Consider the following 144,179-nt stretch of genomic DNA (forward strand, 5'->3'; position numbering starts at 1 on the left):
TCCAATAAATGTTTGAAATGAGCAAGGGGGACAAGAGTCTCAAGTTTAAGTTTAGTCTGCAGGCTATTCCATAGGCAAGGAGCGTAACAGGAAAAGGCAGCCATACCCAACTCTGTGGAAATCGCACGGGCCTCAAGTGTAATCCATGTTTGAGACCTGGTTTTAGGAATTCTAATTCTAATATTGATGAGTGATGATAAATAAGAAGGTAGCTTATTCAGAAGTGCTTTATAGACAAACACGAGAGCATGTTGTTCTCGTCTCATGGACAGCGAAGTCCAACCCACATTTTGATATTAAACACAGTGGTGAGTTCTGTAGCTAGCACCCGTAATAAACCTAAGTGCGATATGATAAGTAGTATCCAGCGATTTAAGTGTTGATGCCGTAGCATGAATGTAAATAATATCCCCATAATCCATAACAGACATAAAAGTAGCTTGCACAATTTGTCTTCTATTTGTAGAGGACAAACATGTCCTCTTTCTATAGAGGAAGTCTAGCTTGATTTTGAGACGTTTACAAAGTTCGTCAATATGCATTTTAAAAATGGACTTATAGGTCAGAATTTGTCAAAATTGTGTTCTGATAAACTGCAGCTACGTGCTTTTTATGTCTACAATCAGACCACTTGTTCTTTTCTTTCCCACACTGCATTCCTATTAGGAGGGAGTGAGAACGGGGAAATTGGAACAGCACTTTTTCAGACAGCACCTGCTCCAGCTACATCCTTAAGTATTATTTTAAATAGCACCTGTAGCTTAAATCAAATACTGTGGGATATCTTACTGCCAAATGCAATAGTCACATATCACTAGAAACACATTGGTCTAGCTCAAACCAGAGTCTCAATGGACAAGGTTAAGAGTAGTATGAAATGTAATTCCTTCAGTCTGTCAGGCTGACTCAGGGGATTTGAGCAGTAGCACGGCAGACAGAGAAACACGGCCAAGTAGGAAAAATGCACTTTCTCAGAATCTGTAGATGAGATGCTGTCCTGTCTGTGCAAAAGTTTGTTCTACTCATGTGGGCTGATGATGTCAGAAATGTGTGTGTGTGTGTGTGTGTGTGTGTGTGTGTGTGTGTGTGTGTGTGTGTGTGTGTGTGTGTGTGTGTGTGTGTGTGTGTGTGTGTGTGTGTGTGTGTGTGTGTGTGTGTGTGTGTGTGTGTGTGTGTGTGTGTGTGTGTGTGTGTGTGTGTGTGTGTGTGTGTGTGTGTGTGTGTGTGTGTGTAGCCCCATGATGTCATAACCTTGGCTCTGGCCGGCACCCAGTCCAAATCTATACAGTAGATCTTTATTCTAACACTATGGAAAAAAAGCCTTAATGTACACTTATGCCAGGGGCATTGCCTCCTCCACTGACTCACCCAGGCCTCTGAGCCTGTGGGAATCCTTAGTGGTACATGCACAGGGTTAAGATTAAAAGCCACAGTAAAACATATAGAGCTGAACTCTAGCCAAATGACTCTCCCTTTCCCACTGAGGTAATGGTCTGTTAACTCTGGAGATTTTGGGGGGCTGGTGCTTAGACAGGACTGGGGATTGGACAGGGCTGGGGTTTGGATAGGGCTGGGGCTTGGACAGGGCTGGGGATTGGACAGACCTGGGGCTTGGACAGAGCTGGGGCTTGGACAGGACTGGGGATTGGACAGAGCTAGGGCTTGGACAGGGCTGGGGCTTGGACAGACCTGGGGCTTGGACAGACCTGGGGCTTGGACAGAGATGGGGCTTGGACAGAGATGGGGCTTAGACAGAGCTAGGGCTTGGACAGGGCTGGGGCTTGGACAGGGCTGGGGCTTGGACAGAGCTGGGGCTTGGACAGAGCTGGGGCTTGGACAGGGCTGGGGATTGGACAGAGCTGGGGCTTGGACAGAGCTGGGGCTTGGACAGGGCCGGGCATTGGACAGGACCGGGGATTGGACTTAAGTAGGGTTTGGTTGGAACTGGGCCTGGGATGGGACTTATACAGGGTTGGGGGTGAGGTTGTGGCTTTGACATCATTCTCTATGAGGAAATATCAAGCATTTTTAAATGGTCTATTTGAGATACAAGTTTGAGCTGTTTTTTAATAAATGTTTTATTTATGCTTTGGCCACAAATACCAGTATAGGATGAGACAACAACATTATTTGGGTATGAGTTAAGAGAATATTAACTTTTAAACGGGAGCTTTTCACTGAACAATTACTTTAAGACAGGCCTGATTTATAAGGCGATGGCAACAGCCAAGAAGTCATGGTGACATCATAGTACCATTCCCAGAGTATGTGTGTGTTTAAGAGAGTTGAGGTGTGTGCATGTGTGTGCATGTGTTCGTACACACCTGTGTCCGTGTATATGAGAGTGAGTGCACGTTTTTTGGGCACGTGCGGGGGGGGGGTGTAGGCGTGTACCTTGGTCACAGCTGCCTGTTAACTAGATCTCCCTGTTGACTCAGGAGCATAGCTGCAGAGCTGCAGGATGTTGTAAAGGATAGCATGTCTAGCTGGTCGGGGTGGGTGTGGTTTTACACTGGATGACACACATGTAGTTACAGCTGTGTAACATACTCTCTGTATACATACTGTTGCTCCTTCAATGTCTCAAATACCACAGTAAAACTAAGTTAATGAACAGTAGGTTAGGATAACATTATGAAGTGCCTGTAGACTCTAAAAATGTATGTCACATGGCAACGTTGGACCATTATGATGTTACTGTCAATTTATTACTCTCTCAGATACAGCTGTTTTCAATCACTCAGTACTATAACATTTTACGGAGTGAGAGAGAATTGTATATGATCGTAAAATGGCAGTAGGTCATGGCTTCCACGGTACTTTTTATTGTCATGCACATGTGGTCATTTACTTATTCTCTTTCCTCTTTTTCATTCAACCCCCACCCTCAAAACCCTTAGTTCTAAGGGCCCGGGGCTGGGTTTCTACTAAGCTAACATGTTGATGGTCATACCCAGATCATTGAACTATTTCATTTAACATTTTTGGACCCCTATAGGTACAAAAAATAAATGAGAAAAACCTATTTGATGAAGCATTGAATTTGGCCTTATTGCTGTTAGCCCCGTAGAAACACACTGAAGATGGAGCAGACAGAGAAGGACGATGTCTTACGAGTTCCAATATAGTGACATTTATCATGTTTATCTTAACTTTTTTTTGTACAGTAAGTTCATACTATTACCACATATGACTGCGAAGCACTTCTGGACATCAGATTGCCAGTTACTAATCCTTGATTTCAACTTCAACAAGAGTCTTCTGTCATAGAGACTTGAAAGCTGCTATATTATATGTCTTACTGCTGAAAAGTGGCTGGATGATGAAGCTATGCAAGTAGTACTCAGTGGATTCTCCATCCAGTGGCAGGATCGGTCGGTAGATTTAGGGAAATCGAAAGGAGAATAAGTGTGTTTTTTAAAATAAATAACAACTGGTGTGCTACTTCCAGTGCAAAGTAAATCTCTAGCTTTGGCTCACCTGATACCATCCTACTGCAACAACCCTCACACGGCAGCCCCTCAGGGGTGTGTGCTTAGTCCCCTACTGTACTCCTTGTTCACCAACAACTGTGTGGTCGCACACAACTCCAACACCATCATCAAGTTTGCTGATAACACAATGTTGATAGGCCTGATCATCGATGGCGATTAGTCAACCTACAGAGAGGAGGTCAGAGATTTAGCGGTGTGGTGCCAGGACAACAACGTCTCCCTCAACGTCAGTAAGACCAAAGAGCTGATCGTGGACTATATGAGAAAGTAGCCTCCCGAGTGGCGCAGAGGTCTAAGGCACTGCAGTGATTGAGGCGTCACTACAGATCCTGGTTTGATCCCGGTCTGTGTAGCAGCTGGCCTAGACCGAGTGGCCCATAAGGTGACGTACAATTGACCCAGCGTCATCCAGGTCATGGGAAGGTTGGTGCCTCTTTAATTTGCTCTAAATCTCTCTACATCTGTCTCTTCCTCTATTTGAGAGATGAGAGAGGCCTGTAATTTTCATCATAGGTACACTACAACTATGACAGACAAAATGAGAAAAAAAATCCAGAAAATCACATTGTAGGATTTTTTATGAATTTATTTGCAAATTATGGTGGAAATAAGTATTTGGTCAATAACAAAAGTTTATCTCAATACTTTGTTATATATCCTTTGTTGGCAATGACAGAGGTGTTTTGTAAGTCTTCACAAGGTTTTCACACACTGTCGCTGGTATTTTGGCCCATTCCTCCATGCAGATCTCCTCTAGAGCAGTGATGTTTTGGACCCACTGGATTTGTAAATTATAAGTGAAAGAATCTGTCTGTAAACAATTGTTGGAAAAATTACTTGTGTTATGCACAGTAGATGTCCTAACCGACTTGCCAAAACTATAGTTTGTTGACAAGAAATTTGTGGAGTGGTTGAAATACGAGTTTTAATGACTCCAACCTAAGTGTATGTAAACTTCCGACTTCAACTGTATCTACCTCAAGTACCTCATACCTCTTCACATTGATCTGTTTTTGTACTTGTATATAGCTCCATTCTTGTGTATTTTATTTTATTCATATTTTATTCCTCTTACTCAGCATGGAAAAGTTTGTAAGCAAGAATTTCACTATAAAGTCTACACCAGTTGTATTCGGTGCAAGTGATAAATACAATTTGATTTGAATAACAGATTCATACATGGAAAGAAAGATGTGTGTCGTAGAGAAAAACAGAGAACACCATCATATTCGTGAGAGTCTCGTCTTTCCATCGAGGGGCCATATTAATTTGTACAATTCAGATGTTTTTTGGAGAAGACCAAAAGGTGCTGTAGCTCTGCCATCTCCCACAGACAGATTTCGATTAGTAAATAAGTGGGGGGGAAATGGTTGGTAATGCTTTCATGAAATGTTTGTATATGTTACATTGACATTTTAGTCATTGAGCAGATGCTCTTATCAAAAGCGACTTAAAGGAACAATAAGGGTTACGTGCTTTGCTCAAGGGCACGTTGACAGATTTCCATTACTTGCCCAATGCTCTTAACTGCTTGGCTACCTGCCACCCCAATTAGGGGGAACCCTTGACCCCAAACAAATAGCCATGTGTAAATAAGCTAAGACTTGATAAACACTGAGTATACAAAATATTAGGAACACCTTCCTGATATTGAGTTGCACCCGCTTTTCCCCTCAGAACAGCCTCAATTCGATGGGGCATTGACTCTACCACGTGTCGAAGGTGGTCCACAGGGACGCTGGGGTCATGCACGCCTGGTGCTTTTGATGAGGAGCCATTGTGTCATTCTATAGCAGAAGTGGGATAAACTCTTTGGCGTGCGTTTGGTGGGTAATGAGGGGAGGGGTGAAGGAAAGAGTGGTTGGATTTAGGGCTATAGGGGAAGATTAAATGTGTAAGGCAGCCCCACTACTAATCATTAAATCAGTCTACAGGATAGCTTGCAACTGATCATGTACAGTATAGGCCATGCTAGTAAATCCAGCCACGCGTCGACTATATGCTCTGTGTGCATAGAAGAATTGGGTTGAGGTGGGAAACAGGGGTGGAGGAAGAGGGGTGGGGGTGGGGAGATGACTGAACCGGGAGGCAGTTAACCTGGAGTGCCTGGTAGTGATTCTTGCATCCATGTTGAAAAGTATTTTCCCATTGAAGAGCCAGTAGAACCGTTTTCAAGTCATGGCTTTGGTATGGCTCAAAAAGCCCACGGTTGTATGACTCTCTGAGTGAGCCTTCGCCAGACAGATGTGGAACAGAACCCGAGAGAGATACAAAAGAGGAAGAAAAATAGAGGAAGAGACAGATGTAGGGAGATTTAGAGCAAATTAAAGAGGCACCAGGAGATAGTCAGGCACAGAAGGAGAGGGAGGAAGGGATAGTGGCTAGGATGCCACTGGGGACACCAGTTAGTACTGACATAATTTGATCTATCACTCAAAAAGGGATTTAGTTTTTACCAAATGCTGCCGATTATTTCTCCAGACAGATTCTGCTCAAAGGGAAGGGGATGTGAAAAGTCTGCTTTGCATCAAATCAAAGTTTATTGGTCGTGTACACAGTTTGGCAGATGTATAGCAACAATGCAGCAATATCTAGCGATACAATAACAATACACACCTAATCCAAAAGTTAATCCAAAAAGAACAAGAAATTAAGAGCTATCAGAACGAGGTTGGTGGAATGAAAATGTTTGTGGCACCTTAATTGGGGAGAACTAAGTGGAATGGTAGTTAATACATCAAACACATGGTTTGCATGGTTTCCATCTGTCTGATGTCATTCCATTTGCTCCATTCCAGCCATTATCATGAGCTGTCCTCCCCTCAGCATCCTCCACTACAGCAATATCAGAACAAGCAATGTCAGCAGAGGTGTGATACCCATAGGCGGCACAGGGGCATGTGCCAGCAGATTTGTCCTGTTTAAAAATATATATACACCAAGCGTACAAAACCTTAAGGACACCATGACATAGATTACCCAGGTGAATCCAGGTGAAAGCTATGATCCCTTATTGATGTCACTTGTTAAATCCACTTCAATCAGTGTAGATAAAGGGGAGGAGGCAGTTAGAGAGATTTTGAAGCTTTGAGCCAGTCGAGACATTGTGTATGTGTGCCATTCAAGGGGTGAACGGGCAAGAAACAATATTTAAGTGCCATTGAACGAGGTATGGCAGTGGGTGCCAGGCACACCGGTTTGTGTAAAGAACTGCAACGCTGCTGGGTTTTTCACACAACAGTTTCCAGTGTGTATCAAAAATGGTCCACCACCCAAAGGACATCCAGACAACTTGACATAACTGTGGGAAGTATTGAAGTCAACATGGGCCAGCATGTGTAACGCGTTTGATACCTTGTAGTCCATGCCCCGACAAATTGAGGTTGTTCTGAGGGCAAAAGAGGGGGTTCCTTGGCTGAGATGGGAGAACCTGCCATGAGAACAACAGTCTCTACAGCAATAAACCAATCTGGGCTTTATGGGAGAGAGGCCAGAAGGAAGGCACTTTGGCCTAAATGAAAAGCACTATGTCTGGAGTAAACCAGACACATCTCATCACCCGTCTAACACCATCAGTACCGTAAAGCATGGTGGTGGCAACATCATGATATGGGGATGCTTTTAAGGAGCAGGGACTGGGAGGCGGGTAAGGATAGAAGGAACAATTAATGGAGCCAAATACAGGCAAATCCTTGATGAGAACTTGATTCAGAGTGCCAACGACGTGAGACTTGGGCAAAGATTTATGTTCCAACAGGACAATGACCCCAAGCATACAGCCAAAGCAACGCTGGAAGGCTTCAGAACAAGAATGTGAAAGTCCTTGAGTGGCCCAGCCAAAGCTGACTTGAATCCCACTGAAAATCTCCCCCATCTAATTTAACAGAGCTTGAGAAAAGCTGCGAGGAATAATGTGAGGAAATCCCCAAATCCAGATGTACAAAACTGATACAGACATACCCAAGCTGTAATTGCCGCCAAAGGTGCTTTGACAAAGTATTGACTCAGGGATGTAAATGAGATATTTCTGTATTTCCTTTTCAATACATTTTCAAAAATGTCTAAAAACATGTTTTCACTTTGTCATTATGGGGTGTTCAGATGGTTAAGAAAAAATATATTTAATATATTTTGAATTCAGGCCGTAAACAACAAAATGTGGAATAAATCAAAATATATGACACGAGTCATTTTTCCAATAATTGTTTACAAACAGATTATTTTACTTACCCTGTATCACAATTTCAGAGGGTTAGACGTTTACATACACTAAGTTGACTGTGCCTTTAAACAGCTTGGAAAGTTCCAGAAAATGATGCCATGTGTTCAGAAGCTTCCGATAGGCTAATTGACATCATTTGAGTCAATTGGAGGTGTACCTGTGGATGTATTTCAATGCCTAACTTCAAACTCAGTGCCTCTTTGCTTGACATCATGGGAAAATCCAAATAAATCAGTCAAGGTCTAGTTCATCCTTGGAAGCAATTTCCAAATGCCTGAAGGTACCATGTTCATCTGTCCAAACAATAATACGCAAGAATAAACACCATGGGACCACGCAGCTGTCATACCGCTCAGGAAGGAGACGCGTTCTGTCTCCCAGAGATGAACATACTTTGGTGCGAAAAGTGCAAACCAATCCCAGAACAGCAGCAAAGGACCTTGTAAAGATGCTGGAGGAAACCGGTACAAAAGTATCTATATCCACAGTAAAACGAGTCCTATATCTACATAACCTGAAAGGCCACTCAGCAAGGAAGAAGCCACTGCTCCAAAACAGCCATAAAAAAGCCAGACTACAGTTTGCAACTGCACATGGTGCTGAAGATCATAGTTTTTGAAGAAATGTCCTCTGGTCTGATGAAACAAAAATAGAACTGTAGAACTGAGGATTGCAAGCTGAAGAACACCCTCCCAACCGTGAAGCACGGGGGTGGCAGCATCATGTTGTGGGGGTTCTTTGCTGCAGGAGGGACTGGTGCACTTCACAAAATAGATGGCGTCATGAGAAAGGAAAAGTCAGGAAGTTAAAGCTTGGTCTCAAATGGGTCTTCCAAATGGACAATGACCCCAAGCATACTTCTAAAGTTGTGGCGAAATGGCTTAAGGACAACAAAGTCAAGGTATTGGAGTGGCCATCACAAAGCCCTGACCTCAATCCCATAGAAAATGTGTGGGCAGAACAGATAAAGCGTGTGCGAGCAAGGAGGCCTACCAACCTGACTCAGTTACACCAGCTCTGTCAGGAGGAATGGGCCAAAATTCACCCAACTTATTGTGGGAAGCTTGTGGAAGGCTACCTGAAACATTTTACCCAAGTTAAACAATTTAAAGGCAATGATACCAAATACTAATTGAGTGTATGTAAACTTCTGACCCACTGGGAATGTGATGAAAGAAGTAAAAGCTGAAATAAATAATTATTTCTGCTATTGTTCTGACATTTCACATTCTTAAAATAAAGTGTTGATCCTAACTGACCTAAGGCAGGGAAAGTTTATTAGGATTATAAGTCAGAAACTTTGAAAAACTGAGTTTAAATGTATTTGGCTAATGTATGTAAACTTCAGACTTCAACTCTATCTTTGGCTGGCGAGTGTATTTAAGAAGAGGCTGATGTGTGGTGACCATTGACTGCTCTGACTGGCCCGGGGTGCTGTATTTCCTGGGAATCTTGCCAAGGCTTTATTGATTGGGGCAACACCAATGGTGAGGGGGTCATGGACCAAGTGCATCCATCATGTCTTGGCATGGGCTGAGAGAGATGTGTGTAGGCAACCACTAGGTGGAATCCCCACAAAGCACCACTCTCATGCAGACTTAACAGAGGTCAGGGAGATTGTGGGAACTCACATGGAGTGACTAATAGCACCTACTTCTCTGAACTGAAGGGTAGCATGACTAATTGCACCTACCTATCTGAATTGAAGGGTGGCATGACTAATAGCACCTACCCCTCTGAACTGAAAGGTGGCGTGACTAATAGCACCTAACTCTCTGAACTGAAGGGTAGCCTTATTAGGAGGGAGGCCGGGAAGGAGGGAGGGAAGGAGGGAATAGTTGTCACCTTTTTCTGTAAACTGATGAATGGAAGACTTTGGTTCCTGCCCTGGTGGGATGCCCAACTTTTTTTTACATAAGTCAACTGGGCCGGATGAAAGATAAACATTTAATCTCGGGGGTTAATGAGTAATAAACTAGCATTTGATAACTGCCAGAGCTGGCGGTGATATACAGTTTGGTAACTGCCAGAGCTGGCGGTGGTATACAGTTTGGTAACTGCCAGAGCTGGCGGTGGTATACAGTTTGGTAACTGCCAGAGCAGCAGGTTGTATACAGTTTGGTAGCTGCCAGAGCTGGTGGTATTATACAGTTTGGTGAAAGCCAGAGCTGGCAGTGGTATACAGTTTGATAACTGCCAGAGCTGGTGGTATTATACAGTTTGGTGAAAGCCAGAGCTGGCGGTGGTATATCAATCAAATTCAATCAAATCAAATTTATTTATATAGCCCTTCGTACATCAGCTAATATCACAAAGTGCTGTACAGAAACCCAGCATAAAACCCCAAACAACAAGCAATGCAGGTGTAGAAGCACGGTGGCTAGGAAAAACTCCCTAGAAAGGCCAAAACCTAGGAAGAAACCTAGAGAGGAACCAGGCTATGTGGGGTGGCCAGTCCTCTTCTGGCTGTGCCGGGTGGAGATTATAACAGAACATGGCCAAGATGGTCAAATGTTCATAAATGACCAGCATGGTCGAATAATAATGAGGCAGAACAGTTGAAACCGGAGCAGCAGCACGGCCAGGTGGACTGGGGACAGCAAGGAGTCATCATGTCAGGTAGTCCTGGGGCATGATCCTAGGGCTCAGGTCCACCGAGAGAGAGAAAGAAAGAGAGAAGGAGAGAATTAGAGAATGCACACTTAGATTCACACAGGACACCGAATAGGACAGGAGAAGTACTCCAGATATAACAAACTGACCCTAGCCCCCAGACACATAAATTACTGCAGCATAAATACTGGAGGCTGAGACAGGAGGGGTCAGGAGACACTGTGGCCCCATCCGAGGACACCCCCAGACAGGGCCAAACAGGAAGGATATAACCCCACCCACTTTGCCAAAGCACAGCCCCCACACCACTAGAGGGATATCTTCAACCACCAACTTACCATCCTGAGACAAGGCTGAGTATAGCCCACAAAGATCTCCGCCATGGCACAACCAAAGGGGGGGGCGCCAACCTAGACAGGATGACCACACCAGTGAATCAACCCACTCAGGTGACGCTGTATACCACTGCCAGCGGTATACAGTTTGGTAACTGCCAGAGCTGGCGGTGGTATACAGTTTGGTAACTGCCAGATCTGGCGGTGGTATAGAGTTTGGTAACTGCCAGAGCAGCAGGTTGTATACAGTTTGGTAGCTGCCAGAGCTGGTGGTATTATACAGTTTGGTGAAAGCCAGAGCTGGCAGTGGTATACAGTTTGGTGAAAGCCAGAGAAGCAGGTGGTATACAGTTTGGTGAAAGCCAGAGAAGCAGGTGGTATACAGTTTGGTGAACGCCAGAGCAGCAGGTGGTATACAGTTTGGTGAACGCCAGAGCAGCAGGTGGTATACAGTTTGGTGAAAGCCAGTGGCTGGTGATTTGCTCCAGAGGCGGGAGACTGGCTGGTGCCCCAAAGTGGAATCTAATCAGGACTAGAGGCCCACTTTAATGATAGAGCTTACTGGATCCAACAGAAAGGTGTGTGTGTGTGTGTGTGTGTGTGTGTGTGTGTGTGTGTGTGTGTGTGTGTGTGTGTGTGTGTGTGTGTGTGTGTGTGTGTGTGTGTGTGTGTGTGTGTGTGTGTGTGTGTGTGTGTGTGTGTGTGTGTGTGTGTGTGTGTGTGTGTGCGTGTGCGTGTGTGTGTGTGTGTTTCTGTGCATATGTTTTATAACACACAGACACCATAAATTATTCAAATAATAAGCCTACAGTATATTGTGTGACCCAATTGTGTAACAAGCAATATGTTACTTACTGCAAGACCCAGATTGTGCTAAGGAATCCTTGGTGACAGTCAGTTTCACGCTGGTACACCCCTACCACAAGACACTGTACAGATAAGCTTATACAGTAAAGTCCATTTAAACTGCCCCCCATTCCCGTACTCAACCACTAGTGCCAGGAACATGGAAAATTGCTCTGCAAATTATAGCAAGGGACAGAGCCATGCCACAATGGGAAAGAGGTTTTGAGACAAACAGTCTGAAGTTCCCATAGCTATATTAACATTGTTCAACTCCAAGCCACAGTCATTATGGGTTTTAAAAAGTGGTTTATAGGCAATGTAGAGAGGTGCATTTTTCAGAGATCCTTTAATACTTTTTTGCTTGCCAACCACATGCAAAGCCACAATTCTTGTGGGCCATCTTTATTCTGGTACACTTGAATGTCCTCGAAGGTCAATCATTAATACATATGCATGAACCCATTACTCTCTCAAAACATTACCAGACATGTCAGTCTGCTTTTTGGAAGCGGTCCTTTCTGAACTGACACCAGTAATTAATACATTGTTCAGTATTCTACCCTGTTGTCCTGATGCCTTCTTGAATCTTAACACACTCTACATCTTCTCTTGTCTTTCACAGAGACTGAACTAGGTGATCAGAACCGGGTGTTTGCCAGCCGTGGCTCCAACGTCACTCTACCATGCCGGCTCCACCGCCAGCATGGGATGTCCTTCGGCAGCGTGGGCATGAGAATCAAGTGGACCAAGCTGTCTGCAGACGAGTCTCTGGAGGAGGATGTGCTAGTGTCCATGGGCTTCCACAAAAAGAGCTACGACAGCTTCCAGGGTCGCGTCCACCTGCAGGAAGCCGACGATGACGACGCCTCGCTGGTCCTTAGCGACGTGTCACTAGATGACGTTGGAAAGTTCCGTTGTGAGGTCATTGATGGCATTGATGATGTCATCCATGAGGTTACCTTGGAGGTGCAAGGTAGTGTAGGCTACAGCGATGGTAAATCCTTCTCTCTTTACTTCTGCCTCCGGCTCTGCGATGGGCATCATCTCATCACATCATCCCACATTTCCTCATCACCCCCCACCATTTTATCTTGTCTTCTTTGTCTTTATGTTGTGGTTATACTTTACCCTGTAAATAGAGAGGAGTTTTTCAAGACCAAGTAGCCTGACCTGCAAGAGAAAAAAGTATTTAGCATTTTAGCAGACACTCTTATCAAGAGTGACTTACAGGAGCAATTAGTGTTAAGTGCCTTGCGCAAGGGCACATCGGCATATATATTTTTTTACCTAGTCGGCTCTGGGATTTGAACCAGCGACCATTCGGTTACTAACCCAACGCTCTTAAGCCGCGCTAGTCCTACCCATGAACTACTGTCTGGTGGAAATGAATGGTTTAAAGACCAGAGCCAATAAATCTCTTTCCCGGACTGGCTGTTCCCTTATTTTCAACACCTCACCACCACATTATTGATTTCTTTGCAGAGAGAAAAAAGACGAAAGAGCTGACATCTTTTGTTCATTTATTCAGATCTTGTGATGAATACATTCACGCAGTCTAACACTGCAGTAAACTAAAACACATTTTCCAACTGAACTAATACCTCTCCACATCTATCCAGACATCCTCATTACTTATACCATTCGTATAATGATGAAATGAGTCCTGTTCTTCCTTTTAATATGTGGCACAAATACAAACACATGGCAAATTATCTATCGGTAAAAGTAAGTCAGCCTAAATGCATTCAATACTATTATATGGTCCGCGTTCCTATTTGGGCCAAGACCGCCAAGAACGCCTGAGCAGATTTGGGTCTTGGGTAACATATGACAATCCAGCACTCAGGTACTTAGGATACGATGGGATGCAGGGTTTTGTAACAGATGTAACTACAGATCGGGGTCTGGTCTACTTAGTTCATTGACTGTACATGAACCAGATAAAATGAGGGAGTGGAATGTCTCTCTTCCTCTTACATCTCTGACACAAAGAACATTAATGAAGGCTGAAGAAGTGATGTTGAGGTCAAATTCTGTGCTCTCTAAGAACATGTCAACAATCACTAAAGCCTGATGATAACCACCTTCCCCTCAGGATTTTCACATTTATAAGGGATTACATTTGGGTGGAGGCCGGACAAATAAAATATTTAACAGGACAATAGAGGAGTGGACCAGCAAAGTCTGAGTCAAAGGAATTACTTCCATGACAAAACCATCACACTCAAGGTGCTGTTTTACAGCTGTTAATTACATAACTGAACCACCCAATGATTGACACCAGAAGTTCCATTTGTACTGTGTATTATAGTGCATTCAGGTTGTTTTGGCCTATCATACTTACATACATACTTACATACATACTTACATACATACTTACATACATACTTACATACATAGATCTTAATCTGAGCCAGTTTGCTACAGCAGGAAAATAATCCTGCAGCAACAGGAAATGTGAATTATTATGTGGATTATAATTAATAGACATTTTTGTAGGAGTTGACACATTTTTCGTAAGGGTATATCAAGTCTGAAATTTCAAAGAAGAAAGTACAAACTTCAGAGGCCTTTTAAACCTCAAATACACTACACGTTTTAGATTTCCTGCAATGCAGGAAATATCTCAAGCCACAGGGAGATCAAATCAAGGTCATGCATCTGTAGCTTGGCAGTTGCAGCCTAATTAAAACATGAACAGCTTGTTTGGTAAAAGAGCAGAGATCACACCTAGCTTGCGTGAGATGAATCTCCCTTCCCTGCTGAGGGGCAGACAGCCACGAAGTTAGATAGTTAGGGAAGTCTGGAGATTCTCTGTCTCTCTGGAGACGGCTGCTCTTTTAACACTCACCAGGAGCCAAACGACCAAGAAGAGTAATGGCTTACACTCACTAACATATACTATCAGATCGTATGTCAGAAACCCCCATTCCCTCATGACTGGTCCGGTCTAGACCCAGGACCACACACATTCTTCATCCCACTGAATGTCTGGGTCTGTAAACCAACAGTAGGAGGAGTGTGTTAAACATAAATCCTAAATCCTTTGTTCCATACACTTCCTGAAACTGGAATTACAAACACGGTGCCACTGGTTTAAAAGGTATAATGGTCAGCTTTAGAATCATATTCCTCACCTCAGTATGTAATCATGTTTTATGTGTATCTGTATGTTTACGGTATATTTATATCTACTGTATGCACAGTTGAAGTCGGAAGTTTATATACACTTAGGTTGGAGTTATACACTCCACAAATTTCTTGTTAACAAATTATAGTTTTGCCAAGTCGGTTAGGACATCTACGTTGTGCATGACATGAGTAATTGTTCCAGCAATTGTTTACAGACAGATTATTTCACTTATTTCACTGTATCACAATTCAAGTGGGTCAGAAGTTTACACACACTAAGATGACTGTGCCTGGCTTTAGAAAATTCTGATGGGCTAATCAACTAAATTTGAGTCAATTGGAGGTGTACCTGTGGCTGTACTTCAATGCCTACTTTCAAACTCAGTGCATCTTTGCTTGACATCATGGGAAAATCAAAAGAAATCCGCCAAGACCTCAGAAACAAATTGGAGACCTCCACAAGTCTGGTTCATCCTTGGGAGCAATTTCCAAATGCCTAACGGTACAAATTAATCTGTACAAACAATAGTACGCAAGTATAAACACCATGGGACCTTCATACAACCTTCATACCGCTCAGGAAGGAGACGCGTTCTATCTCCTAGAGATGAACGTACTTTGTTGCGAAATATAGCGAATCAATCCCAAAACAACAGCAAAGGACCTTGTGATGATGCTGGAGGAAACAGTACAAAAGTATCAGAATTTTTTTTTGAACTGTTTGGACATAATATTGTTATGTTTGAAGGAAAAAGGGGGAGGATTGCAAGCTGAAGAACAACATCCTAATCATGAAGCATGGGGGTGGCAGCATCATGTTTGGGGGTGCTTTGCTGCAGGAGGGACTGGTGCACTTCTCAAAATAGATGGCAAGGTAAATTATGTGGATATTTTGAAGCAACATCTCAAGACATCAGTCAGGAAATTAAAGCTTGGTCGCAAATGGGTCTTCCAAGTGGACAATGACCCCAAGCATACTTCCAAGTTTGTGACAAAAGGGCTTAAGGACAACAAAGTTAAGGTATTAGAGTGGCCATCACAAAGCCCTGACCTCAATCCTATAGCAATTTGTGGGCAGAACTGAAAAAGCGTGTGCGAGCAAGGAGGCCTACAAACATGACTCAGTTACACCAGCTCTGTCTTGAGGAATGGACCAACATTCACCCAACTTATTGCGGGAAGCTTGTGGAAGGCTACCCCGAAACGTTTGACCCAAGTTAAACCATTTAAAGGCAATGCTACCAAATAGTAATTGAGTGTTTGTAAACTTCTGACCCACTGGGAATGTGATGAAAGAAATAAAAGCTGAAATAAATAATTCTCTCTACTATTATTCTGACATTTCACATTTGTAAAATAAGGTGTTGATCCTAACTGACCTAAAACAGGGAATTTTTAATTATGCACTGGGTTTCTGTCCACTGTAGTGATTACATTAAAGGATACATTCAAAATAGTACATGTCATAAAAAGGATAAAAAAATATTTTCCACCTTGTTAAAAGAGAACAATTAATCTTATATTATACAATGGGGGGTCTAATCCTGGATGCTGATTGGTTAAAACCGCGTTCCAACTAGTGTCTATTCGTCAAGTTACCACCAGGCTAAAGCTGTGACCTTAAAATGCCTATTTACTGTTCCATCTGACTGCGCAATCTACTGTTTCATCAGACCAGCCAGGCAATTTATGAAGTTAATCTCCACTCTAAAAGGCATTTAGACATTATCTCCCATTTCTTTTAGACTAGCATTTGGTTTTCAACAGCGGAGATTTGTATAAACCTTACTGTCTGTCTCTCTCCAAAATTTGCAACGTTGTTTCAATCCTAAAATCCGGATGAGACAGACAGGCTGGTAGCTTTATTCAGCCAGTCGAAATCATGAATCAGCAATATTTTTATGGATATAAACAAAGAATTGTCAATATGAAAATACGAAACGCAGCTTGTTTGCTGTCATTTCAGTTTCAGTTTGAAGTGATTGTGTTTGCTGTGTAGTTGGCTAGCACTTCCGGCGAGAAAGCAAATGTTCTATGCCATGCGATATTGTGCATCATTAGCTCATTGTTATGGATAGATCCCCCCAAAACTCACTAGAACACAAATGCAGCTACTTTGCTGGTTTTCTGGCTGCACTCTTTGTCATGACTGTGTTAGCCGAAATTGGCTAGCTGGCAAGCAAGGGATAAGAACGTTAACAGCCATCATGACAACGGAACATTTAGAACGACTGGGTCATGTCCATAGATTAAGAACAAAATTCAATTAATCAAAATATTTTTTTCATCAATAATTATTTGAATATGTTATTAACCTGTTGTATAAACGTGATAATGCCCTCGAAGCCAGTTGTTGGGAGAATATATTGGCACAGTTTGCCGGGCCCTCAACGAAACAACCCCCTTGTCAATATATCCTCCAAACACCGGCTTCGAGAGCATTTTCACTTAATCCCAACTCCTTTCTCATTCCCAGGTGTGGTGTTCCCTTACTCTCCACGGCTGGGCCGATACAACCTCAACTTCCACGATGCAGAGCAGGCTTGCTTGGACCAGGACTCTGTGGTGGCCTCCTTTGACCAGCTCTACGAGGCCTGGAGGAGTGGCATGGACTGGTGCAATGCCGGCTGGCTGAACGATGGGTCCGTGCAGTACCCCGTCACCAAACCTAGAGGGCCCTGTGGAGGTGCCAACGCCAGGGCGGGCCTGAGGAACTACGGCCAGCGTGAAAAGTCCAAGAGCCACTATGATGTCTTCTGCTTCACCTCTGGCCTCAAGGGTGAGTTGGTGTTTCCTTTGTGTGGTTGTTTTCCTGTTGATCATTAAAAATGCAGTGTGTTATGTATCATTGAGACACAATTATTCAAGTAGCAGAAATAGATGGACATACATTGCAGTAGGGCAGAGTTCATCAACATAGCTAATAGACCTTTTTGTAAAGTGAGGCAGAATATCCCCCAACCCAAATCCTCTGTTGACTTTTGGCTGACCTCAGGTCGTCTCTACTGGCTGGTGCAACCTGACAAGCTGGCGTTCACAGAGGCTGTTCAGGCGTGCCAGGATGATGGGGCTGAGATCGCCAATGTGGCCCAGATGTACGCTGCCTGGAAGCTGAACGGTTATGACCGCTGCGACTCTGGCTGGCTGGCTGACGGCAGCGTCCGCTACCCCATCTCCAGACCCCGCAGGAACTGCAGCCCAACAGAGGCAGCCGTGCGCTTTGTGGGATTCCCTGACAAGAAGCAAAAGCTCTTTGGTGTCTACTGCTTCAAGGGCCAGCAGTGAAGAGGGAATGCCAGGACATAGCCCTGTGCACAAAACCAACTTAACCACCAAAGAAAAATAATGACAACAACACCAATAACACCAATACATGTCGGGAATTAATTCGCATGAACTAGCATGAGCTCATTACCTTACCAAAACTGTGCTCATTTTTTAATTCTTACAAACTATGAATATTGTAAAAACTAATTTTCATACTGCAATGACCTAAATATATTTTGTAAGCTGAAACAAGAGTTATTCCTCGTCATGCAATAACACAACACCATGGTTGAAATTGTGACAGAGACAAGGCCTGGATGAGTTACATCATCCTCGTTTGTTTTGTCCTCCACAAATTGAGTGTGTGAAGAAATAATGGTTGGAGCGTTTATGCTCTATTTGGCCAGGGAATGCTTTTGAAGTTTCAAAAAATGAAAAAAAATAGTCTGTGACAAAATGCATCAGGTCTAACTAACATGCATATCAAGCAATTTATGGACTAAATTTCATTAACATAATAACCACAGTTTGACTATAGAAGTTCTGTTTTCAGTAACACTTGCACAGTAATGCTGCCACAAACTACGACAGACAAAAAACAACAACAACAACTAAATCACATTTTAATCCCCATCTCAAGTGAATCTTCATCTAACATTTGACAAAGGAGATTCAAGTCAGCAAGCTAACTTTCCTGTATGTCCTGAAACGGTGAACCACACCCATAGAAAAACTGGTTCCAAAAGGGTTCTTTGGCTGTCCCCATAGGAGAACCCTTTTTGGTTCCAGGTAGAACCATTTTTAGTTCTAGGTAGAACTATTTTGTGTTCAATGTAGAACTCTATGGGGAAAGTGTTCTACGTGGAACTCAATAGGGTTCTTCCTGGAACCAAAAATTGATCTTCAAGGTGTTCTCCTATGGGACAGCTGAAGAACCATTTTAGGTTCTAGATAGTACCTTTTTTTCTAAGAGTGTATTGTTCCAAAGTTTAAAAAAGTTTCAGAAAAGTTTGTCTGCTAACTCATAGATCCTTGTCCCTTCTCTTTGCAAGTGTTACTGTAATAATGCATGTCTCTCCTCAACATCTAAATACTTCCCCCTCTTACTAAGAATCCTCCGGGGTGCTTTTCAACTTTATGAACTGTGATCCGATCTTTTAACAATTCTGTTTAAAGCATAGCATGACAGTCCCGGACTGCCACTCCTCTTCATAAATAGTTTAGATCAATAGATAATCATAAGTCATACTGAGCAATTATTGTAACTAATATAACCCGTTTTGTTATTCTTTACAAAGTGTTTGTATTGCCTTTTTCTAATGTTCTTTTTATGTCACTATGTGTCGCATATTGCTTTGTCAAATTGTTTTTTATAGTTTTTTTGTAACTCTTTTGAGAGAATCTTAATATGTACTCCCCACACTTGCCCCTCACCCAAACCTTACTTAGTGTACAGTATTATATTGGACAAAATTCTCAGATTGAAATCGCAACAATTCCTAAGTATAATTTCAGCTAAATTTCAGTGAAGGAAAAATCTCAACGTACTATAGTGTTGATTGTACGGCATCACATAAGAGGCATCCACTTTGAGAGTTTCCAATCTGATTTTTTTTAACAATGTTGAACAGTTTTTGTCTTCGAATCAATGAAACGCAGGGTCTGACTTAAATCCTGACTTGAAGAAGTTGGTCCAGTCCAGACTCGAAGAGCAAAAAAATCACAAAGTATTTGCTACCAATTTTAACTCAGACTTGAGATTAGCCTCTTCCGAGGTTAATTCTGGAATGATAATATCCAAGGGCAGTAACCAGATTAATTGTATATGCAGTGCATATAAAGTGGTAAATAAAGAGAGTGATTAGTAATACCACGTGACTTCTATGTCTCCATATTATGTTAAATGTTTTAGTGTTCCCTCAGCATTACAACACTAAAATGGACCCATTGGATAAGCAGGAGGTTGACAAATGAGATGTTTGTTACTGTAGCCATAACCATAGCCTAGTGGAGACAATATTGGTCAGTAAAACTGAATATACAAATGAAGGAGGTGATCTTTATTTTCTTTTTGTGTTGCATTTAGGCTTACCTTTCACTCACTCTCCTAGATGGCATTGACACAGTAGCATGTGGTTATTTGATTGAACCTGGTTTACTAACTGCAGTCACATAAAAATAAACCGATTTTTCTAAAGCATGATACACATAATTGGCATTTTTCACATTTGTGTTACCTTTTTATTCACACATCCCTTGGTGGAGGTGTTTTTTGTTTTCTAATGCCATTTACCATTTTGAACATAAGACAAAACTGAAAATAAAGACTTGGTAATCAACTTTTGACACTGACTTTTCCCCCTCCATTTAATGGTAGTTCTGTGTATTTCTGTTGTCGTTGGATCTGGACCAACATACATGGATTATGTTTCTACTTTCTATAAATGCCGAGATTGACATTGGTGCAGTAGAAAGCTGCTGGAAGGAGCAAAGGAGTTGGCAAATGAAGGGCACTCTCCTGTCTCCATGTTCTGTGTACAATGGTGTTTTATATTGAAAGTAAATTGCCTGCATAAGGCTTTAATATTGCATGTCAAACACTAGGGGTCCCCTCAGGGGTGCATGCTTAGTCCCTTCCTGTACTCGCGCATTCATGTGTGTGTGTGCGTCAGGGCAAAATCCTCTCCATGTTTCATGCTTGTTACTGATGTCCAGATTATGTTACATGGCAGAGGAAATGCCAAAGTAATGAATAAACGATGGACATGGAGCATTAGACTGAAACAGACCCTGAGAGTATCAGGATAATCCAGCGCACATTTCGTTTTCAAAAGGTTTCTCTTTTTTTCTAAAGAGGGAAGAAAGACTCCGATATCCCAGAGAAACCAGCCGAGAGAGTGTTCTTTTCCTGAGCTTATTAACGGGATGTCTGTTTCATGAGGAAGGTTGAAGGGTTTCTCTCCGTGGGACATCCAGCCAGAGGCCTGTAATGCTAATGACAGCTAGAGCAGCAATGTTCACAATAAGAACTGTACACAAACCTCAATCAATACAAAGATTGCATTCATCTACTCACTGTTATTGTATGTAATAATGGTGAATTGGTAATGGTGTTTCACACCATTGCATCATCGTAGATCAGGGCTCCCCAACTGGAGGTCTGTGGATGGTTTTATTTGGACCTCCAAGTTTTCTGAGAATTGATTTGTTTTTTTTAGGACTATATTTTACATTATTTTTTAAATGGTTTTATTTTTTATTGTTGGACATAAAATACTATACAAACACCAGGAAATCACATATGGAATTATTATATTTTGGGCAAATGTTTGAGCTTCTTACGGTCAATTTGGTCAGGAGCAAAGGAGTTGGCAAATGAAGGGCACTCTCCTGTCTCCATGTTCTGTGTACAATGGTGTTTTATATCGAAAGTAAATTGCCTGCATAAGGCTTTAATATTGCATGTGTATCAAACACTAGGATATAAATGTAGGAATTGATCTAAAAAAAAGGCTCCACTTACACTGCAAATGCCCATTCAGAAACCAGTTACAAATCAATATTTTGTGATATGAAAATGTCCAACCTTGGTTTAGATTTAATAATAGCCTATAAAGTGTGGAGGTGGTTTGTGTGAGCTATAAGACACTCAAGACCAGGCCTACAGGTAACCTGTCTAGATTACTATCGCCCCGTAGCACTCACGTCTGTAGCCATGAAATGCTTTGAAAGGCTGATCATGGCTCACATAAACACCATCATCCCAGACACCCTGGACCCACTCCAATTCGCACACCGCCCCGACAGATCAACAGATAACGCAATCTCTATTGCACTCCACACTGCCCTTTCTGGACAAAAGGAACACCTACATGAGAATGCTGTTCATTGGCTACAGCTCAGTATTCAACAATATAGTGCCCTCCAAGCTCATCGCTAAGCTAAGGACCCTGGGATAAAACATCTCCCTTTGCAACTGGATCTTGGACATGATACACAGGTGGTGAGGGTAGGCAACATCACCTTTGCCATGCTGACCCTCAAAAGGGGGCCCCTCAGTGGTGCATGTGTTATGCAGGTGAATGAGGACCCAAAAGCGACTTGGCGAAAACAGAGTCTTTAATCCAGTAAAGTAAATCTACAATCATAAAGCATAATTCCACTCGTAATGACGAGAACCGACTGGAGACTCGATCATAACTGCAGGTTGCCTCGGGAAGGCACTTGAACGTAGCAGACTCAGACACCTGCTCACCACGCAGCATCTGAGGGAAACACGACACGACAGGGCGATACACAGACACAGCACGGTGAACAATAGACAAGGATCCGACAGGGCAGGAACGGAAAACAAGGGGAGAAATAGGGACTCTAATCAGGGAAAAAGATATGGAACAGGTGTGGGAAGACTAAATGATTGATTAGGGGAATAGGAACAGCTGGGAGCAGGAACGGAACGATAGAGAGAAGAGAGAGAGGAAGGGAGAGAGAAAAAGGGGAACGAACCTAAAAAGACCAGCAGGGGGAAAACGAACAGAAGGAAAAGCAAAATGACAAGACAATCTAAGACAAAACATGACAGTACCCCCCCACTCACCGAGCGCCTCCTGGCGCTCTCGAGGAGGAACACTGGCGGCAACGGAGGAAATCATAGATCACAAACGGTCCAGCACGTCCCGAGAAAGAACCCAACTCCTCTCCTCAGGACCGTAACGGAAAAACGAAAAAAAAAGGGAAACTAGGGTACTACTCTAAAAAAAAAAAAAATGAGACACGGGTAGAGAACTGAAAGCTTTAGAGCAAACAGGACCAAACAGGCCAGGAGAGTAACAACTAGGGACAGACTGAGACACAGCAAGGGCAGGAACAAGAACAGGAGAGATGCGATGGCAGGGAACAGACTGAAACCCAGCAAGACCAGGAGCAGAAGCAGAAAAAAATTACCAGACTTCTTCTGCGCGCAGTCCGAACACGCAGCCACGAAACGGCGCGTGTCACGCTCCTGAGTAGGCCACCAAAACCGCTGGCGAATAGAAGCAAGCGTACCCCGAACGCCGGGATGGCCAGCTAACTTGGCAGAGTGAGCCCACTGAAGAACAGCCAGACGAGTAGAAACAGGAACGAAAAGAAGGTTACTAGGGCAAGCGCGCGGCGACGCAGTGTGCGTGAGTGCTTGCTTAACCTGTCTCTCAATTCCCCAGACAGTCAACCCGACAACACGCCCAACAGGAAGGATCCCCTCGGGATCGGTAGAAGCCACAGAAGAACTAAAGAGACGGGATAAAGCATGAGGCTTGGTGTTCTTAGTACCCGGGCAATAAGAAATAACGAACTCGAAACGAGCGAAAAACAACGCCCAACGAGCATGACGCGCATTCAGTCGTTTGGCATAACGGATGTACTCAAGGTTCTTTTGGTCAGTCCAAACGACAACAGGAACGGTCGCCCCCTCCAACCACTGTCGCCATTTGCCTAGGGCTAAACGGATGGCGAGCAGTTCGCGGTTAGCCACATCATAGTTACGTTCCGACGGTGACAGGCGATGAGAAAAATACGCACAAGGGTGGACCCCATCGTCAGTATCGGAGCGCTGGGACAGAATGGCTCCCACGCCCACCCCCGACGCGTCAACCTCAACAATAAACTGTTTAGTGACGTCAGGTGCAACAAGGATAGGAGCGGATGCAAAACGCTTCTTGAAGATATCAGAACAACAATCATACGACCGGTGAGGAGGAAGGGAGTTGGTTCTGGACCGACTGAAGACCGTGCGCAGACCATGATATTCCTCCGGCACTCCTGTCAAATCACCAGGTTCCTCCTGAGAAGAGGGGACAGAACAAACAGGAGAAATAGCAGACATTAAACACGTCACATGACAAGAAACGTTCCAGGAAAGGATAGAATTACTAGACCAATCAAAAGAAGGATTATGACACACTAGCCAGGGATGACCCAAAACAACAGGTGTAAAAGGTGAACAAAAAATCAAAAAAGAAATGGTCTCACTATGGTTACCAGATACAGTGAGGGTTAAAGGTAGTGTTTCATATAATATACTGGGGAGAGGACTACCATCCAAGGCAAACATGACCGTGGGCTCCCTAACTGTCTGAGAGGAATGTCATGTTCCCGCGCCCAGGCTTCGTCCATAAAACAGCCCTCTGCCCCAGAGTCTATTAATGCACTGCAGGAAGCTGCCGATCCGGTCCAGCGTAGATGGACCGGTAAGGTAGTACAGGTACTTGATGGAGAGGACCGTCTAGTAGCGCTTATCAGTCGCCCTCCGCTTACTGATGAGCTCTGGCCTTTAACTGGACATGAAATGACAAAATGACCAGCGGAACCGCAATAGAGACAGAGGCGGTTGGTGATTCTCCGTTCCCTCTCCTTAGTCGAGATGCGAATACCCCCAGCTGCATGGGCTCAACACCTGAGTCAGTGGGGAAAGACGGTAGTGTCGGAGAGAGGGGAGACACAGTTAACGCGAGCTCTCTTCTATGAGCTCGGTGACGAAGATCTACCCGTCGTTCAATGCGAATAGCGAGTTCAATCAAAGAATCCACGCTGGATGGAACCTCCCGAGAGAGAATCTCATCCTTAACCTTAGCGTGGAGTCCCTCCAGAAAACGAGCGAGCAACGCCTGCTCGTTCCAGTTACTGGAGGCAGCAAGAGTGCGAAACTCTATAGAGTAATCCGTTATGGATCGATTACCTTGACATAGGGAAGACAGGGACCAGGAAGCTTCTTTCCCAAAAACTGAGCGATCAAAAACCCTTATCATCTCCTCTTTAAAGTTCAGATAATTGTTAGTACACTCAGCGCTTGCCTCCCAGATAGCTGTGCCCCACTGCCGAGCCCGACCAGTAAGGAGTGATATGACGTAGGCAATCCGAGCTCTCTCTCTTGAGTATGTGTTGGGTTGGAGAGAGAACACTATATCACACTGGGTGAGAAAGGAGCGGCACTCAGTGGGCTGCCCAGAATAACATGGTGGGTTATTAACCCTAGGTTCCGGAGGCTCGGAAGAACCGGAAGTAGCTGGTGACACGAGACGAAGACTCTGATACTGTCCTGAGAGGTCGGAGACCTGAGCGGCCAGGGTCTCAACGGCATGCCGAGCAGCAGACAATTCCTGCTCGTGTCTGCCGAGCATCGCTCCCTGGAACTCGAGAGTAGAGTAGAGAGAATCCATAGTCGCTGGGTCCATTCTTGGTCGGATCCTTCTGTTATGCAGGTGAATGAGGACCCAAAAGCGACTTGGCGAAAACAGAGTCTTTAATCCAGTAAAGTAAATCTACAATCATAAAGCATAATTCCACTCGTAATGACGAGAACCGACTGGAGACTCGATCATAACTGCAGGTTGCCTCGGGAAGGCACTTGAACGTAGCAGACTCAGACACCTGCTCACCACGCAGCATCTGAGGGAAACACGACACGACAGGGCGATACACAGACACAGCACGGTGAACAATAGACAAGGATCCGACAGGGCAGGAACGGAAAACAAGGGGAGAAATAGGGACTCTAATCAGGAAAAAAGATATGGAACAGGTGTGGGAAGACTAAATGATTGATTAGGGGAATAGGAACAGCTGGGAGCAGGAACGGAACGATAGAGAGAAGAGAGAGAGGAAGGGAGAGAGAAAAAGGGGAACGAACCTAAAAAGACCAGCAGGGGGAAAACGAACAGAAGGAAAAGCAAAATGACAAGACAATCTAAGACAAAACATGACAGCATGCTTAGTCCCTTCCTGTACTCCCTGTTCACCCATGACTGTGTGGCAGTGCATGACTCCAACTCCGCCATTAAGTTTGCAAATGACATGACGTTGATAGGCCTGATCCCCAATGTCGATGAGACAACCTACAGGGAGGAGGTCAGAGACCTGGCAGTGTGGTGCCAGGGCAACAACCACTCCCTCAACGTCAGCAAGAAAAATGAGCTGATCGTGAACTACAGGGAATGGAGGGCCGAGCACACCCCCATCCATGTCGACGGGGCTGTAGTGGAGCAGGTCGAGAGATTCAAGTTCCTCGGAGTCCACATAACTAAGGAATTATCATGGTCCACACACACCAACACAGTCGTAAAGAGGGCACGACAACGCCTCTCCCCACTCAGGAAGCTGAAAATATTTGACTTGGGTCCTCAGATCTTCAAAAAGTTCTACAGTTGCACCATTGAGAGCCTCTTTACTGGCTGCATCACCGTTTTGTATGGCAACTGCTTGGCGTTCGACTGCTAGGCGCTACAGAGGGTAGTCCATACGAGCACCCTGCCATCCATTTACATTACATTTAAGTCATTTAGCAGGAACTCTATACCGGTCGGTGTCAGAGGAAGGCCCTAAAAATTGTCAAAGACTCCAGCCATCCAAGTCATAGACTGTTCTCTCTGCTACCATACGGCAAGCGGTACCGATGCACCAAGTTTGGAACCAACAGGACCCTAAACAGCTTCTACCCCCAATCTATAAGACTGTTAAATAGTTAATCAATAGTTTCCTGGACAAATCTGCATGGATCCTTTTTTGCACCAGCTCTTTTGACTCATCACATATGCTGCTGGTACGGTTTATTATCTATCCTGTTGACTCACATCAATTCAGTACTGTTACCCAGGGTATATAGCCACGTTATTGTTACTCATTGTGTATTTATTATGTTTCTATTTTCTATTAGTTCTATATATTCTCTCTGCGTTGTTGAGAAGGGCTTGTTACTAAGCATTTCATTGTTAGTCTACACCTGTTGTTTAAGCATGTGGCAAATAACATTTGATTTGATATATAGAAAATAAGTGTATTTCCCCTTAATCTTCCCTGGCTGTTTATTCTTGTCTATAGGAGACCTACCGGCTGTTTATACTTCTCTATGGGAGATCGGCCAGCTGTTAATACAGTGCTTCTCCATGGGAGAGCTGCCAGCTGTTGATACTTCTCCATGGGAGAGCTGCCAGCTGTTGATACTTCTCCATGGGAGATCGGCCAGCTGTTGATACTTCTCCATGGGAGAGCTGCCAGCTGTGCTTCAACTGACTATTATTTAAGAAGTGAGAGAGCAGCAGGACAGATAACTTCTACCTCCTTTGCTTTGGTATGCTAAGTGTTGCCTAGCCAATCAAGTAGATTACAGGAGGCTGTTTCTCCAAGTGGTTCTATTTGTGGTATATTTCAGCGGGGAGACATTTACTGTGTTAGCAGAAGGAAACGCCAGACAAATGTAAGGGTGTTGTTTGACTAGCCCAAGAACCCATTGACATGCCACTTCCAAAGGTTGTGTTAGAGACTCCTTCAAGACTACTTCAAAATACACTGCTGCACACGCCAGGGAGACGGCAGGGAATATCACTAAAGCCACAAAAAACAATGGCGGAGAGGTGAAGAGCAATGCTGTTTTATTATACTAAGCAAAGCAGTCATGAGTATACAGACAACGTGGGGGCTTGTTAAATGTCTGTGCGTATGTGTGCATGTGCGTGCATGCGAGTGCGCATTGTGTGTGCGTCAGGGCTAAATCCTCTCCATGTTTCATGCTTGATACTGATATCCAGATTATTTTACATGGCTGAGGAAATGCCAAAGTAATGAATAAATGATGGACATGGAGCATTAGAGCAGCATGTTTGAGCTTCTTGCTGTCAATTTGGTCAGTCTACAAAATTTGTTAATATGTTCTGGCCACCCCGACCATCCACTCAAGAAAAAATCGGCATGCGACTGAATCTAGTTGATGATCCCTGTTTAGACAGAGCTTCTCAATAAGCAGGCACTGGGGACCAATGGCGTGATGTTCAGTGGAACTGAAGGGGGTACTGGCCCCCCTATTTTAAACCATTATTTGTACTGAATTATTTTTAAGGCATTGCATAGGTAGATAAGTTAAGCCCCCACACGCAGATGCTCCAACAAAACATTGAAGGCACCAACCCATACCAACTTTTTGAGCCTCACTGATATTTCCTGCTCAGTACCTGAAAAGACATGTGCTTCTGACCTCATATGTTAAAGGAATTGAGTATGGTCACCTTTGTCCCCTAAAAGCGAACATTGTGTGCTGTGGAGACAGGGCGGTGATATATCCTCTGTTCTGTACTGTCTTTGACCTCGGGTCACTGCCCAAGGATTGAGTATCAGCCTGTTTTCTCTGTGTTTCACAGCACAGACCAGCGCTCCGGAGCCAAGAGGAACAATTTAACACGTTAATGAAACAAAGTGTATGATGTATGAACACTAGCCTTTCTTCAAAGTCATTCATTTGGACATGAGTGACAATTTCTCATCTCTCTGTTCCATATGCTGAACATAATTCAAACTCAGTCTACCAATGACCTCTCCCTGAATGTATGTCAGTAGAGGGGCTTGTGGAATAAGTGTAATACACTTTACAGATTCACATGTAATGTTTCTCCCTGCGAGGATGTGTGCACAAAAGCGCTGGTGAACTGTAATAGCGTGCTGTGCAGGGCTCCAACCCATCAGGGATTTGTGTTCAGATGATAATGGTATGGAAAGCAGAATAATACCTTAAAGGTAATGACTTGTGAGAGGGTTGTGTTACAATGTGAACTGTACAACAATATGGAGTCTTGCTTTGGTAGCCATCATATTTTCTCTAATTCAATACATTTCTTTTCTCATATCTTTCACACTTCCATATCTATTTTAATTTAAACATTCAGGCAGCAATAGGACACCTCCTGGATACATGTTGCATTGTCGCAAGGAACAAATGTTCAGGAGTTACTCAAGATTTTCAAGTGAAAGTAGCCATCCCAGTTCATTGACAGCAACTGTTTCTGTAGACAAAGCTTTGAGCAGGAAATGGCATGTCTTGCAACTAGTTCAATGTTGAACAGCGCTCCCTGCTGGTAGTAGGACTGTACTACTAACAAAGTGAAGTCCACCACGACCACAGTAAAAGTTTACTTTTGAATGTTAAATCATAGATTGTAACATGGTTTGAAACCTAGCCTGCCCCAGACTGTTAATACAAAAAGGAGACACAAGTAAAATTTGCAAACTTTTTATTTTATTTCTTTGGAAACTGAGAGCAGGTAAAACAGTTTTGTTTCATTTAGAAATGTATTTCTCGAACATCCCAGACTTTCACATTGTAAAAAAAAAAGTTATACTGTAAATGTTATTATGTGCACTTTGATGCTAAAACACAAATAAAAAAGACAAACAACAACTGCTGGATGACCGTCATCAATTGTGCAACACTAAATCTGTACAAAGTGTTTTGTGACAGAAACACTGCAATTTCAGCTGATTGAAGCCCTACTCTTTGCTCCATTGTTGACCCCTAAATGTCATACTATAAGGCCTATCGAGCGTAGTGTGTAGTAAAGGAATATCTTCATCACATTGACTCAGATACTGCGATGTTAGCTGTCTCCTACAAAGCATGTAAATACATTCTAGTATTGAGACAAGTAAGACCAAGTGATTGCATCGTCAGAATATTTCACTTACAAAACAATTACGTAGCAAGAAGAGCAGCTTGAAAAAATAAATTATTTGTATCTTTTGTTAAAAAAGGTGTTTGTTCAAGTCTTTCGAAGTGTTTCACTAAGTACATTCTCTCAATAGTAGTTTTACATTGACCTAAGAAAACAGCACATGGAAGCGAAGAGCTTGAGTCGCCTACAGTGTAAGGAAACAGAAAAATTACCCCCTCGGGCAGAACAGAAGCAAAGCTCATTTTTTAAAGGATTTTTATAACATTGTTTTAGTAACATTAAAATACCTCGCATTTGTTGTAAACGTAGCAAGGAATTCCAGGTTATATTGTCTAGAAAACATACATTCCATAACCCTCCTTTCCCTTCTATAGTTTCATTCAACACAGTCAAATAATTTACAGGTCGATGGCTTCACTTCAATGTATAAGGCCTTTAGGGCTTAGGAGGAGACACTCATTTGGCCCTCAGTCAAATAATACTTAGAAATCTCCTCTCTAGTTTCTCAACATACAATAGAAACCAAAAGTGTTAAATGGATGTGCACAAATATTAACCCATTATCATCGCATCATATATTCTTTATATATCTATGGATGAGACGGGATGAAGAATGCAGCTGATGACAAAGAGCTAGTGATAAAAGGACTCCAGCTATCTAAATTCTGATTGGATGGGCCTTCGCCGTGTTTCAGTTTTTCTTTCTGTGATCTGAAATCCGATTGGTCAGTGACGTGTGTCATCAGATAGTCCCAAGTGTGGTATTGGATGAAAAACTCTGTATAAATTGCATAGGGTAATCATGTGTAACAACAAGATAAACACAAGTATAGAACCTCTTTCTTTGAAATGTCATTCCCGGAATAATGTAGAGAAGAGAGAGATGGATTGTGTACTGTGGATTCATTTGATTGTCAGTGCCTGCGTAGCACAGACTATTTGTAAATTAATTGTATTCTTTTGCATAACATAAGCGCTATAATTTCACAAAAGCTGGAATTTGCCGGTATCTTTTTCCCAATGTAAGAGTTGAACGCTCTCCTGTCTGTATAAAATGGAGAAAATCGTATAGTTGCGGATGAATGCATTATTTGGTCCAAAGTACATCTCCAGCACACTTTCCCAGTAGCCATCTGAAGGTATCGACTTTGGCTTTGTTATAAAATAGTGTCCCTTTATAAGAATATTCTTTAAAATCACATCATTCCAAGATTCCACCATCAAAATTGCAAGAAAAATTGTAAATATCCTTTGGGTTTCTTCTTTTTGTCCTTTCATTCTTTAAAGTTCTTAAAATGTTTTAATTCGATATATATAAAATAAAATAAATATATATCCACATAACTAACAGTCCTGCGTTCCTATGGTTTAGGCTCTGCTAGTGCTGAGTAAACGTAACCTAGCGTAACCATGGCGATCATTGTCTTCTGCTTGTCTTCTGCCTCTCCGCTCTCTCCTTCCTCGATGGTGAGGATGATGTCGGGCCACCGCCTCGTCAGACCGCCGCTTATATTTGTTGCTACTGAACAGGCTGTAACTCTGCCTCCTCGCAAAGGCCTTCTGGAAGTTTGATGCTGGGGAAGAAACAATAGCACTTGGTCAGAAAATGTGGAGAGATCCTCACTAGAATTAATCAATCAATCGATCTACTGTACTCACGACTCATGCAGGCGATTTTGGGGATGTCCCATCGGCCGTCTTCACGGCAACGGATGGTTGGCACGTGCCTCTGGATGAAACCGTCCCTACACTGGTACCTCACTAGTGCGTTGATCTCATAGCGTGATCTCTTTCTGCCGAAGGTACGAGTGTTCTGTACCAGAGGGGGCTGGTTACAGGCCACTGGGAAGAACACACAAGGGTTGATGGGAGAATGAATGGCTGAATGGATGGATGGATAAACAAATGAATTAATGGATGGATTGATGAATGGGTGGGTGGAAGAATGAATGAATGAATGAATGATAGATTAATAGATAGATAGATAGATAGATAGATAGATAGATAGATAGATAGATAGATAGATAGATAGATAGATAGATAGATAGATAGATAGATAGATAGATAGATAGATAGATAGATAGATAGATAGATAGATAGATAGATAGATAGATAGATAGATAAATGTACACTGTCAGTGGATTGAAATAGCTCTCAAAATTTCAGTCAATTAGCAGACGCTCCTGTCCAGAGAGACTTAAAGTTAGTGCATCCATCTTAGGATATCTAGGGGGGACAATTATTATGGGACAATTATGGCTAACATTAAAGTAATTTTGTGGCATTTTTAAACTGTATTTCTGTCTTACCTGTGCCTTTCTTGCAGGTGAAGGTGAGATGGTAGTTGCAAGGCACGTCATTCCACTGGCCATCCTCATGCCAGATCATCACCACACAGTCCTCTCCAGATGAGAAGAAACTGTCTGGCTGGTTGGGACGCCAGTTCTCATATTGCTATGGGAAAATAAGAAGAAACAGACCATCACGATTGGATCATCATCATCATTATAAGAAGGATCGGACCAGGATCACAGTAAAGACACGTTAGTAAATTTCCTCTAGCAAGTGCCTCACTTTGTCCGAGCTGAAATCAGTACAGATACACACTCTCTTTATTTAAGAATAACAGCTAACAACATGCTGGCAGCACGCGTTATCTCTGGGGTATAATTGGAACAATAGATATGGTCAGTGATAGTCCAGTCTCAAGTCTCCTCTGGGGTAAAGGCCATTAAATTGGTTATCAAAGAGGTTAAAATAGCTTTCCGGTGTGTAGTTAGGTTGGTGGGGCCATTTCTGAATGACTTATAGGTGGCAGCTTAATGTAATGCTGATATCATCCACTGGAGGTCTCTATGTTCCTTCTGCCTGTTCAGATCAACACAGACGTATTGACACATCTGGAACTAGAGTCATTACGACAATACTTTTTTTAATTCGATGTAACCTTCATTTTACCAGGTAGATGGAGTGAAAACTACTTTTCACTTACAGCGACGACCTGGTGAAGAGTTGCAGGGGTGATAAAATTTGATTTGATTTGATTTGATAGATAACGGTAGAATGTACTGTGACTTTGAGGAATTTAAATAACTTTTTACTTTCTCCTACTTTCAAACAGACTATCCTACTCCTCTGTCTCTCCAACCACCCTCTCTCCTCTCTCCCTACACCTCCTCCCCTCTCTCCTCAACCTCTCCACCCTCTCTTCTCTCTCTCCCCACCCCCTCCTCCCCTCTCTCCTCATCCTCTCCACCTTCTCTCCTCACCCTCTCCACCCCCTCTCCTCTATCCCCACCTCCTCCACCCCTCTCCCCCTCTCTCCTCACCCCCTCCACACTTCTATACTCCACCCTCACCTCTCCACACTGTTGCCTCAGTTCCCAAAGGACACTGTAACCCACTGCTCAGCTACACTATGACATCACCCTCCAGACTTTTCACTGGGACCCTGTGAGAGACTTTGCTCCAAAGCCAAACAAAGGAACAGAAAAGAGGCCAAATCACTAAATAAACTAAGCCTGTGAGTCCTGCTCAGATAAACATTATACTGGTACAGTTGTGCTGTGCAGGATGGAAACAGTCATGGGAAATAGACTGTTTCTAACACATGTACACTGTCATATTGCACATTTCTAAGACGGAGGAAATATTGATCCAATGTGGAGTATTGGATATTATAAACCGGGTAGTTTGGGTCCTGGATGCTGATTGGCTGAAATAGCATTTCAGCTGTGTGTACACCGAGTGTACAAAACATTAAGAACAGCTGGTCTTTCCATGACATAGACTGACCAGGTGAAAACTATGATCCCTTATTGCTGTCACTTATTAAATCCACTTCAATCAGTGTAGATTAAGACAATAGAGACAATTGAGACATGGATTGTGTATGTGTGCCAGTCAGAGGGTGAATGTGAAAGACAATAGGTTTAAGTGCCTTTGAACAGGGTATGGTAGTAGGTGCCAGGCGCACCAGTTTGTGTCAAGAACTGCAATGTTGCTGGGTTTTTCACGCTCAATAGTTACCCATCTGTATCAAGAATGGTCCACCAAACAAAGGACATCCAGACAATTTTTTAATTGCAGATAAGTTATCCAGAAACAGGGTGTGTACGACAATTACCGTGTGTTGAAGCAGAGTTACACTAGTAATGCCAGGCATGTATTGAATGACACACCATTACTGTGTAATGTGGAGGGACCATAGCAAAGCATTGAGAAGCCTCCTCTTAGCTCCTCTCCCACCTTGTTAGAAATACAAGTGTTCCTGTCACAGAGAAATTATATCATTAATGTGGCATTGTAAATATACTTCACTTGGATGAATAGAGAATTAAGCAATATGTCCCGAGGGGTATGGTACAGTGCCTTTGGAAAGTATTCAGACCCCTTGACTTTTTCCACATTTTGATAGGTTACAACCTTGTTCTAAAATGTATTAAATTGTTTGTTTTTTTCTCATCAATCTACACACAATAGCACATAATGTAAAAGCAAAAACTGTTTTAGAAATTATTGCTTTAAAAAAAAAAATGTTCATGAAAATATGTTTGCATTAGTATGAAGACCCTATACTCAGTACTTTGTTGAAGCACCTTTGGCAGCGATTACAGTCTTGAATCTTCTTGGGTATGACGCTACAAGCTTGTATTTGGGGAGTTTCTCCCATTCTTCTCTGCAGATCGCCTCAAGCTCTGTCAGGTTGGATGGGGAGTGTTGATGCACAGCTATGTTCAGGTGTCTCCAGAGATATTCGATCCGGTTCAAGTCCGGGCTCTAGCTGGGCCACTCAAGGACATTCAGAGACTTGTCCCGAAGCCACTCCTGCGTTGCCTTGGCTGTGTGCTTAGGGTCGTTGTCCTGATGGAAGGTGAACCTTCGCCCCAGTCTGAGGTCTTGAGCGCTCTGGAGCAGGTTTTCATCAAGGATCTCTCTGTACTTTGCTCCGTTCATCTTTGCCTCGATCCTGACTAGTCTCCCAGTCCCTGCTGCTGAAAAACAACCCCACAGCATGATGCTGCCACCACCATGCTTCAACGTAGGGGTGGTGCCATGTTTTCTCCAGACATGACGTTTGGCATTTAGGCCAAAGAGTTCAATCTTGGTTTCATCAGACCAGAGAACCTTGTTTCTTTAGGTCTGAGAGTCATTTAGGTGCCTTAGGCGAACTCATAGCGCGCTGTCATGTGCCTTTTACTGAGGAGTGGCTTACGTCTGGCCACTCTACCATAAAGGCCTGATTGGTGGAGTGCTGCAGAGATGGTTGTCCTTCTGAAAGGTTCTCCCATCTCCACCGAGGAACTCTAGATATCTGTCAGAGTGACCATCGGGTTCTTGGTCACCCCCCTGACCAAGGCCCTTCTCCCCCGATTGCTCAGTATGGCAGTAGGGCCAGGTCTAGGAAGAGGCTTGGTGGTTCCAAACTTCTTACATTTAAGAATGATGGAGGCCACTGTGTTCTCGGGGACCTTCAATGCTGCATAAATGTTTTGGTACCCTTCCCCAGATCTGTGCCTCGAAACAATCCTGTCTCGGGGGCTCTACGGACAATTCCTTCGACCAAATGGCTTGGTTTTTGCTTTGACATGCCCTGTCCACTGTGGGACCTTACATAGACAGGTGTGTGCCTTTCCAAATCATGTCCAATCAATTGAATTTACCACAGGTGGACTCCAATCAAGTTTTAGAAACATCTCAAGGATGATCAATGGAAACAGGATGCACCTGAGCTCAATTTTGAGTCTCATTGCAAAGGGTCTGAATACTTATGTAAATAAGGTATTTCTGTTTGAACTTTTAATTAGTTTGCTAAAATTGCTATAAACCTGTTTTTTCTTTGTCATTATGCGGTATTGTGTGTAGATTGCTGAGGGAATTGTTTTATTTAATCAATTTTAGAAAAAGGCTGTAACGTAACAAAATATGAAAAGGTCAAGGGGGTCTGAATAGTTTCCGAAGGCCGTTATAAAACTGGGTGGTTCGAGCCCTGAATGCTAATTGTCTGACAGCTGTGGTATATCAGACTGTATACAAAGGGTATGACAAAACATTAAATATCTATTGCTCTAATTACTTTGGTAACCAGTTTATATTAACAATAAGGCATCTGGGAGTTTGTGGTACACAGTATGCTCAATATACCACGGCTAAGGGTTGTCTCCAGGCACTCCGCTTTGTTCCTGCGAACAGCCCTTAGCCGTGCTATATTTAAGCAATAAGCCCCGAGGGGGTGAGGTATCTGGCCAATTTACTACAGCTACGGGCTGTTCTTATGCATGACGCATCATGGAGGGCGTGGATACAGCCATTAGCCGTGGTACAGTATATTGGCCATATACCACAAACCCCCAAGGTGCCTTATTGCCATCATAAACTGGTTACCAATGTAATTCGAGCAGTAAAAAGGAATGTTTCGTCATACCCGTCGTATATGGCCAATGTACCATGGCTAAGGGCTGTATCCAGGCACTCTGCGTTGGGTCGTCTTAAGAACAGCCCTTAGCCGTGTTATATTGGCCATACACCACACCCACTCGTGCCTTATTGCTTAATTCTCTATTCATCCAAGTAAAGTATATTTACAATGCCACATTAATAATATAATTTCCCTGTGACAGGAACAATTGTATTTCTAACAAGGTGGGAGAGGAGCTAAGACGAGGCTTCTCAATGCTTTGCTATGGTCCCTCCACACTACACAGTAATAGTGTGTCATTCAATAGATGCCTGGCATTACTAGTGTAACTCTGCTTCAACACACGATAATTGTCGTAGACACACACACATGTAAGAACCTTAATTTGATCACCCTGTTGCATGATAACTGTTGCAGGATAATTGTCTGGAAGTCCTTTGGTTGGTGGACCATTCTTGATACAGACGGGAAACTATTGAGCGTGAAAAACCCAGCAGCGTTGCAGTTCTTTACACAAACCGGTGCGCCTGGCACCTACTACCACACCCTGTTCAAAGGCACTTAAAACTTTTGTCTTTCACATTCACCCTCTGACTGGCACACATACACAATCCATGTCTCAATTGTCTCTATTGTCTTAATCTACACTGATTGAAGTGGATTTAATAAGTGACAGCAATAAGGGATCATAGCTTTCACCTGGTCAGTCTATGTCATGGAAAGACCAGCTGTTCTTAATGTTTTGTACACTCGGTGTACACACAGCTGAAATGCTATTTCAGCCTACCAGCATCCAGGACCCAAAGTACCCAGTTTATAATATCGTACAGATGTAAGATCTTAATTTGATCACCCTGTAATACTAGAGTATTTGAGCTACAAAAAAAAGCTTCTGAATTGTCTAATTTCCTCTTTGAAATGTCAGACTTGATTTTCCTAATTGAAAAATGTGTCAACCCTACATATACAAAAATGTACATTAAATATAATCCACATAAAAATTCACATTTCCTGTTGCTGCAGGATTATTTTCCTGCTGTAGCAGACATGCTGCAGCTGTATACACACAGCTGCAGAGCTGTACCGCTGCATTGATCAGAGCTACCATCTTTCAGCTAGGCTTTAGGTTCAAACAGTCTGTTTCAAAGACTTGACCCCCCCCTCCCCCCACCTTGTTCCTCCCCCCGAGGCCCCGTGCAAGATCCCACAAGGAACCTTGTTATTACGGTTAGCAAACACAATCTCAGCTTCCTGCTCAGCTGACTGACGTAGCAAATGCCCACAACAGCCCCCACGCATCCTCCCCAAAATAATCAAACAGCCTCTCCCTCCCACAAAACCAAAATGACCCCAAACATGCAAATTATAATTCCTACATTTCCTGAATGAATTGAGAATCAATGTTGTGTGTGTTAAATGTGTTTGTTGTTTTACACAAGAGACAATGTAATACTGTTAAGGTATATACACTCTGTTCCCACATAAAGCCGCAATACAGTAATGCTGACCACCCACCCAGGCCCACTACCCTACCCCACCCCCCTCCTATCTCTCTCTGCTGCCGGGGACAGGTGCTGCCCATCTGTGTGTCTGGCTGCCTGATGTGCTTCCTGAGGAGAGGGGGAGGCCTGTACCTGTCTGCGCCTGTCAGCTCCTCTCTCTGCTGCGTCATTGACACCTTTATTCCCATCTCTCTCAACTGAGAGGGGGTTCAATCTGCCCGCAAAATGACACCGCTTATCTCCTGCCCCCCAGGCCCTCTCAGTCCTCCGCCCTTCCCCCCACCCCTCTCTCTCTGGTGATGGTGGGGTCTTATCTTTGAAGTGAAGAGCCAATCTGTACAACCTGGCCGAAAGTAGTAATTAACCACTTTCCTGTCTAGTGAGGGGAATCTGCAGTGCGTTTACATGACCACAAACAAACATGCTTCCACTTGTGCAGACACATACACTACATATACTGAGGCTCATTATGTCTATTTTTCTCCATCTCTTACAATCAACAGACACACACAATTCAAGCCAGTGTGGTTATTGTTATAGTTTGTGAATGACAGAGATTGATGTTAATGAAAGGCACCACATGTCACTGGACATGTAGAGTAGCATTTCCATAGCAATAGAATGAATAGAACAGTCTTGGAACCTCTGGCAATTTGACTGGGAAACTCATGGGTACACTTGCAATGCCTGCCTGATATTATGATGCAATAATTCCCATGGTAATGTTGAACGGTCATTCAAATTATGTTAACTGATGTGACTCAAGCAATGGAATGTATTTTTTTGTAATGTCAGTTGATTCAACAACTCACAGCACCGATTATTTTTTATTAAATTTTTTATTTGTTTTACACCCTTTTTTTCTCCCCAATTTCATGGTATCCAATTGGTAGTAGTTACAGTCTTGTCTCATCGCTGCAACTCCCGTACGGACTCGGGAGAGGCGAAGGTCGAGAGCCACGCGTCCTCCGAAACACAACCCAACCAAGCCTCGCTGCTTCTTGACACAAATTCCCATCCAACCCGGAAGCCAGCCGCACCAATGTGTCGGAGGAAACACCGTACACCTGGCGACCTGGTCAGCGTGCCCTGCGCCCGGCCCGCCACAGGAGTCGCTAGTGCGCGATGAGACAAGGATATCCCTGCCGGCCAAACCCTCCCTAACCCAGACAACGCTGGGCCAATTGTGCACCGCCCCATGGGCCTCCCGGTCGCAGCCAGCTGCGACAGAGCCTGGACTCAAACCCAGAATCTGTGGTGACACAGCTAGCACTGCGCCACCTGGGACAGCATTGATTATTAGGTACACTTCCTGCTTTTAGTGACCAGCGAGTTTCCTCATTTACCACTGCAGGAAATGACACATCTCCAAGATGACTGTGTTTGTCAGCAGTATCCCTGTAAATATTTACCGGGATTCAACACTGTTTGTCGAGGCTAAAAAGTGTGAGAACCTCTTCTTACCATGGGCGTGCTGTCGGTCCAGCGGAAGTCATTCTCGTACATCTTATCGTTCAGGCCGATCCACTGGTAGTCCTGTCCAAGGCCTGCCGTGAAGGGCACAACAGAACACAGGAGGTCAATGAGTTGATTCCAATGCCTTATTAGGCGCTTTTCAGTCCCTCCATAAAGAGAGAGGCATTTTTCTACACATGCATCACTCTTCCTGTTCCAAATGCCTGCGTTTTCTTTCTCTTTCAGCCAAGACATTTGTCGTCTACTCCACTGTTGCTGCCAACCACCCCAAAAAACCTACTGTAGTAATCCACTATGTCTCTCTGCTCCACAGCCCATATTCATTTAATGAGATTAGTGTATACTGACTTTAAGACGAGACACTTGTGAAATACTGTAGTCACTTTCAGACAGTTAAGACTGTGTCATTGAGCATCATTTTATGGTTGGCTTTGTGTCTTGTGTACAACTAATAGTATTGTTTTCCTGGCGTGTACGTGCATACGTGTGATATCACACTTACGGTTGACAAACTGCTGCTCATCATGGGAGAGGATGCTGGCCAGGTGTGCCCCCTGTACCCGGCACTCTCTCTCCGCTGTGTCCCAGTTCCTCCTCTGGGGGATGTACTTGTAGCAGTGGCCCTGGAACTTGTGCCAGCCATAGTCACACGTCTCAGTGTCTGAGGAGAGAGAGAGAATGGATGTGTATCACAGACATTTGTGCTTCAACGGTACAATAAAAAAGATAACAGCAGCTGAGAATCCGTGGACAATGATACAATAACATTTTCAAAAACTGTTATTGATTGAGGGGAGAGGGGTTGTTAACAATGCATGAGTCTACAACTTGGCAAAAAAAGGTAATGTGATTAATGAATAAAAGGGTTACACACATTGTAATACCTTTCACTATATTTTCACTGAAAATGAAAAAGAGACTCCCCTAAGAATGTCTAATCCACCCAACACCTGTAGGTACATGGTCCTATCTGCATGTTGATCTAGGTTTCATCCCTATCCTCCAGTGCACACCAATTAGTTTCAGGAGATAACTAGGAGACAGAGAGCGGGGTACTGTGTGTCTTTATAAGGTCACCCTGAGCCCCCTGGCTCTGCTGTTATCTCAGACTGCTCTCTAATCTGAGCCTCCCCCCTCAATTCAATTCAAGGGGCTTTAAAAGTTAAATAAACAATACAAAGTGGACAGTAAATATTACACTCACACAAGTTCCAAAATAATAGAGACATTTCAAATGTCATATTATGTCTATATACAGTGTTGTAACAATGTGCAAATAGTTAAAGTACAAAATGGAAAATAAATAAATAAACATAAATATTGTATTTTCAATGGGTTTTGTTCTTCACTGGTTGCTCTTTTCTTGTGGCAACAAGTCACACATCTTGCTGCTGTGATTGCACAGTGTGGTATTTCAACCAATAGATATGGGAGTTAATCAAAATTGGATTTGTTTTCAAATTCTTTGTGGGTCCGTGTAATCTGAGAGAAATATGTGTTACTAATATGGTCATCTCTCTCTCTTTTGCTCTCTCTTTTGCGCGATCACTCTCTCACTCTCACTCTCACTCACTCATCCACTCACCTCACTCTCTCTCACTCCCTCTCTCTCTCCCCTCTAGCCCCCAGAGAAAGACTCTGGAGTGTCCACACTAGTGGTTATCTAAGTATATTTCTTTCAACATCAGATTTCATGAACCATTTTGATGGCAACCCTGTCATGATGTGTGTGCTTGTGCTTGTGTGTGTGTGTGTGTACTACTGTGACACATTTATTTACTTATATTTACTACTTACCTTCTCACTCTCTTATTCCCTTAATACAGCTGTATATGGGCTAAACAAAGAGTGTTGTCATAGCCTTTTCTCTGTTTGTCTTCTGGCAAGAGACCCTGAGAAAACAGCTGGGTCTAAGCATACGGGATCCAGCCCTGACTCAGTGATGAGTAATGGCAGCAACATTCGGAGTATGGTCAGGACAGACTGGCCAGCATGTATAATGCTCTGGGTCAACACACCAGGGACAAAATGGGGTGCAGTCAAGCAAAAGACTCAATAGAGAATAAGAGGCTATGAGTTGGTCTGAATGACATAATCAGGCATTTCATCGGTCTTGTGCATGTGACATTAAACCTTCAAACTTTAAACATGTAGCTTGAGAGTCTCAACCCAGGTTCTGTTGAACAAATGCAGGGACATAACCTGCTTAGGGCCAGTGAACGATTGGATCATTGTTGAGCTGAACAAGAGAGGACGTGAAGTCTAAAACACCTGTACTGGAAAATTACTTTACACCTGGACTCGTGGGTATTAACCGATTGTCTGTGATTTCTTTAATAGACCATTGTGTTTGCAGACATGGAAAACTGTGACAATCTGTGGTCTGTCTGATATGTGAAGAGACTGTAGCCCCTGGCTTTCTGACCACACATTTCTACGCTGCCTTCAGTATCTGAATGACTCAGAGTCTAAGAGTCTCACTCTATTTCCCAAGGGCTCAGGTAACTGATCATATCACACACAGCTATCTGGAGATCTATGACTTTCCTCCAACAAAGCCAACTTCCATTCCTCTGTGATCTAAATTCAATGATCAGTGATGTATTTTTGTGTGAAATACAGGCCAGCGTTGGAGCGCCTCACACCGTTGCTAAGAACACTGCCATTGTTTATTTTACTATGTCATATTCTCCTTTGCATGGCAAGCATTTATAAGTACTAGTGCCTGAATGATGGAGAAAAAGCTGGAACAACCTTTAACAAATATCTACTCGAATGTTTTCATTCAGCTGATGTTTAATGAGGAGAGAATCCTACTGACAGAGTTTACTGACAGATCCCATGGATATTCTAACTAACCTACCTTCTTCACAATAGAGTCCAGCGTAGCTTGAGAGGCAAACACAGGTGAAGGAATTCAGGCCGTCAATGCATGTAGCTCCGTTGTGACAGGGGTTGGACTGACATTCATCAATGTCTGAAAAGAAACGTGAAAAAGCATGGGTAAATTATACTGCACAAGATATAAAACAAACCGAATGAACAACTGCATAACCATTCAGATGTGGAGGAGATGGACATGCAAAACAAATGCATGTCTGATGAACTCGGAATTCAAATTACAACATGTAGACAATGGTGGATAAAGAACCCGATTGTCATTTTTACTTGAGTAAAACTGAAGACCATAATTGAAAATGACTAAAGTAAAAGTAAATGTCACCCAGTAAAAGTGTAAATGTATTAAGTTTTAAATATTCTTAAGTACTAAAAGTTAATGTAATTGCAAACATTTGCTTAAATATTAAAAGTAAAAGTATAAATAATTTCAAATTGCTTTGAAAGCAAACCAGCAAACCAGACGCCACTGTTTTCTAGTTAAAAAAAAGAAGATTTACGGATATCCAGGGGCACACTTCAGCACTCCACATCATTTACAAACAAAGCATTTGTGTTTAGTGAGTCCGCCAGATCAGAGGCAGTAAAGATGGCCAGGGATGTTCTCTTGACAAGTACTTGAATTTTACCTTTTTCCTGTCCCACTAAGCATTCAAAATGTATGTACTTTTGGCTGACAGGGAAAATGTATGGAGTAAAAAGTACAACAAAAGTTGTGCAAAATATAAATAGTAAAGAAAAGTCCAGATACTCCAAAAAACTACATAAGTAGTACTTTAAAGTATTTTTATTTAAGTACTGCAATGCAGATAATACCCGTTGTCTAATTTTGGCACATGGCTACTGCACCAGTAAGCCAACAAAATGAAAGGCCTACACATAAATGTGGCCTTCAGGAAATAATTGGTCCTTTCGTTGAGATGAATCTCATTAGCACATTGAGACTGAAAGCTTACTCTAAAATGCCTAGTCCCCCACTGACTGAAAACCATTTTTGGCATACCTGTTTCACAACGATCTCCACTGTAGCCAGGGGCACAGCTGCAAGAGGGGACACTTCCGCGTCTGTAGCAAGAGCCTCCATTCAGACAAATGTTCTCAGTGCAGGAGTGGATGCCTGTGTTTTAAATGAGAAGTAGAAAAAGGAAAACAAACATTCAATTGACTTCACATTCTAGAGAAGATAAACGTTAAATGACAAACGTTTAAAATTATGATATGATGATATTTCCATAGCACACAACAACATTGTATCATTGACAACCACCTACCTGCAATTTCAATTGTCTCGCCAACGATCGTGTTCCCCAAATCCAGTCTGGTCTCAGCTGAAGTGGTAGTTTCTACTCCCTTGATGGGGGGTTCACCCTCGACTAACGTAGGTCCTGATACATTATCATAGTCCACGGTTTCCTCCTCCGCAGACACAGATGAAGGAATACTGTGGATTGTAGCAACTGATTCTGGCTGGTTCTGTGTTCCTGCTGGCGATTCAGTTGTGTACTCTGGCTTTTCCCTCGTTGGCATCTCCGTGGTAGGAGTAACAACTTCCTCAATTTTACCCTGTGCTTCATGTTTCTCAGAGGAGCTTACGACACTAAGGGACTCCGCTCCGGGGTCGGCTGGAGACTGGCGAGATGGTGGACTGGTGACACCTGGCAAAACCCCGGTCTGAATCTGTGCCAACGATTGGGTGGTTTCCTCCACAGTGTCAATCTCTGGCTTCTCAGAAACTGTATTTTCTTCTGGACTGCTCTCAGAACCGGCTGACTTAATTTCAACACTAGAAGTCGTGAGAGAGGGTGAACCAGTGACGGCGGCTGTCAGTTCTGTCTGAGTCACAAAGAGGGATGGGGTGGTCTCCTCTGTTGTGTCATTCTCTGGCTTCAAGGTTGATGCAATTGTCAACTTTTCCTCCAAACTGCTTTCTGAGCTGTAGGAGGCTAATACTGATTGAGTCACAGATGGGCTGGACAGTTCATCTGATCTGCTCTCTGAACTGCTCTCTGAACTCGATGACACACTCTGAATATTCTGTGTTGGGACAGTCTGTGTTGGGACATTCTGTGTTGGGACATTCTGTGTTGGGACAGTTCTGAGCGCTGTTGCTTCCACCTCAGGCTTTGTGGTGGTTATAACGATGGAAGGTATAGATTTAACCTGTACTGGCTCTGAGGTACTTTCATAGTCCACCATTTCATCAATGTATGTCATTACAGATGGTGTGCTGTTCACTTTAGTTTCTAATACCTTCTCAGTTAGAGGAGAAACAATGATAGGAACGCTTGTCTCTTCAACCACAGCCTCTTGTTCGGAGCTGCCCTCTGCCTCCTCTGTTGTAGGTACCTGGCTTGAAGCTTCAACTTGTTCCTCTGCGTCTGGTGTGGGTAAAACAGCATCAGTCTTCAATGGAGAAGCAGTAGAGACAAAAGTTAATTCTGAGCTCTGTGCAGGTGCAGTTATAGTTTCTAAAGACTGGCTTGAATCTTCCTTAAGCATCATGGGACTGGTTGTAGGCAATGTTGTTTCCTCAGAAGAGAGATCAGTATGAGGACTATGAGTAAATGTTATCTCCGACCTGGCCTGTTCAAACGATTCCTCTGGTGTTGTCATGTCTGGTTTGGGGACAAATGTTGTGACAAACTGGACCACCACGTCAGACTCTGATGCTGCCTCAGTGGAATAGACAGAGGCAATTGCCTGCACTGTGCTAGCCAAGAGAGGATCTTCTGTTGAAGAAGCGTCTGTAGTGAAACCCTCATTTGTCTGGTGACCCGAGCTCTGGTCATCTGTGGAAGGTAAGACAGAGATGGTAGCTGATGGTTTTCCAGAGCCTGATGGTCTCTCAGTTTGCTCAGTGACTTCAGTCTCCTCTGTTACAGTTTCCTGTGATGTTGTTGTAGGTTCCTCTGTGCTAAACAGAGAGGAAACTGTAGTAGTTGGTAAGTCTTTGGTAAAAATGTCAAGGGTTTGGTCACCTGAGCTCTCCTTATCTTTATCAGATAGGACTGAGATCACTGTGCTTTTCACTGAACTGGCAATATCTGATGGCTGTCCTGTGTTAGTTAGGTCTGTCTGTTTGGTTTCTTCACTATCATCAGTTGTTTCAGGAGAGGTAAGGTCAGCCACGGATTCATAGACAGCTGATGTTGATGTCTGCAATGGCTTGGCTGTGCTACTGTGTAAATGAGCTTCTGTTACAGGAGACTCCTGGGTGGTCATCGGACTTGTCTCATCTCCAGAACTCTCTTCATCTGTAGAACCTGTTTCTATGTCATCAACACCAGGAGTTACTAACTCCTCTGAGTCTGTTGGTGTTTCTGTCGGATCAATGGCCGCTGTCTCTTCTGGTGACATCACATGTGGCCTTACTGTGGTTGTCACTTGTTCTGCTTTGACAGTGCTGTGTACAGAAGAAGCTGTTGTAGTGACTGACATAGCAGCGGTATGGGTAAATGCATGTTGGGTAAATGCAATCTCAGACCTAGCCTGTTGGGAAGATTCTTCAGGTTTTGTCACGTCCACCTCGGGGACAAAATCTGTGACAAACTGGTCCACCACATCGAGCATTAGAGATGGCGCAACAGTGGAATGGACAGACAAACTTGCCTGGGAGGAAGCTTTCTCTGTTTTCTCAGTCCTAAACAGAGACAACCCTGTAGTAGTTGTAGTCTTTTCAATCTCTGCTGTTGCTTTTTCAGGTGACATTGTTGTGGCTGTTACCTGCTCCATTTTGACAGTGCTGTCAACTGGAGAAACTGTGGTTGTTTTAGACGCTTTACTAAAATTATCAGGGGTATGGTCACCAGAGCTCTCTTCGTCTGTGTAGGTTATATCCGAAATGGAAGAAAGTGAAGGTTTCTCAGTGTTGAACAGAGAATAAACCGTAGTTGTGGATGTCATTTGTAAACGTACAGTAACAGACTCTTTGGTAAACGTTTTAGGGGTTGGGTCACCAAAGCTTTCTTCATCTGTGGAGGTTAAATCCAAAATGGAAGCAACTGATGGTTTATCTTTGCTATACAGGGAGGAAGTGGCTTCAGAGGGTTTGGGATTTGAAGTCTTCATGTCATCCCCAGAGATGCCCTCCTCTAAAGATGAAGGTACTAGAATGTTAATCTCTGTCGCATCACCCTCCTTAGCAGCTGTTGAGGTGGGGATTGTGGTTTGGGAGGTCTCCACTACAGAGGTGAAGGTCTCAGATCCAGAGCCTTCAGAGTCATCTTCTCCTGAAGACTCATCAACAGGCAATGGGCTGGTTGGTTTCACAGTCTCTTTGCCTTCTTCAGTGGACACTGGCGTATGTTGTGTAGGAGTGTCAGACACCTTGGTGGCTTGGATGGCACTATATGAAGTTGTTGTGGCCTCCACTTCAGAATGCTCATCAGATGTGTCTTCTACTCTAGCTTTAACAGTAATAGGAGAAGGGGTGGTGGATAATTCAATTGCATCTGTCCGGAATTCCTCACTGCTAACTGTGGTCTGTGAGCTTGTATCTATGGGGAGAGTTGATGCTTGGGATGATACAGGGGCAGAAGGAGTAGGCTCTGTATCAGACTCCTCACCAGTGACACCATATCCGGAGAACTCATCAATAAACACAGTTGGTGTGGTGAATGCCGTCTGAGAGCTGGACTCCGTGGATAGAGCTCTGGTTTGGGTGGTTTGAGTTACAGAGGACACAAACACTGAAGTAGACACCTCACTAAAAATATCCTCTACAGATGACGAGGTGGTCGTTCTCACAGTCTCTGAATGTTTAACTTTTGCAGACCTTCTTGTTGTCTTAGCACTTGCCTCTGCAGATATATCTACAGAGGTGACTGATGGGATTTGTGTTGTGGCCAGACTCAGTGAGTCAATTGTGGAAGACAAACAGTCATCTGTCCCAGACCCTTCAGGTTCTTTTGTCATTGTAATTGAGGACTGTGGTGTCATGGTAATGGCTGTGACTCCCCATGCTTCCTCTGTAAAGATGGTGGGGTAGAGAGGTGAGGAGAGTTCAACCATTGCCACAGTATCAGCGTCAATTATGGTTTCATCTTTAGTGATAATCTCAGGGGTTGTGGTCATGCTCTCTGTAACAGTGGAGAACAGTGTGTCCTCATCTCCGGCCTCCTCTGTAAATATGATAACTGTGCTTGTTGTTGGTTTCGTACCGTGCACCACCATGGTGGGGGTCTGGTCAGTTTTGGTTTGGCTGCTTGTTGATGTGACTATCATGACCTGCTGGTCAGTAACACCCTGGTACATAATAGAGGGGAGAGCAGTGAATGTGGATGACTGTGATCTAAAAGGCACTGTTGTATGGTCTCTGACAGTTGTTTGGTCTTTTGCTACTGTGTGGTCTCCAACAGTTGAATGATCACTCACTGGTGTACGGGCTCTCGTCGTAGTATGGTCTCTTTCGGTTATATGGAATCGGTGTGTTGTACGGTCACTCATAGTTGTGCTATCAGTCATAGTTGTGCGATCATTCACAGTAGCAGGGGGCTGTGTAGCATCTGGACTGATGGGGGTTTCAGTATCTGGGCTGACATGACCCTCATCATCTGGGCCTGGTGTGCTTGACACAATGGTTTCTGTTTGGGCTGTTTCCTTGGTAAACATATCAGAGGTCTGGTCACCTGAGCTTTCATCTGAAATTAAGGCAACTGATGATTTCTTTGTACTGCTTGTTTTTCTTTCTGTCACCTCACTTTCCGGGGTCTGAGCTGTGATAGAAATAAACGTAGGTACCTCTGCAGTTGTGCCAGATGATAGGGTTTCATCAACCTCAACAGCTGTTTCTAGGCTGGTGACACTGCTGACAGACAATGTGGTAAATTCCTCCATTGTTGTTGCTGGACTAGACAGTAGAGGAGCAGTTGTGCTTGCAGGTTGCTTAGTGGACACGTCTAAATTGTCTTCACCTGAACCCTCATCCTCTGTACCATCATTCTCAACTGTAGAGTCAATTGTCAAGTCACCACTACCATTCTCTGTGAAAGAGACTGTGGAAGCCTCTGATGGTTTACCTGTTATTAACATGGAAGGAGATTGGGTTGATGTGGATTCCTGTGACTGTGTGATCTCTTTTGAAGCATCAACATTTGGAGTCCAAGATGTGCTTTCAGTCTCTCTGATTTCGGTCTCATCTGTGGCTACCATGAATAGGTCATGTGGTTGAGTGGCGGTCTCAACTACTACCTCCTCACCTGAACCCTCTGTCTGAGTTGTCTCTTGGTCATCCTCTGTCTTTGAGATTCCAGATCCCTCCAAGTCCATGGGTGAAGAGGTGCTGTGGGTAGAATGTGTTGATGCCCCGGTTTGTTCAATCACCTGTCCAGTCGATGTATGAACAGTGGTATAACTACTGGTAAACTCAATCGTTGAGACTGGTGCATTGGTAAATGTATCAGAGGTCTGGTCACCAGAACCATCGTCCTCTGTAATGGTCAAGATTGAACTTGAGGTCACAGTTGGTCTTGATGTAGTGAAAGCACTAACTGACTCTGATGTGGATGCAGTTGTTGCAAATGACTCCTTAGTGAACATCTCAGGTGTTGAACCACTGGACCTTCTATCCCCTTCTGAAGTGGGGGCGGTGCTTGTCTCTGTTTCATCAATAAAAGGAACAACTGATGGCATTTCAGAACTTGATGGTGCCCCTGGCTGTTCTGGTCTGACTGTACCATACACTGGAGAAAGAGGGGTGGCAGCTGACTGAGAGGTAAACATATCAGAAGTCAGATCTCCTGAGCTCTCCTCCTCTGGGATGGTAGTCTCAAAATGAGCAATTTTCTCTGTACTATGTAGAGAAGAAAATGTATTAGCAGCAGCAGTCATTATCGACTCCACTGTTGCAATTTCCTTTGATACTGACGTCGTTATATGACTTGGTTTCTCAGTGCTAAACAGAGAAGTTGCTGAAATTGTAGCAGTCTTTTCACTGTCTTTTGTTGCAGTGTCCTGTTGCACTGTGGTAGGTTTCTCAGTGCTATACAGAGAAGAAGTTGAATTTGTAGCATGTCTTGCAGTCTCAGCTGTTGCAGTTTCATGAGGTTCTCTGGTCACTATTTGTTTTAGCTTCTCAGTGCTAAACAGAGAAGAAACTTTAGTCGTGGACGTCATTTGTTCTGCTTTGACTGTGCTGTATTCAGAAGAAACCGTTGTAGTAACAGACTCTTTGGTAAACATATCAGGGGTCTGGACACCTGAGCTTTTATCGCCTGTGAGTGTTACATTTGAAATTAAAGCAACTGATGGTTTCTCTGTGCTGCTTGCATCTTTTTCTGTCACCTCACTTTCCGGTGTCTGAACTGCGCTAGAAATAAACTTAAGTATGTCTGCAGTTGTGCCGATTGATAGAGTGGCATCAACCTCAACAGCTGTTTCAAGGGTGGCGTCACCACTGACAAACAATGTGGTAAATTCCTCCTTTGTTGTTGCTGGACTAGACAGGAGAGGAGCAGTCGTGCTTGCAGGTTGCTTAGTGGACACATCTGAGATGTCTTCACCTGAACTCTCGTGCTCTTTCCGTTCATCCTCAGCTATAGAGTCTATTGTCAAGTCACCACTACCCTGCTCTGTGAAGGAGGCTGTGGAAGCCTCTGTTGGTTTACCTTTGCTTGACATGGAAGGAGATTGGGTTGATGTGGATTCTTGGGACTGTGTGATCTCTATTGAAGAAACATTCCTTTGACTCTCAGATGTGCTCTCAGTCTCTCTGATTTCATTCTCATCGGTTGCTACAATGAACTGGTACTGTGGTTTAGTGGTGGTTTCCACTGGTGCCTCCTCAACTGTCCCTTCAGGTTTACTTGTCTCCTGGTCGTCATCTGCTGCTGAGATTCCCGAGACCCCCATGTCTACGTAAGTGAATGCAGTGACAAATGGTGTTGATGTGCTTGCTAGTCCAGTTGCTTGATCCACAGAAGGCTCCAAATTTTCAACTGCTGCAGTGGGAGATTCTATGGGTGATTCATCTATTTCTTCTGTGGGTGTGATGACTTTTCCTACAGTTGTGCTTTGGAATTGGTCAATGCTGATGATTGGGGAGGAAGATGTGATCATCAAAGCTTCTAAACCTAGTGATGTTGATGAAGTAGATTCCTTGGTTAACAGTTCAGGTGTCAGGTAGCCAGAGCTCTCCTCATCAGTGAATGTGACCACTGACGCTGTCACACTTGAGACAGGGCCAGCTGAAGGTCCATCTGTGCCTGTTGGTTCTTCTGTCTGCTCAACCCCCTTGGTTCCATTAGTTACTTCAGTGCTTACTGATTTTGTAACCAATGAGTCTGTTGAAGATGATGTAGTATGCAGTGGGACTGTTGTAATAGCAGATGTGTCATCACCTGAACTCTCACCCTCTGTGGCATCACTTTCTGAAATAGAGGGTTCTGTCAAGTCTCCACTTCTTTGCTCGGACAATGAAGCAGTAGCTGATTCTATTGTCTTAGCTGTGCTCGTGGATAGAGGGTTTTGGGTTGATGTAGATTCTTGCCCGAGCTGTGTGGACTTTGTTGAGGATGTAACACCTAGAGCCTCAGATTTACTCTCGGTCTCTTTGATTTCTGTCTCATCTGTGAATAGAGAGAACAGGTCCTGTGGTTTAGTGGTGGTCTCATCTACTACCTCCACACCTAATCCCTCTGCCTGAGTTGTCTCTTGGTCATCCTCTGTCTTTGAGATTCCAGATCCCTCCAAGTCTCTGGGTGAAGAGGTGCTGTGGGTATAATGTGTTGATGCACTGTTTTGTTTCATCACCTGTCCAGTCGATGTATGAACAGTGGAATAACTGCTGACAAACTCAATCGTTGAAACTGGTGCATTGGTAAATGTATCAGAGGTCTGGTCACCAGAACCATCCTCCTCTGTAAGGGTCAAGATTGAACTTGTGGTCTCTTTTGGACTTGATGAGGTGAAAGCACTAACTGACTCTAATGTGGATGCAGTTGTTGCAACAGAGTCCTTGGTGAACATCTCAGTTGTTGCTCCAGCTGAACTTGTATCCTCTTCTGAAGTAAGGATGGTGCTTTTCTCTGTTTCATCAAAAATGGGAACAACTGATGTTGTTCCTGTTTCTCTAGTCTGTCCAGAATCTGTTATATCAGTGAGTGCTTCCTGTGAGGTTCCGATCACTGTAGCTGATGTCTCCATTGGTTCCCGTGTCTGATCTATCAGGGTAACAATGGGAGTCGTAGATGATTCTTGGGGAATAATTTCAACTGTGTCCCCTGATCCCTCAAATCTGAGGGTATAAATCAAACCTGTTGCTTTCTCGACAATGGCAGTGACTGAAGGCTGGGCAATTGCAATTGTTGTCTGTGAGGTGACATCCAGAGATGTTGCAATTGTAGATACCTTGGTAAACATATCAGGGGTCTGGTCACCAGAACCATCGTCCTCTGTAATGGTCAAGATTGAACTTGAGGTCACAGTTGGTCTTGATGTAGTGAAAGCACTAACTGACTCTGATGTGGATGCAGTTGTTGCAAATGACTCCTTAGTGAACATCTCAGGTGTTGAACCACTGGACCTTCTATCCCCTTCTGAAGTGGGGGCGGTGCTTGTCTCTGTTTCATCAATAAAAGGAACAACTGATGGCATTTCAGAACTTGATGGTGCCCCTGGCTGTTCTGGTCTGACTGTACCATACACTGGAGAAAGAGGGGTGGCAGCTGACTGAGAGGTAAACATATCAGAAGTCAGATCTCCTGAGCTCTCCTCCTCTGGGATGGTAGTCTCAAAATGAGCAATTTTCTCTGTACTATGTAGAGAAGAAAATGTATTAGCAGCAGCAGTCATTATCGACTCCACTGTTGCAATTTCCTTTGATACTGACGTCGTTATATGACTTGGTTTCTCAGTGCTAAACAGAGAAGTTGCTGAAATTGTAGCAGTCTTTTCACTGTCTTTTGTTGCAGTGTCCTGTTGCACTGTGGTAGGTTTCTCAGTGCTATACAGAGAAGAAGTTGAATTTGTAGCATGTCTTGCAGTCTCAGCTGTTGCAGTTTCATGAGGTTCTCTGGTCACTATTTGTTTTAGCTTCTCAGTGCTAAACAGAGAAGAAACTTTAGTCGTGGACGTCATTTGTTCTGCTTTGACTGTGCTGTATTCAGAAGAAACCGTTGTAGTAACAGACTCTTTGGTAAACATATCAGGGGTCTGGACACCTGAGCTTTTATCGCCTGTGAGTGTTACATTTGAAATTAAAGCAACTGATGGTTTCTCTGTGCTGCTTGCATCTTTTTCTGTCACCTCACTTTCCGGTGTCTGAACTGCGCTAGAAATAAACTTAAGTATGTCTGCAGTTGTGCCGATTGATAGAGTGGCATCAACCTCAACAGCTGTTTCAAGGGTGGCGTCACCACTGACAAACAATGTGGTAAATTCCTCCTTTGTTGTTGCTGGACTAGACAGGAGAGGAGCAGTCGTGCTTGCAGGTTGCTTAGTGGACACATCTGAGATGTCTTCACCTGAACTCTCGTGCTCTTTCCGTTCATCCTCAGCTATAGAGTCTATTGTCAAGTCACCACTACCCTGCTCTGTGAAGGAGGCTGTGGAAGCCTCTGTTGGTTTACCTTTGCTTGACATGGAAGGAGATTGGGTTGATGTGGATTCTTGGGACTGTGTGATCTCTATTGAAGAAACATTCCTTTGACTCTCAGATGTGCTCTCAGTCTCTCTGATTTCATTCTCATCGGTTGCTACAATGAACTGGTACTGTGGTTTAGTGGTGGTTTCCACTGGTGCCTCCTCAACTGTCCCTTCAGGTTTACTTGTCTCCTGGTCGTCATCTGCTGCTGAGATTCCCGAGACCCCCATGTCTACGTAAGTGAATGCAGTGACAAATGGTGATGATGTGCTTGCTAGTCCAGTTGCTTGATCCACAGAAGGCTCCAAAGTTTCAACTGCTGCAGTGGGAGATTCTATGGGTGATTCATCTATTTCTTCTGTGGGTGTGATGACTTTTCCTACAGTTGTGCTTTGGAATTGGTCAATGCTGATGATTGGGGAGGAAGATGTGATCATCAAAGCTTCTAAACCTAGTGATGTTGATGAAGTAGATTCCTTGGTTAACAGTTCAGGTGTCAGGTAGCCAGAGCTCTCCTCATCAGTGAATGTGACCACTGACGCTGTCACACTTGAGACAGGGCCAGCTGAAGGTCCATCTGTGCCTGTTGGTTCTTCTGTCTGCTCAACCCCCTTGGTTCCATTAGTTACTTCAGTGCTTACTGATTTTGTAACCAATGAGTCTGTTGAAGATGATGTAGTATGCAGTGGGACTGTTGTAATAGCAGATGTGTCATCACCTGAACTCTCACCCTCTGTGGCATCACTTTCTGAAATAGAGGGTTCTGTCAAGTCTCCACTTCTTTGCTCGGACAATGAAGCAGTAGCTGATTCTAATGTCTCAGCTGTGCTAGTGGATAGAGGGTTTTGGGTTGATGTAGATTCTTGCCCGAGCTGTGTGGACTTTGTTGAGGATGTAACACCTAGAGCCTCAGATTTACTCTCGGTCTCTTTGATTTCTGTCTCATCTGTGAATAGAGAGAACAGGTCCTGTGGTTTAGTGGTGGTCTCATCTACTACCTCCACACCTAATCCCTCTGCCTGAGTTGTCTCTTGGTCATCCTCTGTCTTTGAGATTCCAGATCCCTCCAAGTCTCTGGGTGAAGAGGTGCTGTGGGTATAATGTGTTGATGCACTGTTTTGTTTCATCACCTGTCCAGTCGATGTATGAACAGTGGAATAACTGCTGACAAACTCAATCGTTGAAACTGGTTCCTTGGTAAACATATCAGGGGTCTGGTCACCAGAACCATCTTCCTCTGTAAGGGTCAAGATTAACCTTGAGGTCACTGTTGGTCTTGAAGCAGTGAAAGCACTAACTGACTCTGATATGGATGAAGTTGTTGCAACAGAGTCCTTGGTGAACATCTCAGTTGTTGCTCCAGCTAAGCTTGTATCCTCTTCTGAAGGGAGGATGGTGCTTGTCTCTGTTTCATCAAGAATGGGAACAACTGATGGCATTTCTGAGCTTGATGGTGCCCCTGGCTGTTCTGGTCTGACTGTACTATACACTAGAGAAAGAAGGGTGGCAGCTGACTGAGTAGTAAACATATCAGAAGTCAGATCTCCTGAGCTCTCCTGCTCTAGGATGGTAGTTTCAACATGATCAGCTTTCTCTGTAGTATGTGGAGAAGAAACTGTAGAAGCAGGAGCAGTCATTTTCAACTCCACTGTTGCAGTTTCCTGTGATACTGACGTCGTTATATGTCCTGGCTTCTCAGTGCTAAACAGAGAAGTTGCTATAGTTGTAGAAGTATTTTTACTATCTGCTGTTGCAGTTTCCTGTTGCACTGTGGTAGGTTTCTCAGTGCTATACAGAGAATAAGCTGAAGTGATTGTAATCTTTGAAATTTCAGCAGCTGCAGTTTCATGTGTTGCTGTAGTTACTACTTGTATTGGCTTCTTAGTACTGAACAGAGAAGAAACTGTTATTGTTCCTGTGTCTTTGGTAAACATATCAGGTGTCTGATCACCTGAGCTCACTTTTTCTGTGGTGAGGACTGAACTTTTGTCAGGGGCAGTGCTGAGGATTGTAAGTTCTCCCTCAAGTGGTTTGGTGGTTTGAGTAGTTGAAGGTTTATCTTCAACGAGTGAAGCCTCTGTGGTACTGTCATTGAACACCTCTTCAATGTCTGGAGATATGGATGATGTGACAGCAATGTAAGCTAAACGTGTTGCTTCTGTGCCGTACAAAGAAGATATAGGTGTCACAGAGGAAGTCTTCGTAAAAATCTCAGTTGTTTGGTCACCTGAGCTTTCTTCATCTATAGAGGTGAGGAATAAACTTGACTCTATGTCACCGGTAATACTGCTAACTGTTGATTTCTCTGTTACTTGTCCTGCTATCTCTGTGCCATATAGAGACAAAGCAGAAGTAGGAGCTGTCTTTGAGGTCTCATCTGTTGCAAATTCATGTGACGCTGTGATTCCGACATGTCCTGGTTTCTCTGGACTGAAAAGAGCGGAGACCGTGGTGGTTCCATTGTCTTTGGTAAACATATCAAGAATTGAACTTTTCTCTGTATCATCAATAAGGGGAATACCTGATGTCCTTCCCGTTTCTCTAGTCTGTCCAGAAACTGTTATATCAGTGAGTGCTTTCTGTGAGGTTCCGATCACTGTAGCTAATGTCTCCATTGGTTCCCGTGTCTGATCTATCAGGGTAACAATGGGAGTCGTAGATGATTCTTGGGGAATAATTTCAGCTGTGTCCCCTGATCCCTCATCTCTGAGGGTATAACTCAAACCTGTTGTTTTCTCGACAATGGCAGTGACTGAAGGCTGGGCAATTGCAATTATTGTCTGTGAGGTGACATCCAGAGATGTTGCAATAGTAGATACCTTGGTAAACATATCAGGGGTCTGGTCACCAGAACCATCGTCCTCTGTAACCGTCAAGATTGAACTTGAGGTCACAGTTGGTCTTGTTGTAGTGAAAACACTAACTGACGCTGGTGTGGATGCAGTTCTTGCAAATGACTCCTTAGTGAACATCTCAGGTGTTGAACCACTTGACCTTCTATCCCCTTCTGAAGTGGGGGCGGTGCTTGTCTCTGTTTCATCAATAAAAGGAACAACTGATGGCATTTCAGAACTTGATGGTGCCCCTAGCTGTTCTGGTCTGACTGTACCATACACTGGAGAAAGAGGGGTGGCAGCTGACTGAGAGGTAAACATATCAGAAGTCAGATCTCCTGAGCTCTCCTCCTCTAGGATGGTAGTCTCAAAATGAGCAATTTTCTCTGTACTATGTAGAGAAGAAAATGTATTAGCAGCAGCAGTCATTATCGGCTTCATTGTTGCAATTTCCTTTGATACTGACGTCGTTATATGACTTGGTTTCTCAGTGCTAAACAGAGAAGTTGCTGAAATTGTAGCAGTCTTTTCACTGTCTTTTGTTGCAGTGTACTGTTGCACTGTGGTAGGTTTCTCAGTGCTATACAGAGAAGAAACTTTAGTCGTGGACGTCATTTGTTCTGCTTTGACTGTGCTGTATTCAGAAGAAACCGTTGTAGTAACAGACTCTTTGGTAAACATATCAGGGGTCTGGTCACCTGAGCTTTTATCGCCTGTGAGTGTTACATTTGAAATTAAAGCAACTGATGGTTTCTCAGTGGAGCTTGCATCTTTTTCTGTCACCTCACTTTCCGGTGTCTGAACTGCGCTAGAAATAAACCTAGGTACCTCTGCAGTTGTGCCGATTGATAGAGTAGCATCAACCTCAACAGCTGTTTCAAGGGTGGCGTCACCACTGACAGACATTGTGGTAAATCCCTCCTTTGTTGTTGCTGGACTAGACAGGAGAGGAGCAGTCTTGCTTGCAGGTTGCTTAGTGGACACATCTAAGATGTCTTCACCTGAACTCTCGTGCTCTCTCCGTTCATCCTCAGCTATAGAGTCTATTGTCAAGTCACCACTACCCTGCTCTGTGAAGGAGGCTGTGGAAGCCTCTGTTGGTTTACCTTTGCTTGACATGGAAGGAGATTGGGTTGATGTGGATTCTTGGGACTGTGTGATCTCTATTGAAGAAACATTCCTTTGACTCTCAGATGTGCTCTCAGTCTCTCTGATTTCATTCTCATCGGTTGCTACAATGAACTGGTACTGTGGTTTAGTGGTGGTTTCCACTGGTGCCTCCTCAACTGTCCCTTCAGGTTTACTTGTCTCCTGGTCGTCATCTGCTGCTGAGATTCCCGAGACCCCCATGTCTACGTAAGTGAATGCAGTGACAAATGGTGATGATGTGCTTGCTAGTCCAGTTGCTTGATCCACAGAAGGCTCCAAAGTTTCAACTGCTGCAGTGGGAGATTCTATGGGTGATTCATCTATTTCTTCTGTGGGTGTGATGACTTTTCCTACAGTTGTGCTTTGGAATTGGTCAATGCTGATGATTGGGGAGGAAGATGTGATCATCAAAGCTTCTAAACCTAGTGATGTTGATGAAGTAGATTCCTTGGTAAACATTTCAGGTGTCAGGTAGCCAGAGCTCTCCTCATCAGTGAATGTGACCACTGACGCTGTCACACTTGAGACAGGGCCAGCTGAAGGTCCATCTGTGCCTGTTGGTTCTTCTGTCTGCTCAACCCCCTTGGTTCCATTAGTTACTTCAGTGCTTACTGATTTTGTAACCAATGAGTCTGTTGAAGATGATGTAGTATGCAGTGGGACTGTTGTAATAGCAGATGTGTCATCACCTGAACTCTCACCCTCTGTGGCATCACTTTCTGAAATAGAGGGTTCTGTCAAGTCTCCACTTCTTTGCTCGGACAATGAAGCAGTAGCTGATTCTATTGTCTCAGCTGTGCTAGTGGATAGAGGGTTTTGGGATGATGTAGATTCTTGGCTGAGCTGTGTGGACTGTGTTGAGGATGCAACACCAAGAGCCTCAGATTTACTCTCGGTCTCTTTGATTTCTGTCTCATCTGTGAATAGAGAGAACAGGTCCTGTGGTTTAGTGGTGGTCTCATCTACTACCTCCACACCTAATCCCTCTGCCTGAGTTGTCTCTTGGTCATCCTCTGTCTTTGAGATTCCAGATCCCTCCAAGTCTCTGGGTGAAGAGGTGCTGTGGGTATACTGTGTTGATGCACTGTTTTGTTTCATCACCTGTCCAGTCGATGTATGAACAGTGGAATAACTGCTGACAAACTCAATCATTGAAACTGGTGCCTTGGTAAACATATCAGGGGTCTGGTCACCAGAACCATTTTCCTCTGTAAGGGTCAAGATTGAACTTGAGGTCACTGTTGGTCTTGATGCAGTGAAAGCACTAACTGACTCTGATGTGGATGAAGTTGTTGCAACAGAGTCCTTGGTGAACATCTCAGTTGTTGCTCCAGCTGAGCTTGTATCCTCTTCTGAAGGGAGGATGGTGCTTGTCTCTGTTTCATCAAGAATGGGAACAACTGATGGCATTTCTGAGCTTGATGGTACCTCTGGCTGTTCTGGTCTGACTGTACTATACACTAGAGAAAGAAGGGTGGCAGCTGACTGAGTAGTAAACATATCAGAAGTCAGATCTCCTGAGCTCTCCTCCTCTAGGATGGTAGTTTCAACATGGGCAGTTTTCTCTGTAGTATGTGGAGAAGAAACTGTAGAAGCAGCAGCAGTCATTTTCGACTCCACTGTTGCAGTTTCCTGTGATACTGACGTTGTTATATGTCCTGGCTTCTCAGTGCTAAACAGAGAAGTTGCTATAGTTGTAGAAGTATTTTTACTATCTGCTGTTGCAGTTTCCTGTGACGCTGTGGTAGGTTTCTCAGTGCTATACAGAGAAGAAACTGTTATTGTTCCTGTGTCTTTGGTAAACATATCGGGTGTCTGATCACCTGACCTCACTTTTTCTGTGGTGAGGACTGAACTTTTGTCAGGGGCAGTGCTGAGGATTGTAAGTTCTCCCTCAAGTGGTTTGGTAGTTTGAGCAGTTGAAGGTTTATCTTCAACGAGTGAAGCCTCTGCAGTACTGTCATTGAACACCTCTTCAATGTCTGGAGATATGGATGATGTGACAGCAATGTAAGCTAAAGTTGTTGCTTCTGTGCCGTACAAAGAAGATATAGGTGTCACAGAGGAAGTCTTCGTAAAAATCTCAGTTGTTTGGTCACCTGAGCTTTCTTCATCTGTAGAGGTGAGGAATGAACGTGACTCTATGTCACTGGTAATAGTGGTAACTGTTAATTTCTCTGTTACTTGTCCTGCTTTCTCTGTGCCATATAGAGACGAAGCAGAAGTAGGAGCTGTCTTTGAGGTCTCATCTGTTGCAAATTTATGTGACGCTGTGATTCCGACATGTCCTGGTTTCTCCGGACTGAAAAGAGCGGAGACTGGGGTGGTTGCATCGTCTTTGGAAAACATATCAAGAATTGAACTTTTCTCTGTATCATCAATAAGGGGAATACCTGATGTCCTTCCTGTTTCTCTAGTCTGTCCAGAATCTGTTATATCGGTGAGTGCTTTCTGTGAGGTTCCGATCACTGTAGCTGATGTCTCCATTGGTTCCCGTGTCTGATCTATCAGGGTAACAATGGGAGTCGTAGATGATTCTTGGGGAATAATTTCAGCTGTGTCCCCTGATCCCTCATCTCTGAGGGTATAACTCAAACCTGTTGTTTTCTCGACAATGGCAGTGACTGAAGGCTGGGCAATTGCAATTGTTGTCTGTGAGGTGACATCCAGAGATGTTGCAATAGTAGATACCTTGGTAAACTTATCAGGGGTCTGGTCACCAGAACCATCGTCCTCTGTAACGGTCAAGATTGAACTTGAGGTCACAGTTGGTCTTGTTGTAGTGAAAACACTAACTGACTCTGGTGCGGATGCAGTTCTTGCAAATGACTCCTTAGTGAACATCTCAGGTGTTGAACCACTTGACCTTCTATCCCCTTCTGAAGTGGGGGCGGTGCTTGTCTCTGTTTCATCAATAAAAGGAACAACTGATGGCATTTCAGAACTTGATGGTGCCCCTGGCTGTTCTGGTCTGACTGTACCATACACTGGAGAAAGAGGGGTGGCAGCTGACTGAGAGGTAAACATATCAGAAGTCAAATCTCCTGAGCTCTCCTCCTCTGGGATGGTAGTCTCAAAATGAGCAATTTTCTCTGTACTATGTAGAGAAGAAAATGTATTAGCAGCAGCAGTCATTATCGACTCCACTGTTGCAATTTCCTTTGATACTGAAGTCGTTATATGACTTGGTTTCTCAGTGCTAAACAGAGAAGTTGCTGAAATTGTAGCAGTCTTTTCACTGTCTTTTGTTGCAGTGTCCTGTTGCACTGTGGTAGGTTTCTCAGTGCTATACAGAGAAGAAGTTGAATTTGTAGCATGTCTTGCAGTCTCAGCTGTTGCAGTTTCATGAGGTTCTCTGGTCACTATTTGTTTTAGCTTCTCAGTGCTAAACAGAGAAGAAACTTTAGTCGTGGACGTCATTTGTTCTGCTTTGACTGTGCTGTATTCAGAAGAAACCGTTGTAGTAACAGACTCTTTGGTAAACATATCAGGGGTCTGGTCACCTGAGCTTTTATCGCCTGTGAGTGTTACATTTGAAATTAAAGCAACTGATGGTTTCTCAGTGGAGCTTGCATCTTTTTCTGTCACCTCACTTTCCGGTGTCTGAACTGCGCTAGAAATAAACCTAGGTACCTCTGCAGTTGTGCCGATTGATAGAGTAGCATCAACCTCAACAGCTGTTTCAAGGGTGGCGTCACCACTGACAGACATTGTGGTAAATTCCTCCTTTGTTGTTGCTGGACTAGACAGGAGAGGAGCAGTCTTGCTTGCAGGTTGCTTAGTGGACACATCTGAGATGTCTTCACCTGAACTCTCGTGCTCTCTCCGTTCATCCTCAGCTATAGAGTCTATTGTCAAGTCACCACTACCCTGCTCTGTGAAGGAGGCTGTGGAAGCCTCTGTTGGTTTACCTTTGCTTGACATGGAAGGAGATTGGGTTGATGTGGATTCTTGGGACTGTGTGATCTCTATTGAAGAAACATTCCCTTGACTCTCAGATGTGCTCTCAGTCTCTCTGATTTCATTCTCATCGGTTGCTACAATGAACTGGTACTGTGGTTTAGTGGTGGTTTCCACTGGTGCCTCCTCAACTGTCCCTTCAGGTTTACTTGTCTCCTGGTCGTCATCTGCTGCTGAGATTCCCGAGACCCCCATGTCTACGTAAGTGAATGCAGTGACAAATGGTGATGATGTGCTTGCTAGTCCAGTTGCTTGATCCACAGAAGGCTCCAAAGTTTCAACTGCTGCAGTGGGAGATTCTATGGGTGATTCATCTATTTCTTCTGTGGGTGTGATGACTTTTCCTACAGTTGTGCTTTGGAATTGGTCAATGCTGATGATTGGGGAGGAAGATGTGATCATCAAAGCTTCTAAACCTAGTGATGTTGATGAAGTAGATTCCTTGGTAAACATTTCAGGTGTCAGGTAGCCAGAGCTCTCCTCATCAGTGAATGTGACCACTGACGCTGTCACACTTGAGACAGGGCCAGCTGAAGGTCCATCTGTGCCTGTTGGTTCTTCTGTCTGCTCAACCCCCTTGGTTCCATTAGTTACTTCAGTGCTTACTGATTTTGTAACCAATGAGTCTGTTGAAGATGATGTAGTATGCAGTGGGACTGTTGTAATAGCAGATGTGTCATCACCTGAACTCTCACCCTCTGTGGCATCACTTTCTGAAATAGAGGGTTCTGTCAAGTCTCCACTTCTTTGCTCGGACAATGAAGCAGTAGCTGATTCTAATGTCTCAGCTGTGCTAGTGGATAGAGGGTTTTGGGATGATGTAGATTCTTGGCTGAGCTGTGTGGACTGTGTTGAGGATGCAACACCAAGAGCCTCAGATTTACTCTCGGTCTCTTTGATTTCTGTCTCATCTGTGAATAGAGAGAACAGGTCCTGTGGTTTAGTGGTGGTCTCATCTACTACCTCCACACCTAATCCCTCTGCCTGAGTTGTCTCTTGGTCATCCTCTGTCTTTGAGATTCCAGATCCCTCCAAGTCTCTGGGTGAAGAGGTGCTGTGGGTATACTGTGTTGATGCACTGTTTTGTTTCATCACCTGTCCAGTCGATGTATGAACAGTGGAATAACTGCTGACAAACTCAATCATTGAAACTGGTGCCTTGGTAAACATATCAGGGGTCTGGTCACCAGAACCATTTTCCTCTGTAAGGGTCAAGATTGAACTTGAGGTCACTGTTGGTCTTGATGCAGTGAAAGCACTAACTGACTCTGATGTGGATGAAGTTGTTGCAACAGAGTCCTTGGTGAACATCTCAGTTGTTGCTCCAGCTGAGCTTGTATCCTCTTCTGAAGGGAGGATGGTGCTTGTCTCTGTTTCATCAAGAATGGGAACAACTGATGGCATTTCTGAGCTTGATGGTACCTCTGGCTGTTCTGGTCTGACTGTACTATACACTAGAGAAAGAAGGGTGGCAGCTGACTGAGTAGTAAACATATCAGAAGTCAGATCTCCTGAGCTCTCCTCCTCTAGGATGGTAGTTTCAACATGAGCAGTTTTCTCTGTAGTATGTGGAGAAGAAACTGTAGAAGCAGCAGCAGTCATTTTCGACTCCACTGTTGCAGTTTCCTGTGATACTGACGTTGTTATATGTCCTGGCTTCTCAGTGCTAAACAGAGAAGTTGCTATAGTTGTAGAAGTATTTTTACTATCTGCTGTTGCAGTTTCCTGTGACGCTGTGGTAGGTTTCTCAGTGCTATACAGAGAAGAAACTGTTATTGTTCCTGTGTCTTTGGTAAACATATCGGGTGTCTGATCACCTGACCTCACTTTTTCTGTGGTGAGGACTGAACTTTTGTCAGGGGCAGTGCTGAGGATTGTAAGTTCTCCCTCAAGTGGTTTGGTAGTTTGAGCAGTTGAAGGTTTATCTTCAACGAGTGAAGCCTCTGCGGTACTGTCATTGAACACCTCTTCAATGTCTGGAGATATGGATGATGTGACAGCAATGTAAGCTAAAGTTGTTGCTTCTGTGCCGTACAAAGAAGATATAGGTGTCACAGAGGAAGTCTTCGTAAAAATCTCAGTTGTTTGGTCACCTGAGCTTTCTTCATCTGTAGAGGTGAGGAATGAACGTGACTCTATGTCACTGGTAATAGTGGTAACTGTTAATTTCTCTGTTACTTGTCCTGCTATCTCTGTGCCATATAGAGACAAAGCAGAAGTAGGAGCTGTCTTTGAGGTCTCATCTGTTGCAAATTTATGTGACGCTGTGATTCCGACATGTCCTGGTTTCTCCGGACTGAAAAGAGCGGAGACCGGGGTGGTTGCATCGTCTTTGGAAAACATATCAAGAATTGAACTTTTCTCTGTATCATCAATAAGGGGAATACCTGATGTCCTTCCTGTTTCTCTAGTCTGTCCAGAATCTGTTATATCGGTGAGTGCTTTCTGTGAGGTTCCGATCACTGTAGCTGATGTCTCCATTGGTTCCCGTGTCTGATCTATCAGGGTAACAATGGGAGTCGTAGATGATTCTTGGGGAATAATTTCAGCTGTGTCCCCTGATCCCTCATCTCTGAGGGTATAACTCAAACCTGTTGTTTTCTCGACAATGGCAGTGACTGAAGGCTGGGCAATTGCAATTGTTGTCTGTGAGGTGACATCCAGAGATGTTGCAATAGTAGATACCTTGGTAAACATATCAGGGGTCTGGTCACCAGAACCATCGTCCTCTGTAACGGTCAAGATTGAACTTGAGGTCACAGTTGGTCTTGTTGTAGTGAAAGCACTAACTGACTCTGATGTGGATGAAGTTGTTGCAACAGAGTCCTTGGTGAACATCTCAGTTGTTGCTCCAGCTGAGCTTGTATCCTCTTCTGAAGGGAGGATGGTGCTTGTCTCTGTTTCATCAAGAATGGGAACAACTGATGGCATTTCTAAGCTTGATGGTACCTCTGGCCGTTCTGGTCTGACTGTACTATACACTAGAGAAAGAAGGGTGGCAGCTGACTGAGTAGTAAACATATCAGAAGTCAGATCTCCTGAGCTCTCCTCCTCTAGGATGGTAGTTTCAACATGAGCAGCTTTCTCTGTAGTATGTGGAGAAGAAACTGTAGAAGCAGCAGCAGTCATTTTCGACTCCACTGTTGCAGTTTCCTGTGATACTGACGTTGTTATATGTCCTGGCTTCTGAGTGCTATACAGAGAAGTTGCTGAAATTGTAGCAGTCTTTTCACTGTCTTTTGTTGCAGTGTCCTGTTGCACTGTGGTAGGTTTCTCAGTGCTATACAGAGAAGAAGTTGAATTTGTAGCATGTCTTGCAGTCTCAGCTGTTGCAGTTTCATGAGGTTCTCTGGTCACTATTTGTTTTAGCTTCTCAGTGCTAAACAGAGAAGAAACTTTAGTCGTGGACGTCATTTGTTCTGCTTTGACTGTGCTGTATTCAGAAGAAACCGTTGTAGTAACAGACTCTTTGGTAAACATATCAGGGGTCTGGTCACCTGAGCTTTTATCGCCTGTGAGTGTTACATTTGAAATTAAAGCAACTGATGGTTTCTCTGTGCTGCTTGCATCTTTTTCTGTCACCTCACTTTCCGGTGTCTGAACTGCGCTAGAAATAAACTTAAGTACCTCTGCAGTTGTGCCGATTGATAGAGTGGCATCAACCTCAACAGCTGTTTCAAGGGTGGCGTCACCACTGACAGACAATGTGGTAAATTCCTCCTTTGTTGTTGCTGGACTAGACAGGAGAGGAGCAGTCGTGCTTGCAGGTTGCTTAGTGGACACATCTGAGATGTCTTCACCTGAACTCTCGTGCTCTCTCCGTTCATCCTCAGCTATAGAGTCTATTGTCAAGTCACCACTACCCTGCTCTGTGAAGGAGGCTGTGGAAGCCTCTGTTGGTTTACCTTTGCTTGACATGGAAGGAGATTGGGTTGATGTGGATTCTTGGGACTGTGTGATCTCTATTGAAGAAACATTCCTTTGACTCTCAGATGTGCTCTCAGTCTCTCTGATTTCATTCTCATCGGTTGCTACAGTGAACTGGTACTGTGGTTTAGTGGTGGTTTCCACTGGTGCCTCCTCAACTGTCCCTTCAGGTTTACTTGTCTCCTGGTCGTCATCTGCTTCTGAGATTCCCGAGACCCCCATGTCTACATAAGTGAATGCAGTGACAAATGGTGATGATGTGCTTGCTAGTCCAGTTGCTTGATCCACAGAAGGCTCCAAAGTTTCAACTGCTGCAGTGGGAGATTCTATGGGTGATTCATCTATTTCTTCTGTGGGTGTGATGAATTTTCCTACAGTTGTGCTTTGGAATTGGGCAATGCTGATGATTGGGGAGGAAGATGTGATCATCAAAGGTTCTGAACCAAGTGATGTTGATGTAGTAGATTCCTTGGTAAACATTTCAGGTGTCAGGTCGCCAGAGCTCTCCTCATCAGTGAATGTGACCACTGACGCTGTCACACTTGAGACAGGGCCAGCTGAAGGTCCATCTGTGCCTGTTGGTTCTTCTGTCTGCTCAACCCCCTTGGTTCCATTAGTTACTTCAGTGCTTACTGATTTTGTAACCAATGAGTCTGTTGAAGATGATGTAGTATGCAGTGGGACCGTTGTAATAGCAGATGTGTCATCACCTGAACTCTCACCCTCTGTGGCATCACTTTCTGAAATAGAGGGTTCTGTCAAGTCTCCACTTCCTTGCTCGGACAATGAAGCAGTAGCTGATTCTATTGTCTCAGCTGTGCTAGTGGATATAGGGTTTTGGGTTGATGTAGATTCTTGGCTGAGCTGTGTGGACTGTGTTGAGGATGCAACACTTAGAGCCTCAGATTTACTCTCGGTCTCTCTGATTTCTGTCTCATCTGTGGCTACAGCGAACTGGTCCTGTGGTTTACTGGTGGTTTCATCTACTAGCTCCACACGTAATCCTTCTGGCTGAGTTGTCTCTTGGTCATCCTCTGTCTTTGGGATTCCAGATCCCTCCAAGTCCATGGGTGAAGATGTGCTGTGGGTAGAATGTGTTGATGCCCCGGTTTGTTCCATCACCTTTCCAGTAGATGTATGAACAGTGGCATAACTACTGATAAACTCAATCGTTGAGACTGGTGCCTTGGTAAACATATCAGGTGTCTGGTCACCAGAACCATCTTCCTCTGTCAGGGTCAAGATTGAACTTGAGGTCACTGTTAGTCTTGATGTAGTGAAAGCACTAAGTGACTCTGATGTGGTTGTAATTGTTGCAACAGACTCCTTGGTGAACATCTCAGCTGTTGCTCCACTTGAGCTTGTATCCTCTTCTGTGTGAACAGTAACAGGGGTACCTAAATGTTTTTCTGTGCTTGTTGGCCTCTCTGTGACTTCTGTGACTATCTCCGCTGTTGCATTTTCTTGTGACATAATTTTCTCTGTGCTATATACAGATGAAACTGTAGTAGTAGCAGTCGCAGTGTCAGGTGTTGCAGTTTCATGTGATGAAGTGGTTACTTGTCCGGGTTTCTCAGTGCTATACAGAGAAGTAGCTGTCTGTGGAGACTCCCCTGTTGCAGTTCCATGTGATGCTGTGGTCTCTACATGTTCTGGGTTCTCAGTACTAAACAGAGGAAAAGTGGTGGTTGTTGTAGTTGCAGAGTCTATGGTGAACGTATCTCTTGTCTGGTCAACTGAGCTTTCTTCGTCTGTAGAGGAGATAACTGTGCTCGTCACCAACTCATCAATAACAGTTGTAACTGATGGTTTTTCTGAACCCGATGATTTCTCAGTCTGCCCTGTAACTTCACTCTTTCCTGTTGTGATCATTACATGTGGCATTTCAGTGGTTGTCATTTGTTCTGCTTTGACTGTGCTACAAACAGAAGAAGCTGTTGAAGTGACAGGCTCTTTGGTAAACATATCAGGAGTCTGATCACCTGAGCTCTCTTCATCTGTGGTGAGAGCTGAGCTCTCTGAACTCTCTGCTGTTTCATATGACACTGTGGTAGTAATTACTGGTTTCTCAGTGCTATAAAAATAAGACACTGTGGGAGTTGCAGTGTCTTTGGTGTAAATCTCACTTGTCTGGTCACCTGAGGTCACTGTCGAGGATAGGGTTGAGCTTGCCTCAGTCACTTGAGTATCCACTTTAGCTCCACTAGAAACAGCTGGGCTGAAAGTCACAGAAGGTGAGACTGTTGGTGACACATCAACTTTTTTACTGGGTTCTATGCTTGATGATAATGTTGATTTCTCATCCTCCATTTTGCTCATGCTGAACATAGGAGATGCTGTTGTCACAAGAGACTCCTTAGTGGACATCGGAGAAATCTCATCTTCATCTTTTGGGGTAACGGCTATGCTAGTCTTTGTGTCATCACTAATCGGAGTAGCTGATGGTTTCTCTGTTTGCTCTGTAGCCTCACTGGTTGCTATTGAGCTTGTGGTCACATCATGTTCTGTTTTGACTGTACTATGAAGAGGAGAGAGCGGTGTTGCAGTAGATGTGCTAGTAAACATACCCGAGTCACCTGAACTTTCTTCCTCCGTAATAGTTGGGGTAACTGAAGGTTTATCTTTGCTTGTGGTCTCTTCATCTTGTTTAGGTACCTCACTTGTCAGAATTGTGCCCTGTGTGGTGTATCGGCTGACTAAGTCTGAGAGAGTTGCCATGGTTGTCTTAATCATCTGAATAGTATTATATATTGGAGTTGTTGAAGGAAATTCTTTGCTGGACATTGGAGATATTGCCGGACTCTCAGAACCCTCTTCATCTGAAGTTGTCTCAGTCTCATCAATGACAGGAACAACTAATGGTTTCTCTGTGCCTGTTCGATCTTTGGTCGGTGCTGTTATCTCACTTTCCTGTGTAGTGTCTGCTGAGCTTGTTCTTGGTAACGCTGTTGTGGATCCTAACAAGATCTGTTCCATGTTGGATGATGGAGAGCTGGTTGTGAACATATCAGGAGTTTGGTCTCCTGTGGTCTCCTGCTCTGGTGTGGAAACCATATGCGCTGCAGTCGTGTCTTTCACAGTGGGAGACACAAGAGGCTGGCTAACTGTTGTTCCCTCTTTCTGGCTTATCAAAAATTCAGCAGTGGTAGAGCTCAAGGAATGTGATTTTGTGCTGCCTGCCTCTTTGGATGGCGTCACCTCAGTCGTGATTGTTTCTTCTAAAGTTGTTTGGGCACTTGTTGTTAAGGAAGGCAGAGTGGTGCTGGTTGGTTCCTGAGGAGTGTGTGTGTCCTGTGCTGATCCTTCCTCCTCGCCTGAGGTGGAGCCCTCAATGTCACTGGGGGTCGCTGGCGGTGAGCCATCTTCAACATCAACAGAAGTGGGTGTAGAGACGGACAGTAAAGGGGTTTGAGTGGAGATTACAACATCTGGAACAGCAGAGGTGCTCTTTGTTCCTTTAGCAATTTCAGGCGCATCTGTGGACACGTGCAGTTCAGTTGTGGGAGAGACAGAGAGCTCTTCCACAGACCCTTCTGGCTTAGTCACCTCAGCATTACTGTCATCATCCGGGGGTTGTGCCTCTGATCCCTCCACCTCTTTGTCAAACACAGAGGTGCTGACTTGCTGGCTTCCTTCAGGGGGTGTGGGTGTATGAGATGTTTGGGTTTGTTCTGAAGCTTTGGTTACTGCTGTGCCAGATGGTGAAACAGTGGACACTGCTTCAGTGGACGTAGTTATGATGTCACTTGGTCCCTCTCTGGTTTCTGAAAAAGATGATACACCCTCAGCTGTTTGCTCTGTTTTGGATGGGGTGGTTTCCACAATTGTTGGGACAGGTGCAGAGGTTGCAGTCACTTCTGTCTTTACAGCAGGGCCTTGTGTGGTTTCCTCAACCTGCTCTGGAGGTGACAGAGGAGGAGTTGACTCCACATGAATCATCTCGGGGCCATAGCTTTCAAAAAATGTGTCCAGAGTGGACATTGACAAAGGCAGTGGGGAAGTTGAGAACAGTTCCTCCTTGGGCACCAAAGAGATCTCATTCTGAACCTCAGTCTCATCTGTTATAGTACCAATCTCTATCACAGAGTAATCAAAAACGGTGGGGGTCATCTCCCCCTCGCTGCCCCCCAGAGCGGTCACATTGCCCTCAAACTGGAACTGGTCTCCTCCTGGTCTCCTCCCAACCTCCTCCTCTACCCGTCTTCTCTCTGGCTCCAGGGTCACCTCATGTTTTCCATTGATGAAGCTCAGCATTGGGGTGATGGTGACAGCAGCAGAGGAGAATAAGTCAGGTTCTCCACTGGCCAGCATGGGCTCACCATTCACCAGGGAGGGGGTGGCCTGGTCAGGAACGGCAGGGATGATAGGGAACTGACTCAAAGTGTCTAAGATCAGCAGAGTCGCATCCACTGAAAATAGACAGAGAAATGGAAAGAAAAGAAGAGTGCAAAAGAGAAAGAGAGAGAGAGAGAGGGATGGAGGGAGAAAGACTGATTAGCATACATGACAATGACACTATAAAAAGTAATTGTGTTGCTAACATTAGTTCATGCATTTATTTATACTTATTACTCAATAATTATTGAAAGTGATTGATAAAGTGCACAAAATGAACAATTGTGACATTGTTCTTAAACTTATGATTAGATTTCTTTCTTCCTGAAATGTAACCTCACTGAACACAGTAATGGTCATTCTCTATAATTTTACTAAGGTGTGGATTTTCCAAAGATACAAAGAGTAGATTATGTGAAAATATACACATTCCTATCCATACGGAAATTGAAAAGCATTCCCACTGGGCACAGACGTCTAGTTTCGATTTACATTTAATTAAGTAGTGAATTCAATGTGAAATCAACAACACATTTCACCATGTCATTGGATTTAGGTTGAAAGTTGGGTGAAAAAAATACAAAATGCTCTGACCTTTTGCAAATCCAACACATTTTCCATGTTGATTCAACGTCATCACATAGGGGGTTGAAATGTCGTGGAAACAACGTTGATTCAACCAGTTTTTGCCCAGTGGGTTGTCTCAACTTTCACAGTTCTCCGTCCAGGTTGTATTTAGTGAGTGGAAATCCAAATAAAAACAATTCCACGTTTGCCCTTCCTCTTTCAGCTGAACTCTATTCAGCTCCATGCTTTACAAAAACATTGGACCTGAAATCATGTAAGATCAACTAGGCCTAGGTGGTCAGTGGGGGGGAAGGAGTCCGCTTCTACTCCTGTTAACCTTTATTATTTCTAGGTCCTCTGTCTAGTCACAAATAGCAGGGGATGGTAAAATTGAGTGGCAAGATCCGGCACTAAGTAGAACCCAGCAGCTAATGCCTGTTATGTGTTTATGACTTAATGATTTGATATGGTCACAGTATCGTCACAACAAAGATAGCATGAGAGGACTAGTCACTTTAAAGGCCACAGCCTACAAATAATACAAATATTATAAATCAAATCTTCTCGTACATACTTGGAAACTTTGGCTTGTCTGCCAACTGAATACTATCCAAACCATAATCCACAGATGTATATCCCCAATTAATTTTCTAAGAAAATATGACCACAAGCCATCTAAGTGAGTCAGAAATGTAACATTTAGGCTTAACATTGAGGATTCCAAATGAAATAGTGACACTTCCAAACATCTTCGTGGAACATCGTGGAACATCGAACAAGCTATCCCCATCGTCCAACACGCTTTACACCTTGCTTTGGAAAGCACACTAAGTGACATGCTTCACCAGTTAAGAGGATGGCATCTGGTATACCTCACAATACTTGGCAGTGATGTTTCAATCAGGCTGTTATGGGGAGCATTAAAGAATGCGTATGCTCGGTGTAACACGGCCCTTAAGCCCATGTCCTGCGGGCTAAAAGGTTCCCCTCAGACCCCAAGTCAACTAAGGCCCTGAGTAAAGACAGACATCCTGTTCCTGCTTTGCAAACAAGAACGGCTGTTCGGAGTCAAACCCTGAGCAGATCCATTGGATGTCAGAGTGTCTCCCTGGAGAGGAACGCGTGCCACATCTGATGATCGGCCCACACAACCGTACAGCCTTTGGAAAATAAGTCCTCACACGTCCCCTCGAGATGCACACTCGTTTTTCCCTTCCCCTTATTAATAACAAACATTGTGAGTCGGCCAGTGCTTCACGCCCTGATCTGACGGCACTAAAATGTATTATAAACAAGGTGGTAAATGGCTTGGCAGAACACAGAGCAGTGTGGTCGTCTCTCTGTCATGGTAATCAGCTCACCATTCTTTGGCTTGATCTGTTTACCATTTTCTACTTGCAATCCAACCAGCGCCAGGGTAGGGGATAATGGTTATTCATTCACCATTCACCACACACTCCTCCTCCATCTATTTCTCTCTCCCATCTGAAAAGAAAAGTTTCCCACAAGCTGTGGCTCAGATAGATTAATGGCTGGAAGAGAGAACACCTGCAGGAGCCGAGAGCTGCAGAGGCTGACACTTGTTTAAGGCCAGTGGAGCCTGGGAACACAGGAGAGCAATAACCCACCTGTTACACACACACACACACCCTCTTTAATCACTGCATCTTACCTCACCACACACTGCCAACCTCCCTACCCTTTCCACTACCCCCACCACTACCCCCACCAATATCCCACCCCACCACTAACACTACCCCCACCCACACCACTACCACTACCCCCACCACTACCCCCACCACTACCCCCAACCCCACCTCTACCACTATCCCCACCATTACCACTACCACTACCCCCAACATTACCACTACCCCACCCCACCACTAACACTACCCCCACCCACACCACTACCACTACCCCACCACTACCCCCAACCCCACCTCTACCACTACCCCCACCATTACCACTACCACTACCCACACCACTACCAAAACCCCCACCACTACCCCCACCACTACCCCCAACCCCACCTCTACCACTACCCCCACCATTACCACTACCACTACCCCCACCACTACCACCAACCCCACCTCTACCACTACCCCCACCATTACCACTACCACTACCCACACCACTACCACCAACCCCACCTCTACCACTACCCCCACCATTATCACTACCCACACCACTACCCCCACCACTACCACCAACCCCACCTCTACCACTACCCCCACCATTACCACTACCACTACCCCCACCACTACCCCCAACCCCACCTCTACCACTACCCCCACCATTACCACTACCACTACCCACACCACTACCACCAACCCCACCTCTACCACTACCCCCACCATTATCACTACCCACACCACTACCCCCACCACTACCCCCAGCCCACCTCTACCACTACCCCCACCATTACCACTACCACTACCCACACCACTACCACTACCCCCACCACTACCACCAACCCCACCTCTACCACTACCCCCAACCATTATCACTACACACACCACTACCACTACCCACACCACTACCACTACCCCAACCACTACCACCAACCCCACCTCTACCACTACCCCCACCATTATCACTACCCACACCACTACCCCCACCACTAACACTATCCCCACCCACACCACTACCACTAGACCTACACCCACCACTACCCCCAACCCCACCTCTACCACGACCCCCACCATTACCACTACCGCCACCCCCACCACTACCACTACACCCACCACTACTACTACCCTCACCACCACTATTACTAACTTACCCTCACCCCCACCACCATGCCTCTACGCCTCCCTCTTGGCCCTCCCTGCCTCAGTTGCTCCGTGGCGGGTGCCCAAGCTCCTGGTGACATATTACACATCTGTTCAAATAAAACCAGCAGCCCACATAAACCCAGGCCAGCAGTGGCTCTGGAGGGAGAGCAGTGCTCCATGCTGAGGACAGGCACAAACACTCTGCTGTGTGCGAATCATGACCTCAGCCACAAAACTCACCAGCTGCACAGCACCACTGCTCCAGAGTCCAGACCTATCTCCTGACTCTAATTCAGTGGGCAGGTAGGTCATGTGGTTGCTTTGGAGGAATCATTTTGTACTGGAGGGCACATAACTGAAAATCAAATTATTAGTGGACAAATATCAGTTTTCTGTGTTCACTGGAGTCATTGTAGCCTATAAAAAGGGCTTGATTAAGTGACAATAATCACTCACATCTCCCTGATCAGAATGAGCAAAATTATCCCTAAGGGCACAGTGATATAACATGCAATAAAATATCACTGTACCCTTATGGGATCATTTTGTTCATTCTGATCAGGGAGATGTGAGTGATTATTGTCACTTATCAAGCCCTTTTTATAGGCTACAATGACTCCAGTGAGCACAGAAAACTGAGGCCAATTCCCATAAGCAAGTGGTGTCTGCTGTGGTGGCACAAAAGCCACCAGCTACTCAGATGCCCTCACAGAGAGGGGAGATTCTTTCTTAGTGGTGACATCACCCTAGAGGTGGTGTCCAGGCTTCAGTCTGCTGACAGGCGTCTGTGCTTACTCAGGTAGGCTGCCAAGCCTCCTCCTTTACTGTCAGGCTGACAGAGGGAGCTACGTGCGTGCGTGCACACACACACACGCACAGGCTGTGCCCTAGGTCTGTTGTGTGGCTCCTCTGAGCACAGTGTTGGCTTTCTCCCCAGCAGGCTGCACCAGCAGGCCTGCACTCTAAGAGGGAGTCCAGATCACCTGTACCCAGGCTCAATGGCAGCCAAACCAAGCACGTCCTGTAGCACTGTGCCAGATCACCACACTCCTTTACAACTAGTTTAGCACCACAGCGGGTCAGTAACACTGGAGAATCCCCCTGTTTTCTCCTTCTCATCTTTCTCATCCTCAAGGCCAGCCTACTCCTCATTTTGGCATAAATGCTGAGGGACAAGTAGCAAATATCCCCATTTACTGTAATCTGAAGTGGGTGAGGTAATGTTACTGACACATTTAAAAGGCCACTTCAGCAGAAACTGCATGCCAATTTGCTTACAACACATTAAGGATTTTATTGCCTTACACTGATTGAAATTAAAGAGGAAAAGTGGCATATTGACACTTGGTAAAATATTACAATCATGCTATTAATCCATAATCCAGCATTACTCAAAAAGCATGAGTAATCACACCTGAAACACACTGGCACGCTGAGCAACCATCAGTAACCTGCTGAATAAGTCGTCAGGCACCTGTACAGTAATCCCTCCCACTGGCCGATTGACTGTGAGGTGAGGCCACACACTCCCTCGTCCTACACTGTTGTGGCTGCCTCAGTGAAGAAGAATACCAGCGATAGCAAAACGCAACGTGGGGAGAGTTATTCTTAACATTGGTAATTTACATAACTCAGGTCCTGGAGGCCTCACTGCTATGCTGACCACAAAACCTGTTAATCAAATAAACAGCTGCTTTCTGAGAGAGTGTGAAGTTCTCCATTTCTCATTCTGTGTTAATTTCCCTCTGAACCCCCAGTCTGTCTGGACATCTGTTCAGCCGGACTGATTGACTGAACTGAGGTGGTCCAGGCACTAAGAACCAAGTAGTCTCTTAACAGATGTGGGGAGAGAGGATCCACTGAGGAATTCACTAGCTAGCAGGGGAGAGGAAAATATTTACAAAAACATGTTTTTTTCAAGGGGACCCTTGGCAGGTCTACAAGGGTGGAAATATATTTAATATATTAAATGATTAGAAATAATGTTTTTTTGTTTTTTGTTGCTCTGTAAGTGTCAGAAGATGTACAATTGTGACAATATGCTAATGTTGCCTTTGTCTTCTGTCATTTTCAAATGGTCTTCTGATGTAAATAACCTACATGATTCTTGCCTGGTCTAAGGTTTTCATGAAACACACTCAAGTAGCCTATAGAGAGTAAAATGTTGTAAAATATGAGAATAGTATGACACTATAAAGGCAAAGCAACGTCGGTATTCTTCAGCATTGTTTAGACAAGCTCATTTGCTATAGCAATGTATGTGTTCAGTGCAATAGTGGTTCCACACTATAATTGGCTATCCAAATGACAAGACAAGTCAGAATCTTCCTTTTCAAGTATCCAGCTCAAAAAAAGCCATTGTGGCAATGTGGCAATGCATGTTTCCAGTCAAATAGAATTAACTTCACCCATGCTAAATCAGAATACGGTTCGACTATGCTTAGTTTTTGCACATAGGTTTATACAAAGACGATCTTTGTTTCACGATCAAGAGAGTATAAAATATTAGCGCTCCATGCTCCTCCAAACTACAGCATCTCCAAAAGAAAACAGCTACACCATTTGCAAAGCCAAAAACTACAAACATAATGGTATTGAAATGAACAACAGTCACACCAAAGCTAATGCTGATATGGCAGCGCCTCGATGTGTGTGTGTGTGTGTGTGTGTGTGTGTGTGTGTGTGTGTGTGTGTGTGTGTGTGTGTGTGTGTGTGTGTGTGTGTGTGTGTGTGTGTGTGTGTGTGTGTGTGTGTGTGTGTGTGTGTGTGTGTGTGTGTGTGTGTGTGTGTGTGTGTGTGTGTGTGTGTGTGTGTGTGTGTGTGTGTGTGTGTGTGTGTGTGTGTGTGAGAGAGAGAGAGAGAGAGAGAGAGAGAGAGAGAGAGAGAGAGAGAGAGAGAGAGAGAGAGAGAGAGAGAGAGAGAGAGAGAGAGAGAGAGAGAGAGAGAGAAAGAGGGAGAGAGAGCAGCACATGCATTCTCCTTGGCAGAGAGTCAACCCCCACCCCCTTTCAGCACCCTGGACAGCACATGGTCTTACTGTCTCTTGCCAAAACCCCCTCTACTGTACATTCATGTTCATTGGCAGAGAGCAGCAGCACAGTAGGCAATAAGTGTTAACACATGCCTGCGTTACAGACTCTCTGTCATATTGGCCTATGCCTAAACATATTGAAAAGGAAAATAGCTGTTATTCACAGTTATACCAAAACATGTACTGTGCTTATGTTTTAAAATGCAAGTTGACAGGAGGAGAGTTATCATGTTGAAGACCCACCCTAGTAACAGTAGCATAACACATCTGACCTCCTACTAGAGCAGACATAAAGGATCCCGGGTAGGGACAGACCTGAAAGACTACTAAGCACATGTGCACCACATGACTGTGTAGTAGGCCTAATCCTATTATAGGGAGGTCCTGATCTTTCCAGGTGATGCACAGCAAACCTTAACCACTGCAATCAACTTAATTGCAGACATCCAGGTTATCACTGTCATGAAAATAAACATAATCTGGAGAGCTACTGGAAGTTTGACCTTTATATGTCATACTTTATATAGGTCACCAAACGTTGAATTGTTACAGATCAACGTTTACCTCTGTTTGCCTATATCATATGACCATAGCATTAGACGTAATGGAATACAGTGAACAAGAGGTATTCTTCTTACCTGACTTGTTCTGCTTCTGCTCGTCAACATTGACAATGATGACATGGATTGGAAGTCCGTCTTGGCCCACGGTGGCTGGAGCCCTGGTGGGCTTGATCACGGTGGAGGTCATGGGGGCAGATGTGAAGTATTCTGTGTCGATGTCTGTGGGGGTATCTGGGTCTTCAGTCAGGGTTTCACAGGGGAACTCAGGGATGTGAGTGGTGGACTCTTCAATGACCTGGACGCCTGAGGTCACATCCTCAGCTGACGTCTCAATGTTGATGAGAATGGCAACTGCTGTTGTGCTCACAGAGGAAGGCTGCTTGGATGTCACGGTTGCATGTAGTGTGGTGGATTCAGTTGGTGGAGCCTGTGTTTGACTTGTCTCTTCCCTGTACACGGTGGCTGGTGTCTCTACATCATGAGGAAGAGGTTTCTGGGTGGCCTCAGCTTCAGAAACACCCTCTGTCTCAGCCGGGTGAGCGACGGCTTGCACGGTTGAATCTTGGGATGAGTGTGTGGTCAGGGCATCAGTTTCTGAGCCATCTAAAGGCTTCAATGATGAATCCGTTGGTATTGCTAAGTGTGTGGTTCCTGGTTGTGTTGGGGTGGTGGTGGGCTCTGTGCAGGTGCCGGGATCTGTATCACACACAATTGGGAGAGTGGTGGGAGATGTGCTGGTTGAGGGGTCATCATGTACCTCTTGAGTTGGAGGAACTGGTGGAAGTCTCTCTACAATTCCTTCAGCGGATCCCTCAAGGACCTCTACTGCTGAGGGTTGGGCACTAGCCTCAACGTCAATATGATCAATTGGTTGAGAAGTAGCACCACTTACTGACACATCTGGAGTGGTAGAGGCAGTCATCATTGTGGAATCATCTGTGGTTTCAAGAGTGTAGGACAGTTCAGTTACACGTAGACTGGAATCATCTGTAGTGTCCTCGGTACTAATAGGTTCATCTGTAGTTTGCTCAGAGGTGATTGGTTCTTCTGTAGTCTCTTCAGTGGTGATTGATTCAGTTGTTTCGGTTGTCGAGACTGATTGGGCGTCTTTCAGGTTTAAGGTCATCTCTGGAGTGATCCCTTCCAGGACGGTTTCCTCTGTGTTTCCATGAGCAAACATGGGTTCTGTGCTTGGAGAGGCCTCTAGAAGAATGTCAGGCTGAACTGTGCCGACTTCAATCATGGAGTGATCCTCTGGTTCTTCTGTGGCTTCGGCCAATCTCTGCCCAGATTCTGTGCTCTGTGGCTGGGCCACAATGGTGCCTAAAGACTCTTCAGGTTTGGCATCTTCCACCTGGATGGCTGCAGTGGCCGGAGGGGGAGCAGTGGAGGTAGTATCACCAGGATGTGGAGCTGTTGGACTTCCTGTTGTAGTGGGCGGAGCTTGGAACGAGTCTCCACGGCCTGGGTACGACTCAACATGGCTTGAGATTCCCTCAAAGTCATTGACGTCGGAATCGGGGAAGGGCGTTGTAATGACATCGTCAATGGTCTGCTTGGTGATGGTGGCAATGGTCGTGTGTGGCTCTGTAGCAGCGGTTGTGTGTAGCGGGGTCACCTCCTCAAGATCATCTTCATGTGTTACCGGGGTGGGGCGAGGCGGGACCATGCTGGTTGAGAACATAGACGGAGTCACTGCTGTCTCAGCTGATTCTCCTGTCTCTGTGACAAGTTCGGAACTCAGGGTCTGGGTAGTGCTGCTTCTGTCCAGAGAAGAGAGCTCTGTTGTGGAACCAATGGGGGACGTGGCCAGCATGGGGGGGGGCGTGGTAGAACCCTCCACAGACACATCCACCCAGGTAGTCTGATTTCTCAGCTCCCTCCTAGCTGCGGACAGAAGAATAGAAATAGAGTGTATTACTGTCAATGAAATCCCCAGCACAAAAAAAAGTGCCTGAAACAAAAAGAACCAATGACCGACACATAAAAATTTGGTCAGCCCCAAAAATAGTTTGTTACATAAGAATAGCATGATTAATAGACAGTAAAATCATATCCCACTGTCTTATTTTTGGACCACTTAACTATTTAATCTGGGATCTTTCATTCTATTTTCAAACTACCCAGTTCCTGTCTGAGGCTCACTGGCTGGCACCAGAATGGTACGTTTGTCTTGGCTGTACCTTGCCAACTCACTCAATCTGCCAGATTTCACACAGCACTACCCACTTACAATACAGCACACACGCTGGTGTATGGCTCGACGCCAGTATAGACTTCACTATAAACCCTACAGTGAGTGTCCTCAGAAGACCCAGCCTCTATCATGACATCATCTCACACAGCCACAATAAGTCTAATAATGCAAACACTGGAATAAAAGGAGAGCAACAAAATAATGATTGATTAGCATTATTGGCTAATTGTTTATGAAACAATGCAAAGTAATCCCCTTCAAAAGTAATTCCCCTTACTAAATTTGGGACTCATCTTACAACGTTCTAAATATACTTGCAGAGTTTATAATAATTTGTAACACTTGGTCAAAAGTGTTTCTTCTTGTGAGAAAATAACCAAATCAGAGCAAAATACCGGGATTGGCTTAATAAATTAGTGTTGCCATGGCATTTGAGTGTAGGGCATGAAAGAACTCTGTGAAAACATGATGCTTAGAGACACAGCTGTAGTGTTTATCACTAGTCACTCCATAAATTCATATTTTCTCTCAAAGAAATAATGATATTATTATGAAATTATTTTTTGACGTGTTATGGAGTTGACAGTCCCTAGAGGATCAGTATTGGAAGCAGTCCCACCCCTGAGGTTTGGAATCATAACAAAGGTTCAAATGACCAAACAATGGTCCTAAATTGTGTCTAGAAGTCCAGTATTATCATGTTGATCCACTCAGAATGTTCTTTCCCCCCCATTCTCCCCACTAGCACAGGCTAGTTTCCCTAGCACAAGCAGATACTGTAATGTAGGTGAGGTCATTTTCTAAGTTTTCCATTTTAAATGTTAAAACAAGTACAAACTTCGAACAGTAATTTTACATTTCCAACAGTGTCTATCGGCATGCATGTAGCCATTAAGTGTGAATTAAACAGTAGTGTGAAGTACTTAAGTAAAAATACTTGAATGTACTACTTAAGTCGTTTTTTGGGGTATCTGTACTTTACTTTACTATTTACTTTTACTTCACTACATTCCTAAAGAAAATGATGTACTTTTTACTCCATACATTTTCCCTGACACCCAAAAGTACTCGTTACATCTTGAATGCATAAGAGGACATGAAAATGGTCTAATTCACTTATCAGGAGAACATCCCTGGTCATCCCTACTGCCTCTGATCTGGCGGACTCACTAAACACATGCTTCGTTTGTAAATTATGTCTGAGTGTTGCAGTGTGCCCCCGGCTATTCCTAAATTAAGAAAATTGTGCCATCTGGTTTGCTTAATATAAGGATTTGAAATTATTTATACTTTTACTTTGATACTTAAGTATATTTTAGCAATAACATTTACATTGATATATTTTAAACCACTTTTACTCAAATAGGATTTAACTGGGTGACTTTCACTTTTACTTGAGTCATGTTCTATTAAGGTATCTTTACTCAAGTATGACAATCGGGTGCTTTTTCCACCACTGGAATAAAACAGCACATTCACTTTTAGATGTCTATTGTTGTAGTTTTGTGGATGAGCTCTTGCTTTTTGGTCTCTTTGTGCCTGTCATCGCACGGTCTCTGGGTTTACTAGTGTTGTTCCTCGCTGTGCTCCAGCTCCTGACTTCATGTGGCTACTGGAACAGCTCCTCAAATATTCCCATTACATAGACTAATCAGAATTATGATCCCTCCCTATACGCTTAAAGGTTAAGCTGCTAAGTGATCAAGACTATATTCCTCCCAGTCTGGTCTCAGTGACTGGATCAAAGCTTGATTGTTCAGAAGGCACATCCTCGCTCATTCTCTCCCTGTCCCTATGTCTGACTCACTCTCCCCCTCTCCCTCTCTCCCTCATATATATATACACACACATACACACACATTCCTCTCCTCCGCGGCGCAACATGCTGTGTAAAGCAAATGACAGCTGTTCAGCATTACGCACTTTCCCTCCTTCTCTACCAGCTATCTCTGATGTAAGGTGTGAGACCATTTTTTCCCTAGCAGGAAAAACAGACCGTGGTCTGTTAGAAAGCAGAGGGAGTGCACTTTCTCACTGATGTTTGTGTGCTGCCACTGTTACCCGGTCCTTTGTTTTCTCCAGTCCAGGGACCAAATTATCCCTCCATTTTCCTCCTCTGCCACTGATCTAACTGACTAATATTTATATAATGTCTATTTGGTGTTTTTGTGTTCCTCGAAGGGAAAATGATGAAGTTTTCATGTCAATGGAAAAGGGGGTACTTGAAAAGCACTTAGGTGAGAACAAAACCAAAAAGGGAGAGCTAAAAGGCAACACAGGGAGATCTAAAATGGAATACAGGAATGTGGAGGTAAGGATGCCCTCTTTATGTGACCTCCTAACCCTGTGACTTCTAGCGTCTCTCAGGGAGGCCCAATGGCCTGGCAGGGGGTGGCTTATCTAGCCGATCCTCGTTTAAAAAGATGGAATGGCTAGGTCAGAGGTCGGCTTATCTAGCCGACCCTCGTTTAAAAAGATGGAAAGGCCAGGTCAGAGGTCACCAAGGCTGACTGGTTTTAGAAGTCTGGTCAGTAGCTCCAAGTGAGTGTTACAGAAAAGGGGCAAACTCTGACAGCGGAAACGAGAGGAGAGAGGAGAAAAGAGAAAGATAAGGAGAGGAGAAACGGTGACAGACCTGTATCTGCACTTTCTTTTGGTGGCCAAGTCATTTGGCATGACCTGGAGATGTCATGTTTAGATAGAGTTTAAAAAACTTGGATCAAATAAGTATATTAAGTATTATATATATATTTTTTTTTTTTTACATCTTATATTTGTATAGTTTATGAGGTAGTATGTGACTGTTTTCTCTGCTCAACTGCACCAATGAGGTTATTCAAAGCTAGCCACAGAGAAAGAAAACACTAAATGTGCCCAGCCTTGAAGTAATACAGCTTTTACAGCCAGACAAATAATGACTTTGTAGGACCCTCCAACACACTATTGGTAAATAAATCGTCCATTAGTATCAGATTGGGTTATGCATCAAGTAAAACACCCATTAGATTGGGTTATGCATCAAGTAAAACACCCATTAGATTGGGCTATGCATCAAGTAAAACACCCATTAGATTGGGCTATGCATCAAGTAAAACACCCATTAGATTGGGCTATGCATCAAGTAAAACACCCATTAGATTGGGCTATGCATCAAGTAAAACACCCATTAGATTGGGTTATGCATCAAGTAAAACACCCATTAGATTGGGCTATGCATCAAGTAAAACACCCATTAGATTGGGCTATGCATCAAGTAAAACACCCATTAGATTGGGTTATGCATCAAGTAAAACACCCATTAGATTGGGCTATGCATCAAGTAAAACACCCATTAGATCGGGCTATGCATCAAGTAAAACACCCATTAGATTGGGCTATGCATCAAGTAAAACACCCATTAGATCGGGCTATGCATCAAGTAAAACACCCATTAGATTGGGCTATGCATCAAGTAAAACACCCATTAGATTGGGCTATGCATCAAGTAAAACACCCATTAGATTGGGCTATGCATCAAGTAAAACACCCATTAGATTGGGCTATGCATCAAATAAAACACCCATTAGATAAGGGGTATGCATCAAGTAAAACACTCATTAGATTGGGCTATGCATCAAGTAAAACACCCATTAGATTGGGCTATGCATCAAGTAAAACACCCATTAGATTGGGCTATGCATCAAGTAAAACACCCATTAGATTGGGCTATGCATCGAGATCAAAGGCAGCAAGAGTTTAGAGTCATGATTTCATTCTACTGTTATCCAATCCCAATTTAGTTGATGAGGGCGGGACACAAAAGGACATACAATGAGGTGAGTAATTCACTGTAACGGGCTACATAGTCTATCTAGTACGAAACGAACAACACTCTACATAGGGATCTGTTAAGTTCGTTTTGTTGACAAAAGACACATGAAAATGAACATGCAAATAAACCGTACACTCAATACAAGGTGAGTTATACACAACATATTGAGAGTGGACTGTTTTGTAGACATTTCAGTATTTGTGTCAGAGAAGGTGCAGACAGGATGAGGATTGGTGGGTGGGAGTGAAGCAGCTGCACTCTAAAGGGGGGACATCACAGCACTGTCCTTGACCAGAAATATTAAACATTCTCTGACCTCAGTCTGTGTCTGAGTAGTGTGCTCTGAGAGTACTCTGTTAAATTCCCAAAGGAACTCTTTCCACATAGATGCCTATGTATGTTTACCTGTAAAGCAGTAGGCTCCCAGCTGGGTGGAGGGTTCTGGGAAGCCAGTCTGGTTCCTGTAGCGGTACATGGTCCTGACGCCCAGTAGACCTCCACCGCACTGCATTCTGGGTACGGCGACGGGATGCCGAGCGCTACCGTCGGAGAGCCAGCCGTAGTCACATCTGTCCAGACCCTGTCTCCAGGCGGAGTGGAGCTGACCCGGCGATGCCAGTACGGCGTTCCTGTTCTCACACTCCTTCTTCGCCTCCTCAAACGTCATCTTACGGGTCACAGGCGCATAGTACACCTCACCTGAAAACAAACAGGCATTACATGTAAATTGTGACTTTCTAGCGAATGGGCATCAGGATGTTGTAATACAACTTATATGTGTGCTATCACTGACTATAGTGTTTTCACTAACTTTTTGGTCCTTTAAAAAGCTGCTGCATGCATAATATTGTGTGCTGTGGCTTGGAAAATAAATACATGTGACTCTGGATGACAACATAATGATGTTTGTTTCCCTGCCATGATACTAACGAGTATCACAATACTGGTATCATCCATAACAAATATGTTATTCCATTTTGACCTTGTAAGCAGTGTCATGAAGATATAGAGCCATAACTATAAGCCAGTGTCAGTGCAGTGGAGGGCTCTGGGCCTAAACCTTCTCCCACTAATTCATTTAGGACTACAGTACAGCATTCATTCCATTATCCTGAGGTGGGCTAGCAATGCTGACTATGTGTTTTCACTATCAAAGACAGTCTGTCCCTCATGCCATTAGGTCCCCCACAGTGGGTGTGGCAGTCCATAGTTAATGTAGTCAACTTCATTACTCATGATCCAAAGTTGTTTTTAAAGATGTCAACACTTATTGATTATGTTTTCAACCAGCCTGGAGTGGAATCTAGTTCAAAACAAGCGACAGTGGGGATTAAAAAAACGGCATGTTTTCAGTTAAGATTTGGGTGTAACGTTCACTGTCTTCTCAGTAGTTTCCATATGAATTGTCCCATACTTTAAACCTTACAGATTTACTGCCGTAGGTTTCGGACATCCCCAGTCGCAGTGTCTGGTGTTAAATTTGTCTTTAATAAAGCAGGCGTGAGACATATTAAATACCACAACACACAACCGTCTGTTTCTGTTCTGTTGCCATGTGTCTCAGTGTCAAGGGAAGTATACTCTGGCTTGCTAAACATTGAAAAATGTTCACTGAAAGTCTCAGAATCCATAATTATGCATTGATATGAATAGTAATACCATACAGAAACATTTTAGTATAAGGTATGACAGTGTATATACCATACAGAGGAAGTATGTATAAGGTACAGTATGACAGTGTACATACAATACAGATACCCTTTTGGATTCAGGATCAGGGGTGTTTGATGCTATTTCCTACTTCACAGCAAAATTTTAAAAAAATATATATATATATATATTATGCCTTCTTGAACATGTGAACTTTCATATGCCTGAATTACAAATGTGTATGGGTTCTGTAAATATGAATAAAACATTTAAATTATGAGCCTAGTTTAGCCAAGGAGAAAACACTGAGCTATATAGGGAGAAAGTTAGGACCCATGATTGGCTGAGATAATAGAGGGGGGACAATAGACAGACTACTTTCTGGAGGACAATGCCATGCTGACTCATGCGTTTAAATGTGTTTTTTAAAGAGATGGGTGGGCCTAAGGCTTTAGAGGGCGTTAACAATGTTGAATGGGCATAAACAAAAAGGAGCTCTCTAGGAAGTGTGAAAATCGTTCAAGGTCTGTTTTCTCCTACTTCTCTCCAAAGTGGGATAACAAGTTTATCCAATTTCAAAGAAGCATAACTTTTATCATGTTTCCCCCAACTGCAGTGTATGATATACAATTTTGAAGCTATGTGTCTGAACTTTTATAAAATGCATTAAAAGAATGAACATTTGATATAAGCTCACCTTCCTAAATTCCGTCAGAAATGTGTATTTGTGTACTGTGCATTATTGACATGCATACAGTGTAAATGAGAGGGTTGAACTGTGAGCAGAAGATGGTGAGGTACGGGTGGGGTGGGGTGCTGCTTCCTGGCTGACATTATACTGGAGTAACTACATGCGTTCCTCAGCTAGCCTCCATAACAGTGCATTAAGATCAACACTACTAAATGTTATCTTGGCCAGGTTGCAGTTGTAAATGAGAACTTGTTCTCAACCAGCCTACCTGGTTAAATAAAGATGAAAAAATAAAATACAAAATAAAAACCCTAATGGTATTATCATACTCCTTATGATCCAAGAGGATTTGACCTGATAATAACACAAGGAAGACACGTGTGATACTTTCCCAGCATGAGTGGAGGAGTGACGTTAGCGCTCAGAGACAAGTGATGGAGCACGCTGTGACTCACATTCAATTTGTCAGCAGGCTCAGCGTGAAGGATAAACACAGATAATAAACTGTATTGGCCGCTCTCAGGCTTTCCCTTTATGGTGCCAGAAGCATTTAAAGCTCCCATCACCACATAGTTTCTGGTGTCGTTTTTAGAGCCTTTGTGAAGGAAGGAAGGAAGGAAGGATCTGGTCCAACATTAAGAGCCTGGCAGTTTGTCTCTTTTGATGGTTGTGCCTGTCAGGGGAATAACGTTTGGCACCATGCTGCTTGTCAAAGTTACGTAGAGTTACTGTAGCCTTCACTCATTCCTATTTACAGACTGCAAGTATGTTATAAACAGGCAACAAACAAAATAGAATCCAGTAAATATTTAGAGAGGAAATGCCTTGCCACATGCATTTACTTGCTTACAATACCAGAATAAAGACCTAAATTGGTACATTGCCAACTCTTTCCCTCACCAGGTGTGTAGAAACCCATTTCTCCCCCTGACTAGCATCAGTGTAGTTTAGCAACTTGTCTGTGTATGGTTCAAATTGGATGTTCTCATCTTGGTTTTCATTGGACGTACCACTAGCCGACCCTACATCCAACATGTTGTTCTCTTACCATCCAGCTTGTCCACATAACAGTAGACATCATAGGTCTCTGTGGCCTTCCTGGCTCCATACGTCCTCACCCCAGCCTTCCTCTGCAGGTTGCCATAGCAGCCAGGTCTAGGTCTGGTGATTGGGTATCTACACATGCAAACAGAGGATAAGATCACGTCATGTAGTTGATCCCCAAAGGGAAAGGTGATTGCATCAGCTAACCTGTACATCATGTCATAAATGAGAAAGCCAGGGAGTCAGAATAGAGCTGGTACTGTCACTGGCTTAAACTCAGTATATATCAGTACACATGCAAATTCAGACCAATGACAGCTATGGCAGAGAGGGTAAACTAAAGAGTTTTAGACTTCAGGCCCTGTAACAACCAGTTACCAGTAGCCTGGGAGAGAGTCCTTTTCTGATTTAGCCAATTACGTCTATTTACTTTTTGACACAAACAGAAAAGAACATGGAAGATCATCTCACCTTACTGACAGATCTGCGATCCAGCCTGCGTCACATTGGTCAAAGCCGTCATCATAGGCTGATTTAAGCTGGTCAAGCGTGGCGATGGAGGCTCCTATCGTTTGGCAGGCCTGGACAGCGCTCTTGTAGTTCATGTTGTACCTGCTGGTGCTTGCCCGGTAGTGAAACACAACACCTGGGAACAAACACGCACACACGCACGCGTAGGCACACACGCACGCGTAGGCGCACACACACACACACACACAAACACACACACACAGACACACAAACACAAATGAGTTCCTGTGTAGAAAAGTGCTCTAGTAAATAATCTATTAATAATCAAAGAGTAAAACACTGGGGGTCATGACTCCTGTCTAATAGCACACACGTGTGAAATAAATCGGCGTCTAATATGTTAATTGTGATGAGCTTAGCTTAAGATGACTAGAACCCTCTGCAATGACCACAAATGAAGATAGCACTGGATGATTTAGAGACGATACCATGACCCTGACTTCCCATATTTGTGGCAGTAGACTGACTCTGAAGAAATGAATGATAATTGCAACAAGTTGGAGAAATGGGTGGTTATGTCTCTGTGAAAGCCAATGCGATCCCAAATCAACCCATCCCTGTTTTCAATGTCCCGAATATGAGTTATGTCTGCCAGATAATGTAACTCCCCAAATAAAGATTGAGAATATAGTCATATTAAATGATTGGGACACAGTTATCCTTATACACAAAAATTAAGATTTACACCTCAGTTGCCATAGCTCTGGAACTGTTCTGCATAATATCCCACTTGGGACATAGACTGTAAACATGCCAAGATTCAAAATTGTATGTTGACACCTCATCAGTGACTGACCTTACTGTGTTTGTCTTTTATCAGATCATATCTAGTTTTCCTGGTGAGAAGATTAACTTTGCATGCCACTGTTTTCAATGAGAAACTGTTTCTTGCAAAACATTGGGAGAAAGAATGTTACACTAATACCAGATGTACTTCCTGATGAATGATTCCAACATGATTGTTTCCTATGCTAAATCAAGGGGATAAAACAAGATGTCTCTCACCATTCAGGTAAAAAGGATGGGAACCATCAACAGGCACCAGTATCATCAAATGCACACAATACTTAGGCCTATAACGTAGCTGAGTAACTCCTCCCTATGGCATAGCCATAGGTATATATATATATATATATATCTATAGAGTTGGGTGTCTCTAGCACAAAATGCAGGAAACCCCAAGTCTACAGTCGACACATGTGCTCCCTACTTTCATATTTACTGATTGACACATTGAGGGAAATTGCTTTGATTTGTTACTAATACGTCTCCACCACTTCATTCAAAGGTTGGCTCATCCACTTCATAAGCTTATCAAACATTTTCCATTGTGAACTTGCCAATATGTCAATGTGCTTAAGCAGATATTTTCTCCAGCAAAAGGGAAAAGGCAGAGAAACTGACTATACAGAAATAAACAGATGACACCAACCCTTGACGTCGAGGTTGACCATGTCCTGCGTGTCCTCGATACCATACATGACCTCGCAGCGGTAGGTGCCGGCGTCGCTGGCTCGGAGCTTCACCATGGTCAGAGAAGAATCGCCCACATCCTCTGGGTGGCTGGGCACTGACACACGGTTTCTATAGATGGAGCCTATCTTAATGATGCCATTTTGGGCCACCAGCACCGTGGATTCCTTTTCTCCATCCATTTTGGTCCATTTGATGCGCAGGTAGTCTGTGCTGGTGGGGGTCACTGTGCCGTTGGCGTTGATGGAGGGCTTGGCTGTGGGCATATTGGAGAAGTGGCACGGCAAAACCACCTTCCCCGAGAGGGAGCCACTCACTGGCCTCATCATAGTTAACGTGTTGGATGCTGGGAAATATTTAAAACAAAAGAGACTAGGTAAGGCAGCTGAAAATGTATAGAGAGATTACTGAACAATGGCATGTTTTTTTCAGAGAATAACAACTTTAACTCTGGTGCAGTATCAGTATGGGTGATAAAGGACAACAACAATATAAGCAACAAGAAACAATACATTGATTCAAGGTTGTCCCCTTCAACCACACTACCCAAGCTTTTCCTCTAGCTTAAAACATCTGTTAAATATAGTCTGGGACAAGCTCTTCATAAAAAGTTCAACCTTTTATTCAGAGTTGAAACACTCTGCAAAGACTTCTAATTAGTCAAGCGTATTGCTAGTTTGCTATGAACCTCTTATTCAATAACAGACACAGAGGGTGTAACATTAAGTCCCAGACAACTAAAGGACATGCATCATAGCACCAAAGTAGCCCTTGGAAAGTCAAGCCTCATCCTCAAAACTATGGGTGGGGAGCCTCCCAGTGACATACACAGAATGTGATGTCTGGTCATAAAAATGTGTATGACATAAAATAGTCAAACAGGGAAGGCATGTCTGCAGCCTTAAAAGTTGTTCCACTACTATACTACCTGTCAGGAACCATAAGAAAAACTGATTCACTGTTCTTCCAGGCTATCAGAGCTAAAAATACACAATTGGCTGATTTCCCAGACACAGATTTACCTTGGTTTTGGACTAAGGAGCACGTTCAACAGATAATCTACATTGACATGCTTTTAAATCCAGGATTAGGTTTAATCTGTGTATGGGAAACCCTATAAACTACGAATGATACTTCAAATGCAATGTCAAGTCATAAATTAAGAGTTTTCAAGTCATCAGAGTAAAAGCTTTTATTTGGTCCACATATCTTAAAATATATTGTTACTCTCTCTTTCTCTATGAAGGCACAACTACAGTATGACACAGCTATGACAGTTTATGAGCATCGCATCTGGTCTTTCTAAACAACTCAGACTTTCTGGCAGCAGGTCGGACAGGCAAACAGTCCTCTGGAGCAAGGTTATTCACAATTCCCTCAAGTATTGCTTTTTATAAAGTAATCAACACAGAGTAACTCCCAGTCTCTGTTTATGTTCCGGTTAGAACCACACCACACACAGCGCACATCCTCACGATGCCAGATGCATTGCCATGGCAACGGGATGAATCACCCTTGGCCACCGGCACGGGATTATCACATTGAAGGGAATCGATGAACGCTCGGAGCAACGATGTACAGAATGCTTTGGAAGCGGTGTGGGACAGCCGTGAGCAAGGGCTCTAAACAGAGGGCCTTACTAGGGCTGAGAGGTGAAACCAGTTGTTTTAGCTGAATCCAGACGGGGACCTGGGCCTAATTGAAAGGTATCCTGTCTGTACAGGGCTAAGGAGGACCTGAGGTTCTAGCTGCCCACTGCTGCCCATCATAGGGCTGACCTTACTCTGCTTGCAGGGCTCACAGGCATTGACTTGGCATTGTCTGTCTGCTTTTTTGTTCTTGATTGGGGTGAAACCTCATTGCTGTGAGACATGGAGTTATTATTATTTTTTACATTTATTTTATTTCACCTTTATTTAAGCAAAGCAGTTTGACATACTGTATACAACAACACAGAGTTACACATGGAATAAACAAACATACAATCAATAATACAGTAGGAAAATCAATATACAGCATGTGCATATGAGGTAGGATAAGAGAGGTAAAGGCAATAAATAGGCCATGGTGGCAAAGTAATTACAATATAGCAATTAAACACTGAAATGGTAGAATGTGCAGAGGATGAATGTGCAAGTTGAGATACTGTGGTGCAAAGGAGCAAGATAAATAAATACAGCATGGGGATGAGGTAGATTGGATGGGCTATTTACGGATGAGCTATGTACAGGTGCAGTGATCTGTGAGCTGCTCTGACAGCTGATGCTTAAAGCTAGTGAGGGAGGTAAGTGTCTCGTGCTTCAGAGATTTTTGCAGTTCGTTCTAGTCATTGGCAGCAGAGAACTGGAAGGAGAGGCGGCCAAAGGAAGAATTGGCTTTGGGGGTGACCAGTGAGATATACCTGCTGGAGCGCGTGCTACGGGTGGGTGCTGCTATGGTGACCAGTGAGCTGAGATAAGGCGGGGCTTTACCTAGCAGAGACTTGTAGATGACCTGGAGCCAGTGGGTTTGGCGACGAGTATGAAGCGAGGGCCAGCCAACGAGAGCATACAGGTCGCAGTAGTGCTATGGTGACCAGTGAGCTGAGATAAGGCGGGGCTTTACCTAGCAGAGACTTGTAGATGACCTGGAGCCAGTGGGTTTGGCGATGAGTATGAAGCGAGGGCCAGCCAACGAGAGCATACAGGTCGCAGTGGTGGGAAGTATATGGGGCTTTGGTGACAAAACGGACTTGTAGATGGCACTGTGATAGACGGCATCCAACTAGTTGAGTAGAGTGTTGGAGGCTATTTTGTAAATGACATCGCTGAAGTCGAGGATTGGTAGGATGGTCCGTTTTAAGAGGAAATGTTTGGCAGCATGAGTGAAGGATGCTTTGTTGTGAAATAGGAAGCCAATTCTAGATTTAATTTTGGATTGGAGATGTTTAATGTGAGTCTGGAAGGAGAATTTACAGTCTAACCAGACACCTAAGTATTTGTACACATATTCTAAGTCAGAACTGTCCAGAGTAGTGATGCTGGACGGGCGGGCAGGTGCGGGCAGCGATCGGTTGAAGAGCATGCATTTAGTTTTATGTGCATTTAAGATCAGTTGGAGGCCATGGAAGGAGAGTTGTATGGCATTGAAGCTCATTTGGTGTTTAAAAATATATATATTTTACCTTTATTTAACCAGGCAAGTCAGTTAATAACAAATCCTTATTTTCAAGGACGGCCTTGGAAAAGTGTGTTAACTGCCTGTTCAGCGGCAGAACGACAGATTTGTACCTTGTCAGCTTGGGAGTTTGAACCTGCAACTTTCCGGCTACTAGTCCAACGCTCTAACCACTAGGCTACCCTGCCACCCCACAGGGTAGCCTAGTGGTTAGTTAACACAGTGTCCAACGAAGGGCCAGAGGTATGCAGAATGGTGTCGTCTGCGTAGAGGCCCTCCGATTTGACATACTGAACTCTATCGGAGAAATAGTTGGTGAACCAAGCGAAGCAATCATTTGAGAAACCAAGGTTGTGGAGCCAATAAGAATGTTGTGACTGACAGAGTCGAAAGCCTTAGCCAGGTCGATGAATACGGCGCACAGTAATGTCTCTTATTGATGGCGGTTATGATATCGTTTAGGACCTTATAACAGTAATGGTTACTGTCAACCAAATAAAAACAAATTATATTTTCACATACACCAGATAGATACAGTGAATCTGTTGTTTTAACAGGTCAGAAAAGGAAGCACGCACCCCTGGAACAGATTAAAGTTAAGTGCCTTACACATGGGCACAACCACAGATGTTTCACCTTGTCGGCTCAGGTATGTGAACCAGCAAACTTTCGGTTACTGGCCCAATGCTATAACTGCTAGAATATCTGCCACCCAAAGCACAATACTTTCCAATTGACTTAGTACCAAAAAGTGTGTTTGACTAATTGCCTACCTGAATTGTGCTGAAACACATGCATGAGTCATTCCTCAAAATAAGTGCATTTTGCATCCCTTTGATGTTTATATACACTTGAAGTCGGAAGTTTACATACACCTTAGCCAAATATATTTAAACTCAGTTTTTTACAATTCCTGACATTTTTTCCAGTAAAAATTCCCTGGATTAGGTTAGTTAGGATTCACAACTTTATTTTAAGAATGTGAAATGTCAGAATAATAGTAGAGAGAAATATTTCTTTCAGTTTTTATTTCTTTCATCACAATCCCAGTGGGTCAGAAGTTTACATACACTCAATTAGTATTTGGTAGCATTGCCTTTAAACTGTTCAACTTGGCTCATACACAAGTGTGTGTAAACTTCCGACTTCAACTGTATATTAAATTATGTGCCCCTTAATATAGTGCTCTTTACCCACTGGGATTGGGGCGGCAGGGTAGCCTAGTGATTAGAGCGTTGGACTAGTAACCAGAAGGTTGCAAGTTCAAACCCCCGAGCTGACAAGGTACAAATCTGTCGTTCTGCCCCTGAACAGGCAGTTAACCCACTGTTCCCAGGCTGTCATTGAAAATAAGGATCTGTTCTTAACTGACTTGCCTAGTTAAATAAAGGTACAATTAAAAAATGAAATAGACCACATGGAAAATGCAATAAAGGCTTGCTAAAGTTCCAAAATTCAGCATTTCAACATGTCCCTCTGTCAAAACCTGTGCCACTTCTAGGAGGATTTTAACCCACTTAATACTTAAGTAATAGTAGAAGTAGAAGTAGTAGTTGGCAACACTTACCGAACCCAGATGCACTTTGACACAGGCAGTATAACCAGAGGATATGTTTTATTTTCAGTATCATCTTGAACCTGAAGGTAGGAGGGAAACACAATGAATTAACTGATTGTTATGAGACACCAGCCTTCTGCTATAAGGTCTAGCAAGATACACATTCCTCATTCATTACAGTGATGCGTCCATTGACATGTCAGCATGTTCAAAAGTGAGCGATAGCGGCGGACCAACAAAATTAGCTAAGTGTTACAGGCGAACTCCAACGGATCGATTAGAAAATATAATCCTGATAGTGGTTAATGGAATGGTTCTGTCCGTCCCCGTTTCTGCGGTGTCACTCTACAGCCCAGAACGAGTGTCCAGCGGCTCTTGGTTAGTATGATGCCCCGGTGGTCGCTAAGGACAATTTGTCTGTCTTGTCACTTCCTCCGAATGTGAGTGGTGGGATTGAGAACCCCATGGAGGTAGCCTCCTGTTGGGTCAAATCACAAATGTTTGGGGGAAAAGGGGGGACGCTCAACAGACTGGCTGTGAGTGGCCTCATTTAATTTGCACCTCGGCAATGTAAACACGAGTGACAGGTAAATCAGTTGGAACATTATAGCCTCTCGGTCGGCTGGGCACGTTTCCCGACGTGAAATTAAAAGGTAATAAATGTTTCTGATAGCCGCCACACGGTTATTTGAGTTGATTGTGGGAGAGAGTTCAGGGCGGGTAGGCTGTGTGACATGTTCGTCTAGAGGGGCTGGGTTGGCTGGCTGGCTGTCCTGATTCAATGCACTCCACCCTAAGAACAGCAATTCAAAGAAAAAATAATCTCTGGCGGCTGGTTACTTTTTTACCTTGTTTTTTGTTGAGGGGAGGGGTAGTCGATGAGTTGCCAATTCACATTAACCATGTATTAATCTAAAACATGTCTGTTTGATGTAACGCTCCGCGTTCTGTCAGCTTGCTCTATCATTAACCTCGTTTCCAGGCTCAATTGCTTGAGAGAGCCGGCTCGGCTGGGTGGACGAGATTACTCTCTCATCGACCAGTGAATGTCTAAAGCGACTCAAACTCAATTTGGCTAGACTTCCCTATACCACTGAATAGGCTAACAGCGGTAACCAATGGCACACAAATAGGCTTACAATAGCCCAGTGTTTGTAATGCTTTCTCGAGTTTTGCATAAAAGCGCATTGCAAGAAATGTAGACTATACACTTGTTTAAATCCCCAAGAACTTTCCTTGTTCTGAGTTTGCTAAAATGTGAAACATTGATTATTTCCACTGTCAACATTTCCCACTATCACATATATATAGGGACACCTGTGGGCTACCTAATGTAAATGTCACATACATTTAATCAGGACTTGATATGACCAATATCGTTAAAATACCAACTTTGAGAATGGTGATGCATAACTGAGTGAAACTGGTTCACCTGTCAGACTACAAACCTCAACCGTAGTCTACAGAAGAAGAACAAACATTTGGTGTCCAACAAGTGTAGACAAAATGTGAACTGTGGGCAGTGGTGTGCCGTACTTAAGTAAAAATCCTTTGTAGTTTTTTGTGGTGTCTGTACTTTACTTTACTATTTAAATTTTGGACAACTTTTACTTTTACTTCACTACATTCCTAAAAGAATGATGTACTTTTTACTCCATACATTTTCCCTGACACCCAAACGTACTCGTTACATTTTGACAGAAAAAATGGTCCAATTCACACACTTATCAAGAGAACATCCCTGGTCATCCCTACTGCCTCTGATCTGGCAGACTCGCTGAACTGAGTGTTGTAGTGTGCCCCTGGCTATCTGCCAATACATTAAAAAAATGTGCCTTCTGGTTTGCTTAATAAAAGGAATTTGAAATGGTTTATACTTTTACTTTTGATACTTAAGTACATTTTAGCAATTCCATTTACTTTTGATACTTAAGTCTATTTAAAACCAAATACTTTTAGACTTTTAGTCAACTAGTATTTTACTGGGTGACTTTCACTTCTACTTGAGTCATTTTCTATTAAGGTGTCTTTACTTTTACTCAAGTAGGACATTTAATACTTTTTATAACACGGACTGTGAGTTACACAGACAATACAATACAACTTAGTCTACAAATATGCACGCACTGAACTGTTTGTCCAATGATGCTATCATCCGCAAAGGATGCTCAAATAGAATGTCAAAATAAATTAATAACTAATTATTGTATCCCTGGTCCAAGAAAATGTATAGGCCAATAGAGACATAAAATATGATACGATTTTTTATAAGACATAAAGGCTCATACATGCTTATAACAAGTTATAAAGCATTATACCTGGATGCTTTAAGTAAAGGCGTCATTTATATAGTATAATAAAATAACAACTACAAACATTACCTTAAACAAGGTTTTAACTCCATGAAATATAGAAAGATAATCAGTTTATATCCTTGGAATTCCAGTTACTCCCAGTGTAGTCATGCGTAAAAAGTGGCCAATAAATATTTGATCTGAAAGTCGGTCACTAAGCACTTATTTCCCGGGTGCGCCGATCTTCTCCAATCACTGCTTCTGTGGTTCAGTGTCCCACTCCAGTATGTTGCTTGTTCTGATCCGGGCAAGAGCAACCAAGAAGTGTTAGCCGGCTGCAAGTTCAAATTCTCTTTACACCCACTGTTATTTCGTCACTGTTGGAGAGGAGGGGCCCACTGCCCATCCCCAAAAATTGTGGACACCTTTGGGAGGGAGAAAAAAAAACATAATTAGACCCTTTGTCTAACACGAACATCCTCATCCAATAACGTTGTTGCTACACCACACAATTCACTTGCACTAGTCAGACCGTTGGCAATGAAACCATTTAACTTTCCATTTGGAACCCAGATGTACCCATGCGTCAATTAAATTAATCAATACGAAATAATGATATGTTTCTGTTCAATATTCAAATCACTAGTCAGAGCCATCATCTTTTTTTCCATACTTTGATCCAAGAAAATACTGAAGATGACGGATTCTTTTGGAATAAACGGGTGTCCAAAATGATTTTAGGTGTAGACCGCTCCTACCTAAGGGTGCGCGTAATGGAACGGAGCGCTTTAAGGACTGATGTGTAATTCAACATCTGGATAAAGCTCACTGGGCTAACAGGTTGGACAACACACACAACTGTAGAGGGATGAGGTCGCCCACTTTTGACAAAATTTCGATACAACCCAATCGAATCAATAGGCTACAAATGTTGCGTAAACATACACTTTTGCGCGAAAGCCCTGCCAACATTGGGGTCCCGCGATAAACGCAAGCAAATGTATTATAATTAAATGAAAAAATCTAATGTACCCTACTGCATGAGTAGTTGGCAAGTTCACTTCATTTGTTGCAGTCATTTCATTAAGTTCACCATTGGCAACGCAAATATGATCTAAGAACAAGGCTACTTCACGGCTCTAAGTTGGTGGGACAACTGAGACCACTGACATGACCCGACAGAGCCAGAGCCTGAGAGCCAGTAACCAGTAACTGATCTGACAGTGAAGCCCCTTTGCCTATCCTTTCCACACGGGGGAGAGGCCGGACCGCTCTTCCTCCGAGCTGATAGTAACGTTCATTGGCTACTGTCATGATACAGAGGCTGGATGAACCTTTGGGGGAGGTGTGTGTGACCAAAACTCAAAAAAAGGATTCCATTCCGAAATCGTTGTCAGAGGAGCTTGTTCGTTGTTAAATCAAACAAGGGATGCACATTCAGCCTTTCTCATATGTAGCCTATAATCAACTCTCATAGTTCTTGGTACAGTATGTGTACTGCCATTTTATAAAGTACATTTGGTTTGTTTGGGAGAAAGAATATATTAATATTTTCACATTTTACACTTTAGTCATTTAGCAGACACTCTTATCCAGAGCTACTTACAGTATTCTTAGGTCGAATACCACACTTCTCCATAAAACAATTCATTATGAAAATCATGCTTGGCCAGGCATAGGAAAATATATTTGCTTAAGTAGTTATTGTTTTTGGATGAATTATTGTAATTTAAAAGTGCTTTAAGATAATATAAATGTTAGAATGTTTCACCTACTTTTACATGACATGTTGGTCAATAATATGTATTCACAAATTTGTCATTAAACAATGTTATTGTCACGAATATTACCGAAGGTGACTCCCCTTCTTGTTCGGGTGGCGCTCGGCGGTCGTCGTCGCCGGTCTACTAGCTATCGCCGATCCGTTGTTCTGTGTTCGTTTAGTTTTGTCTAATTGGTAGCACCTGTTTCTAGTTTGGTTGTTAGGATAGGGTATAAATAGTCTGTTTAGCCCGCTTCTGTTTCGTGCGGGCTTGTTCGTCTGTTTTGTTGGTTGAGTGTATTTTGTTGTATTTTTGGGTTACACGCTGTCCGGTTATATTTCTGTTCATTTGTGTTTTCACTTTGTACATGTTGTGTTTCGGGACATTAAAGCGTGTTGTTTTTCCCACATCTGTGCTCTCTGCGCCTGACTCCACACCTCTTCACTCATAATTGTGACAGAAGCCCGCACCACGATATGAAGTCAGCAGGAGCAGCGACCACTCCTCTTCCCACTATGGAGGAGAGAGTCCAACATCACACATCCATCCTCCATCGCCTAGGATCAGCGATGGAACGGATGATGGAGAGGATGGATCGTTGGGAGAGGAATGGTTTCCCTACTACTCCACCGACCATCCCACCAGCAACTCTACCATCTGCCCCATCTGGATCCGGTTCCAGCGCTCTGCTCATGACGCAAAGGAATCCGAGGAAATACGATGGAACAGCGACAGGGTGCCAAGGATTCCTGCTGAATTAGACCTCTACCTGTCCACCGTTCGACCGGCCCCCTCAGAGGAGGAGAGAGTAGGGGTCCTCATCACCTGCCTGTCTGGTCGAGCCCTGGAGTGGGCTAATGGGTCTGGAAAGACCCGACCGGCAAGAGACAACTACTCAGAGTTCAGAGTTCATCCGACGTTTCATGTCGATCACCCTCCAGAGGGTCGTGCGGCAGGTGAGAGATTGTTCCATCTGAGACAGGGGAAGAGGAGCGCGCAGGACTTCGCGAAAGAACCCGGACTTTGGCTGCAGGAGCAGGGTGGAACGACAGGGCCCTGATAGACCATTACAGGTGTAGCCTGAGAAAAATGACGTAGGGAGCTGGCCTGTCGGGATACTACACTTGGCCTGGATGGACTGATAGACCTGTCGATCCGGTTGGACCATCTGCTAGCTGCTCGTGGACGTTCTGAAAGGGTCTTGGCAAACCAACTCCTCTCCTCAGACTGAGACCCAGCAAGACCAGGAGCAAAGCAGAAAAAAATCTACCTCCTGATCCTCCTGCCCCTATTCCGATGGAGTTAGAGGTACCGCATCAAGGGAGATCGGAGGAGGAAGCTCCTCCTGTACCAGTTGTGGCCGGAGAGGGCACACGTCTGGTCGGTGCTGGAGGAATTCATCTGGGAATCATGAGGGCAGGCAGAATACTCATCGGTCACCCCAGGTGAGTAAGCACCACACTCTCCCAGAGTTTCCTGTTGGTCACATGTTTCTATTAATTTGTTTCCTAAATTATTCTCCTTCTCTCCAGCATAAGGCACTGGTAGATTCAGGCGCAGCTGGAAACTTTATAGATCGCGGACTCGCTCAGAGGTTGAGGATTCCGTTAGTTAAAGTAAACCCCCCTTTTCCCGTGCACTCTTTAGATAGTTGACCATTAGGGTCAGGGCTGGTGAAGAAAGCCACAATTTCATTGGAGATGATTACGCAGGGGAATCACAAGGAGCGAATTAGTTTGTTCCTTATCGATTCACCTGCGTTTCCAGTTGTTCTGGGGATTCCCTGGTTGGCTATTCATGATCCTACGATTTCGTGGAAACAGGGAACTCTACAGGGGTGGTCTGATGAGTGTTCAGGCAGGTGTGTAGGGGTTTCCATCGGTGCTACAAAAGGTGGAGAGTCCAGACCAGGTTTCCACCGTGCGCATTCCAGCTGAGTATGAGGATTTGGCTATCGTTTTCAGTAAAAAGAAAGCGCAAGGATGACCACCCCATAGGCAGGGGGATTGCGTGATAAATCTCCAGGTTAACGCTGCACTTCCCAGGAGTCATGTGTATCCTTTGTCTCAGGAGGAGAAGGTGGCTATGGAAAATTATATCACCGAGGCTCTGGGACAGGGGTACATTCGGCCCTCCATGTCACCTGTCTCTTCGAGTTTCTTTTTTGAAGAAAAAGATGGTGGTTTGCGTCCGTGTATTGATTATAGAGGTCTAAATTCCATCACAGTGGGTTTTAGTTACCCACTACCTCTCATTGCTACGGTAGTGGAATCATTTCACGGAGCGCAGTTCTTCACTAAACTGGATCTCAGGAGTGCTTATAATTTGGTGCGTATTAACGGAAGGGAGATGAGTGGAAAACTGCATTTAGCACTTCTCAGCCCATTATGAGTATCGCATCATGCCATACGGTTTAAAGAATGCTCCAGCTATATTTCAATCCTTCGTGGATGAAATACTCAGAGACCTGCACGGACAGGGTGTAGTGGTTTATATTGAAAAACGAAAATTTGATCTACTCTCACGAACATCATGTATCTCTTGCCTAAAAGACAGCTGGAGCATGACCTGTATGTGAAGGCGGAGAAATGTGAGTTTTTCAAACAATCAGTTTCCTTCCTGGGTTATCGTATTTCTAGCTCTGGTTTGGTAATGGAGGGTAATCACGTTAAGGCCGTGCGTAATTGGCCGACTCCGACCACGGTAAAGGAGGTGCAGCGGTTCTTGGGATTTGCCAATTACTACCGGGGTTTTATCCGGGTTTTGTCAGATAGCTGCCCCTATTACCTCACTGCTGAAGGGGGACCGGTGCGTTTACAGTGGTCAGCAGAGGCGAACCCCGCCCCGAGCTTTTCATAAGTTGAAGGCGATGTTTACTAAGGCGCCGGTGTTGGCACATCCGGACCCTTCTTTGGCGTTTATAGTAGAGGTGGACGCGAGGCTGGGGTTGGAGCTGTGCTCTCACAGCGTTCGAGGTGTGCCCCGGAAGCTCCGCCCCTGTGCCTTTTTTTTCTAAGAAACTCATAGCGGAGCGGAATTATGATGTGGGGGATAGGGAGTTGTTGGCTATGGTTAAGGCCCTGAAGGTGTGGACACTGGCTTGAGGGGGCTAAGCACCCTTTCCTTATCTGGACTGACCATCGTAACCTGGAGTATATCCGATCAGCTAGGAGAATGAATCACTTCAGGCAAGGTGGGCCATGTTTTTCACCAGATTTCATTTCACTGTCTCATATAGACCAGGTTCCCTCAACACTAAGGCTGACGCGCTGTCAAGACTCTAAACACTGAGGACAGGTCCATCGATCCTACTCCCATCATTCCGGCAGCTAAGCTGGTGGCACCGGTAGTATGGGATTTGGACGGGACATCGAGCGGGCACTAAGGGGGAACCTACGCCTCCACAGTGTCCGGAGGGTCGTTAGGTTTCGTGCCGCTGCCTGTTCGTGATCAATTGATTCGATGGGCTCATTGTCTACCCTCGTCGGGTCACCCAGGTGTTTATAGGACCGTGAGAGGTCTTGAGAGGAAGTACTGGTGGCCCACTTTGAGGAGGGATGTGCGATTCTATGTTTCCTCCTGTTCGGTGTGCGCCCAGAGTAAGGCTCCTAGACACCTGCCAAGAGGTAAATTACAACCTCTTCCCAATCCACAACGGCCGTGGACCCATCTTTCGGTGGATTTTCTTACTGACCTTCCCCCCTCTCAGGGTAACACTACTATCCTGATCGTTGTGGATCGGTTCTCTAAGTCCTGCCGTCTTATCCCATTGCCCGGTCTCCCTACGGCCCTACAGACTGCGGAAGCTCTTTTCACCCATGTCTTCCGGCACTACGGGGTGCCCGAGGATATAGTTTCCGATCGGGGCCCCCAATTTATCTCCCGTGTTTGGAGAGCATTTATGGAACGTCTGGGGGTCTCGGTTAGCCTTACCTCAGGGTATCACCCGGAGAGTAATGGTCAGGTGGAGAGAGTTAACCAGGAGGTGGGTAGGTTTCTGCGGTCGTTCCATTCCAGGACCGGCCAGGCGAGTGGGCTCAATAGAATAGATATGGACCGTTCCCTGGGCAGAAATAGCCCAGAATTCACTAAAAACTCTTCTACCAACATGTCACCATTTGAGTGCGTGTTGGGGTACCAGCCGGTCTTGTCACCGATGGCATCAGAGCCAGACTGAGGCTCCTGCGGTGGAGGAGTGGGTAAGCGCTCTAAGGAGACCTGGAGGGCAGTCCAGGAGTCATTACGCCAAGCTAGTATAAGGCAGAGAAGAGCGCTGACCGTCACCGCAGTGAGGCCCCCGTGTTTGCACCTGGGGACAGGGTCTGGCTATTAACCCTAGGTTCTGCCTCTCCACTTGCCCTGCCGGAAGCTGGGTCCGCAGTGTATAGGGCCATTTAAAGTCCTGAGGAGAATAAATGAGGTTTGTTATCGATTATCACTTCTTCACGGCATTATCGTATTAACCCCTCATTTCATGTGTCTCTTCTCAGGCCGGTGGTAGCTGGTCCCATGCAGGAGAATGAGGTACCGGAGGTTCCTCCACCCCTCTGGACATCGAGGGGTCCCCGGCTATCATGCAGGTGAAAGATACGAGCTATTCTGGACAGAAACGCCGGGTGAAGGCTTGCAGTAATCCTCTAGACTGGGAGGGGAAATAACTGTCCGGAGGAGAGGTGCTGGGTTCAGACTGAGGGATATTCTAGACCCATCCATGTTGAGTGAATTTCATCGCTCTCCGCCTGATCGCCCAGCGCCTCGGCACCGGGTCGTCCCCGAGGCCGACGTCGGGCAAAAACACTGCGGGAGCTGCGCGTCAGGAGGGGGTACTGTCACAAGGAACCGACGGGACCGAAGGTGACTCACTTGTTCGGGTGGCGCTAGGGACTCTAATCAGGGGAAAGGATCGGGATCCGTTGTTCTGTGTTCGACTTAATTTTGTCTAATTGGTAGCACCTGTTTCTAGTTTGGTTGTTAGGATAGGGTATATATAGTCTGTTTAGCCCGGTTTCGTGAGGGCTTGTTCGAGAGTTTTGTAGGTTGAGTGTATTTTGTTGTATTTTTGGGTTACACAGCTGTCCGGTTATATTTCTGTTCATTTGTGTTTTCACTTTGTACATGTTGTGTTTCGGGACATTAAAGCGTGTTGTTTTTCCCACATCTGTGCTCTCTGCGCCTGACTCCACACCTCTTCACTCATAATTGTGACAGTTATCATGATATGTGTTATGGAATTGTTAGTTCCTTAAAATAACTATTCCCAACAGACACTGTATTCAGACAATCCCGTCAACTATTTACACAGGGATGTCCAATCCAACATAATTCATCCCCTACATGCCTTATAGGTGATTTAAGTCTTACCATCTGGATAGTGTAGATGGCTAACAGCTCCATTTGGGATGTCTACATAGTATAATGGGGACCTCCACACCTGTTATGTGCTTAGATGTGTTAATAGACTTTAATACAGTCTATGATCATTGATCACATAAAACTGACAACATAAAACTGACAACAACAGTGGGAATGTGTGTGTTCCTTCTCTGTAAAGTATGTGAATGATGTAGCCTACTTTTGCACTGTATTTGCCTAGTCAGAGGTGTTGCTAACATTTATGATAGCAAATTTCAATTTACAAAAAAAAAGATTGCTTTTTAAGGCTACTGTTTTACAGACCTCCTGGGCCATGTACAGCGTTCCTCATTGAGTTCCATGAATTCCTTTTGGACCTTGTAGTCATGGTAGATAATATTCACATTTCTGGTTCCTTTAATATTCACATGGAAAAGTCCACAGACCCACTCCAAAAGGCTTTCGGAGCCATCATCAACTCAGTGGATTTTGTCCAACATGTCTCCGGACATACTCACTGCCACAGTCATACTCTGGTCCTAGTTTTGTCCCGTGGAATAAATGTTGTGGATCTTAATGTTTCTCCTCATAATCCTGGACTATCGGACCACCATTTTATTATGTTTGCAATCGTAATAAATAATCTGCTCAGACCCCGACCAAGGATCAAAGTCATGCTATAAATTATTGGACAACCCAAAGATTCCTAGATGCCCTTCCAGACTCTCTCCACCTACCAAGGAAGTCAGAGTACAGAAATCAGTTAACCACCTAACAGAGGAACTCCATTTAACATTGCGCAATACCCTAGATGCAGTCGCACCCCTAAAAACTAAAAAATATTTGTCATAGGAAACTAGCTCCCTGGTATACAGAAAATACCCGAGCTCTGAAGCAAGCTTCCAGAAAATTAGAATGAAAATGGTGCTACACCAAACTGGAAGTCTTCCGACTAGCTTGGAAAGACAGTACCGAAGAGCCCTCACTGCTGCTCGATCATCCTATTTCTCCAACTTAATTGAGAAAAATAAGAACAATCCTAAATTTATTTTGATACTGTCGCAAAGCTAATTAAAAATCAGCATTCACCAAGAGAGGATGGCTTTCACTTCAGCAGTGATAAATTCATGAACTTCTTTGAGGAAAAGATCATTAGAAAGCAAATGATGGACTCCTCTTTAAATATGCATATTCCTTAAAAGCTCAGTTGTCTTGAGTCTGCACAACTCTTCCACGACCTAGGATCAAGGGAGACACTCAAGTTTTTTGTACTATATCTCTTGACACATTGATGAAAATAATCATGACCTCTAAACCTTCAAGCTGCATACTGGACCCTATTCCAACTGAACTACTGAAAGAGCTGCTTCCTGTGCTTGGCCCGCCTATGTTGAACATAATAAACGTCTCTCTATCCAACGGGATGTGTACCAAACTCACTAAAAGTGGCAGTAATAAAGCCACTCTTGAAACAGCCAAACCATGACCCAGAAAATATAAAAAGCTATCAGCCTATATCAAATCTCCCACTCCTCTCAAAAATGTTAGAAAAAGCTGTTGCACAGCAACTCACTGCCTTTCTGAAGACAATTAATGTCTTAGCACTGAGACTGCACTTGTGAAGGTGGTAAATTACTTTTTAATGGCGTCAGACCGAGGCCCTGCATCTGTCCTCGTCCTCCTAGACCTTAGTGCTGCTTTTGATACCATCGATCACCACAATCTTTTGGAGAGATTGGAAACACAAATTGGTCTAAACGGACAAGTTCTGGCTTAGATCTTATCTGTCGGGAAGACATCAGTTTGTCTCTGTGGATGGTTTGTCCTCTGACAAACCAATTGTACATTTCGGCTCAGTTTTAGGACCACTATTGTCTTCACTATATGTTTTACCTCTTGGTGACGTCATTCAGAAACATAATGTTAACTTTCACTGCTATATGGATGAGACACAGCTGTACATTTTGATGAAACATGGTGAAGCCCCAAAATTTCCCTCCCTGGAATCCTGTGTTTCAGACATAAGGAAGTGGATGGCTGCACATTTTCTACTTTAACTCGGAAAAAAAAGAGATGCTTGTTCTAGGTCCCAAGAAACAAAGGGATCTTCTGTTGAATCTGACAATTAATCTTGATGGTTGTACAATACAGTCGTCTCAAATAAAACTGTGAAGGACCTCAGCGTTACTCTGGACCCTGATCTCTTTTTTGACGAACATATCAAGACTGTTTCAAGGACAGCTTTTTTCCATCTACATAACATTGCAAAAATGCAGAACGATTAGTCCATGCTTTTGTCACTTCTAGGTTAGACTACTGCAATGCTCTACTTTCCGGCTACCAGGATAAAGCACTAAATAAACTTCAGTTAGTGCTAAACACGGCTGCTAGAATCTTGGCTAGAACCAAAAAATTGTATCATATTACTCCAGTGCTAGCCTCTCTACACTGACTTCCTGTTAAGGCAAGGGCTGATTTTGTCACTCCCTGGCCATAGAGAGGCTTTTATTCTCTATTTTGGTTGGCCAGGGTGTGACTAGGGTGGGCATTCTAGTTTCTTTATTTCTATGTTTTCTATTTCTTTGTTTTTGGCCGAGTGTGGTTGTCAATCAGAGGCGGCTGTCTATCGTTGCCTCTGATTGGGAATCATACTTGGGCATCCTTTTTCCCACCTGTGTTTTGGTGAGTAGTTGTTTTCTGTATAGTTGATTTGCCTTACAGAACTGTTCATTTTTCTCTTTGTTATTTTGTTCGGGTGTTTTGAGTAATAAATTATCATGAACACTTACCACGCTGCGCTTTGGTCCGATCCTCATTCTGACGAGAGACGTTACAGAACTACCCACCACAAAAAGACCAAGCAGCGTGGTCAGAAGGAATGGACATGGGAGGACATTTTGAATGGGAAAGGATCCTGGACGTGGGAGGAGATCCTGGCTGGGAGGGATCACTTCCCATGGGAGCAGACGAAGGCAGCAAGGAGGGAGCGATTTTACAAGAGGTCACGGCTAGCACGGAAGCCCGAGAGGCAGCTCCCAAGGGGGGACACACGGGGAGATTGGCGGAGTCAGGGTTTAGACCTGAGCCAACTCCCCGTGCTTAATGTGGGGAGCATGTGACTGGTCGGGCACCATGTTATGTGGCGATGCGCACCATGTCTCCATTGCGCAGTCACAGCCTGGTGCGCTATATTCTAGCTCCTCGCATTGGCCGGGCTAGAGTGGGCAACCAGCCAGGACGGATGGTGCCAGCTCTGCGCTCCTGGCCTCCAGTGCGTCTCTTCGGCCCAGGGTATCCTGCGCCGGCTCTGCGCACTGTGTCTCCGGTGCGTCTGCACAGCCCAGTGCGTCATGTGCTAGTGCCCCGCAGTTGCCGGGCGAAAGTAACCATCCAGCCAGAACGGGTTGTGCCAGCTCTAGATTTCAAGGTTTTAATGCTAACTTACAAAGCATTACATGGGCTTGCTCCTACCTATCTTTCCGATTTGGTCCTGCGTACATACCTACGCTACGGTCACAGGACGTAGGCCTCCTTACTGTCCCTAGAACTTCTAAGCAAACAGCTGGAGGTAGGGCTTTCTCCAATAGAACTCAATTTTTATGGAATGATCTGCCTATCCATGTGAGAGACGCAGACTCTTTATTGAAGACTCACCTCTACAGTAGGTTCTATGATTGAGTGTAGTCTGACCCAGGAGTATGAAGGTGAATGGAAAGGCACTGGAGCAACGAACCGCCCTTGCTGTCTCTGCCTGCACTGGGATTCTGCACTGGGATTCTCTGTCTCTAACCCTATTACAGGGGCTGAGTCACTGGCTTACTGGTGCTTATTCCATGCTGTCCCTAGGAGGGGTGAGTCACTTGAGTGGGTTGAGTCAATGACGTGATCTCCCTGTCCAGGCTGGCGCCCCCCCTTGGGTTGTGTCGTGGGGGAGATCTTCGTGGGCTATACTCGGCCTCGTCTCAGGGTGGTAAGTTGGTGGTTGTGTGACAAGAGATGAAAAGAATCTTCCCACTCCATCAAGCAATGGGGACAACAACCCAGGGCATTCACGGGACCTCATGGAACCATGGACCGCACCTGCAGAAACTGGACAACAGGGGGAAGCAGAGGAGATACCTATCATAGACTTCTCCCAGCTGACGCTTGACATACTACCTACGCCACCTCCAGTAATAGAAACAACCAGCTGGTATGATTGAGTAGAATCAGCCAACAGTAACACGGAAGCAGCAATGTGAGAGTCAGTAGTGCATGACCTTAAATGGTAATAATAGGAAGCTTCCGTTTAACACACAGGCCTAAGGTTACGTAGGTCTACAGCACCAGTGGGAACTTCCCCTGTAAAAAGGTATATAAAGAGAACAGAGATCACAAGACAGTATGATCCTCACTGACATATGAGACAGACTTCATATGGAGAATCATCACAGGTAAATGTACTATTGCACTATACGCTTTTTGTTAGACTATAACAATATTTGAGAACTGGATTATTTTGCCTAAGTACTTATTGGATCAATATCTGAATATACTTGGTTGAGTCCCCGAGAACGCCTCTTGAATACAGACGAAGTGGCAGTCACTCAGTGAGACATCAGGTACAGATGTGATTGGCAATACAGGGGAACAGCAAAGTACCAGTTACAATATATTGTGTTAAAGGTGGGAGACTGGATTAGGATCAAGAAACCACCAGGAGCTGATACAGGGAACAGAGTAATTTTTTTTTTAAACACGGAAAGAGGCAGCAAATAACTGAGGTTGTCAGTACTAACCCAGTTAAAGTAGACAGTAATATAACAGTAGATATCTCCCAACTTAAGAAAGTATGTCTGCCCCAGAGGTAGTGCCAGAATGGTTGCATCTGCTTAACTGCAGGTCAGGGCTGCAAGTGCGCCGTTCTGGAGATACTATATGGGTTGCCTCACACACCTGGCATGAGGATTTAGTCAATGTTGGGGTGGTGGTGGCCGCGAACACAAAGGTGGCAAGAACGTAAGTGTATGGATGTTACAGGGTCATGACATATGAGCACTGTACCATGTGACAACTGTGGAGAACCAAACTGCCAAAGTCCAATACCAAGGACTGGCTAATCTTAGCCTTAGGCAATCGGCCACAGGAAGTGATAGCGGAGAGAAATGTGGGAGACAAAGAGTAGGCCGCATACTCATGTTTAGAGCATGTGGATTACATGTATTCCCGAATTGTGTACGGGGAGTACAAGTAGTATCGGGAACCTGGGACCCTAAAAGATGCTTATGCATGTGGAACCACAGGGGAATCATACAACCTAGGAGTGTAGAAATCAGCAAGTTAAGGGAAATACGGTCTTACTAAGAGGGAGCTTGCTTACGCCAGTAATGCTAGAAGACCCTCTCTGGCCGGTAGAACAAGGACCTTTCCAGTTAGCAAAAGGGTCTGGTACCTATAGGAATAGTGAAGAGTGGCTAAAAGCCAGGGAAAGAGACCCAGTACTCCTTACGGGATATGGGACCAGTAAAGGAGAACCAGAATGTTGGATGATGGTAGACGGGAAATTTTCCCTATGGAACCCTAGGAATTACCTAAGTCAGATGTTGACAAACAATCGTGACCGGGAACAAGATGATGAATATGAATCAGACAATAACCATGAGAGAAACGACCACCATGGAGTAATGAGAAGATGCTGGTGGGAAGGAACATGTAAGCCAGTGAGAGAACATCACTGGGGCAGGTTAATGAGGAAAGAAAAGACAATGTGCTGTGTCTCTAAGCTTATGGCTATAGAGGATACAGAATCCGTCCGAGGTGCCAAAGGAGAAAGGCATATGGTGAAATTGGGATGGAAAATATACATTGCCCAGGACCTTAAGACTAAATTGGACTGTGTATACTCGTGCCACATGTTGGTGGACAGGAAAGCAGCTCCTGGAGAGGGAAGGGGTAGAAATGAAGCTGCTCCACCTGATCCACAAGGAAAAATGAGAAGGTTTATTAACCTAATAAAAAGGAAACCAACTCCAGACACACAAGACCCTGGAGAGGGCACATCTAGACAAAGGGATAGAGGCCATACTAGGTCCCCCATTTGTAAAAAAAATATAAAAAATAAAAAAAATAAAAAAATTAGAACCTCCTCTGTCTCCACAGGGAAGCATGAGACTGGGGTAAGTATTCTTTCCACCATAATCATAGTGCCAAGCGCTATAGTATTTGGACTAACCCTAGGGGTAATATACGAAAAACAAGAAAGATAAATTATACAAGGTTTAGAGATAGAACAAGAAAGATACCAGAATTCAATACCCGTATACAGGGCATTTACTAAGTGATGGGGGGTACCAGTACAATGCACCCCGAATAATAGAACAGACTGCCCTGGATATCCATCAGTAAAGTTAAAACAGAGATATAATATTACGAAATGGAATCTGACCTGGGATCATAATAATACCATAGTGGTGTTGTGGAAATCAGTTACCAATAAAACACTCCAAGGGTATATAGTAAATATAACTAAAGGACCCGTTCTAGTTAATCAGACGTGAGAATGGACAATATATGAATTCATATAAAGGCGGCCAATGGAGGGGACAGCTGGGTGATGCAGAGAATATAACAGAGATCAAATTTATCTATGATCAAAGTACGGCCAGTTCACCTTGGGAAAGTGTTGAGTGCCACAGTTTAACGACTGCTTTCAACACCTCAGCCTGGCCTCGGAGAAGAATAACAACACGTTGGCCTCGGATGAGCAAAAATAGCATGGCCACCAGTCATGCATCTGCAAGTCATGCATATGCAAGTGCAGCAATAACAACACCCCGTGAACCAGGCGGAAATAATACTAGCACAACAGCACGCAACAAACAGAAATGAACATAACACACACAGAAGGCCTAAAACAGAGTATGGATCAAGGGGGCTGAGATATATCATGTCTGAAAGGGAATAGCTCCAGGTACCGAGTAAGGCGCAGCACGCATAGGCGGATTACAGGACCAGGCCCTGAAGCTAAATGGTAACCTGTATTGCTTGCTGTTTGGGGTTTTAGGCTGGGTTTCTGTACAGCATTTTGTGACATCAGCTGATGTAAGAAGGGCTTTATAAATACATTTGTTTGAGAGTCAGTTCTAGTGTGCTGACTGATGTTCGAACATGCAAGGATACATACATCTGGCATTGGAATGCTGATTTCCTCTCGCATGACTTCTCAAACAAGCTGATCTGTCTCTAAACCTTTGACACTGCATGTGTTGTGCGAGGCCTGAGTCTTCCTGTGTGACCTCAGGCTAAATACAAGCAGGAAGTCAAAAATAGACAACATAAACATCATAGTTAATTTCTTACAAACTTTATTAGGACAATTAATATGAGATATGAAAAAGAAAAATAATTATCAAAATAAACTAAGAACCATGTCCCAATACAAAATAAAATGTGTATGGTGAAAATTTCATAGGAGGTGAATATTTCACAAATATTTACCTTCCTCTTCCACATCGTACAATGGTATTCCCCTTGACAATAAACAACACATCAAATGAAATCATCTGGTTTTGTAGACCAATGCACTGCATTGACAGTGGTGAGTCATTGAAAGTCTGTCTTCCTTTAGTTTGGCTGTGATGCTGAGACCAACCTTGAAGTGGCATCCTGATTGGTTATCTGCTCAGCTCACGTTGGTGGGTCTTTCCTGAAAATGTGAAAGTTGGATGTTTTTTAGTTTCCTTAAGCAAATTTAGCCGCTAATAACAACACTAATGACTGCCCTTAATAGTAGTCATTGAGAACAGGCTCTGTGAATCAAAGCTGACAGGCAGGTCTGGTCTAGCAGTGTAGGCAAGTTGTATTGTGACATCACTGTGTTGTCTCAGAGACTCTTCAGACCAGATGAGAGCTCGAGCAGGAGTGATCAGCCTGTTTTTAGGGAAGATGGTCCTGGCCCACTGGGGGCCCTTGTAAAAGTGTTAGGTGTCGTCTCCATGCCTGTCTGCACTGCAATCATCCCCGGGCTGACCACCAGATACCTACTATACCCCCTCCCTACAGCTGGCTGGCCTAGAGTGGTGAAACTGGAAAAGAGAGGAGGATTACCCTCGTCAAAAAAATCTAATTTATTACAATCCAAAAGATTTTGGAACCTATCCTATAGGATTTTAACCTTTTGCACTGTAGCTATAGAATATAATCCTTTGGAGTCCAAAAGGACTGGTTTGAAAATCCTATAGGATATAGTACAGTATAGTACAGACCCCTTGACTTTTTCCACATTTTGTTACGTTATTTACTATTTACTATTTGTGTATTAGTATTGTATTTGCGAGACATTCTACTGCACTGTTGGAGCTAGAAACAAGCATTTCACTGCACCTTTCACTAAAACACCTGCAAATCTGTGTACACGACCAATAAACTTAGATTTTTATTTGAATCTTAGGACAGGTATCCATCCCCTTTGGACAGCAAGTCAGTCATCAGGAATAACACAGAGTTGCAGAGATGTTACACAAGACCAATGGCATGGGGCATTGACTTCTGAGGTCTGAAACAACTGGAACACTTCGATTTTGGTAGTGAATGATCACTAGCAATAAGGTTAGGATTGAGGAAGATTAGCTGATCCTAGATCTGTGACTAAGGGCAATTTCTACCCAGACCACCTTGCGTAAAGAACTTTGCCATTGACCTTGTCTGTGCCAATACTCTGCTCACCATGGCATCCTCCAGTCAACACACCATATGACTCGACGGGGCTAACAGATTTTACAAGGGGGGCCCGTCTCTTCCCTCACCCCTAAAGAGAGGGAGAGGCAGTGGGTTGTAACAGGGTAGGGAGATGAGAGGGCCTTCCTCAGACAGATGCTTTAAGTTAGTGGGCTTCATGTTCAGACACATGTTGGACCCTTCCCTGGTCTGTGAGTCAGATTAACGTGTCCTGAGACGCACAGCTAGGGAACATGAAACATACAAAGGAACTTATCAAGGAAGCTTCCTGGGCCTGGTTTCGCAAAAGCGTCTGAAGGCTAAGTTGATCGTTGGAACCTTGGTAGGAGCATCGTTAAATCTCCGAGCTCTTTTCCAAAACCATTATTACTAAAGTTACTCTTGAAAACGCTTGTTTATTACCGACTGCCTCAGACCACCAGTAGAACAGCTAAGTGCATAGTTAGATGCTTTTTTGCCCTTACATGTCACTTTATACACAAAAGATCTCTGCTAAACATAGAATGAAGATGTTTATCTGTCTCTGTGTGTCACATCCTGACCTTAGTTCCTTTTTTATGTCTCTATTTTGGTTTGGTCAGGGCGTGAGTTGGGGTGGTCATTCTATGTTTTTCATTCTATGTTTTCTGTTTTGTGTATTGCACCTTGCAGAACTGTTCGTTTGTTGATTTTTGTTCAAGTGTTTGTATTTATTAAACGCATTATGAATACTTACCACGCTGCACCTTAGTCCTCTTCTCCTTCTCCCAACGACAATCGTTACACTGTGGTCGCTGATAACTTCAGAAGTAATTGACTAAAAATACAAAAGTTGCCAATGTTTTTGCAATTGGTACAAACAAGCAAAATATACAAATATTATTCAAATTAAAGCTGAGATGAGTGCATTAAAAGATCAATACAGTACAAGGCAACATGTAAAGTGTTGGTCCCATGTTTCATGAGCTGAAATAAAAAATCCCAGAAATTTTCCATACGCACAGATAGGTTATTTCTCTCCAATTTATGCACACATTTGTTTACTTCCCTGTTAGTGACCAAAAAACCAGCAGCATACCAACCTGCATCCTTCTAAAGCTAAGCAGGGTTGGTCCTGGTCAGTCCCTGGATGGGAGACCAGATGCTGCTGGAAGTGGTGTAGGAGGGTGAGTAGGAGGCACCCTTTCCACTGGTCTAAAAAAAAATCCCAATGCTGCAGGGCAGTGATTGGGGACATTGCCCTGTGTAGGGTGCTGTCTTTCGGATGGGATGTTAAACGGGTGTCCTGACTCTCTGTGGTTACTAAAGATCCCATGGCACTTATTGTAAGAGTAGAGTTGTTAACTGCGGTGTCCTGCCTAAATTCCCAATCTGGCCTTCATGGCCACCTAATCATCTCTGGTTTACATTTGGTTCATTCATTCCTGTAACTATTCCCCAGGTCATTGCTGTAAATTAAAACGTGTTCTCATTGAATTTACTGGGTTGCCAAGATAATCCATCCATCTGACTGGTGTGGCATATCAAGAAGCTGATTAAACAGCATGATCAGTGCACAGTATTGGGGACAATAAAAGGCTACACTAAAATATGCAGTTTAGCCACAGATGTCTCAAGTTTTGAGGCAGAGTGCAACTAGCATGCTGACTGTGGGGATGTCAACCAGAGCTGTTGCCATAGAATTTCATGTTCATTTATCTACCATAAACTGCCTCTAACATCTTTTTAGAGAATTTGGCAGTACGTCCAACTGGCCTCACAACCGCAGACCACGTGTAACCAGCCCAGGACCTCCACATCCTGTTTCTTCACCTGCGGGATCGTCTGCTGATGAAACTGAGGAGTATTTATGTCTGTAATAAAGCCCTTTTGTGAAATCCATAGATTAGGACCTAATATATTTATTTCAGTTGACAGATTTCCTTATATGAACTGTAACTCAACAAAATCATAGAAATGATTGCATGTTGCGTTTATATTTTTTTCCAGTATATTTCTTGATGTGTAACAATGATGTGCCAAATCTGTGATTTAGTGCATTAGCCTTTTATAGAGACATTGAACCACTGGTCACTTCCGTTCCACACTGTGTATTTAAATACTGTATCCCTGACGTAACTCAACATAATATTTCTACAACTGTACATTGTATTTTAGTTTTGTTTATACACACTGCATATTGATTTATATACACTGGATTCTTGACATAGCTTATTGTAATATATCTACTGCTGTAAAAATCATTCTTAGTTGATTTTGTGTAAATGTTCCTAGATTACATACGTATAGACTGTATTTGATTATTGCTACAGTGCTACTTGGGCTGTTAATCAGATTTGTCCCGACATTCTTGATTTCTTGTCTTTTTTGTATTTTTTCCTCTTACATTTGAATTGTTCAACATGTTACTGCATTGTTAGGAGCTAGTAAGATAAGCATTTTACTGCGCCCGCTATAACATCTGCTAAACTGTGTAGGGTAAGCATTAGAATAAGACGCAATATTCCATATAGGTGATAATGTCATGCAGGTGAAAGAGGACCCAAAAGCGACTTGGCGAAAACAGAGTCTTTAATCCAGTAAAGTAATTACAAACAAAAAAAACACAACTTTCACTCGAAATGACGAGGACAAACTGGAGACTCGATCTTGAACAGCAGGTGAACAGCAGGTTGCCTCGGGAAGGCACTTGAACCAGACAGACTCAGACACCTGCTCACCACGCAGCATCTGAGGAAAACACGACACGACAGGGCGATACACAAACACAGCACGGTGAATTCTAGACAAGGAACCGACAGGACAGGAACGGAACACAAAGGAAGAAATAGGGACTCTAATCAGGGGAAAGGATCGGGAACAGGTGTGGGAAGACTAAATGATTGATTAGGGGAATAGGAACAGCTGGGAGCAGGAACGGAACGATAGAGAGAAGAGAGAGCGAGAGAGTGAGAGAGGGAGGGGGGGAGAGAGGGATAGAAAGAGGGAAAGAACCTAATAAGACCAGCAGAGGGAAACGAATAGAATGGGAAGCACAGGGACAAGACAAGATAATAAATGACAAAACATGACAGTACCCCCCACTCACCGAGCGCCTCCTGGCGCACTCGAGGAGGAATCCTGGCGGCAACGGAGGAAATCATCAATGAGTGAACGGTCCAGCACGTCCCGAGACGGAACCCAACTCCTCTCCTCAGGACCGTAACCCTCCCAATCCACTAAGTATTGGTGACCCCGTCCCCGAGAACGCATGTCCATGATCTTATGTACCTTGTAAATAGGTGCGCTCTCGACAAGGACGGGAGGGGGAGGGAAGACGAACGGGGTGCGAAGAAAGGGCTTGACACAGGAGACATGGAAGACAGGATGGACGCGACGAAGATGTCGCGGAAGAAGCAGTCGCACAGCGACAGGATTGACGACCTGGGAGACACGGAACGGACCAATGAACCGCGGAGTCAACTTACGAGAAGCTGTCGTAAGAGGAAGGTTGCGAGTGGAAAGCCACACTCTCTGGCCGCAACAATACCTTGGACTCTTAATCCTGCGTTTATTGGCGGCTCTCACAGTCTGTGCCCTGTAACGGCAAAGTGCAGACCTCACCCTCCTCCAGGTGCGCTCACAACGTTGGACAAACGCTTGAGCGGAGGGAACGCTGGACTCGGCAAGCTGGGATGAGAACAGAGGAGGCTGGTAACCCAGACTACTCTGAAACGGAGATAACCCGGTAGCAGACGAAGGAAGCGAATTGTGAGCGTATTCTGCCCAGGGGAGCTGTTCTGCCCAAGACGCAGGGTTTCTGAAAGAAAGGCTGCGTAGTATGCGACCAATCGTCTGATTGGCCCTCTCTGCTTGACCGTTAGACTGGGGATGAAACCCGGAAGAGAGACTGACGGACGCACCAATCAAACGACAGAACTCCCTCCAAAACTGTGACGTGAATTGCGGACCTCTGTCTGAAACGGCGTCTAACGGGAGGCCATGAATTCTGAATACATTCTCGATAATGATTTGTGCCGTCTCCTTAGCGGAAGGAAGTTTAGCGAGGGGAATGAAATGTGCCGCCTTAGAGAACCTATCGACAACCGTAAGAATCACAGTCTTCCCCGCAGACAAAGGCAGACCGGTAATGAAGTCTAGGGCGATGTGAGACCATGGTCGAGAAGGAATGGGGAGCGGTCTGAGACGACCGGCAGGAGGAGAGTTACCCGACTTAGTCTGCGCGCAGTCCGAACAAGCAGCCACGAAACGGCGCGTGTCACGCTCCTGAGTCGGCCACCAAAAGCGCTGGCGAATAGACGCAAGAGTGCCTCGAACACCGGGATGACCAGCTAACTTGGCAGAGTGAGCCCACTGAAGAACAGCCAGACGAGTGGAAACAGGAACGAAAAGGAGGTTACTAGGACAAGCGCGCGGCGACGCAGTGTGCGTGAGTGCTTGCTTAACCTGTCTTTCAATTCCCCAGACTGTTAACCCGACAACACGCCCATAAGGAAGAATCCCCTCGGGATCAGTAGAAGCCACAGAAGAACTAAACAGACGGGATAAGGCATCAGGCTTGGTGTTCTTGCTACCCGGACGGTAAGAAATCACAAACTCGAAACGAGCGAAAAACAACGCCCAACGAGCTTGACGGGCATTAAGTCGTTTGGCAGAACGGATGTACTCAAGGTTCTTATGGTCTGTCCAAACGACAAAAGGAACGGTCGCCCCCTCCAACCACTGTCGCCATTCGCCTAGGGCTAAGCGGATGGCGAGCAGTTCACGGTTACCCACATCATAGTTGCGCTCAGATGGCGACAGGCGATGAGAAAAATAAGCGCAAGGATGAACCTTATCGTCAGACTGGAAGCGCTGGGATAGAATGGCTCCCACGCCTACCTCTGAAGCGTCAACCTCGACAATGAATTGTCTAGTGACGTCAGGAGTAACGAGGATAGGAGCGGACGTAAAACGTTCTTTTAGAAGATCAAAAGCTCCCTGGGCGGAACCGGACCACTTAAAACACGTCTTGACAGAAGTAAGAGCTGTGAGAGGGGCAGCAACTTGACCGAAATTACGAATGAAACGCCGATAGAAATTAGCGAAACCTAAAAAGCGCTGCAACTCGACACGTGACCTTGGAACGGGCCAATCACTGACAGCTTGGACCTTAGCGGAATCCATCTGAATGCCTTCAGCGGAAATAACGGAACCGAGAAAAGTAACGGAGGAGACATGAAAAGAGCACTTCTCAGACTTTACGTAGAGACAATTCTCTAAAAGGCGCTGTAGAACACGTCGAACGTGCTGAACATGAATCTCGAGTGACGGAGAAAAAATCAGGATATCGTCAAGATAGACAAAAACAAAGATGTTCAGCATGTCTCTCAGAACATCATTAACTAATGCCTGAAAAACAGCTGGCGCATTGGCGAGACCAAACGGCAGAACCCGGTACTCAAAATGCCCTAACGGAGTGTTAAACGCCGTTTTCCACTCGTCCCCCTCTCTGATGCGCACGAGATGGTAAGCGTTACGAAGGTCCAACTTAGTAAAGCACCTGGCTCCCTGCAGAATCTCGAAGGCTGATGACATAAGGGGAAGCGGATAACGATTCTTAACCGTTATGTCATTCAGCCCTCGATAATCCACGCAGGGGCGCAGAGTACCGTCCTTCTTCTTAACAAAAAGAACCCCGCCCCGGCCGGAGAGGAAGAAGGCACTATGGTACCGGCGTCAAGAGACACAGACAAATAATCCTCGAGAGCCTTACGTTCGGGAGCCGACAGAGAGTAAAGTCTACCCCGAGGAGGAGTGGTCCCCGGAAGGAGATCAATACTACAATCATACGACCGGTGAGGAGGAAGGGAGTTGGCTCGGGACCGACTGAAGACCGTGCGCAGATCATGATATTCCTCCGGCACTCCTGTCAAATCGCCAGGTTCCTCCTGAGAAGTAGGGACAGAAGAAACGGGAGGGATGGCAGACATTAAACACTTCACATGACAAGAAACGTTCCAGGATAGGATAGAATTACTAGACCAATTAATAGAAGGATTATGACATACTAGCCAGGGATGACCCAAAACAACAGGTGTAAACGGTGAACGAAAAATCAAAAAAGAAATAGTCTCACTGTGGTTACCAGATACTGTGAGGGTTAAAGGTAGTGTCTCAAATCTGATACTGGGAAGATGACTACCATCTAAGGCGAACATGGGCGTAGGCTTCTCTAACTCTCTGAAAGGAATGTCATGTTTCCGAACCCATGCTTCGTCCATGAAACAACCCTCAGCCCCAGAGTCTATCAAGGCACTACACGTAGCACCCGAACCGGTCCAGCGTAGATGGACCGACAAAGTAGTACAGGATCTTGATGGAGAGACTTGAGTAGTTGCGCTCACCTGTAGCCCTCCGCTTACAGATGAGCTCTGGCTTTTACTGGACATGAATTAACAAAATGTCCAGCAACTCCGCAATAGAGGCACAGGCGGTTGGTGATCCTCCGTTCCCTCTCCTTAGTCGAGATGCGAATCCCTCCCAGCTGCATGGGCTCAGACTCTGAGCCAGAGGAGGGAGATGGTTGCGATGCGGAGCAGGGAAACACCGTCGATGCGAGCTCTCTTCCACGAGCCCGGTGACGAAGATCTACCCGTCGTTCTATGCGGATGGCGAGAGCAATCAAAGAGTCCACATCTGAAGGAACCTCCCGGGAGAGAATCTCATCCTTAACCACTGCGTGGAGTCCTTCCAGAAAACGAGGGAGCAGCGCCGGCTCGTTCCACTCACTAGAGGCAGCAAGAGTGCGAAACTCAATAGAATAATCCGTTATGGACCGTTCACCTTGGCATAAGGAAGCCAGGGCCCTAGAAGCCTCCCTACCAAAAACTGAACGGTCAAAAACCCGAATCATCTCCTCTTTAAAGTTCTGGAACTTGTTAGAGCAATCAGCCCTTGCCTCCCAGATAGCTGTGCCCCATTCTCGAGCCCGGCCAGTAAGGAGTGAAATGACGTAAGCAACCCGAGCTCTCTCTCTAGAGTATGTGTTGGGTTGGAGAGAGAACACAATCTCACACTGCGTGAGAAAGGAGCGGCACTCAGTGGGCTGCCCGGAGTAGCAAGGTGGGTTGTTAACCCTAGGTTCTGGAGGCTCGGCAGGCCAGGAAGTAACAGGTGGCACGAGACGTAGACTCTGGAACTGTCCAGAGAGGTCGGAAACCTGAGCGGCCAGGTTCTCCACGGCATGGCGAGCAGCAGACAATTCCTGCTCGTGTCTGCCGAGCATGGCTCCTTGGATCTCGACGGCAGTGTAACGAGCGTCTGAAGTCGCTGGGTCCATTCCTTGGTCGGTTCCTTCTGTCATGCAGGTGAAAGAGGACCCAAAAGCGACTTGGCGAAAACAGAGTCTTTAATCCAGTAAAGTAATTACAAACAAAAAAAACACAACTTTCACTCGAAATGACGAGGACAAACTGGAGACTCGATCTTGAACAGCAGGTGAACAGCAGGTTGCCTCGGGAAGGCACTTGAACCAGACAGACTCAGACACCTGCTCACCACGCAGCATCTGAGGAAAACACGACACGACAGGGCGATACACAAACACAGCACGGTGAATTCTAGACAAGGAACCGACAGGACAGGAACGGAACACAAAGGAAGAAATAGGGACTCTAATCAGGGGAAAGGATCGGGAACAGGTGTGGGAAGACTAAATGATTGATTAGGGGAATAGGAACAGCTGGGAGCAGGAACGGAACGATAGAGAGAAGAGAGAGCGAGAGAGTGAGAGAGGGAGGGGGAGAGAGAGGGATAGAAAGAGGGAAAGAACCTAATAAGACCAGCAGAGGGAAACGAATAGAATGGGAAGCACAGGGACAAGACAAGATAATAAATGACAAAACATGACAGATAATATCTCTCTAAGAGCTGATCCGTCATCAGTATTGTAGAATAATTGTAATATTAATGTAAGATTTGAACAGAGAAAGTGGATCCAAGAGCAGAGCTGCCTTTCTTTCCATCCTATCAGTATTGACACATGCTCCAACTAAGCACGTAGTGGAACTTCTTCCTACGTACTGTTTTGGGAAACACATGTGAGTTGTTTGGCCGTTATAGGAACAATACACTGTTAAAACACAAATTCCATCGCCATTGGGAAACCAGGCCCAGAACAGTAATCCCAATGAGATGACTAACCAAAGACCAAATCTGCATACCTGCACACAGTCCTACACGATTTGCAAATACACTTCTGTCAGAAAAGAGGTCACATTTTTTTCTTCCAATGAATCCGAGTAATTCCCAGCATAATGAAATGAGATTGAGTGAATCGGTAATTTCATCCACCTACAATCTACCCAACTTTTGAAATTTCCTTCTGAGAAAAAGTGAGTTGATAACAAGAAACAGACTGCTTGCGTACTCATAGACTTGAGTCAGTTACTGTAAATAGATTGCAGAAGTGTGGGATCCATTTCATTCCCTACCCCCTTGCTGTAAATAAGTTAATCAGTACATACTGCTTCATAGGGGATTCAGAATCACATATTTGTGGGGAAAATCTCCAGATTCTGCAACCGAACACGGTATGAGAAACATCACGTGGGCTAGATTTCAGCCGACTGTGCGTTAATTCATTGGTTTAAAATTGCAACTCACAATGAAAACATTGATTCTTGCTGTAGCTCAGCCACAGTTAAATGAAAAGAGCTAAGTGAGTGAGACGCTTTACAGTCAGCAGTCTAGCCAGGTTGCAATTACATGGGAGAAGGCATGATGGGTGGGAAGCTTGTCGATTGCCTAGTCTGACCAAGAGGCATGATAACAACATAATATCACAGATTGCTGATGAGAATAATCTAATTCATGCAACTAAGGATAATGACTTTGAATAAAATCCATTTAGGATTTTCAAAGCATTTTATTTGAACAAAGCCCAATAATAACAGTTTTGGACCACCCATTGTAACAGCCTGAGGTATGAATTTATGATAGGGACAATAAAGATCTTGCCATGTTTTCGTCAGTCTCATTGAAAATGATCAGTCAGAATCATGCTCAAGACCACTCTAAAGCGAGGTTTTCATTAGCAAAATTATGGTCCTATTCAATCCATAGCGTTTGCCCAGTAAATTCACATAAGAATATTTCACACGAGACACCGTACCGTACTTCTGAATCATATAACACTAAACAAGATAGTGTTTACTGTGTCCATGTTAAATCACTTCAAGGGAAAGATAGAGGTCAAGAATGTGGTTATGAGCCAAGACTCAACCATAGCTTTGTTAATCCAAAGGATGAGCTTGAGTGCAGGTATACGTTTATAATTGGGTGACCAGCAGACATATACACTGTTCCCACGTCACCCTTGGCCCTGCAATTTAAAAAAACAACATTTAAGTAATTTAGCAGACACTCTTATCCAGAGAGACGTACAGAAGCAATTAGGGTTAAGTGCCTTGCTCAAGGGCACATTTACATAATTTTCACCTAGTTGCCTCGGGGATTCAAATCAATGACCTTTCGGTTACTGGCCCAATGCTGTTAACCGCTACGCTACCTGCCACCATCTGCTAGTAGTTTGGGGAAGATTGTAATGATACTAAAGTAGGCCAAGTGAACATAGAATACTGATAATACAGGAGAAGAAGCTAACCGTCTTAGAACACACACATACACACACACCAATTTGACTCGGAAACACTGGGCTCATCTGGTTGTACTGTACATGCACACTCAGTCTCAATACACTCAGTCACTACAAAGATACTCAGTTGCCGAAGAGGATGAACACCACTCAGGGATTTCACCTTGAGGCCAATGGTGGCTTTCAAACAGTTAAAGTTTGAAGGCTGTGATACAAGAAAACTGAGGATGAATCAACAACATTGTAGTTTCTCCATAATTGTAACCTAATTGACAGAGTGAAAAGAAGGAAGCCTGTAAATAATAAAAAATATTCCAAAACATGCATCCTTTTTGCAACAAGGAAATAAAGTAATACTGGAAAAAACGTGGCAAAGCAATTCACTTTTTGTCCTGAGTGTTATGTTTGGGGCAAATCAAATACAACAAATTACAGAGTACCACTTGCCATATTTTCAAGCATAATGGTGGCTGCATGATGTTATGGGTATGCTTTGAATTTTTAAGGACTGGGGAGTTTTTCAGGATAAAAATAAATAAATAAACAGAATGGAGCTAAGCACAGGCAAAATCCTAGAGGAAAACCTAGTTCAGTCTGCACTGAGAGATGAATACACCTTTCAGCGGGACAATAACATAAAACACAAGGCCAAATCTAGACCGGAATTTTTACCAAGAAGACAGTGAATGTTCCTGAGTGGCCGAGATACAGTTTTGAATTAAATCTGCATAAGAACAGCCCTTAGCCATGGTATATTGGCCATATACCACACACCTCAGGCCTTATTGCTTAATTATACCATGGCGTTTTTGAATACTCGTTTTTGATTGGCTTGAAGGTCATTCTAGAGTGTGCATTAAATCCCTATAATGCATGGTATATCACCACGGTATAATTCAATGGCTAGTTAATTCTTACATGTTCTATGTTTGAGCTGCTTTTGTAAGCAAAAGTTGAATTGAAAACATTAACATTATTGCATTGTTGATTTAGATTTAGCAAGATAGGACTGATGGTTTGGTTTACTAAACTAGCAAGTCTATTTGGCTACCAAGGTAATTACTGTAGCTATCTAGTAAACTTGCTAGCTGCTTCAGTGGATGTTGAACACAATTCCACCGGCAAACAAACACATTTCTAGTGGCAAATGTGTTGAATTATAGCGATGGTATAAAAGGGATAATCAACTCAGGGCTCTATGCGTTCTCTGGAAAATAACGCAACTCAGTGGAAGGTTAGTTCCACTCCGCTAGTGCATCGTGGAACACACCTTCCACGTCATTCACTATTTTCCATAGAACGCATAGCCCCTCACTGATTATCTCGTAATTATTTATAGAATAATTTCTCTAAAACTGTCAAATTTGTTATTTTAGACAATATATTTCCACAGCACTGGCAAACCATGATTGACCAACTCCCTGACCAACATGGCTGACCTTAGGATCATCGTAAGAAGGTTCATATCCACTCTAGTCTTCTAATTCCTAATTCTATGGTTCCACTCTTGCATGCAGCATCAAATAGGGACAGGCTAAAAAAAAACAGCTTCATAGAATAGAATCTCAATCAAGCACAAAACATGAGTTTACTACAGGTCCTTATCGTGACACAATATTCCTTGTCAACATTGTGTGAATTGTAAAGAACAGGAGTCATATGCAATATACACATACCCACACTGAGAGGCTACAGTAGCCACGTTCTGATCATTCGTGAAATGGCAGATCATGTTCCCTTTTTGGGGCTAAACAGACTTACAGGCCTGAGCCCCAGGGCAAAATATGGCCCCCTCTCTCTCTCACACACACAAGATGGCACAGTCAGTTCAAAGAGGGGCAGAAGGAAGGCCTACTGCTGTGTTTGTAATGCCCTGAAATGTATTCCTCCAGTTTCCAACAGCCTGCCTGCTGCCTGACCTACATACCTGTACCACCCCCGGCGTGAAGAGCCGCACTGCCCACTGCGAACACCAAGCTTGATGGGTAATGTGGTCTGACATTGCTGGGCCAACAAAACCAAATAAACTCATGAAAGGAAAGTTACCATAACTAAGAGGAGCACTGAACTGTTCAAATGTCTTCCTTTCTAGAAAAAAAACTCACTACTATTTTTTTATTTTCAAGTCCCATTGATTCAAATCAGATTCAGAGCCAAACATAACCCATGATGCTATGTTCTTTTGGAGCAAACTGAACCTTTGTATCTGCCAAGCCTTAAGAAAACACTTCCCAACAAACAAGATCATTCCAATAGTTATCTAAAAATACTGGATTACCTACAACAGACTGCCTGGGTAAAATGAACCAGTTAATTCACTACAATTGTTTCAGTAACAGAATGCTGCAAAACCCTCAAATTAAAAGACACAGAAGTTGCACAGCGAAGTTATACGGGGAACACAACATTCTCTAAATATTGCTTGTTGACTGCAGGAGCTGTGTCAGACATTACAGTACCAGCACAGTGGGTAGTCTGAACACCACATACCTATTCCCCAGACAAGGAGCCCTATGTCTCTCCTCCAACATGGCAGGACAAGCAGCAGAGCAGGAAGAGACCTGTCATCACCAGGACTGAGAGAAGGGTGCAGGTGCACACTTAAGTGAATTAAGATGATAAGCAAGTCATTGGACGCTTAATTTGAGGCTGGCATAGCAATCAACGCTTTCTCACTACCAGTGTTAACCTTTTCAGCTGCCAGGGATACTCTGGCTTTGACACATATATGCCATAATATGGTATTACATGGAAGTCTAGAGTCTCTAGAGATTGAGAAAATAATTTCAAATTCTCTACTTCAAACTCTTCCTCATATACAGCACCAGTCAAAATTTGGATACACCTACTCATTCAAGGGTTTTTCTTTATTTTTACAATTTTCTACATTGTAGAATAGTAGTGAAGACATGAAAACTATAAAATAACACGTATGGAATCATGTAGTAACGAAAGAAGTGTTAAACAAATCCAAATATATTTGAGATTCTTCAAAGTAGCCACCCTTTGCCTTGATGACAGCTTTGCACACTCTTGGCATTCTTTGGGGGCTCCCGAGTGGCTCAGCGGTCTAAGGCACTGTATATCAATGCTAGAGGCGTCATTACAGACCCTGGTTTGATCCTGGGCTGTATCACAACCGGCCGTGATTGGGAGTCCCATAGTGTGATGCACAATTGGCCCAACGTCGTCCGGGTTAGTGTTTGGCAGGGGAAGGCCGTCATTGTAAATAAGAATTTGTTAAATAAAGGTTAAATTATCTCAAAACAGCTTCACCTGAAATGCTTTTCAAAGAATTGAAGAGTTCCCACATACACTGAGTGCTTGTTGGCTGTTTTTCCTTCACTCTGCGGTCCAACTCATCCCAAACCATCTCAATTGGGTTGAGATCGGGTGATTGTGGAAATACCAAATACCAAATACATGATCTGTCACATGATCTCAGTATTTATATACACCTGTTCTGATAGGCCCCAGAGTCTGCAACACCTCCAAGGAGCACCACCAAGAAAGTGGCATCATGAAGAACAAGGAGCTCTCCAAACAGGTCAGGGACAAAGTTGTGGAGAAGTACATATCAGGGTTGGGTTATAAATAAATAATCCAAACCTTTGAACATCCCACGGAGCGCCATTAAATCCACAATTAAAAAACTGAGAGAATATGGCATCACAACAAACCTGACAAGAGAGGGCCGCCCACCAAAACTCACAGACCAGGCAAGGCGGGCATTAATCAGAAAGGCAACAAAGAGACCAAAGATAACCCTGAAGGAGCTGCAAAGCTCCACAGCGGAGATTGGAGTATCTGTCCATAGGACCACTTCAAGCCGTACACTCCACAGAGCTGGGTTTTACGGAAGAGTGGCCAGAAAAAAAGCCATTGCTTAAAGAAAAAAATAAGCCAAAAGGCATGCGGGAGACTCCCCAAACATATGGAAGAAGGTACTCCGGTCAGATGAGACTAAAATGTATCTATGTCTGGCGCACATCCAACACCTCTCATCACCCGAGAACACCATGCCCACAGTGAAGTATGGTGGCAGCAGCATCATGCTGTGGGGATGTTTTCCATCGGCAGGGACTGGGAAACTGGTCCAAATTTAAAGATTGATGGATGGCGCTAAATACAGGTAAATTCTTGAGGGAAACCTGTTTCAGTCTTCCAGAGATTTGAGACTGGGACAGAGGTTCACCTTCCAAGCAGGACAATGACCCTAAGCATACTGCTAAAGCAACACTTGAGTGGTTTAATGGGAAACATTTAAATGACTTGGAATGGCCTAGTCAAAGCCCAGACCTTAATCCAATTGAGAATCTGTGGTATGACTTAAAGATTGCTGTACACCAGCGGAACCCATCCAACTTGAAGGAGCTGGAGCGGATTTTCCTTGAATAATGGGCAGAAATCCCAGTGGCTAGATGTGCCAAGCTCATAGAGACATACCCCAAGAGACTTGCAGCTGTAATTGCTGCAAAAGGTGGTTCTACAAAGTATTGACTTTGGGGGGGGGTGAATAGTTGCGCACGCTCAAGTTTTCATTTTTTTGGTCTAATTTTGTCACGCCCTGACCTTAGTTATCTTTGTTTTCTTTATTATTTTGGTTAGGTCAGGGTGTGATGACGGTGGTATATCTGTTTTCCCCTTCTCTGGGTTTTGTATGTTTATGGGGTTTCCTAGTGTAGGTGTTTTTATGTCTATGGTTGCCTAGATTGGTTCTCAATCAGAGGCAACTGTTTATCGTTGTCTCTGATTGGGGATCATATTTAGGTAGCCATATGCCTTGGATAGTTTGTGGGTTATTGTCTATGTGTAGTTGCCTGTCAGTACTCGTGTTTCATAGTTTCACGTTCGTTTTGTTGTTTTGTATAGTTTGTTCAGTGTTTATTCTTCATTTAAAAAAGAGTATCGCCTTTCTGAGGAGGAAAGAGAGGCAGCGAAAGCGGAACGGCGATACTACGAGGAGAAATACCAGAGAATAGTGTAACGGCGACGATATGAAGGTACATGGCTAGCACGGAAGTCCGAGAGGCAGCCCCAATAATATTTTTGGGACAGGCACACGAGGCCACCAGCCCAGTACCACCAGTGCCAACACCACGCACCAGGCTTCCTGTGCGCCTCCAGAGCCCAGTGCGCCCTGTTCCTGCTCCCCGCACTCACCCTTAGGTGCGTGTCACCAGCCCGGGTACCACCAGTTCCGGCACCACGCACCGGGCCTCCAGTGCACCTTCCAGGGTCCAGTACATCCTGTTCCTCCTCCCTGCACTCTCCCTGAGATGCGTGTCCCCAGCCCGGTACCACCAGTGTCGGCACCACGCACCAGGCCTATAGTGCGCCTCGGCAGTCCAGTACACCCTGTTCCTCCTCCCTGCACTCGCCCTGAGATGCGTGTCCCCAGCCCGTTACCACCAGTGCCGGCACCACGCACCAGGCCTACAGTGTGCCTCGACAGTCCAGTATGTCCTGTTCCTCCCCCCCGCACTCGCCCTGAGGTGCGTGTCACCAGCCCAGTACCACCAGTGCCAGCACCACGCACCAGGCCTACAGTGCGCCTAGGCAGTCCAGAGCGTCCGGCGACAGTACCCAGTCCAGAGCGTCCGGCGACAGTGCCCAGTCCAGAGCGTCCGGCGACAGTGCCCAGTCCAGAGCGTCCGGCGACAGTGCCCAGTCCAGAGCGTCCGGCGACAGTCCCCAGTCCAGAGCGTCCGGCGACAGTGCCCAGTCCAGAGCGTCCGGCGACTGTGCCCGGTCCAGAGCGTCCAGCAACAGTGCCCAGTCCAGAGCGTCCGTCGACAGTGCCCAGTTCACAGCGTCCGGCGACGGTACCCAGTCCAGAGCGTCCGTCGACAGTGCCCAGTTCACAGCGTCCGTCGACAGTGCCCAGTTCACAGCGTCCGGCGACAGTACGCAGTCCAGAGCGTCCGGCGACAGTAACCAGTCCAGAGCTTCCGGCAACAGATCACAGACCGGAACCTCCAACGACGGGCCACAGTCTGGAACCTGAAATGACGGGCCACAGCCCGGAACCTCCTACGACGGGCCACAGTCCGGAACCTCCTACGACGGGCCACAGTCCGGAACCTCCTACGACGGGCCACAGTCCGGAACCTCCAACAACTGGCCACAGTCCGGGGAATCCAACGACGGGCCACAGTCCGGGGTCTCCAGCGAAGGTCCCCAGTCCGGGGTCTCCAGCAACGGTCCCCAGTCCAGAACATCCGGCGATGATTCACGCAGCGAGGGTCCCCAGCCCGGGGCCTACGGTGAGGTTCTGCAGTCCAGAGCCTCCGACGATGATCCATGGGTCTGTGCTACAAGAGCGGACTCAGAGTAAAGAAGGGGGGCGGCATCCAGAACCAGAGCCGCTACCGAGGTTAGATGCCCACCCAGACCCTCCCATATAGGTTTAGGTTTGCGGCAGGGAGTCGGCACCTTTGGGGAGGGGGGGTACTGTCACGCCCTGACCTTAGTTATCTTTGTTTTCGTTATTATTTTGGTTAGGTCAGGGTGAAACAAGGGTGGTATATGTGTTTTTTGTCATGTCTAGGGTTTTTGAATGTTTATGGGGTTTTACTAGTCTAGGTGTTTTTATGTCTATGGTTGCCTAGATTGAGAACCAATCAGAGGCAGCTGTTTATCGTTGTCTCTGATTGGGGACCATATTTAGGTAACCATATGCCTTGGATAGTTTGTGGGTTATTGTCTATGTGTAGTTGCCTGTCAGTACCCGTGTCTCATAGCTTCACGTTTGTTTAGTGTTTATTCTTCATTAAAAGAAGAATGTATTCTTATCACGCTGCGCCTTGGTCTCATCATTACGAAGAACGTGACAAATGTCTTGTTTGATACACCTTAAAAACTATTTTGCATGATACAAACCCCCCAAAAATCTATTTCAATTCCAGGTTGCAAGGCAACAAAATAGGAAAAACGCCAAGGGGGTGAATACTTTTGCAAGCCACATTTGTCAGAACATTCTGCTGTTCCATTTTAATGGCCAAGTCTCAGGGCTCTGAGTAAACATGTCTAGTTTATGAGGAAATGTTCTATGTGTCAGTATGTGCCTCTGTGCGTGTGTACAGTGTAAGTGTCAATGGTTCTAGTTTTGTAAACAAAAGACAGTGAACGCAACATATTTGTGAAGACCCTTTATTGCGCTGCATATTCATGGTTTCTCTTTGTTTCTCTTTGTGTCTCGTGCCTGTCGGGTTTACTGTGGATCCTTTATGGGTCATTATTTAAAAGAGTGCGAGATTGGCAAGTTCTCTTAAAAGGTGCAATGCAGAGGTTTTTATCTCAATATCTAATAATTTCTCAGTAACAATTAAGTACCATAATGGGATCGGTTTCAATTAAAATTGTCAAAAAGAAACCAAAATAGCTTGTTAGCAAAGAGCAATTTCTCAAGCAATAATTTTTGTAGGACTGTCTGGGAGTGGTCTGACTGGCAGAGGTTCGGAGCTATCTTTCTTATTGGTCTATTAACTAATTTACCACCTGGTGATGTCACCAGGCAGGCCAAAACTCCATCCCACCCAACCAGGCTGAAATTTCAGGCGGTCTTTTCAAACAGCTTCAACGCTAAAAGGGCTTTATCATAATTTACAATTTCACAGTATTATTCCAACCTCATAGTGTGGACATATATATATAAAACAGAGGAAAGTCATGTTTTTGAGTGCACTGGGCTTTTAACAACAGTTCAGGTATAGGTGCTCATAATGCCTTTACAAGACTAGCAATTCTGTTAAAACAGACCATGATACAATAGATTACGACAGCAGCCGAAGTCAAGTCATTGTAAAACTGAACCTTTATGCTACCGTTCAATGCTAAATATTTGCAAGTTGAGGTGATCAAGACATAATGGCACCATATCAATTTGCAATCCGTATTCTAACCATTAATCAAAGGTAATTATTGCTGTAAGGTTTAAGAAACCACACAAACAACAAATTCAGACCCTTCCCCGAGTCTGACTGATCAGCCTTACCACTGGGAACACACAAACGTAGTTTGCTCCAGAGGCGCCTCCTACTATGGCTGACCCTGTAAAACAACACATTTCACTGCACATATCTGGTATATGTGACAATGAAACACTTGTATTTTTTATAAATGTGGTGGCAGGTCTGAACGTTATCAGACTAGACAAGACACCATGTGAAGGGAGTAGTCTCCACAGTCTCTGACATTCCCCCATGGTGTGCCGCTGCATGGTCTGACTCAGAACTTAGGCCTGGAAGTTGGCAGCTCCAGCTCTGGGGCGAAGTCAAGCTCTTGAGAAATTGCTTCCATATCTTTGGCCTCGAATTGCGACCGCGTCTTCCAAGTGATTAACTCCCAACGCCATTCCCGGGATGCACTGGAGAAGGATAAGTCACTGTCGTCACAAAACCACAAACATGTCTGTAGTGTGTTTTTGACGCAGCACTGCGTGGAGAAAACCGCCAGAGGCATTTACAGTATGTAAGAAAGATGGGATGGTGTCAAATCATAGCCTGACGACTCACACTAAATTATTCCGCTGCTCTGTCGTTTGCTACATACTTTGGTCAGAGACTGCCATCATTGAAGTCATTTTTACGTACAAAACAAAGTCACCAGCGATTGGATCGTCTCTAACCAATCAGATTATCAAAGCCAATGACACATTTTCAAACACTCATTGCGGTTAAGAAACGTTTGGCCGGAGCAAGGAGTCAAGTCAACCTTGTGACCTTGTTGATTGGATCAAGATGTTCAAATTACAGAAGGACAAGACGCAACTTGTCAAGAGACCCGTGCCAGATACAATTCTACTGAAAATGTTGTGTAACATTTCCACAAGCAACATTGATCTAATGGTAATAAATGTGACCTGTTGATATGTCACTGAATATGAATAAAACATAAAAGATCTTCAGAAGACAGGTGCATAGTTGTTGTTGTTGTGGGTTTTGGTGTGAGGATCTCCTGGCTGGAGAGGTTTCATGGTTTACAGGGAGTCATCCACAGCACTAAGGAAGATTCTAATCAGGCTGGTTGGGAGCTCTGGCTGAAGTCCAGCCATACAGAGAGGGTGGGGGGATGGGGAGATAGAGAAAGGGACAGTGTTTGAAAGAAAGAGGGAGCAAGGGATGGAGAGGAAGAAAAATCCAGGAGCAGTGCTCACTGTCGTAGATTGGTTTTCTTTTCCATTGCAGTGCATGGGCTAGGGCTAAATTGCCCTAAGTATTCCACTCAGGGCAACCGTGATATTTGTTTAAGAAAAAGAGGGTAGCAAAAAATGTACTCATGCCGTTTGAACTGGCCAGAGTGCAAATGAGAGAACTGCATGTTTTTACTGGAGCTAATGAGCTGCAGCTGTTAACGCCTTGTTGTACATGCTGCGTCATGGTGTTCAGCTGCAGTCTTTTGGGTAGCTGTTTATTTGCAGACACCTTGAGGAAGAAGGGATGGGTTCTCAAAAACAAGGCGGAAGTGATGCGACGCAAATTAATTTGAAAATTGGAGGCAGCAAGCTTAGAAGAAAAACAAATTTGAAAAAATACTCTAAAAGCTTTAGAGTTGAGCAATTATTACAGACTCATCTACAGTGGAAGAACCAATACTAATGTGTAAATTAAAACTCACAAAGGCTAAAATGTACAAAACGCAAACACCAAATCATAACATCACATTTACATTCAGAAAGTGTGATGGGTCCTCTGCCAGTAGCTAAGGTATATGTTCAAGCCCATTATAGCAGTGCACTTTGACAGAGAGCAATGATTTACAAGTATCCACCCATCAAACAACAGACCACACATTTTCTTTGCATGAAACTGTCCACTCAGAAAACCAAAAATGATTTCATTTCCAGATCATTTTAACCCCAAATTGGGTCATAAATAGCATTCTTGAGTCAGAATAGACTTTTGGGGGGCATTTGGATTTTGTTTGATTTGAATTAATTAATTACTGTTGATATTATGTGCTATTAGTTCTACTTGTCACAAACCGGCTCGAAGTTTGTAACAAAAAGGAGACCACATGGAGATAAAGAATAACAAAATATATTTATTAACTGAAGTAAACTAAATACAATTAACAATGGTGTGTGTAATCAGTAGTGTAAGTGAGTGTTTGCGTGCATAAATGTGATAATGAGGGGTGTTGAAAGGTGCCAAAGCAAACATACAAAGCAAACATACAAAACAGCCACAAAAATGCCACAACAAAAATCTATCAGTGTCTGCATGGAGTGAGTGTCCTCAATAAATGGGGAAGAGGAGTATTTATCCCGAGACACACCCGAGCCCAGGTGTGTCCCATTTTGCTGACGACCCTCCCGGCTCCGCCCACCGACATCCTATTAAGGAAAACAAGAGCAAATATAAATAATTTGGCAGACAGAGTGGGAGGGTCATCACATACTGGTGAAATTGTTCTCCCAATGCCTCTTTGTGTATGTGGAGGAATGGCCCATTTTAAAGGATGTGGAAAGCTTAACGAGATCAAGCATAATTCTGTCGAAATGACTCAGTATGTTTACCATTTGAAAGATGCTTAGATCAGCTTCAGGCACATATGGACCGGGCTACACAAACAACCATGAAACCTTTAGGATTAGGCCAAAACTTTCTGTTTCTGCAAAGAAATACCAGCCGACCTACATCTAGTTTCTGTATGTATTTTTTATCTCAACCTTGAAAGACCCTTTGGTGATAATTATTATTATTAGTAGTAGTATTTATTACATGATTAGCAATATCAAGTTCTTGCCAAAATAACTTTTAAGCCTGAATGATGCACAAAAAGGTACTCTTTGTTTGATGTAGGCATCGAATCGGGATGCCAGTGGCTGACTGGTTAACCACCCTTTACAAATTAGCCCGTTAAGCTTATCAGTTTAATGGTTCATTTGCACTATTTATGGATGTTTGCATAAGGTACATTGTATTAGTGAACATTGCCGGACACTATGAAAGCTGAAAATAGTTTTGAACACCACAAGGGGTCACAAAGGTGCAATAAGTAAGATACGGGGCAAGAGAACAGGTGAAGGGGTCTGAAGAAAGTTTAAAGTTACACTACAGCTGTTTTTATCTGAATATCAAAACATTTCAGGGAAACAATTAAGTACCTTACTGTGATTGTTGTCAAAAATTAACAAAAATAGCATCTTAGCAAAAAGAGCAATTTCTCAAGCAAGAATATTGCTAGGACTGTCTGGCAGTGGTCTGAGTGGGGAGGGGGAAACTGAAAACTAGCTGTTATTGGCAGAGAGGTTTGGAACTCTTTCTTATTGGTTAATTAACTAATTTACCGCCTGGTGATGTCACCAGGCAGACAAAAACTCCATCCCACCACAACAGGCTGAAATTTCTAAACAGCCTTTGTACTAAAAAGGGCATTATCATACTTTTCACAATTTCACAGTATTATTCCAACCTCATAGTGTGGAAATAAAAAACACAAGAACATAATGTTTTCTACTGCAATGGGCCTTTAAGGTTCTGTAAAATTATTGAAGTGACCAAGCTGCTAGTTTTGACTATGATTAAATCCCTCGAATAGATATTCATTCAGGCTATATATGCATGATATTAGTATGAGTATTCAGGGATGATTGTGTAGACATGAACTTTTTGGCATGGATAACTGGTTTTCAACTGTTAAAAAAACTGGGCACTCACTTACAGTTGAAGTTGGAAGTTTACATACACCTTAGCCAAGTACATTTAAACTCAATTTCTGACATTTAATCCTGGTTAGGATCACCACTTTATTTTAAGAATGTGAAATGGTAGAATAATAGTAGAGATAATTATTTATTTCAGCTTTTATTTCTTTTATCACATTCCCAGTGGGTCATAAGTTTACATACACTCATTTAGTATTTGGTACCATTGACTTTATATTGTTTAACTTGGGTCAAACGTTTCGGGTAGCCTTTCGGCCCATTCCTCCTGACAGAGCTGGTGTAACTGATTCAGGTTTGTAGGCCTCCATGCTTGCACATGCTTTTTCAGTTCTGCCCAAAAATATTCTATATGTTTGAGGTCAGGGTTCTGTGATGGCCACTCCAATACCATGACATTGTTGTCCTTAAGCCATTATGCCACAACTTTGGAAGTATGCTTGGGGTCAATGTCCATTTGGAAGACCCATTTGTGACCAAGCTTTAACTTCCTGACTGATGTCTTGAGATGTTGCTTCAATACATCCACATAATTTCCCTCATCATGATGCCATCGATTTTGTGAAGTGCACCAGTCCATCCTGCAGAAAAGCACCCCCACAACATGATGCTGCCACCCCGTGCTTCACGGTTGGGATGGTGTTCTTCGGCTTGCACGCCCTCCCCCTTTTTCCTCCAAACATAACAATGGTCATTATGGCCATTTATATTTTTGTTTCATCAGATCAGAAGACATTTCTCCAAAAAGTATGATCTTTGTCCCCATGTGCAGTTTCAAACCATAGTCTGGCTTTTTTTATGGCAGTTTTGGAGCAGTGGCTTCTTCCCTGCTGAGCGGCCTTTCAGGTTATGTCGATATAGGACTTGTTTTACTGTGGATATAGATACTTTTGTACCTGTTTCCTCCAGCATCTTCACGAGATCCTTTGCTGTTGTTCTGGGATTGTTTGCACTTTTCGCACCAAAGTATGTTAATCTCTAGGAGACAGAACGCGTCTCCTTCCTGAGCGGTATGACGGCTGTGTGGTCCCATGGTGTTTATACTTGCATACTATTGTTTGTAGAGATGAACGTGGTACCTTCAGGCATTTGTAAATTGCTCCCAAGGATGAACCAGACTTGTTGAGGTCTACACACCCTGTCGGTCTCAACCAACATCAAGGCGGTGGCCCGTTCCTGTAGGTTCATGCTCTACAACATCCGCAGAGTACGACCCTGCCTCACACAGGAAGCGGCGCAGGTCCTAATCCAGGCACTTGTCATCTCCCGTCTGGATTACTGCAACTCGCTGTTGGCTGGGCTCCCTGCCTGTGCCATTAAACCCCTTCAACTCATCCAGAACGCCGCAGCCCGTCTGGTGTTCAACCTTCCCAAGTTCTCTCACGTCACCCCGCTCCTCCGTTCTCTCCACTGGCTTCCAGTTGAAGCTCGCATCCGCTACAAGACCATGGTGCTTGCCTACGGAGCTGTGAGGGGAACGGCACCTCAGTACCTCCAGGCTCTGATCAGGCCCTACACCCAAACAAGGGCACTGCGTTCATCCACCTCTGGCCTGCTCGCCTCCCTACCACTGAGGAAGTACAGCTCCCGCTCAGCCCAGTCAAAACTGTTCGCTGCTCTGGCCCCCCAATGGTGGAACAAACTCCCTCACGACGCCAGGACAGCGGAGTCAATCACCACCTTCCGGAGACACCTGAAACCCCACCTCTTTAAGGAATACCTAGGATAGGATAAGTAATCCCTCTCACCCCCCCCCCTTAAGATTTAGATGCACTATTGTAAAGGGACTGTTCCACTGGATGTCATAAGGTGAATGCACCAATTTGTAAGTCGCTCTGGATAAGAGCGTCTGCTAAATGACTTAAATGTAAATGTAAATGTACAAAAAAAATTCTGAGGTCTTGGCTGATTTCTTTGGATTTTCCCATGATGTCAAGCAAAGAGGCACTGAGTTTGAAGGTAGGCCTTGAAATACATCCACAGGTACACCTCCAATTGACTCATATGATGTCAATTAGCCTATCAGAAGCTTCTAAAGCCATCACATACTTTTCTGGAATTTTACAAGCTGTTTAAAGGCACAGTCACGAGCAGTGTTGGTGCAATGATTGAATAACATCTATGTGCAACTTCTGACCCACTGGAATTGTGATACAGTGATTTATATGTGAAATGATCTGTCTGTAAACAGTTGTTTCAAAAATGACTTTTGTCATGTCATGCACAAAGTAGGTCCTAATTGATTTGCCAAAACTCTAGATTGTTAACAATACATTTGAGGAGTGGTTGAAAAACAAGTTTTAATGGCTCCAACCTTAGTGTATGTTGTATGTTTTGTCCCAAAAACTGTTGCATTAAATAGCAGTTGTGCCTACTCTGGTTTTGGCACGTGCACTCTAGCCAACAGCTCACAGATACAGTGCATGTAGGCTAGTCTGCATGATGAGATTATTATGGATAAGAGCGAGAATATTCAAATTTATAAAAACGGCAGTCAAGCATTGATCATCATGTCATCAAAATAAGACCTTCAATATTTATTGGAAAGAAATACCAAGCTCATCATCGGGCACTCTCACCACACTGAAGTTCATTGTAACTTATTTCATCTATAGCCTAATAAACTGCATGGTTTCCCAAGTTGTAGTGGGAGGACCACACACCATATCATCGCGTTGACTCCAAGTTTGCGACGATATGATTAATATTATAATCTGTATTTGCGCATAAAGGCATTTCCACCACCATTTCTCGCAAAATGAACTTTACCGACACAAAACAATCCCACCATGTCGAATGAACAAATTACCTGTAAGACTTTACTTGCATGAAAACTGTGGATGGAAATGTGGTTATAAACAGAATATATAGTCAGTTTGAGAATATTGAACAGTGCTAACACACACCACACACACACACACAGAATAGACCAACCCATTGGACAGAGCCACCACAACTAATCCCGATGCTACAGTACAGATGAGAGAACCATGACTGTGTTGCATTTCAAAACTGCCTGCTCCATCCCTCTGCTGGGTTTGGACCAGACACAAGGAGGCCCCGGTTCCCCCCGTACAGTAGAGACAGGGGGGTGGCTCTCTCTGACGCAGACAAGGGACCACCTCGCAGGCGGACGTGCTGAACCCCTTGGAAGCAGAGAGGACTACACACAGTGGGTTTATGACTCACTGGTGAGAGCTTTCCAGGCATCCAATACCCCAGGCGGTGGCGTTTCGATCTAAACCACTGTTCTAACATCAGTTCTGTTGCCATGTGGAGTTTATGGAGCAGTAAAAATGAACATGGATAAACTTGGGAGCTCGCAGACATGGACTGGGAGAGCCTGACCTATATGTCGTCATGGTAATTCATATCATGACCTATGGCATCATGAGCAGTAAAGGGAATGGGCGAAAAATGAAACCCAGTTGAACACCCCACCCAAACTGTTGCTTGTGCTTGTGGTGCTGGAGTAGACCAATAAGAGTGTTGGTCACACTACTGTAACTTAATAGAGCACACATGAATCAGATTTTACCACAGGTAGAAGCTGCTAAGTCAGTGTTCCTGAACTGCACAGTGATCTAGAAAGCTATAGGTGAACCCTGTGGTTAAGAATGCTTCTTGGCACCTCTCTGTGGGTGTCGGCCAAGGCAAAATGACACTTCCACAGACCAATGGGGTGCTTGATTGATTGACTCCAAATTCCAAATGGACTCCTAGACCCAATCCCCTATACCCTTGTGGAGATCTGAAATGATAGGATAGGTACATTCAATATGGTAAAAGCATCTCCTTGTCTTCTGATGGGCTAGGTGAGATTTTTTCTTAAACCTATTCAACCCTTTCAACTAAAAAAAAGTGCATTTACTTGTGAATTGGCATGTGCCATGCTTCCATCTTGGTGGAACAAATGGAAGTGAGAACCAATGGAAGAACACCTATGGAAAAAACTCACGTAATGACAGAGTGCCACAGAATCAACATCAACAGTGTGTTTTAGGGAGATTCATTAGTCAAGCCTTGTCATGGTGTCTAAATTACAATGAGTTCAGTATTTGGCTGCTGTATTCATGGTGGGAAAAAATTGGAATATCAGAATAGAAACACACACACAAACCTCCGATGAGCACGGTGGGTGCCTGAGATGGGTGGAAGCTCTGAGGCAGGTCCTCCTCCTCCTTAATGCTGTCTCCAGCCTTGGATTTGACAGTTACCCCAGTTACCCTATGGAGAGACAGGAGTGAGGGAGAAGAGACAAAGAGAGAGAGGGATCACTCACTAAGGCATCACACTTTATTTGGGGACATCATTGACATCTCTCTCAATAATTAGATATTTTTTTGACATCTGTTTACCTTTTTCTGACATTAGCAATCGATTAAAATGTCATTAAAAATCTCAACAGATTTTCCTGGTTACACAAGCAACTAAATTAAATCAAATTAAATCCAAGACCATGAGGGACAGCAAGAGAGCCAAGCACAAGCAAATAAATTATGTGTAAAATCTACTATTCCAATAGTATCCCATGTAGAGCTTTCAATGTAGTATGGACTGGACTGTCTGCTCAGTTACACGCAGGCAGGCAGGCAGGCAGGCAGGCAGGCAGGCAGGCAGGCAGGCAGGCAGGCAGGCAGGCAGGCAGGCAGGCAGGCAGGCAGGCAGGTTGAGCCACTTGGGCCTCTAACTAACTTCAACAGTAGGGTGGCTGTCTTTCCACTTTGGGTTGACTATGGCTACAGCTCATTCAGAGGCATGATGAAATCATATATAACGTCCATCATTGTAGGTTTTTGTCCATCAAAAGTACAACTCAAGTCAACTACTTTCAGACAAGTTAGTCCCTCAAAAGAAACCGATTGTATGTTTTATTTTTTATAGGACAATCATCATGTGGCGGCCTATGTCAGAAACTGACAAGCTGGTAAAGAGACAGGGGTGCCGGGGACATGAAGACAGACAAAACAAAGAACCCGACGGTGTGTTGGAATATGCAGTTGTTGTCCAACCGGTGGTTCTCCTGCTCTTCCACCCACTGGTGGATGTGTCTGATGGTTTCCTGCAGGGCCCTGATCTTCACCTTCTTCTCATTAAGCAGCATGATGAAACGAGAAAACAAATCTCCCTCCATTGTCTCCATCTCCTGGACATGCTTCTCCAGACTGGGGATCACAGGTGGTATCATCACATTAGTGGTGTGTGTGATGCACGCACACTATTAATGCCATATAGAGAGAGAGAGAGAGAGAGAGAGAGAGAGAGAGAGAGAGAGAGAGAGAGAGAGAGAGAGAGAGAGAGAGAGAGAGAGAGAGAGAGAGAGAGAGAGAGAGAGAGAGAGAGAGAGAGAGAGAGAGAGAGAGAGAGAGAGAGACTGGAATATTCAAGGTTTGAGGTCATCTGCTTTTTGCCTAAAGAGCAGGAGCCAAGACTTCACCAAAGTAATCAGAAATGCAGACATTGTCTTCCTGAAAGAAGAATGGTATAGAGCAGATGGACCCACTGGTTGCCCTCTAGGTTACAGAGAGCTGGTAGTCCCATCCACCACACAACCAGGTGTGAAACAGGGTATGCTTATTTGGTATAGATCACACTTAACGCACTCCATTAAATTAATCATAGCAGGAACATTTTACATTTGGCTAGAAATTAAAAAAGAAATCATCTCAAAAGAGAAAAATGTACCTATATCCCCCCACTAGAATCCCCATACTTTAATCAAGACAACTTCTCCAACCTAGAGGGGGTAATCAACTATTTCCAGACACAGGGATAGGGCTGTGGCGGGCACAACATTTTGTCAGCCGGTGATTGACAAGCAAATAACTGACGGTCTCATGGTAATTGACTGTTAATTAACACATTTAGCATCTCCTGGCTTCCACACATATCCTACAAGCCACTGATGGAACATTGGAATGCAGACCTTTGGAACATCTGCATTGTAAAACGTTTAATACATCCATGTAATATAGCCTAAACCTTCACAATAAATCCAATACTTATTTTAGACAGGTCTAAAGAAGCATGATATGATGAAAATGTAGTCTATTTCAGAAGAACAGAATAGCATACTCTGAGTTGTACTTATGTTAGGTCCTGATCTGGCTATGCCAAATGGCTACGGGCTACACTAGTTAATTTGCTTAAAATTCCGTGACATTATTTTACTTGATAGTATGAAGAATACAATTGAACAAAGCTGAATAAAATATAAAAGGATATTTTCTCCAAACGATTTGAGGGAGTCCGCAAATGCGGCTATCATGTGTTTTATTTTATATAACCTTTATTTTAGAGGTTAACAAAGAAATAGGTACTCCTATATGCTTAATTTAGAGTTATTAATGTAACTTCAGTTATTCTACAAACATTGGGCTATATGTTTTGATTTTTTTTTACATTGTAAGGCTGCATGATGCGACACTAATCATGATTTGAAAAAAGTAGCTTGAAAGGCAATAGCTCTGCTTTGTTTTTTTTGTGCAGGCTGTACACACTTGCACAGGCGGTCTCTCATTCACAATTTGACAAGCACTTGATAATGCGTCGAATTTCACGGTGGCATCCACTTTGTGTGGCTGTAATGCACCCTAAAAAAATCCATGCCTTTTGAGGCCAGTGGCCGTTGTGCTCATGGCCCGGACTGCTGTCTTGTGCCCTTCTCCCTGAGTGCTGCTAGCTCCGAAGCACCTCTCACTCACATGGCTTTCCCTCCAGTGATCGATCGGGTCTTCCCCACAGGCTAATAGTGAAAACAGACACATCAGGGAGGCAACTGCGCATGTCCTTATCCAATTCTGAGGTGCATATTGAATATATTCATCAGCCAACAAGATGAGTAGGCCTAACAAACAGCAAAAGCACTAGCCTATGTCAATCTACTATTCCCCATAGTACAAAAGTTGAACTATTCTATTCTGTGCAAGGAATAAATATTCCAAACATAGTCTGTGACAGTTGTGGGATGGGATAGATCCCAAATGAATACAATAACTAGCATCAACAAACCTTTATTATGCAATGTGGCTGACGCAACAGATCAGAATGTTTAGCTTAAAATGTTGATAAATGATAAGGCTATTTCTTCACATTATAAGTGCAGCAATGTGCACATAGCAGTAGGCTATATGTGCGAATGTTCTATTAGCGGAAAAACACCATCATCAAAAGAGACCGCAAATGTGATTATGCATGTAAAGCTTTTATTATAAAGGTGCATTTGTATGGTGAAAATGTTCTTCTACAAAGTTGAAACTCGTGTGCTACTTATGTATGGCAGTTAGGCTCTTCACTTGCAGATGAATGTGCTTAATTTTAAGAAGTTATTTGGCCTTTCTAGGCCTATGGGCTAGGCTACATGAGGTGTGCAACTATGATTCAAAAAAGTCGCAAAAAAAAGGCATTGTCCAATAATCCAGAGGGCGCGATCAGAGAATTCATGCAATCCGCCTTGAAACTTTCTACAGAGACTGTAAACAAGGTGGCTTTCCACCGAGTACGTAGACTTGGAGCTAGGAATGACAAGAGCAAGGGTTCCTCGACCGATCATCAAATTTGAACACTACCAACAAAAGGAGTTGATCAAAAGCAGGGGAATGGAGTTTAAAGGGACCAAATTTGGCTATTCCGAGATAGCTCCATAACACCATAGCTGTACTAAATTCTACAGGGATTTCAGGTTACGAAAACAGAAAGTATGGGACTGTAAAAATATCTGAACACTATGAGGATGTCATAAGGTGAATGCACCAATTTGTAAGTAGCTCTGGATAAGAGCGTCTGCTAAATGACTTAAATGTAAAAATGTAAATGTAAGTGGATATGAACACACATGTACTCAATGACATGCTCGCTTACACATACGGACTTATACTTACACATACACACTAGATCTAACTCTCTTCTCTCACTCTCTCTTTCTCTCTTCTCTCTCCCTCTATTGTCATGAACTGTTTTATAATTGAATATGTTTCTTGTTCGTCTATCTTTTTTATGTCTTTGTCTACATGTTTATATATGTTTACAACAAGAAAGGGGAAGATATCAGAATAGAGGCATTGGGGAACAATAACATATTGTATGGCATACATTTGTACTGTAGTGGAGTCGTCTCTAGAGTAATGCAAGGTCTCTTTCATGATCATGCGAAACGTCAATTGCTGGGATGTGTTTTTCAATGCTGTTAAAGATAATTATGATGCAACTATGATAGTCATGAATATTAAGGCTATACGCACTAGATGTTACACATATAGACACTCAACCACGCAAATTGCCGGAGTTATTATTGATTTGGACAGCACACATTATAGTCTTACTGTTAGATGTCGTACACACTCTCACTACAGCATATCACATCCAATATCATACACTACTCAATTTACAACACACATATCTTGTCTAAATGTTCTAACATTGCTGGCATTGGCTCACAGGCAAACAGGCAAGGGAATAAAACAAATATTGCTGGAACTTATTTCTTGAATTCTAAATATCAGACATTTGAAAGCTCTAATTGTGGCAATCATAATACCTCTGATGGAAGTAACTTTACAAGCACTAATTATGGTCAATTTAGACTGAGAATATAGTATCTAGTTATGGTAATGGGTGATAGAAATATCGCCAGTTAAAATTGTAAAGGTTTAGCAGATTATAAAACGTGGCTAAAAGAAACGGTAAAGGAAATCACAAATATTATGGACACATTAGAAATAGTGGATATTTGGAGACTAAACAACCCAGACCTAGTGAGATAAACATGGAGGAGACTTAATCAAGCTAGTCGATTTGACTACTTTCTTGTCATTTTCTCTCTTGTGTCAAAGGTTAAAAAAGTTCTAATAGGAGACAGAATGCGATCGGATCATCATCTAATTGGCCTTCACATAACTCTTATAGAATTTCCACGTGGATGGGGATATTGGAAATGTAATCAAAGTTTACTGGAGGACAACTTAATTGTTAACTAAGACAAAACATCCACAGCATGATGGTAAACCCAGGGAGTTCTTTCAGAACAGGGCAGAATGCTTCATGAAACATTGCTGCGACAGTGGAAAAGTAAGTCAGCTAGCAAGGCATTGTAGTCATTTTATAACAGGTGATGATAAGCAGAAATAAGGTAGTACTAACTAACTCTCATAGTAGTTTATATGAGTTTCTCTTTCAAACAATCCGTTGGCCTCATACACAGCCAATAGCTAATATTCGCCAAAGCAAACAAGCTACTGATAGTGCAACCGTAGTAACAGTACAGAAGATTAAAAATGATCAGGCCTACTGTACATATTACTGTAGAAATGATCAGGCCTACTGTACATCTTACTGTAGAAATGATCAGGCCTACTGTACATCTTACTGTAGAAATGATCAGGCCTACTGTACATATTACTGTAGAAATGATCAGGCCTACTGTACATATTACTGTAGAAATGATCAGGCCTACTGTACATATTACTGTAGAAATGATCAGGCCTACTGTACATCTTACTGTAGAAATGATCAGGCCTACTGTACATCTTACTGTAGAAATGATCAGGCCTACTGTACATCTTACTGTAGAAATGATCAGGCCTACTGTACATCTTACTGTAGAAATGATCAGGCCTACTGTACATATTACTGTAGAAATGATCAGGCCTACTGTACATATTACTGTAGAAATGATCAGGCCTACTGTACATATTACTGTAGAAATGATCAGGCCTACTGTACATCTTACTGTAGAAATGATCAGGCCTACTGTACATCTTACTGTAGAAATGATCAGGCCTACTGTACATCTTACTGTAGAAATGATCAGGCCTACTGTACATCTTACTGTAGAAATGATCAGGCCTACTGTACATCTTACTGTAGAAATGATCAGGCCTACTGTACATATTACTGTAGAAATGATCAGGCCTACTGTACATATTACTGTAGAAATGATGGTTGAAAACTAGTATAGGTTGGATCTGTTACTGTTAAAATAAAATAATTGTTATTCTTAACTGGAATAAACACATTGACGAAAGATGCTTTTTGAGGCAAACACACTCACACAGTTCTGGGTTGCTCATCTACAGCAGGAAGCGGTCTCCTGCTTGACTGAGAAAGCAGTGGATGTTCTGGTCCAGTTTGGCACAGCATACAGTTGAAGTCGGAAGTTTACATACACTCTGGTTGGAGTCATTAAAACTCCTTGTTCAACCACTCCACAAATTTCTTGTTAACAAACTAGAGTTTTGGCTAGTCGGTTAGGACATCTACATCTAAGTAATTTCTCCAACAAATGTTTACAGACAGATTATTTCAATTATAATTCACTGTATCACAATTCCAGTGGGTCAGAAGTTTACATACACTAAGTTGACTGTGGCTTTAAACAGCTTGGAAAATTCCAGAAAATGATGTCATGAATTTAGAAGCTTCTGGTAGGCTAATTGACATCATTTAAGTCAATTGGAGGTGTGCCTGTGGATGTATTTCAAGGCCTACCTTCAAACTCAGTGCCTCTTTGCTTGACATCATGGGAAAATCAAAAGAAATCACTCAAGACCTAAGAAGAAAATGATAGACCTCTCCACAAGTCTGATTCATCCTTGGGAGCAATTTCCAAACGCCTGAAGGTACCACATTCATCTGTACAAACAATAGTACGCAAGTATAAACACCACGGGACCACGCAGCAATCATACCGCTCAGGAAGGAGACGCGCTCTGTCTCTTAGAGATGAATGTACTTCGGTGCGAAAGTGCAAATCAATCCCAGAACAACAGCAAAGGACCTTGTGAAGATGCTGGAGGAAACCGATACAAATGCATCTATATTCTCAGTAAAACAAGTCCTATTTCAACATAACCTGAAAGGCCACTCAGCAAGGAAGAAGCCACTGCTCCAAAACCACCATACAAAAAAGCCAGACTACGGTTTGCAACTGCACATGGGAACAAAGATCGTACTTTTTGGAGAAATGTCCTCTGGTCTGATGAAACAAAAAAAGACGGTTTGGCCGTAATGACCATTGTTATGTTTGGAAGAAAAAGGGGGAGGCTTGCAAGCAGAAGAACACCATCCCAACCATAAAACATGGGTGTGGCAGCATCATGTTGTGGGGGTGCTTTGCTGCAGGAGGGACTGGTGCACTTCACAAAATAGATGGAATCATGAGAGCGGAAAATTAAGAGAATATATTGAAGCAATATCTCAAGACATCAGTCAGGAAGTTAAAGCTTGGTCGCAAATGGGTCTTCCAAATGGACAATGAACCAAAGCATACTTCCAAAGTTGTGGCAAAATGGCTTAAGGACAACAAAGTCAAGGTATTGGAGTGGCCATCACAAAGCCCTGACCTCAATCCTATAGAAGATTTGTGGGCAGAACTGAAAAAGCATGTGCGAGCAAGAAGGCCTTACAAGCCTGACTCAGTTACACCAGCTCTGTCAGGAGGAATGGACCAAAATTCACCCAACTTATTGTGGGAAGCTTGTGGAAGGCTACCTGACACGTTTGACCCAAGGAATTTGGAAGGCAATGATGAAAACTTCGAAATAAAAGAAATAAAAGCTGAAATACGTGTTGATCCTAACTGACCTAAAAACAGGGCATTTTTACTAGGATTAAATGTCAGGAATTTGAACTTACATTTTACATTACATTTAAGTCATTTAGGCGCTCTTATCCAGAGCGACTTACAAATTGGTGCATTCAAGCTAACAAAGTACTAAAACTTAGGGGGGTGGGGTGAGAGGGATTACTTAACCTATCCTAGGTATTCCTTAAAGAGGTGGGGTTTCAGGTGTCTGTAAACTTCCCAAGTTGAACAATTTAAAGGCAATGCTAACAAATACTAATTGAGTGTATGTAAACTTCTGACCCACTGGGAATGTGATGAAAGAAATAAAAGCTGAAATAAATTATTCTCTCTACTATTATTCTGACAATTCACATTCTTAAAATAAAGTGTTGATCCTAACTGACCTAAAAACAGGGCATTTTTACTAGGATTAAATGTCAGGAGTTGTGAAAAACTGAGTTTAAATGTAATTGGCTAAGGTGTATGTAAACTTCCGATGTCAACTGTACCTATTCGAGTCAGTGTTCTCAACTCTGACAGACTTTTAAAAAACAAGTACAGAAAAAAGTTACGGCTGAGCATGACCTCAGTGTTGCAATGTCAAAAACGGGGCCCAGAATACACATGCTTGTTGAAAACTTCAACCAGACACACACCTCTCATTAGGACTGTGTGTGTGTGTGTGTGTTTCTGGTCTACATCTGTGTGATATGATCAATGAGTTTATTCCAATTCAGAATAAAAATGTATTGTATTTTACCAGCAACAGTTCCAACTTAGACTTTTCTTAGACTTTCTTTCAACAATAATTTATACAGTACAATGTACAGTAGGCCTGATCACTTTTTCATCTGTACTGTTACTTAGGGTTCACTATCAAAAACTGAGCCTGTGTGTGTGTTCTGTTATTCATCTGTGTGATGTGATCAATCCGTTTTTTACAGTTCAGAATTAAAATGATTAATTGTATTTTAACAGCAACAGTTCCAACCTAGACAGATATGTAAGAGTGTTTTTAATGGGGGAAAATAAACATTAATAGATATTTAGATATTTAATTGCATTGTTATTTGTTTTTGTCTATATTGCATTTGTTTAAGGCATAAGGGCAATGAAATGTACCGATATGTATGTATAGTTGCATATTTTCCTAAGCTTAGGTCCAGGTAAACACAGAATTTCTCATTTGGGTCCCAGGTTGAAAAAGTTTAAGAACCCCTGCACTAAACCTCTCTCCCTCCCTAAAAGCTTCACTTTTACTTTACTTGAACCCTTAATGGTTCCCAAGTAGACTACTAAGAAAAGCTCATCCATTGTTTAAAAATGGCTTTTTTCGATTAATTGAAAATTATACTTTTTTCAAAGTATCTCGCTGTTTCAAAATAAGAATTGCAAAGCTAGCTACAATTTCAATTTCATCCCCCTGAAAATATTGAACAAATATAACAACAAATATTATGGCTGAACTCTAATGTGCTGGTTGATAAAATACCTGTATTTATGGCAAAGATGTTCGAAAATTGTATTTTGTTCTTAAATTATATTGTAAATTGGAAAGGTGGAGTTATGTCCTTCGTGGAGTTTTCAGAATTGTACGGGAAGGTCTGCTCAATCCAAGAGTACAGCCAATTGATTACAGTATTACCCCAAAAATGGAAGAGGCAGGTGGCAGTGGGAAGAGGTATGGAACTGGTCTGTCTGCCC

The 144,179-nt window shown here is 43.9% G+C and overlaps 3 protein-coding genes across 6 annotated transcripts in view; 1 reads left to right on the forward strand and 2 right to left on the reverse strand.

The window, feature by feature from the left end:
• The window catches only part of LOC124034593 (hyaluronan and proteoglycan link protein 1-like), a 21,318-nt gene extending 1,063 nt beyond the window's left edge, over positions 1-20,255 (forward strand). The window contains exons 2-4 of one of the 2 annotated variants that reach the window (XM_046347993.1): positions 12,133-12,504; positions 17,119-17,421; positions 17,638-20,255. In XM_046347993.1, the coding sequence (XP_046203949.1) occupies positions 12,133-12,504; positions 17,119-17,421; positions 17,638-17,927 (965 nt within the window). In that variant the 3' untranslated portion in view covers positions 17,928-20,255. The remainder of the gene's footprint in view (positions 1-12,132; positions 12,505-17,118; positions 17,422-17,637) is intronic. The other variant, XM_046347994.1, reaches the window with a different exon arrangement.
• An 8,670-nt stretch (positions 20,256-28,925) lies between these two features.
• Positions 28,926-87,116, reverse strand: LOC124034594 (versican core protein-like). Of its 2 annotated transcripts, XM_046347996.1 has the most exons (11): positions 86,750-87,116; positions 85,258-85,432; positions 84,791-84,918; positions 81,807-82,100; positions 42,678-42,791; positions 41,640-41,753; positions 39,279-39,437; positions 38,765-38,847; positions 31,690-31,834; positions 31,040-31,222; positions 28,926-30,954 (listed from the first exon to the last, which is right to left on the reverse strand). In XM_046347996.1, the coding sequence occupies exons 1-11, from the start codon at positions 87,114-87,116 to the stop codon at positions 30,749-30,751; spliced, it is 1,968 nt and encodes a 655-aa protein (XP_046203952.1). In that variant the 3' UTR covers positions 28,926-30,748. The 2 variants fall into 2 exon arrangements, with proteins under 2 accessions (XP_046203952.1, XP_046203951.1); XM_046347995.1 differs by lacking the exons at positions 81,807-82,100; positions 84,791-84,918; positions 85,258-85,432; positions 86,750-87,116 and adding an exon at positions 42,946-50,421 and having other exon boundaries at positions 31,040-31,261.
• A 42,216-nt stretch (positions 87,117-129,332) lies between these two features.
• The window catches only part of LOC124033407 (DNA repair protein XRCC4-like), an 83,042-nt gene continuing 68,195 nt past the window's right edge, over positions 129,333-144,179 (reverse strand). The window contains exons 4-6 of one of the 2 annotated variants that reach the window (XM_046345433.1): positions 135,033-135,139; positions 134,784-134,853; positions 129,333-129,580 (exon numbers count right to left, since the gene is read on the reverse strand). In XM_046345433.1, coding sequence (XP_046201389.1) covers positions 129,457-129,580; positions 134,784-134,853; positions 135,033-135,139 — 301 coding nt within the window. In that variant the 3' untranslated portion in view covers positions 129,333-129,456. The remainder of the gene's footprint in view (positions 129,581-134,783; positions 134,854-135,032; positions 135,140-144,179) is intronic. The other variant, XM_046345434.1, reaches the window with a different exon arrangement.

This window comes from Oncorhynchus gorbuscha, linkage group LG04 (genome assembly GCF_021184085.1).
Source record: "Oncorhynchus gorbuscha isolate QuinsamMale2020 ecotype Even-year linkage group LG04, OgorEven_v1.0, whole genome shotgun sequence".
Taxonomy (NCBI): domain Eukaryota; kingdom Metazoa; phylum Chordata; class Actinopteri; order Salmoniformes; family Salmonidae; genus Oncorhynchus; species Oncorhynchus gorbuscha.

What these genes read in the sequence shown, in the direction of transcription:
- LOC124034594 (XM_046347995.1), bottom strand. Translation starts at nt 50,419, where the DNA reads ATGAAACAAAACAGTGCATCAACACATTATACCCACAGCACCTCTTCA. An exon ending in TGGAGATCGTTGTGAAACAG is followed by an intron (nt 41,754 to 42,677) that starts GTATGCCAAAAA and finishes GTTTCTTTTCAG; the next exon opens with ACATTGATGAATGTCAGTCC. An exon ending in TGGACTCTATTGTGAAGAAG is followed by an intron (nt 39,438 to 41,639) that starts GTAGGTTAGTTA and finishes CTCTCTCCTCAG; the next exon opens with ACACTGAGACGTGTGACTAT.